Source organism: Lepidochelys kempii, chromosome 6 (assembly GCF_965140265.1).
Source record: "Lepidochelys kempii isolate rLepKem1 chromosome 6, rLepKem1.hap2, whole genome shotgun sequence".
Lineage (NCBI taxonomy): Eukaryota > Metazoa > Chordata > Testudines > Cheloniidae > Lepidochelys > Lepidochelys kempii.
In genome coordinates, this window is record NC_133261.1 from 65,461,451 (window position 1) to 65,598,072 (window position 136,622).

General features: G+C 42.4%; 1 protein-coding gene across 1 annotated transcript; it reads right to left on the reverse strand.

Moving 5' to 3' along the window:
- Positions 1–780: 780 nt before the first annotated feature.
- Positions 781–112,890, reverse strand: DCAF5 (DDB1 and CUL4 associated factor 5). The gene is made up of 9 exons (XM_073348451.1): positions 112,645–112,890; positions 94,979–95,122; positions 91,034–91,070; positions 88,023–88,162; positions 71,535–71,664; positions 43,497–43,710; positions 24,441–24,507; positions 11,833–11,960; positions 781–4,775 (listed from the first exon to the last, which is right to left on the reverse strand). The coding sequence occupies exons 1-9, from the start codon at positions 112,856–112,858 to the stop codon at positions 2,958–2,960; spliced, it is 2,892 nt and encodes a 963-aa protein (XP_073204552.1). The 5' UTR covers positions 112,859–112,890; the 3' UTR covers positions 781–2,957.
- Between the last annotated feature and the right edge of the window lie 23,732 nt (positions 112,891–136,622).

Here is a 136,622-nt window from a genome sequence, read left to right on the forward strand (position 1 = left end):
AGAAAAATATTGATATAGCACCTTTTATTCCCAAGTACAATTAGAGCTGATTAGAAAAGATTTAAAATCCTTAGATGAAAATGTTTTAAGTTACATGTTCATAAAGATTTTCCATTTTACACTAAAAATAGGATAAAATGCTTTTGAACGGGTCTCTCATATACACAGACCAGCACTAAAATTCTGGGGTGCAGGGCAGAAGTCAGGGATGCAGCAAACCAATGTAGGCTCAGAGACTGGCCTCTGATAGAAAGTGTTTTATTTGTTAATGTCCATGCAGAGCACACAGGACCTGGATTTTTTTTAAAAAGGGTCTTGGCAAGGAGATGCAGTGTCCTGGTACTAAAATGTATCCCTCTTGGAAGCATGGAGAGCTGAACTGATCATACTGGATTTGAAGCTGTGGTCCTAATGAACAGCAATGCTATCTAATCTCTGGTGAACAAGTGGTTAAATCTCAGCCCTACTTCCCCCCCTCCCCTAGCACAGGTGCTCAGATAAAGGGCTGAAAGTGTGATGGTTAGGGAATCATTGGAGAGTGTACATCTTGGGGAAGCCATAATGAGTCCCCACGCCTGAGGTTATAAAACAGAGCTGAACTTTGAGCCCTGGGGAGCTTTTCTTCTGTTTATAGTAAGAAAATAAATTTGAATTCTTAGTGTGTTACTTTCTAAGAAAAGACCTTGCTTATTGTAATGCTTTTCAGCGGAGTATTTGGTCAGGAATTCCAAGTATTTCATAGCACATGCACAGGAGGGGGGAAAAAGTGACTGTAAAGGATAAAAAAAAGTTTCCAATTTAATGAACTTTAAAAGATAGATTTTTTTGCTTTTGCAACCTTAAGATTTGGGCTTACAAAACCAGGATTTACAACAGTTTTTTTTTTTTTTCCAAAGTATAAACAAAGACACTCTAAGAAGCCATCTCAATTACAGCAATCTGAGTCCCACTATTACAGAAATGTTTTTCCACTGGTAAGATAGCAAAATATTAACACTTCCTTGATGCTACTTATACTTGTTTTGAAAACATTTCCCCCCTCCAATCTTCTTACATGCTTGTTAAATATTGTATCATTCACCATCAGAGTTTTCCCTTAGAAAAGCTGACCCTGACCGGGAGAGAGGAAATCATCTATGGCACATAATGGCTCTCCCCTCCTCCTAATTCATCAAGGTTTTTCAGTTCCCACAAGAGTAGCACATTCTTCTCCCTTCTCCTTCCCTCTCTCCTTCCATCATCCTTTCAGAAGCTCTCTCTGTCTTTCATTTTCTTTTTTCAGGGCATTTTACCTGTCCTCCAGGCAAGTGTATCTGTGAGGCAGTTACTCTGAAACCAGTGCTGGACCACAAGCTGAACAGAATGGTATTGCAAAAATGGCTTCCCAGACACAGTTCCTTATTCCTGAAAATCAGGCAGCCTTTGCTAGCACTTTCTAGCAACTACTAGATTCAGCAGAAGCATTTTTTTCTTTTATCAATGCTAACAGAACCAAACAAGTAATTTTTACTCCCTGTGTAACAGTTTTCTCTTTCCTCCCTAAATTCCTCTCATCTAATTGTGTGGGCAGTAGTACCATTGCCCCAGTACACCAAGCGTGCCAGGGCTGTTGGACTACTGCACTCTAGTAAAAACAGGGCCCAGCCAACATGACCCATCCTTCCAGGATGATAGACCAGCTTCACAGCGACAAGCTGCAAAGCCACCCCTCTCTGACACAAGACACCTCCTAAGTTTCAGCGTACCCACATTTAGGGGCAACTACTCTGAAAATAGCTCATACATACAAATACTTGTTGAGCTGGAATCCACAGGTCCAGCTGCAATTTCAATATTGCAGCATGGCAGAGGAAAAACCAACCATGTACTCCAATACCAGCCTATTTGCATAAGCTCTCTAGTGTGATGAATAAGACCAATTCTGATACAAATGAACAGCAAAATTGGAAAGGCTTGAAAAGTTGTATCAGATACATTATACATCCTTCCCTCCCTCCAATCTACAATAATCACCCTCTTTCTTTGATGGATTGCCTCTTGTAAGTACGCACACAGAAGGTAATGCTTTTGTTATACATCCCTGCATTCAGGGTCACACTCCAGTGACAATGAACCAAAGTATGCCAGGCATATTCAAGGGTCTTTTTCTGTGCCACATTTTAATGGCCTTTGATTGGAGTTGGGTCTACATCAATTCACACTTCTAACACCAAACATCAATATCTCAGCATAACGATGCAACTGTATTAACTTTTTTTTTTAAAAAAAGTAGAAAGGTATCAGAGGAACAGCCTAAGTTGATTTTGGAAAGAGGCTTGTTTCCTACACTTTTGTATTCATATTAAAATTACTTCACTGAAGTACATCAACGTAAGTGCTTTATGAAGTATCTCCACATACATAAACAAGGAGGATATTTTCAAAACATGTCTGACACTTCTTTACTTTCTGAAGTGGAATACGGGGCCAGAGCGCTTTTTCCCATTTGCTCCCCTTTTCTTTAAAGAACACACTACACACCACTACCAGTGTGGTCTAATTCAACAATCATCCTTCATGAGACCGTAAAGCCTGTAATGTATAACAACTATCAATATGCAAAAACTCCTTTTCAGCAGATTACTTACATTAACACCAGTCATATTAGGTGGCTGGCTGAACAAACAACACACGTTCACACAAGAATAAGTCAACTGTCTTAATAAGGATTTACTTTAACAGAACCTTGAATGGGTACACTATACTCAGTCTCATTATCAGAGAGTTGATTGGATTTTTATACAGCACGAGCCATAGGCAATCTAAAATAGACTCACTGAAGAATGGAATGGAGAGTCAGAAATGCAACATTTTAGACCCCAGCTCTAGGTGCCTTTAATACTTCCTGTTTTTCTTTTTTTAAGGAGAGAGCGAGCACGCACCCAAGAGAGTGTGTGCTAAACAGATGTTTTGATTTATCATGTTTTTAACTTCTTTTCTGATGAAGAATTCTCTGAATCTGTGTCTTCAAACTCTGCTCTGTGCCTTTTCAGTCCTCCAAGAGATTGAGAGCTCTCGCTGTCTATCAGATGCAAGTTGCTGATATCCTCTTTTGTCCCCACACTGTAACTGTTAGAGTCCATTTCAGACAGGCAACAGTCTTTGTGCAAGGTAACACCTGTCTGTACAATGTTGCCATTATCAGCATTTAAGTGTGATTGTAGTCCTTGGGTTACAGTCTCCTGCTCTCCAAATCTCTGTCCATTGTTGAAGTATGAAGGGCAAGGATGTAAGTGGCCATTATTGTGATTTACACAGGATGTCTCAAGGTTTCTGTCCTCACTGTCATCAGTTTGGTTTCTGGAGTAATGACCAGATCCACTACAGATGGCGGCAGCAGAGAGTGAATCCTTGGAAACAGCCAATGAGAGGTGGCTTGATGCTGGTTGACACTTCGGGCTGTTTTTCTGTACTAGAAGTCCTGCAGTTTGAGTGCATGGCTCTTCGGTACGACTACTTAGCCCTTTGCAGATTGCTTTTCCATTGAGCTTTTTAGTCTCAAAAGAATGTTCTGCAGACCCACTGCTGGTGTCTTGGGATGTGCTTTCTTGATCCTCCATCCGTCGCTGATTGTCGCGTTCGTGATCTTGACCATTACTAGAGTTTTCTACCATACCATATTCCTTTAAAGTTTCTTTGCTGTGGCTTTCAGTAGAAATATCTTGGGCACCTTGAGGAACTAATAAACTCAAGTTACCAGCATCTTCCTTATTTAATGAGGGTGCTGTACTGTGTCTTCCACTAGTTCCTGGTCTCCCCTCATCATTCTCCCCCTCTTCATGAGAGGATTCACCATCTTTACCAGTGGAATAGGATATATAAGAATATTGAAGCCATTTGTAAGCTTTGTAAATCTTTCTCTCTACTGATTCACTATCTGAGCAAGGAGAGGCCCTTTCTTTGAGGACCTCCATATTAGTGGAACTTCTTCCAGGTGAAGAAGCTGGAGAAGAAGAAAGGTCATCTACTTTAATCTGTGGGTAATCATAGATATCCTCACCTATGTAGGTGCTCACATTTTCTGGATTTGTACTAGTCCTCTCTTCCCTTTTCATTTTCTGTCGTCGTCTTAATGCATTGCGTTGACGTGTCGATGCACGTCTTTCATTCAATTCCTCTTCATCATCTGTGCTGCTACTACTGCTAGAACTGCTAGATTCATTCTCTTCAGGACTTGGGGACCTTGGCCGTGGGAAAAGGTCTGTGTCCAGTTCTGCCTCACAGGTATTCTCATCAGAATCAGACTCATTGGAAAGAGCCAGGAGACGTTTATCCTGATATCTTTTAAGTGCAGATAGCCTCTGTTGACGAGAAGCCACATCTTCTCTCGCTGGCGGAGATTCTGTTGATCTTAAGGTCCCTAAGTTATAGGCTGTTTCATCTGATTCTTCTGCCATTTGCGGTGGGGAGTGATGCAGAGAGGCAGAGGATTCGGATTCGCTATACCCGGAGCGTTCACTTACTCCAGCATGGAGCTGCAAGATGGTGCTTTCACTAAGGTCACTGTCGGAGTCAGAACTCCAGCCTTCAATCTCCCGACGCACGAGGGAGTCAAAGAATGCCATCATTCGTGGATCCTCCTGGACAGACTGGTTGGCATAATCATGGGACAGACCACTGCCACTGTTCAACACAAGACTAATGTACTCTTCATGAGTATAGAGGCAACGTGAATCATCCTCAATTCTACCATCCAGATCTCCTGTGCAGTCAGGCTGTTTATAAGGACTCCAGATCTGTAAAAGAGTGAAACAGAAGAATACATTGCATATTATATATATATATATATACACACACACACACTCACTCTCTCACTCTATTTTAAAATACATACTATTTAAAAGCATTTCAAATACTACAGCAGTACAAATGCAAAGATTATGATATATAAGATCATGTTTTAGACTTCACTGTCCCCCGCCTCCCAAACAAGAACTTATAGTACTTGGAGAACTGTTCCTTTCACCCAATTCCAGATTTTTTTTAAAAGGAATTTTTCCTCCCTTGGCAGCTCACATCACAAATCTCCAATAGTTTCGGTATTTCAGACTATAATATTTCTTGCAAACATCAGTGTTCTATTTTTGTATAAATAGGTGTTGCTCTCTCACTATGGGTAAGAATACTTTGTTGCCTACAGTACAGTCTAACCAATAACGAAGGCACTTGTTTCCCAGGAAACTAGGATCACTTGTAATGATGTGCGATGACATTTCATCCAGTTGCATATTATATGTATATCTGCTCAGTGATCAGGATGCTCAATGCATGCAGGTAAAAAGCTGGATATTACTAGTACATCTGCTAAACAGTCCTGAATTAAAAGGTTATGTGAGAGATTGACTTCCCCATCCCTCGATGCACCTGATGTCAAGGGACTGCAGCAGATCTAGTCAAAAAGATCCCCCACTCCTGCATTCCCATGAAAGAGAGGGAAGTAAGAATGTTTAGATACTTATTTACGCTAACTTTGAAGGGGAGCTGGGCAGTGATGTTGGGAAATTTAGTCAGTCAGTGTCAACAGTCTTGGCTATGCTACTGGTGCAGAGCCCAGTGCTACTAGAAGTTTTCTTGATGAAAGAACAGAATACCAGTTCTCTGTCGGGATCTAAGGATGCACTAGCTAATGCAATACTTAGATCCTCTCACCTCTTTCTTTTATTTCTAGATGGAGAAGCAACAAGACTAAAGCATTAATCTGGACTCTGACACTAACCACTATCACCTGGCTAATGATTAATATAAGTCCAATATTATAATTATGTATATATGTATTGTAGACAGAGCTGGTAGCAGCCCCTATACTCAGAGTTGCCCAGTGCTGCCATTGCAAAGACCCAATTTTCAGTCCCTTAGAATGCTCCTAAACTAATTGTTTGGGCTGCAAGTTTCCATGCTGGGTGTCTGCCTCAGACTGAAGTTTTTTTGGGAAAAGTTATAGAAAAAGTGGTTGAGCCATTTCCCAGAAAGAACAGGAAAAACTATACTGGTTTTGCCCATGTTAAAAAAAATGTTTACAACAATGATTTCATGGAGAAACTTGAGAACCTACATCCTTAGCAAGAATTTTAAATTTGTCAAAGAGGGAGGCTGTGTTAGGGATGTGCCTTTTGCTGTTCCTGTGAAAAGTGTCCAAATTTGGCCAAGTTATGAGCCTTTGAAATATTTCAGTTTGTAAATGCTTAGTGGAGACTCGTTAGAATTTGGCAGATAAATTCTCTGCCGATTCCATCTGTACTGAGCATGCTCCATCCTGTACCACATGCCTACTGGACTGCCATGGGCGGCGGGTGTCATAGGCTGGGGGAGGCTGTGCCTCCCCAAATGGCATGACCCTGCCCACACTCTGCCACCAGGCCTCCCCCTCCTGCTTTGCATGACTCCAGTCTCCCTATGTGGTAGCCCTGGCTTGGGCCGTGCCACCTGCCCTTCTTCCTGGCGCTCTGGGGCCCAAGGCCATGCCAACAAACCTCCTGGCACTCCTGGGATGGGGCCGCGCCGCCCCTCTCTCCCAGTGCTCTGGGGCTGGAGCTGCACCGCCCTCCCTCCTGGGGCAAGGCCTGTGGCCACAGTGAAAGGGCTCTGGGCTCCAGCGGGGGGCTGGGGGAAACATGGAAGGGGTGGAGCCTCGGGTGCAAGGGAACCCAGCCGGCGGTTCACTTGCCACCCATGCAACAGAGCAATGGAGCATCCCAGAGCTGCTGCTCCTTGCAGCCAAGGGCCATTGGAATTGGGAGCAGGGAGACTGAGGGTATGTCTACACAGCAAAAAAACTCAACAAATCTGCAGTTGGTCCATGCCAGCCAACTCTGGTTCACATGGCTTGGGCTGTGGGACTGTTTCATTGCTGTGTAGAATTCTGGGCTTGGGCTGGATCTGGGGCTCTCTAGGACCTCCCAGAACTTGGGCTCCACCCTGAGCCCAGATGGCTACGCAGTAATGAAACACCCCTACAGTTTTGAATTTTTGAATTACAGGGACTTTTGAATTTCTTCCCCCAAAATATGCCTGCCTGTAAAGAACAGGAACTAGGTCCCAAGCAGTGAAAGAAAACTGATCTGGCCTGCTCTTGTGAAAGTGTCTCTGGAGGAATCTCTCCTGGTTCAGGAGCAATTGGGGCAGAGTTTCCCTTGTGGAACCTGAACTGGGTTTCTTCATAAACAAAATGCCTTGGCCTTTAGCCTGTCCTGTCTGGGTGACTACCACACTGAGGGATGTGGAACAAATGAAGATAATAAGCTTGGCAGGTAACAATCCCTAAAAGAATTCATCTCCCAGTAGAAAGAGGAGAGGAGAGGAGACAAACACTACTCCCAAATTTTGGTTTTAAAACCTGGGAGGGCAACAGATAGCTGAGTGCAGAATTATCTGCTTGATCAGGGACAAGGAAGCTTGGGATGATCATGCAAAGGGCGTAATTGAGCACTGGAGCTCTACTTACAAGTCTGAGCTGCCTTTGTTATTCACAGGAAGAGAAATGCAGCCCCAAGTGTCTCAGACTTGGGGAGAGGTCATAATCCAGGAAAATCCATGAGGTACTGCACATAATTTATATACCATGTCAAAATAACTGAAAAAAAGTTATGTTCTTAATGTAAGTGAAAATAATTAGAGCCACCTGACTACATCAGATTATCCTACCAAGCAGCAGCAGATAGCCATGTAGACATTGGCTTGTCACCACAGAAACAAGGGTGAAAAGATTTTCCTATACTTGACACACTGGTAATTTTCAAACAAGTGGAACATCACCACTCATTCTCAAACACCAAAGCTGCTATTCATTTTAGGATTTAATGCAAAAATGGCATTCATTTTTAAAACTCTCCCTGGACTCGCTTTAGTTTGTGTCCTATGGACAGTCCCTCTGTACACCCAGCATCCCCTGCCCAGCTTGACAGACCTCCTCTCTGGTTTCACAGGTGCTGGTGGGAGTGCCTCATCTGCATCTCTCTGTGTCAGACCATTTTTTCATTCTGTCATTTAATTGTAAAGGATTGCAGTTTGTAGGAAAGATGTTACTCTAAATAAAACTGCAAAGAGCAGCTATGAAACCAGTACCTTAACTCACTTCTACACTCTTCAAAACTATGTCCTCCCTTCAGAAACCTGCACTTGGAAAGAGAGAGCTATACCCAGGGGGTAATGCATCCAGCACTTCCTCTCTGGTAATATGGATTCAAACACACTTTAATCCTGAGCAAAATGAGCATGATGGGGCTCAATCAGGGCTGTCTGAAGTACTCTGGGTTTAACTATACCCTCAAAATAAACATCCAGATTTGAATTTAAAGCTTCTTACGTGCCATGTTTTCAGGTCTGGTGAACATCAAAAGTCCAAGCCAATGAGATACAGTCAAGTGGGTTCATTTTAAAAATCAAAGGCCAAAGCCACCCCTGGAGTAAAACCACTGATTTTATTAGAGTTAAGACAGAGATTAATTTGGCCTTCATTTGGGACCCAGCACTAAAATAGCAAGTGTGTTGGCAGAAGTGCATGGGAATCTCAAATAGCTGGTCTGTATTATACCTAGATGTTGGTATTGAAGTAAGGCACTGCTAACAAGTGCTAAATTTAGTAAAGCTAGTCTAAAAATTAAAACCCAAACAATTACTTGTATCCACATTTTAACTCATCACAGACCTCCTATAGCTGAGGAAATAGAACACTAGTCAATAGCTGAAAGGTTGTCTTTACATCTTCATTTAAAAAAATATAAAACAAGGATTTTTTCGAGTGGTAGTGAAGGGAAGGGAAGAGCTTTTAAGAAAGATTTGAAAACCAGTTTTAGAGGTCAGTTGTACATCTTCCCTCTCACTTGTAATATCATGACATCCCTGGGGCAGCTACAGCAATTACTTAAATGAAAAAGTCACAATAGGAAAAGATATACATTTTTGAGAGGCTTTAACGCAATAAAAAACTCTCATCTTTTCCATCCACCTGTTTGGTCTGCTTCTGCCCTCCACATGCATCTCTGCCACCTGGTCCTTTTCTTCCTCTTCTCCCCGGACAGACTAACTGGCTGCCTTTTTTCCTGGACATCATTCCCTCTGGTAGTTCCTGAAGCTTCTCATCCAAATACATAGCATGGACCCTTAGCAGAAGGAGCTAAATTGACTTTACCTTCTTACAGGCAGCTGCTTTTATTGGCCACCAGGCTTTTCTTTGCAATGAAGAGCCTGGACACTTGTAACAGGAACTGGAAACCAGGAGAAGCAACCAGCACCATGTAACCTACCTACTTTCCATGATGAGCAATTGCTCTGCAGATCAGTTTGATAACTGCTGCATGTAAGATGGTACCTCTACTAGGTTAGCAACCTTCACATGCAGTACTGCACTGCAGACCTCAGCACTGGAAATGAGCTCAAATGCTGGCAACAGACTTGAACTCAAGTCGTGCTGGCCCCTAAATGAGAAGGATAATTAGCTGAGCCAGACCGATGATGTACAACAACCAAAGGGCAAGAAGTTCTGCCTTTTTCATGTGTGGAGTTGCCTGGATTTTACTAAACTTTTCCCCCCCCAACTTGTGATCTTAAAGGCTTCAGTTTTTTCAAAACAGATAAGTAAGTTCCGTCACACATACTGTGACAACAGAAATTGTCTTTTAAAGGAAGCGCTGGAGCAGAGAGGTCTTTGAAAGAGTTACACAACCTAAGAATGAACACTTAACCGAATCAAGCTTTTAATCATTAGACAAAGAGGAAAAAAAAAAGAGTACACAAAAGCAACACAGGGGATGTGTTTATGCCAAAGTTAATCCAACAGACTAAGCACAGTCATGCAGGAAGGATTCACAGGGTAAAGGGTCAATATATCCCAAATCCAAAAGAGGGACTTTAGACTGTATGAATTAAGTTCACAGAGCCAAAAATTCCTCTGGCAGAATTGCGTTTAAATAGAAACAGGCAGTCTGTTAGAAATTGAAAGTCAATACGCTTCTAAAGACTATACAACAGACTTTGTCAAAATCCATATTTAGGATGATGCAATCCAGATATTTTCTTTTGTTTTAAATACACACACAAAAGTCTCTCAGGAGAATATAAATGAAAATGGAAACAAAGAAGAGGAGGAGAGTGGAGGTGCAAAACTAAAAAAAGTGTCACAAAAAGACACGAAGAAGAAAGTGGAACTAGGATAAGATTCTAAAGGCTGTTAATAGTTGGAATGTGAATGAAGCGGATAGGGATGAGACGTGGCCCAAATCCTTGGGAGCATGGCCCAATGCCCAACTTGCAGACTATTAAAACATTTATTGGCAGGGTAAAGGTTAATTTGTAACTGACTAAAAGCATTTAGTTATACTCAAACAACCGCCATTACAGCCACCTGCACTCAAGAATGTTACAAAGCCATTCAGCAAATGGTTTGAAGCAGGATCAGTTTTCATGGTTAGAAATTTGGTCAGTCTAGGTCTGTCAACAGGAATAGTGAAACAGAATTACTTATTTCCATTGCAGTGGCATGCAAAGCATGGGAAGTGCTGTACAAACACCTAGGACAACTCAGGAACAGAAGCCAACTTATCTTATGCCCCCCCCACAAGAGAAGTACTTGATAGCAAAATAGGATATACCTCTGCATTCCATGTAGTTTCTGATAGGCACCGGCCTTCTGAAAATTCTACACATTTTTAAATGCAGACTACAGAGAAGAGACAATTCTAACATCTAGCAATGTCCATCCCCTCTTGAATACATACAAAGATATGGTAACTTATACAGCTCCACTTATTCATGTTGTCATTGTACAAGCACTTAATACGCTTTTGTGAAAAATTCGAAATGGACCCAGGAGGTAGTACCTGGGTGGGATATAGGCTAAGGTTCAGTTGTACTGAACCCTTCCAGGATGTTCTCATGAAATTTCAGCCCAAAATGTCAGAAATCATATGAGATAACTGATCATACGACATTTCTGCCAGTTCGGGCCAAACTCTCTTGAGACTTTAGATATGCTCCAAATAAAACTGGAAAATAGGTTCCTTTTTCTTCAGGTCCAAGCAGGAACCAAACCATGGGGGAAGATTCAAATCCACAAAATTCAGATCTGACCCTATGCCCCCACACCATTTGAAATTCAAAGGGATTTAGACTGAAAATTGGACTTTTGCCAGTCTCTAATAAAACACTATATTTAACTGAAAAAAATCTGCTATTAAAAAAAGTAGAGACAACATCAAACATCAGGAACATGGCACTGGTGTAATATGGATTCAAATATATGGAAAAAAAATGTGGCCCAAATTAAAGAGTTGGGTAAAAGACAAATGATATCTACTTGATAGGCTAGCCAACTTGAGCCATTGCCTTCAGAACACTGCTGCCAAACAGCAGCACTTGCTGATGATCAGCTAAGGGCTGCAGATCACGTGGTGCTAACTGTTGTTCTGTATCCAGATGCTAAATTAAATTATATTAAAAAAAAAAAAGAGCTAAGAAACCCCCACACAGACATTTTCCTAATGTTACTTTTCTATGTATGCAATTGCTGTTGTTGCCACAGGAATATGATTGCAAATGGCAGGGTATTATGAAGGGGAGAGTGTCCATAAGACAGACAAACATTAAAACATAGTCCATACTATGAGAACCCCTGCTGTGAAGTCATGACAACTCATGGGACACACGCCCTGTTTTGGGCCAGACAGATAAAGGGGCTAGCCCTCTTGGCATCAAACCTTGGCGGGGGTGGGTGGGTGAGTCATTAACAAAACTAAGGTGCTGTTTCAATATCAGTTTTTAAAAGGAAAAATGTATTTATGACAATGACTGTTCTCTTACCTTTATAATCTTTTCAACACCAGAGGAGCAAATCATGTAGGTATGGGGATTAAACCGGACCTGGTTTACAATTGACCGATGACCTTTCAACACCATAAAGGCACCATTAACAACCCTGCCGATCCCACCTAGTTAAACAGAAGAAAGAAGAAGGGAAATGAATTGGAGCACACTATATGTAACAATTCATCTTAACTATACTCTGTAACTCTTGGGTTGACAAATAGAATATCAAATCTCCACATAAAAGTTACTACAGAAAGAATGCTGCTTCACTGAGGACTATACCTCCAGCAAATCTGTCCTTGGAGACTACACACTTAACCTCCTAAATAAAAAATATGGGAAGTTTTAGAACTCTGGGATAAGTGTGATAAACGTATTCATCTCATATAAAAGAACAGCAACATATTTAATTGAACTGCAAGTGAAGCTGGCTTGTTTGAAGCAGAAGACCAAGAGTCTAAGTTTGAGGCAGAGATAAATTCACAGATTGGTTCACCAATCATTGTGCCTTCCTTTATCAGTGGTAAAGATTGCAAGATAATTTGCAGGTAATGAAATGGAGCAAAAGAGCATTGTTCCACTGGGTGTGATTCCTTGTCATGAGGCAAAGGAGGTAATCCACACTGGCTACACAAAGGGGAGTGCCAGAAAACAATGGTAGTACCTGTAAGGTCCTACATTAGTGACTCACATTTAAGTGTGAGAAGCTCTCTGTATTTTATTAGGTCTAGTTCCCAATGACAGCTTTTCACAGATTTGATTCTTCAGTGTATTTATATGTAAGTATAATTGTTTTGAGAACACGCACTTGCATGTTTAAATAAGGAAATGTCATAATGAAGAATGTGAGCAAAAACAGCACTGTTCTTTAAAAGTCAAAAATGAAAACAACTACAGAGGAAGGAAAATGATCTATCAAAATATAACTCCTGAGGTCAAAATACATCTTTTAGAAAGCTGAACGTGGTTTACTGAGCTATGCTGCCTGCAGCAATCCTAACTTAAAAAAACAAACAAACCAACCAACCAAAAACCACCCCCCAAAACCCCAAAAAACAAAAAAACCCAAACCCACAACATACACAGCTTGCTTGTTAGGTTTAAACTGAACTGCCTTTTCCCCTAAGTGGCTCTGCTCATCAGGTTTCTTTCCCCCTTTGTCCCCATATTTGAGCTACTTCAGAACAAATATGGTACTGTAGTTCGATTCCTATGTTGTCCTAATTAACTAGCAACATTTTCTCCTGAAATGGAGAGTAGTGAAATTTCCATCAAATGGCCATTTTCTGTAGGAAAAGCTGCACTGACACTAAATGGCAGCCAGGCTGCGGGGGAACCAAAACCAAACAATCTCAAATACAGCTTTTATAGCAGCCTTCCTTTGTAGCTTACGTGAATAGCATGGAACATGTATTCTCCCTTAGTGAAAGCTTTCATCAGCTGATTTCTATTCCTCTACCCCAGAAAGCTCACCTCTCAATCTGGCAATGCATAAATGAGGGACACAATGTGTGACAAGAACAACCCAGAATGAGAAGGACACAAAATTACTTGATTTAAAATGTAGGATTTATTCCATTTATGTAAATAACTCTTTCCATAACTTCAGTTTCATGGTACTTTATTTCTGGCAGAAGGACTTTTCAATGGTAAAAGTGAAGGGATGTTAAATCTGTGAGACACAATTAACTTTGGGACTAGAATGAACATACCACATTTGAGATGTATGCATGAAAGAAAGAGGCCATAAATTATTTTTAAAAAAACAAAACAGCAAGACAGAGACAGCCTTCAAAACTTACAAAATGGTAAGACCTCTAGTAACCTGAGAAATTTGCAAAGTTCTTTCTCCTCACCTACATCTCTTCTTGGGCAGTCACCAAATTGAACAAGGTGACATTTCAACTCATTTCGGCAAGTCTCCACAGAAAATACCAGTTATGACCCTCACCCTTTTCATGGTATTGTCCATGCTAGACATTCATGATCACATTCGTTCATGCAACTTGCCTTATTTCTATGGCATTCTTTCCAACCAAATCACAACTGTCAATCATTAGCATGCATCAGGCCAATTGTGCAAGGTTACACCAAGTGCATTTCTTGAAGTTCTTATCTTAGCTTGGTGGACAAACATTCCAGAAAAAAGCCTTAGGAGTAAAAAGGCAGAAGCTGCTCAGTAAATGTTTCCAGTACAAGTGATGCCTAGAAGGCAAGCTTTAAACCGTTCACTGATTCTACACACTGGCTACTTGAACACACTGTAGTACAAGATTCAGGTCTGATATTGGGAAATGCTTTGCAGAGGATTAGGAATGCTCCTAAGAGTCAGGCACTAGAAGTAAAACGGGAAAAGGAAGGATGGTCTTGCGGTTAAAACACAGGCTTGCAAGTCAGACACCTTGGGCTCTATTCCCAGGCTTGTCACAGGCTTCTTCCATGCCCTTGAGCAAGTCACTTCACTATGAGCCTCAGCTTCCTCATCTGTAATATGGTTATAATAGTTATTTACCTCAGAGTTATTCTGAAGATTAGTATTTGTAAAGTATATTGAGAGCTCTGGATGGAGAACAACATGTAAATGCAAAAGATCTTAAATACATGGGCATCCAGAACTTCACAGCTGTCACTATGCTGCAAAGTGTGGCCACTCAGAAATTCAGTGGCAATGGGAAAGGATCTCCAGTCATTCTGCTCCAAAACTGGAAGTCCTTATCATTTCAGCTAACAGAGACTCCACTTGCTGGATCAGACTCATCTAGCTAATCTAGTCCAGTATCCTGTGGCCAGTATCAAATGCTTCAGAGGAAGATGGAAGAAAGCCTAAAATGGACAATTACAGAAATATTTCCCCGTGAGCAGGTTATTCTAACCCTATCAGTTAACGGTAAGCTTATGCTTCCCAACACAAATGTTTATATCTCTTACAGTAATCTTTTTATACCCTCCAAATGTTACTGATGAGATTGTTACCTCTTGTGACTTATGGGGCTATCCAAAAATTCATGGTCTTGTAGGTTGTTCCAGTTAGGGTGAGAAACTGGAGAGAGTCGGGTATTTCTTTGATGCAATTTTGTTTATTTACAAAAAAAATATACATAAAGTACTATTTCTCTGAATACAAGAGAAATCAAATGGGACAGTTCATTTGCTCGCTGTTCTAAGCCTGCCTTTCCAGCCAGCACTCTGTGCCCAAAAAGCTCTTTTCTAGCTTTCCCTCAGGGCCACATTACCAGCACTTCTGTTACTCTTTGCTTGGATTTCTCTCCGCTTCTGTCACTGTTCTGTTTTTCAATCTCACGTACACACTCTTACTCAAACAATGCCTAGCTGAGCTCCTGCCCATATAATTCAAAATTCCTGAGTGGCCTTCGATGTGCCTTCATTTTGGCAATAGACATGGGCCTGTGTTTGGGGTAGTGGCCACTTAACTGTTTCAGTCACCTGATTCCAATGGCTTCTTTACATTTATCTTGAACGTAAAGTGGCAGTTACACTGGACTCATAGCAAGGTTTAGTTCAACCCATAAGAATAGCTATACTGCATCAGACCAAAGGTCCATCTAGTCCAGTATCCTGTCTTCCGACAGTGGCCAATGCCAGGTGCCCCAGAGGGAATGAACAGAACAGGTAATCAAGTAATCCATTCCCTGTCACCCATTCCAAGCTTCTGGCAAAACCCATAAACACGATTCTCATCCATTTATGTGTCGTATATGTCAGTTTGCTCCAGCACTTTGTTTTCACACAGCTCAGTCTCTGACAGTGGTGAAGGCTAATGCAAACAAGTTATTTAGCTTTACTGTAATGTACTAATGCTCTAATCAGTCCTTTTACTCCATAGTGATCTGGCAGACTCAATTCTAATAGGGTTTCATCTTCTAGTATACTTAGATTTTGGGAGGTTTTGGTGATTAGTGGTTCGAATTCCTAACTCCATCTTTAGTTTTATTTGCCATAGTTTGCTTCTTTCTGTTGGCTTCACTTGGACTGGACTTCTGTTTTATGGAGGACAACCGTTTGGCCAGAATAACCTCTTGTATTATGCCATTTGACTACACAGATTTTTTTTTCCCCCTTGCTGCCCTTATTTCTTTTTTGTTCAAGGGTATGCAGACCTTCTGTGACTGACTCTGCACGGTAATTTCAATATTCTTGTGTAATTATAGTATACATATAAACTGCTTCTATTTTGAGTCTGATGATTTAATTTCCACACTTTTGACTTGAGGGTGTTTTTGATTAGCTTCCTTATTTTTTTTAAATCCTCCTTTCTGAAAGTTTAGAATCAAAAAGTTTAACTTGCTTTTTATAGGATCCTTCCCATGAAGACTGTAAGTTTAGTTGTACTGTTGTCACTGTTACTCAGTGGCTCAACAGGGCTGGTAGCTACTTTTTGATCTACTTCTACCTCCTCCTACATGTTACTCAAAACTAGAGTCCATAATAGGTCTCCTTTTGTATGCTCCAAAACTAGCTGCTCCAAAGGAAGAAATGTTTAATTATGATTAATTATTATTATTTGTATTACCATAGCACCTAGTAGCTATAGTGTCCCAACATATTGGACTCATTTCTGAGAGTGGTGCAAGCACAGGGTTTATGAGACAAAGCTGGGTATTTCGGATTACATTCAGCAGAAGGCAATGGAAAATGGACTAACCAGCTTGGTTTAATTTTACATTATTATAGCAGAGTTTAATTCTTCTAGCACTGAGTTAATTTCTCTATGCTAGAGACCCTGGATTACAAATCTGAACAAAAAAAATTCTACAGGCTAATTATAGTTGTATTTAAATATCTTCAATTTCCTAGATGTTTTTTAAATGGCTAACGCAATAATATTTTATGAAATATGTCTGGACTCTAGTTGTAGACAAAAGGTAATGCTAACCTGCAATGTGAATCTAGTAGGTGTCTAACAACACAACAAAGGAGTTGGAATTAGGCCTGTTTTTATAATCTGTACGAATTATCTGGAAGAAGGGATTTAACAGTAGGGAAATAAAATCCACTGATAATAAATTATGCAGTGCTGCAAATATCAGTTTGGACAGAAACACCACAGTCAGGGCATGAAATACCAAAGTGAGATTACACATAGAAACATGCATGCCAATACATTCAGGAAATGCTGTTAAACATATTGAAGGGAAGAGATATACTTGGAAAGCAGTAATGCCAACCAAGAGCTACAGGTGGTAGTACCCACAAATTAGATAGGAGTTTGAAATGCCACATAGTATTGGGAAGGAATTAAGATTTTTGGACCACACAACCAGAAGTATCACTGAGGAACCTATAACAATCTAGAATGGAGAGGAGTTACTCAGGTGTAATGGGATGAACATAAGTAACAGATTGTCTGATTAGCTGGAAAAATGACCTAGTGTTGGAAGTCTACTAAAATGTGGAATAGTCTGAAAAGTAATGGAAGCCCCATTACTCAAATAGTTTAAAATTGGACAAGGCTCTGGAGAACTTACTGCAGGGAACAATCCTCCACTGGCCTCTTGAGGACAAACTGAGTGACCTAACAAAGTCTTTTCCGTCTAAAACTTAAAAAAAAAAAAAAAAAAAAAAATCCACTCATTCATATAAGGTAGAGTGACATTCCAGAGACAAACATGTAACTTCATACAAGCCTTGTGAATTATTCAAAGTGCTGAAAACTAGCGAGAAGGGCCAGATGTTCACAGCTGCTGCCAGTTTGCCACAGAACACCATTAATCTGTAATACATGGCACTGCAGTAGCAAGCCAATTTAAATTAATTTGTTTTTCCATTAATAATACTCTGGGCCACTTTGTGCCTTTAGGGCACAGCCCTGTATTTGAGTTGTATAATGCTAGGGGGAATCCATGGAGGGACTGTATCTTCAGGAGTCATGTGGTGTGGGGAATGGTGATAGTAAGGAAGGACCATAGCCTTGCCTGAACTCCTCCCCAAGAATAAGTAGGACACAGGTAATGAGATTAGACATATTTCCTGCAAGGGGGGAGAAGAGAAGTCCAGGTAAAACATCCTAAATTCTTCCTTCTCCCCACTCCCTTGTGCACCCATGAAGGGGACAGGCACAGACTGGCTCTTTGTATGTTAGCAAACACCTCTGTTTCTAGTTTTAAAAATACATGGCTTCCCATTTGCAAAGAACAAGCACACACACACACACACAAATAAAAAACAAACCAGATACACACAGCATGGACCAGACCCTTGTGTGTATAACAAACAAAAAAAACCAAAACAACCCCAAACCAAAATACTACGCAAAGGGAAGTTAAGCAAAAAACTGGGGTTTCTATTCTATCTCTTCTAGAGAGTGGGATTTAATAGTCTATAATGCGGACAAAGTGGAGGCCTGGAGAGGTTTTGAAATCCACAGGGAAATCTCAGACTGAAACATCTATAGAGAGTGGAGGCTTCTGCACAGAGGGTCAGTCCCTGTGCAATACTGTGCCCTGCCATGGGAGAAGAGTTTCCTCTGGGATGTTGGCGCTGGAGGCTCCCGATCACTCTTTGAACAACCAACCCACCCCACAACAAACCACATGCTTGACAGTCTGCAGGTGCAGAGGAGGACTTGAAGGAACGAACGCTGACAATCAAGGTTAATTCCTCAGGATATTTCCTAATGGGTTTTCCAGGGGGATTGTCATGTGGAGCAGCCCCTCCACCCTCACTAGAATACCAGACCATCTAAATTGCATTTGCTGTACCTGGGATGGGAAGGGGGAGTATGATGCTATATAAGATCAGCTTCTCCCTCCAACAAATTTTATGGCCAATTATTCAGGATTTCTACACATTTCAGGAAGTTGCAGGGGATAACATGGATCTAGCACGAGTTATAAGTATCTCTTGGGAACAGCTCTTGTGAAACAGGCAAACAACATTAACAGGGTTATTTTTTACTGATTAGTGTGACTGGAATGTAGGTGGGCTGGACAATTTGATGATAAATTTTTTTTTACTTTTCCCCTTGGGATGTTTCAAGTAAGTCCCACCCTAAATGATCCAGCTCAGCATTCTTCACCAATGCAATTAGCAATTTTCATTTTAAGTGGTTAAGTCGCTGAAATCACTTCCTAGCCCCTAGGGGAAGGGCCAGGCCTATAAATGAAGATATGCTAGAAAGTGAACTTTCTATCGCACAATGGAATTTGATTTCAGTACCAAGGAATTGGTGTTTGCTTCTTACTGTCAACTTCATTGGGAAACTCCAGCATCACTTGCCAGCAAGAACATATGATTTAAAAAAGTTACAGTAAAAATCACTGTCTAGATTCAAGGCTGCATCTACCTCAGGATTCTTTGTTGCTAAAAGCTGTCGGCACCTCATCTACACTAGCCTCTTGTTACACTGGTGGAGCAGAACAAGCAGCCAAGGAAAGAGTTATTACTGAAATAAACTGGAAACAATTTGGAAAAGCAACACACACCCTTTACATTCACTCTTCTCTTCTGTCAGGAGAAACACCGTCTGCTGGTGCTTTTAGCTATATAGTTCTCAAAAAAGTTATATATGCTTTTAGCTATACAGTTCTCTTAGCACATTGTTGGCACCATAAAAATTAACAACTTTTCAGAATGCTCTTCCTGAAGTTAAAAGAACAAATCTTGTGAAGTTATAAGGTGGAAAATAAATTATTTTTCTTGGATGTGGAAGTGCCAAAGACCCTAAGCATTAATGCAAATGGACATATTACAGGCATACACAGTGGTTGCCAAAGAATTCAGCACAATGAAGAGAAAAAGACAGGAGACTGAATTCTGGGGCAACCAAAATGGTAATTGTTGGGTATTTATGTTTCTCTTCCCTTTCTGTTCTCAGTGTTATCCTCACTTTTGAAAATATGTATTAAAATTATTTTAATGCTGGTGAAAGGACCTAGAATGACAGTCCTGGATGCTGCAACTTCTATTGGATACAGCAGTACAAGCTGCCCAACAATGCCTCCATTCTGGAGGATGTCCTCTCTGAACAGCATCTGCCTTTGCAGCCCACTCAGGATTTGCCTTCTCTCCCAAGAAAGCCAACAAGGGCTTGTTAATGATAGTTGAGGTGGTAGTTTGTGCAATATGGACAAGTTTTGGTAACCTGAGGTGGATTCAAACCAGGGAAAATGGATTTATATCAATCACCAGTTGTGTGAGACACAACAGACTTTTTAAATTTAAAGTGTTTCAGAGTACATTCCCATGGGATTAGATCACTTCCCGCCCCCCCAAAAAAACCTCCACTAATCATGTTGGGACTTGGAGAGCTTAAAGCACAAACTTGTCTCCAATGCAATAAAATCTTGCCATCTAATACTTCAAGCATGAAGAGCTGTTTGCATTTGCAATGACATTGCAAAAAAGGGAAGAAAAATTGCATAAGTCGTGCTGAAAACTGCCACAATTAGTTTAGTAACTGGACCACAATGACAGGCCTGTTACTGCCAGCAGTTACAGAGTTACAGTCAAAGATGGTATTAAGGGAGATTTGGAAATGCAGTTTGCTGTTCTGATTTATTAAGCAGCTCAAAAGTCTGGTAACAGTCATTTCAATTAAATAACTCAGTGATCATCTGATCACCTTCTCCAACCACAAAATAATAAAATTCCTGTTTTTAAAACAGCTTCTCGGAGTGATATTTAAAACACACACACACACATCCCACCGTGGTTTTGGTAAATTCTGTTGAAAAACCACAAACAGTTAAACAAGGTTCTAACAGTCTTGCTGAGCAGCATGGGTGAGGCCTACATCTCACCTCACTTCAGCCTTCCTCACTGCCAATAGAAACTTGTAGAAATACTGGATTTGGTCACCCAAATAAATGACCAATGTCCCAGCATAGTGCTAGGGTGCCCTGTGCTGCAGGAAATGCTATCCATCAGAAGAAAGATAAAACTGAGGCTCTGCCCACTTGTACCCTTCGATGAGGAATCCATAGCTTTAATGAGGGAATTAGCTAAAAAACTCACCAAGCCACTAATGATTATTTCTGAATAGTAACTGAGAACTGGATAGGAACTGGGGATGTAGGGAAAGCACAGGACCAAATGTTCCACCATCTTCAAGGAGGGAGGGAAAAGGTGAAGGAAGTGTGATTGCTGGCACTTATACATGTATATTACATTATCCCTATTAAAAATGATCAAACATATAGGGAGAAAGTTGGAAAAACGCTTTTAAGCTTCCTAACTATTGTATCGTCACTTAAGTCTCGCAAGGTAAGCAATGAAAGCCCCCGTTGTGTGGGGCATTTAAAACTAGGCTGAACAAATCACTGGAGAGCTTACTGTGGAGCGGGGAATGACCCAGCCTGCCCACTGGGGAAACATCTCTAAACTACAATTATTTGCAAGAGTAGCAGAGTTTGTTCCAGTATCCTGGAAAGGTGCCAACACAAGTAGTTACACTGCACATACAGAAGAACCTCAGAGGTTGTTCATAACTCTGAACTAAACGTTATGGTGGTTCTTTCAAAAGTTTACAACTGAACATTGACTCAATACAGCTTTGAAACTTTACTATGCAGAAGAAAAATACTGCTTTTAAGCATCTTAATTTAAATGAAACAAACATAAAAAGTGTCTTTAGTTTACAAAAATTTGACAAGGTTTCCTTTCCTTTTTTTTTTTTATTATTTTTTTTTTTAAAAAGTCTTTTACGTTTAACTATGTTTAGTAGTTTTACTGTTGTTGGTTTTTCTGGTCTCTGATGCTTCCTGACTGTGTACTTGGGGGGAGGGATAGTTCAGTGGTTTGAGCATTGGCCTGCTAAACCCAGGGTTGTGAGTTCAATCCTTGAGGGGGCCATTTAGGGATCTGGTGCAAAAATTGGGGATTGGTCTTGCTTCAAGCAGGGGGTTGGACTAGATGACCTCCTGAAGTCCCTTCCAACCCTCACCTTCTATGATTCTATACTTCCGGTTCCAAATGAGGTTACTGCCTCCCCTAATCTGCTGTCGAGTAATGCTATGAGCTGTTAAACAGCTATCATCACTTTCCACTCCTGAAGTGGCTACATTTTGGTAATGAGTGAAGTTCTCCGTATTTAGTAATTCTGAAAAGCAATTTTAGGCTTGCAAAAAGGTACCATATCATACACAATTCATCAGTACTGCTCCCTTAAATGTGTGTTAATAGAAATATGTCTCAAATCAATTAAAGAGGGCTCATAACTCAGCTGTAGTCATCTCTTTACTAAAAATACCAATAATTAGAAGAGTACAGTACAGTACATTATTTGTAAAACTTTAATTCATAACATTTGTGTTTGCCATCACTCTATCTTATTGGATCATGGGCATACAGACAGACACTTCTTAAGACTCGTATTGGAGGCCAGAAACTGAGCAGGAGGGAATTTCCTGTATTAGCTTAGGTGGTGTGAGGTGAAAAAGGCCTCAGCACGCCCGTGGAAGGAGATTTTTTAAAATTAAATAAAAGTAAATGTTGGTAATTTTTGTAGTCAAACCCCACTCACTGGGTTGAAAAAACTGCCTTGCCAGTTTAGAAAATGCCTTTTATCACAACAAAGAAGACTACATAAATTCTGGAGAATTCTCCCACTCGCTCTTAGGTTGGAAGAAGGAGTGAGTGAAGAAGACAGATAACTACAGATCAGTTCATCCTAGATGAACTGGATGGCTGGCAAATTAATTACCACAGAAGCCAATATCCATAAGATGTATAATGGCCCCATTATTACTCATGAAAATCTTGAAGAGTCATTCTCAGATCAAATTCTGGAAATGTTCAATGGGTACATTAACATGCATCAGGGTTTAAAAACAGATTAGCAGCACAGGACAGTTAAATTGGGCCTCCTCAAGGGAGTGGCATAATATCAGCAAATAAAGTGATGCCTATATGAGATAGGAATGATTTACCAGCAAGAGTATGAGCTCAGCTAAAGTCTTCCAAAAAGGGAACCACTCAAGTTACAGGAGATCAAGATATACATACTCTATCTCGTGATTTTCTGATTACTGCATTTGACATTAAGCAATTAGTTTTGTAACGGAAGTGTTGAAAGCTTATACTACTCCTACCCTCAAGTTACAGTAAGAACTGTCAGGAAAATGAACAGGAGTACTTATGGCAGCTTAGAGACAAACACATTTATCTGAGCATAAGCTTTCATGGGCTAAAACCCACTTCCTCGGATGCATGCAGTGGAAAATACAGTAGGAAGATATACATATACACGCACCCAAACGCACACACACAGAGACCATGAAACACTGCGTGCATCCAATGAAGTAGGTTTTAGCCCACAAAAGCTTATGCCCAAATAAATTTGTTAGTCTCTAAGCTGCCACAAGTACTCCTGTTCTTTTTGCAGATACAGACTAACACCACTGCTACTCTGAAACCGGTCAGGAAAATGTTGACTAACATGACATGTTAATTTGTGCTAACTCTAGGTATCAGTCCTTGTACACAGGTGCTCATCTGCTCAGCACCAAGTTCAAGATTGTGTGGTTCACAGCCAATAGCTGAAGACAACGAACAGAGGGATGGATCCTCTAGATATTAGGGCCATCAGCATCCATTGCCAGAGAAAAGCAGTATCCTGAATCCAGGAACTGACGGATAAGTAAAGGAAGAGTATATGAACAGGCCTATTTTAGAATATAAAAGTGTAATTTAGAATCTACACATATTTTCTCTTACTAATTTCAAATAGCTGTTTTAAACCAAAAAGTTACACAGGAAAATGAGGAGAGAGATCTCCTAGAGAAAGGATGAGAGAGTCAGAGGAAAAGAGTTAAGTCAAAGGAAAAGGCAGGGCAAATCCATATAATCCTGGTAAAGAGACGTTAATATCTTTGAATTTCTATGGTCTAAACATAGTCATCAGTTTTTTATCCCAATAAAGTAGATTATTATATAGAATCAAGTTTAATAACCAGTCCAAAATTAAGAGGCCTCATTTTCTCCAAAGTTCTCCAGTTTGCTGAGCCTTTTATGATCTACTCTCCCTAGCTCTCATAATTCACTGTACCTGAACAGCTTTTAAGAATAAAATAAAAACTTGGCAATTTACTTTTAAGGCAAGTTATCTGCTGCATTACTATGTAACTGTAGCACAGGAAGGCATCTTCTTATTAGTGTATGTGCAAAGTGCCTCACGTGGCACATGGCCAGGATTCATCACCGAATTTGGTCCGCAGGTTGGATCATTAGCTTCCCCAACTTGAGCCAAGTACTGACAGGGAGTGGGCGTGAATGCTGATCCCTGCCCCCAGCAAAATATGTCATACTTAGTTGTATTCTATATAAATAAGGTACACATTTTCAACAGTGAGGGTTAATAACTGAAGCAGTTCAAAGGAAGTGGTAGATTCTCCAAACACTTGACATCTTTAAATCAAGAGTCAACGTCTTTCTAAAAAGATATGTTCTAGATTAAGCACAACTCAATGCAACGGAGAGACTGGGTGAAGTTCTAGGGCCTACATTATGCAAAAGGTCAGGCTAGAATAGAGTATATGAGGGTCCCTTGTGGCCTCAATCTATAATACAGTAGGATACTGTGTGATATTTTGAGAGGTACCTAATATTTAACACTAGTATTCGTCAGATTCCCCATACAAGCTTACCTGCTTCTGGATCCGGAGGAATTCTCCACATGTATAAGTTGAAGTCATCAGAGCCAGAGAGGATGTACTATTAGAAATAAAAATAAATAAAGCAAATTACAGGTGAGGCATCACTTGAATTAGGTTCTCTTTCTTAAAAGTGAATTGAGAGAATTCCAGCTGTTTGGTCATGACTTTTAGAACTTCAAAAGTTTTACTTCTCTTTGTGTCTGGACAGGCTGCTGCCCCAACTAGGAATCACAGAACTCTGGACACAAAAGGACGAGAGTTCGAAGCAAGCGTCTGCTGTCCATGTTTTATTTTTGGTCTGCTACGGAGTCTAGCCTCCAAAGCAGAGATGGATGTAGACCAAAATCCCAGACCCAACCACCCGAACTTTGAGCTCTCACCTTTTCCTAAACTCAAAATTGTTCATCCTCAGACACCACCAGCATCTAGGATGTGCCATATATTCAACCACCACCACCTGCACCACTGATGCCTTTATGAAGATTATCATGAAAAGTCAAATCACTGTTGCCAAGAATCATCTTGCTATTAGTCACTAGAGGGAAAATGACCAAATCTAGTTCTCTCTTCTTAAATTTCAGGCAACGCTGCAAATATGAGTTTATCACAATACTGTACTTTTTTTTTGGTTTATAGTTTTGCTGGGGAGAAGGTTACAAACAGCACCTCCTTTCAGCAGCCTATAATGGATGAACAAATGCTTTACAGGGGAGTCGCATCTTACGCAGTGGTTAGCTTCTAAAGTCAGTGCATAAGGCGAAAATCATGTATAGTCAAAATTACCCTTGAAAATCCCTTAAATTGCCCATAAAGTACAGTACTGTATACACTCCATCACATTAAGATTAGGATCAGCATCCATAGTGCTACGTATCCGTGAGAACGTAAGCCTCGTGTACGTGGCCCTGAAACAGCGAATCACACCTTGATCGAGAGGTTGGAGGTGGTACTGGGGGGGAAGAAAGACTACTTCAACGTCATTATGCACAAACCAGAGTGCCGCAGGGTGGCCAGGAACATTCTCTATGATCAGCAACACTTTAAAGTCAAGACCTTTCTCTTCGAGGTACCGCTTGAGCTCCGGAATGAAACACTTGTGGAACCAATCCAGAAATAATGCTGCCGTCACCCAGCCTTTTTATTTGATTGCCAGAACACAGGCAGGAGATTTTTGTTCTTGCCTTTTAGGGCCCGGGGATTTGCAGCCCTGTAGAGCAAGCCTGGCTTTATTAAATGCCCAGACACATTGCCACACAACAGTCATAAGGTCTTTAGCTGTTTTGAAGCCAGGGGCCTATCTTTCTGATTTCGAAGTGTAAGTGCAGTTGGGCATTTTTTTCCAGAAGAGCCCAATCTCATCAGCATTAAAAGCTTGTTCCGGAAGCTAGCCCTTTTCTTCTATGATTTTCTTTAATTGTTCGGGGTAGGCTTTTGCTGCCTCTTCATTGGCAGATGCAGCTTCACCAGTAGTCTGCATGTTTTTGAGGTTGAAGCGGTTCCTAAAACTGTTAAGCCAACCTTGGCTGGCTTTGAATTCCTTCTCATCAGAATGCCGTCCCTCTTCAGCTGGAGGTTTGAACAGTGTGTAGAGGCTAAGAGCCTTTTCTCGCAACGTGTTGCCATCGATAAGCACACGTTTACGGTTCATGTCTTCCAGCCATAAGTTTAATGCCTTTTCAGTTTTCACTCAAGTCTTATCATGCACCTGGCTTGTCACCTTAGCAGTTATTGGAGCACTTGATGCCACGGCTTGACGAATTTCTCTCTTGAATCTTGATGGCATGGATGCTAGATTCGTTGTGGCCATATTTACGCGCCGCGTTGGAGACCGACATACCGTCTCTCAATAAGTCCAACACAGCCAGTGTTTTCCTCCAGTGTTGGAACAGATCGCCGTTTCTTCAGTTGAGCACCAGATGAAGTAGTTGGCTTGCATTTAGGGGCCAAGTTGTATGAAAAATGTGTACAGTATCTTTAAACACTAGAATCACACTCAGCAAGGCGAGATGCTCACACTATGAGAGGCACGCAGGAACTGAGACCGACTGAGGGACCAGCAGATTCACGTCTCCCATCTCATGCTCACTCCGGGGCATACGCTCATTGAATGGAATGGTGGGCTGAATCGCCCACACTATCTACACGTATCTTGTTATTTTTCTTTTTTTTTTTGCCGAGCGCGTACAGTTGAATTTGCGTAAGTTAAATGCGTGTATGATGCAACTCACCTGTACACGAAGGCACATTGCACATTACTTTATGTATTCCCTTCTTTGTTGCATACTGCACCTTTGCACTATGACTCTGATGTGTCACTTTATGAAAATATGCTTATGATATGGATGAGACATAACAGATATACATTATGCAAGATAGCTCATATGAGATATCATTGGAAAGGTTATGATTTACTGAATGTGATTATCCAATTTGTATGCATGTATAATTTCTGTATCTGAAGTTAGGAATATTAACTATGAATCTGTATTTCAAATGTGTTACTTTGGGCATCGACCCCAATTAGCCCTTCAGGGGCAACAATGGAAAAGCCAGACACGGCTAATGGGCCATTAGCAGAGACAATGGACTGTGAAAGGACTTAGTCTTCCTGTGGACGCTCCGAACAGCCTACAAGTAATGGTGGCTACAGCCCTGCAGAGAAATGGGTCTGAGTCACCTGGTACTGGACCCACCCCTTGGAATGCCAGTGATCTTCCACTGGGAGACAAAGAGCTATATAAGGCAGGGGAGTGACATCACTGAGGTTCTCCTCTGCCTCCCCACCTTAAGAGACACTGAAAAAGACCTGGAAGCAAGAACTGAACTGAGGGGAGAAGGGTTGAGCCCCAGGTGGAAGGACAACCAGCTTGCGAATAATACTAAATGAGGTTTCAAGCTGGAGACCAGTGTAGCTGTCTTTCAAGACTTTCTGTAATCTGCCTGCAACAATATCTAGGGTGAGAAATTACTATTTGTAACCAATTTCTTTAGTGAAATAAGCTTAGTTTGAGTGTTTGGTTTTATATGCTTAGTAATCTGCTTTGTTCTGTTTGCTACCACTTTAAATCTGCCTTTTATAGTTAATAACATTTGTTTTGTTATTAAATCCTGTTTCTGTAATTTCTAACTGGGGGAGGAGGGCAAGGAGTTGTGCATACCTTCCTCCACATTGAGGAAAGAGGCATATTTCATAATATACCTTTGGATCTGCACTCCAAGGGGAGGTGGACACCTGAGTGCTGGGGCAAGTCCCTTAAGCTGAGCCTTCCCAGAACTGAACTGATCTCAGTGTCTGTTTCATCTTGCAGTTGGGTGTGGCCCTGCCTGTGTGTTGGCTGGAGGAGGCTTAATAGCCTGGTTCAGCAAGACAGGTAAAAAGGGTCCCAGCCTGGCATAACAGGCGGGCTCAGTGGTATCTCAGCACATCAGGTGGCATCCTAAGGGTGACATTGTCACAATGACAAGGGGACATTTGAAAAGGAGAACATTTCACTGCCTTCCAGTTGCCAGGGGACACAAAAACCACCTCTTACCACATCTTCCAACAACCTGCTCGGTGACTCATTTACCTTAATCTCAGATGATGGACAACAGGGTATGCAAACCAAGGACAAAGGGGCATATTCTGATCTCAGTTACCCTGATGTAAACTGAAAGTAACTCTGTTGGGTCTACTGACTTATGAATCATTTAAATTGCTGAAAATCTGATTAATTTAGCCCCCAAAATCAAACTTTTTTTGTGAGTGACAGAGAGAAAGAAAATTTAGCCTTTTCTTGACCCCTGACAGAAGATAAGCTCTGCTTATCCGGCTTGAGTTTAACTGATTTCCATTCTCCAGGGATAAACAAAACTCATCAGGCAGAGTGATAGCAGGCTGTGAAGAGACAGGTCCTGTGATCTTAACACAGGACTAAAACAAAAATAAAGCCAAACTACATGGAGAAACACATAACCTTGTAAAAACTGTAAATAATATGCTAGTTGCTGTACAGGTAAAATGTGTGCTGCCACAACAATGCAACATCAGACCTCTGGAATTGCCCCCACAAACACAATGCAAGCAACTATTCTTTTCTGCTCCCAGCTCCAATTTTAAAACTATATGGGTATGAGTAAGCATCTACAAATGCAAATTGCCTGTTTACTAATGTGAAGGAGCATGGATCAAATACCAGTTGCTTTACAAAACTTGTGTGCACTAGTTCTGTATTGCTTAGAGACTCTTCCTTTCAGTGCCAAGCACTCCAAAGAGTAATTCCTACAAGCCAACATGTTCAGGCACTTAGGCAGCTTACCAGTGCCAAAATGACCTAATGGTGCCAGGAATATAAGCGGTTCTCTTTCATATGATAGCTTGTAAGTGCTAGCCCACAGCAGGCTAGGCGACTGTGCCAGATCTACATAAATTAAGGTTTACGCAGGCAGCCTCCCAAACAAAAACAGTTCAAGAAACAAAGCAGTTCTGCAAAAGGTATTTGTTACACAGGAAAAGGCTACATGGAAAGTTTTGTTGTCGTTTTTGTAGTTGTTTAAATTATATAAAGGGTTGCCATCTTGTCAACATTTGTTACCCCAGAACGTAACCAAAACAGGAACTGTTCAGCACAGGGCAAAGACAGCCCTCGTTTGAAAATAAAACGACAAAAATATCCCTGAAAATGGTTTAAGAGAAAGCTAAATTTAAACACTTCTATCAAAAAAGAGCTGATGCTGAACAATAATGCCTCAAGTTTCCCCCTCTACCAAAATCATTGTCATACCCAGTACCTCATGTCTTGCTTTGGATAATATATGTACTACAAAAGTAGTACATATATTACTTCGGAGGGGAGGAATAGCTCAGTGGTTTGAGCACTGGCCTGCTAAACCCAGGGTTGTGAGCTAAATCCTTGAGGGGGCCATTTGGGATCTGGGGCAAAAATGGGGGATTGGTCCTACTTTGAGCAGGGGGTTGGACTAGATGACCTCCTGAGGTCCCTTTCAACCCTGGTATTCTAGGATACGTCTATGATAATAACCAGAAAATTAGTTTCAGATTTATTTTTTTAAAGGGGAAAGGGAAAGAGAAATCAAAAGAAAAATCATTTGTAAAGAACAGAACAGATGCATACAGCCTGTCTGGAAACTTCAAAATGCATCAGGCTGCAGCCATGCTAAGAGTCTGGTTTGGGAGCAAAAAACTCTTTGGGAACCTAGTAACAAAGGGAAAAACTGAGGCTACGTACGTGGTGGTGTAAGTTGCACTTTAGTGAGTGAGTGTACGTAGGTCTAGTAGTCCAAGTTTTAGGGATTCTAACTTGCCATAACTTGCATGCCAAGGAGCTGGAAGAGGAAGTTAAAAGCTCCTCTCCTACTTTTTAAGTTACTCCTAAACTTTTCTGCTAGTCATTCACTTCATACTACATTCCTCTCTCCTAGCCCATTAATGAAGTTGCACAAGCTTAAACTCACTTTAGAGTCAGTGGGCCAAATTCAGAAGTGAGGCTGCAGAATTTGCCACAGAATTCATTTCTTGCCACAGACAGATGTACCAGAGTCCCAATTTTCATTTTAAATAGTGAGTTGTGCCTAGCGATAGCCATCAAAAGCTATTAATAGCGTAAACTGAAGAAGAGAGTCACCTACACAAGTCTGCAGACAGCTTGAACCAATAGCTCAGAGATGGAAGTTTGGAACTTTGGGTAGGAATAAAAAGCCACTTTTCAGAAGATACCAAGAATTCAGCATTTCTATCACAGAATTTGCCATTTTGCTGCTGTAAAAGCCAGTAGCCAACATTCCTCCCACCCCACATCTCCCTGCCCTTCCAGGATCTCCCTGTAGTTGTCTCTTGTTTTCCAGCTTTCCTCACAATAGCGGTTAACTGGATGACAGAGCATGCTCCCTGCACTGTTGCATGGAGCCACGTAGCAGGGGTCAGGGAACCAGAACAGGAGTCCAGTTTACAGTCCGGCACTGGGAAGCAGCCAGGAGTGTAGGCATGTGAGCTGCACTGGCTGAAGAACAATGCAGCAACTGAAGAGAGGAAGATGAGCTGCTGAAGCCATCTACAACCTCCCCATGTCCCTGGCACATTCAGAGAGGAAAGAAGGTTCTAATCTGTGCTGTCTGTACAAGAGCATTGGATCCAAAGCCTGGGGCATGTAAATGGGCCACCTGTCCAGGATTGCTTCAACATCCATTTTTGAAAATAATTAATTTTATTTCAATTAGTATTTAAGTGAACCATAGTTCCATGTGGTATTGGAGGATAGGAATAGGAATGAAGTGTATTTCATAATAGAATGAATTAATACTGCTGTAGAATTTAAAATGTTGTTGCCATGGAGTACACAGCACCATGGTTATATGTTGGTAAGTGGCAGAAAGCCACTAAGCTGGTTTAAAGAAAGGCATCCATTGAAGGAGCCATATAAGCAATGTTATGTCAGCTTAGACTCCACTTTATATATGGTCCATTGATCTTAGGTTGCAATGGAATGTGCAAGACTAAGAGTATCTTCTAACAGCTGATTTGCAGAGTAACACTGATGAGGCTCATGGAGGTAAGCCAGCAGTGATGGACTCACAAGGGTGTTAGGAAATACTGAAAGGATAAATGGTGGGCCCCCAAATAGAGGATTGGTGAAATAGCGGTGACTTTTGAATCAGGCCAGACACGGAGGGAAGAGCTCACATGCTCAGATCTTTGGAGGAGAAGCCTCCACCAATGTTAAAAACACCTGCTTCATTGTCTGCATTTTTGCTGCAGTAGTTGATCACTACCGTAGATATTAGCATGCAGAAAGTTCACATGTGCCATTAACGGAAAAGCATTTCCTAAGAATCAGCACATAATTATTTCATTCTTTTAAAGGGAATCCTAAGGAAAGGGATAGATAATACAGAAAAAAAATCATATGGTCTCTATATAAATCCATGGTAAGCCCATAACTTGAATACTGTGTGCAGATTTGGTCCCCCACATCTCAAAAAGGATATATTGGAATTGGAAAGTTACAGAAAAGGGCAACAAAAATGATGAGGTGTATGGAATAGCTTCCATATGAGGAAAGATTAATAAGACTGGGACTTTCAGCTTGGAAAAGAGATGACTAAGGGGGAATAGGATAGAGGTATATAAAATAATGACTGGTGTGGAAAAAGTAAGTAAGGAAGTGTATTTACTCCTCACAACACAAGAATGAGAGGTCACCAAATGAAATGAACAGGCAGCAGGTTTAAAACAAGCAAAAGGAAGTATTTCTTCACACAACACACAGTCAACCTGTGGAACTCTTTGCCAGAGGATGTTGTGAAGGCCAAAACCATAACAGGATTCAAAAAAGAACTTGATAAGTTCATGGCGGATAAGGTCCATCAAAGGTTATTAGCCAGAATGGGCAAGGATGTTTGCCAGAAGCTGGAAATGAGCGACAGGGAATGGATCACTTGATGATTACCAATTCTGTTCATTCCCTCTGAAGCACCAGACATCGGCCATTGTCCTGAAAGACAGGATACTAGGCTAGACTGACCATTGGTCTGACCCAGTATAGACGTTCTTATGAAGGATCAACCTCTATCTATGCTGTTCGCAACAACAAGGGGAAAAGACTTCCAGATGACAACAAATTGCCAATTCAGAAGTTGCCTTAGAAGGAAGAAAACTAATATCTGCTGCTGAAGAATGCATAGATTCATTCTCAGAGCTGTAAGTATGTTAATTCCAAGCATTTTGTGCTATGACTACGACTTTGGAAGAGTTACTTCTAGACTTGTGTGTTCCCCTTTTGGTCCACTGCAGCTCCTCCCATTCCCTCCACCCCACTTAAGTCTCCCAAAGGAAATTACCACAGGCGATACACACAAGTTGAGATCTGATCTGTTGCTGCTGCAGTTGCACAACAAATATTAGCACATTCTAGAACCCTACTGCCTTCAAGTTTTTATTTTCCTATTGTTGCCTGTTGGAAAGCTCTCAGCATCTTTCAATCTATATTTCCTATATGAAGAATGAGAGAATTCCACTCTCTCTTACCTCCATGAAACGCTTATTCTGTTATACTGCTATATTGATTAATGCAAAGTATGTGTGTAAGGAAGGGTCACTTAAGTCTGTTCCAATAAGTGGAACTCTATATCCATCTCAACCCCCACTTTGCTCTTAAAAAATAAAATACAAATCTGTAGTTGCCATTAGGCCTTCCATCATATTAAATCAGTCCTAAGATATGAGAACTACAGGGCAAATTCAAATGGATAACAAGGGAGATATTTTTCATATGGAGACTATTAACTGACTGACATCTACTTTACAATTCCACTGGAATTATTGTATTAATTCCGCATTTCTTGGGTATAGAAAATATGCACATGTGCAAGCAACAAGAGAATTTGTTATTTATCAAGGACCTGTTTTCAGTACGGCTAACACAGAATGCCCACTGACACATCTGAGACAAAAATAAGGACACGTCTATGGAAGAAGTTGGGGGAAATGCCTCCAAATTAATAAAAATAAAATAAAATAATAATAATAAAAAAAGTGCAAAACTATTAGCAAAATACCACAGCCTGACAGGAAAAACAGTTCATGTCTAGGCTCCCCTCTTTCCCTGGAAGACAAGACAACACCAGACTAAACAGTTTGCTGACCAAGCCCTTCCTTCCACACACAAGACTGTTGTCTCCATGCCTGGCTGTAGTCCCCAAGCCTGTGAACCCAGCTCCCTTTAAGCCTCTCAGTATGAGTTTTCCTCATCAGGGCAGCCACTTCTGAGGCCTCCCTCCTCCTGACTGATCCCTCCCTATTACTATCTCCAGCCGAAGGACCTGGCTTGTGGAGTAGAGCTGATTTAAGTACCTGTATCGAGGGCAGACTATTAACACCTTCTTACCCTGGCTCAGTGGAGAGTTAGTATACCCAATCAAAAGTATGTAGAGAGGCAGGTGGAAATTATTCCTAGAAGCATGTGTTAGGATTAGAAAAACTTATGAATAGAAATGCTGTACTCAGTGGTGTTGTACCCATGTTGTTCCCAGGATATTTGAAAGACAAGGTGGGTGAAGTAATGTCTTTTGTTGGACCAACTTATGTTGGTGAAAGAGACAAGCTTTCAAGCTTACAGAGAGATCTTCTTCAGGTCTGGGAAATGTATTTAGTGTCATAGCTAAAGGCCAGGTCTACACTACACTACACACTTACTTTGGTATAACTACGTCATTCAGGGGTGTGAAAAATCCACCGCCATGAGCGACATAGTTATACTGACCTTAACCCCCCCACGTAGACAGAGCTATGTTGCCAGGAGAACTACCACCTCTCGTTGCGATGGAGTTATTAATCCTCTCCCATCGGCTTAGCGCTTCTGGTAAAGATGCTCTACAGCAGTGCCAATGCAAGTTTGTAATGTAGACCTGTCCAAATACAAGGTGGAACAGATTGTTTAGCATAAGTAGTTAAACACACATTTCAAGGCCATTAAGACCCCTCCAGTCATGGGGGAAATAAAGGTGGGGGGACGCAACTAGGGAAGGGGTTGTTAGTAGGTTATAAATTGCTATTATAAGCCATACATCCAGTGTCTCTCCGTCCATTATCTTTTTTAATAAAGAGAGTCTAGCAAAGTCATGAATTTAAGCTCCCAGGCTCATCTTTTGAAGGTGTTGAGCAGGTTTCCTTTGAGAATAAGAACTATCAAAGCATGATCACTCTGTGAAAAGCGTTCACCCACAGGGGATATGGTATTTTTGTTTTTTTATCATTTTCCTGTGTGAGTTCATTTGAGAGCACAGTGATTGTCTGGTTTCACTCACATAGTTGTTATTGGGACATTTAGTGCACTGGGTGAGGTACACCACATGTTGTGATAGGCACATGTAGGACCCTTGCATCTTGAAAGGTGTGTTGTGGGGGTTGATCATCGAAGCAGTAAAGATATGTTTATAGGTTTTGCATCCGTTGCTCTGATGAGATCTGGTGCAGCTTTCAGCTGGTGTGTTCTGATTTGGGGAGAGTTTGCTTCTTCTGATGAGCTTGGAGAGGCTGGGGGGTTCTTTGAAGGCCAGAAGTGGGGGTTCAGGAAAGAATTCTTTCCGGATATGGTCCCAATCAAGAATGGGTTGTAATTGTTAAATGACACCTTGTATAGGTTCCAATGTGCGATGACAGAAATATTATTTATCCATTAAACGTCTAAAAACCGCAGCTGTTTACTTAGTACAGTGTTTAGATACTATAACAATAGGTGCATCCAAAACAGAGTAGATAAAATAGGAAACAAATTGAGAGACTACAGAGGAAACTGGTGGATGAGACAGACTAGATAACATCATTGGACTATTACTGTGGCATTGTTAATTGTTAGTTTTTCCATTCCAGGACTGGACATCAACATAGGAACACCATAAGCCGCTTAGTCTTGGCCTCTCTATCAGGCAATTGTTGAAGTGGGGCAAGCTTTCAGTTCAATTCTTCCTGAATGACCTGCCTCTGTTTAATCTATAACAGACAATCATTTCTCCCTATTCACATTATTGCCAATTTTAAGATCTCATCTGATCAACTGAATTTCTTATTTGTTGTCTGCAAAATTTCCAGCCCATCCTTACTACCTGTTGTCCTTTCTATGAAAGGACTCTTGTAACGTCTATTCCTGCCTGGATAATGGTGGCTCATTAGTTTAGCATTTGTAGGTAGTGCTATGGCTTCCTGCTAAATCCTTAACCTTCAGCCGTCACAATTTTTGCTATGTTTTAAAAGCCTTGGTAACTATATGTATCAAAAAAAGTTTTTAATCAGGCAGAAAAGAAGGTTCATATCAATAGTCATACAAGGCATCTTGTTTCTAGAGGCACCATTTAAATGCCAAAGTTGTGACACTGAGAAAGTCTGAAGCTTTCCATTCCATACCTGCTCATTTCTTCAGGGATTTATACAAGTTTCCATCCCCAGGCAAGCAAACATTTGTACATTTGCTACTTAAACTTATTTGCATTCCTGAGGTAACAAGTGCCTTTTTCCCAGCTTCACCATCTCTTTCCCTGAGTACAGATATCAAATCTACCTTTCCCTCTGGAAGATCAAACAAAAGGAAACCAAACCATTCTATGTAAAAAGCATATAACTTAGTCATGAATTTTATTTTGGTTAAGACTAAAAAGAATACAAGTCTGATGACACTTCTGTGGGGAGTTTTGCCTTCCAAGACTCACTTTAGAAAGCAAGACCCTGTCCTTTATGAATAAAATATATAGGATTTATGCAACACAGCTATTCTGCCTTTCCAAATTCACAATCTAAATGCCCCCAATCTACTGTATAAGTTTGCCTAGTGTCCTAAAATTGTTTTTAAGTTTGGTTAATGTTGAAAACCAATTCCCTTAACATGGCTGTGCCACAGGTGTGGACAAGGCACAAGACGTACTGAAAATCATTCAGGCCTATGTAGTGTGACCAAGAGGATTGAGAGAGATTTTCAACACACAAATTTGACTATGATTAGGCTGCTGGTGCACAAGACCCACTACTCATAATGCTGGCCAATATAGTCTTATTGTGTCCTTGTACCCCCTCGATCTGTCTGTATCCATCTGTTGTCTTGTTTCATACTTAGATTGTAAACTTTTAGGACATGAACCACGTTTTTGTTCCGTGTTTGTACAGTGCCCAGAACACTGGGGCTCCTAAGTGTTATGGTAATAACAAAAACAGTGGCTTAAAACAAAAAAGTTATCCTTTTTCACCCTAACCAGCACAATTCTATTAACCTGAAACTGTTTTCCAGGCTGGTTCTTTAAATTACTTAACATGGCTCAAACTGTTGCATAAACAGGACTTAAAACCACCCCTCATCCACAAGAAGCAAATCAAGGGAAGAGAAGAATCTTCTCCATTTATAACATTTACATAAATGTTTACACAGCATACACTGTTTGTCCAATTACAGCTGTTGGAGAAGGAAACAGTCATCAGCTACTGTTAACCATGTACTGATCAACTTACAGAGATCCCCAAAGGCTTTCTCTGCAGTAATTGATTGATTGTTGTCCCGGAAGAGACATGCTGGTCTAATGAACTGTACTGACTGGACAAGAAAAGCCAGATGGCTGTGTAACAGAGACTAAAGAACTGCACTGAAAATTCAAATCAAACCACTACTCCCACCCCCAACACACACCCCAATCTTAAAAGCAACTGAGCGTCCAAGGGGCAATTTTAAAGACCGGTCATACAAAACTGTCATCAAAACCTATCGATCAATATTTTGCAAACTCTACTGCATAGTAAAACTGATTTTTTAAATCACCAGGAGAAGTAACTGAAAGTCTATGATTGCATATTTCTGCAGCAAGGAAAATATTCCCACTACGTCCCAAAGAAAACAAAGAAGAAGTTTCTATGCATGCGGAAAGGAAGAGGGGTAGATGTAGACTATTTCTGAACATTGCTATAGCTGCAGGCATCCTGCATGCTTTTCCAGCTCTTTTGAACGCATTGAATAGAAAGTTCTATTAATTATGAGAATACAAAATTCCTAGCCTTCTTATCACTATCCGCTTAGAAAAGAGCATATTTTAAGCTTGGTTCTGAACACAGTTTGTCCTTGTCTACACTTGCAGTTAAACAGCATTCAGTACCAGTTCAGCTGCACCCATCTGCTGGCCCCTATTTTGTTAGCAACAGGTAATTTTTTTTTTTTTTAAAAAGCATAGACCAGACCATACCCATCATCCTGAAGAGAGAAGTCCTGACACTGTTCCTAAAGTGCACATAAAAGGAGCCCCAATTCTGCAAACCTCTGAAAGTGCATGAAATCAGGGCTCCTTGCCTGCAGAGCCTGAAAGGAGCGAAGGAGTACAGCTCCTTTTGTGCTAACCTCAATGTCCCGAGGACTAAGGCTCTCCTACTAAGGTCTTCAGGAAATGAGGGAGAAGAAATGTACAGGGCAGGAGGGTTGGGGGGAGATGAGGGGGAGTCAGCAGAATCAAAGGGGGGTGTTCTCTATCACTTCTGCTGCAACTCAGATCCCATGAAGTCTCTTTTGGGATGGGATGGGAGGAGGGGAAGGGGAGACAAACACTGAAAGTGATGTTTGGCTATGGAATTGGGTTTCTTCAGCTTCTATATACAAAGCTCAGTTCCAACTGCGTTCTTTAAAAAAAATCAAAGATGACCAGCCATTCAGCAAGCTAACTGACAGACACCAATTTTATCTCTGTAAAATATAGTAAGACGCTAAATTCCTTTTTATGTAAGCTTGTCCAAAACCCCCCAAAAACATATTTGCACATGAGTCCTTTACATTTCAAGACCTGACACTGCAAGAGAAATTAGTTGCCATGAGCTATCATTCATACTCCGGCATCCTTTCGCACAGGAAAAGCATACATGTACTCTTTAGAGAGGAAAAGCTCCCTTTAATTTTTAAAGAATTAGACACTGATAAGTACCACTGCCTCAAAAATGTCCTTTTAACTAGAACGAATGCAGGATAGAACAACAAAAGTTAGATTTCTATACCACGGCAACACCCTCCCCCCCCCCCAATTTATGGGGCTTAGCAACCATATAACTAATCCTGTTTGGGAGAAAGCAGTGCTGATCGTTCGATTAGTTGATGGGCACAAATCATATTATCCATCCCCAGAGTTTAGTGTGCAGAGTTAAACGTAATGAAAGCTGTAATTTTTTATAGGGAGCTTGAACAGTCTGCAGTGCAGCAAGTGGAGCATTCCTGAAACTCCCCTCCAGTGTAATGTCAACAGAAGAGGCTGAGTGGTGATGTAATGTCTGAGGGCATGCCATAGATTCAAGACACTTTTTGTTCTATTCACAGGATACAAATTAACCCTTTTATTGAAGCAGGCAACAACCAGCTGTATTTTACTACCACAGGCCCTGGAGTGGTTCAAAATATATATAGTGTGAAATAAAAGCTGGTTATTGGCATTCTGTTCATTTGCACCACATATTGTAGCTGGGAATCATGAGCAGGAAGTTTATCTATCTTCAGGTTTTATACCACTGCCCAACATGAAGATACAAATGCCTTCCATTAAGTGTATATGTACTTGGACAAATTGTGCTCTTCATTTAAACCCAGGCAGTCCCTCTAAAGTTGATAGGGTGCATTGGTGTAACTAAGGCCAAAGCTGGGCCAATTCAGTCTGCCTTCCCCACACCCCTTATTTTCTTCTATGGGTGTGTGAGCAGCTAGGCTGGGCTGAGTTGAGCTCCTAATTAAGGCAAACAAGACACTATATCGTGTTTATTCACTGATCAAGATCAGAGCTCCTGTAAAAGGAAGAGGCGAGGCTTCTTAGTAAGTGGCACATGAACAGTATATTCATATTTAATAACTAGGACAAGGGCAGAATTTTGTGTGGATCCAAATAATAAAAGTTTTCAGTCAGACTTTAGTCATCATAAGAACCTAGGTATTTGCAGAAGAGTAATATACCACTCAACATGAGTAAGAGTAGCAGAATCTGGCCCTAATATCATCATCAGTTATAATCCAAACAAATAGAAATTCATTATGGATTGATTAAAAAAAAAAAAAAAAAAAACTAAAAAGAATGCAGATATTTGGTGCAAACTGAATTGAGGGTTTGGCATTTCTGGGAAAAATCTTTCATATTCTGTTTATTATTTCAACAGGTTCATAAGGATAACGGTTATGTTAGTGTTCAGACTTGAATGATTCAGATGCTTTCATAGGAACACAAAGGCCTGTTACCAAGGACATAGAAAGAAGCATGGCTAGCTAACCTGTACCCAACAAAAGGGACATGTTCTTGTCACAGCCTATGTGCCCAAAATATCTGTAAGTCCAGTAGGAATGCAAACCTGAAGCACTTTTATAACATTTCTCTCAATTTCATTAATGATTGAGATTCAGTTTATATTTTGTATGATTTTTAGTTCAGCAATTTCATAGTGAGGCTAAAGAATGAACATTTCTACTTTTTACAGCTTCAGAGAACAATGATACTAACTCATCGACATTAGGCTTCTATTTTACTAGCAGCAGGTTTGCTTTAATACCATTTGCCTGCATGCAAATCACTTACAGCAGGTTCCCATTCTCAATGACAAATATTAAAGCATTTTCTATCCCTGTTCCATGGGATGGTTAACAGAGTCTATCAGGGGGGAAAAGGGGGGTGATTCCAGAGCACAAAACCCTATAAAGACATAAAACACAAGAACACCTGTAGAGACTGATGGCCATAAAACTCGCTAACAGTTTCAATCTTCATCACTGTCTGGACAAAGAATCATCTACAAGTTCTGTTAACAAAAACAACATTCTTAGCAATGTTGGTTATTTAGGACTTTTGCTGTACAATGAAAAGTGTATTTTATACTCTCTAGTGGGAATTAACCTTTATATTCAGCTATCAGTCTAATATATCAGTAAAACTAAGCTAACTAGCGAATAATATAAAGGGGGGGACAAAGACATGGAAATCTACCTCTTCCCCCAACTCTAAACATGCAATAAATTTGCTATCCAGGAAATTTAGTTTTCCTCCTCCTCCTGGTTTTGCATGATCACTTGCTAATATATTTATGACTTGTTCTGTACCTCATGCTTCATCTTTGAGACCCCCTTAAGATAGTCTCTTTCCTGTCCCAGCTCCCAAAGACGAAATAAAATTAATCATAGAATATTAGGGTTGGAAGAGACCTCAGGCAGTCATCTAGTCCAACCCCCTGCACAAAGCAGGACCAAACCCCAATTTTTGCCCCACATCTCTAAATGGCTCCCTCAAGGATTGAACTCACAACCCTGGGTTTAGCAGGCCAATGCTCAAACCACTGACCTATCCCTTCCTCCCTCTCCTTTCTTCCTTTTGTCAGGATCCTGAACTCAACCTTCTCATTGTCACTGCTGCCGAGGTTGCCACCCACTTCTTCTTCCCCTACCAATTCTTCCCTGTTTGTAAGCAGCAGGTCAAGAGGAGCACAGCCCCTAGTTGGTTCCTCCAGCACATGTACCAGGAAGTTGTCCTCAACACTCTCCAAAAACATCCTGGATTGTCTGTGCATTGCTGTATTGCACTAGTTTAGTGGATAGCACTCATTTCTCAAGTACAGCCCTTTCAACACAACCCCCATCCAAGGGTGAAAGTAAGTTAAAGGACTTACCAGTACGCCGGAGTCCTGAGCAGGGGGCATGGCCTCAGCTGGAGAGGCGTGGCCTTAAATCCCCAGGCCCTTTAAATGTTGGGCCTGGGGCTCCAGCTGAGGTAGTGGTAGCTGGGAGCCCTGGGCCCTTTAAATCACCCCTGAGCTACCAGCTGCAGAGGCAGCTGAGAGCCCTAGGGTTCGGGGGCGATTTAAAGGGCCCAGGGCTCCAGCTGCCGCTACTGCAGTGGAGCCCGGGGCCCTTTAAATCACTGAGGAGTCCTGGGGACTCCCGGCTGCCACTGCTACCCTGGGGCTCTGGCAGAGCTTTAAAGGGCCTGGGGCTCCGCTGTGGTAGCAGTTGCTGGAGCCCCCAGACCTTTAAATCCCCCTGAGCCCTGCTGCCCGAGCCCTGGGGTAGCGGCGGCCGGGCTCCGTCTGGGATTTAAAGAGCTCCAGCCGCCGCTACTGCCCCGGCCCTTTAAATCCCCTCCGGAGCCTCACCGCCACTACCCTAGGGCTTCGGCAGCAGGGCTCCGGAGGGGATTTAAAAGGCCGGGGCGGTAGCGGTGGCTGGAGCTCCGGGGCCCTTTAAATCCCCACCGGAGCCCCGCTGCTGCTACCCCAGGGCTTTAAATTGCCGTCTGGGAAAGCCAGTGCTGGTATGCTGTACCGGGGCGTACCAGCTTACTTTCACTTCTGCCCCCATCCCACGCCCTACTGTGGTATGCCTTTGGTAACCACATGTTTTCCATTTAGGAGTATAACTTTTAAATCAAATACAACTCTGTCAGGTGGTCTCAACTTTTATATAAAACTCCATATGTTTAATTGAAAATTAGAATAGAATATAAAGTATTATCACTAGATCCAATGTAAAATATTAAATCTTGAGTTACTTCCTTAAGATGTCTTGAACATAAAATTAAAATGAGGACTGAATCATACATAGTCTGCTTAGCACATACCAGGAGACAAGAAATGAGAGCTGCAGCCAGAGAAAGCCTATCTTAAGCGACACTCACAAATTGAGCATCCCTTTTATTTCCAAACCCTTCCTCCCATCTTCCTACTTCCAAAACAACCCTCAGATACTACAGTAATGGGATGCAGCATAACACTCTAAGATAAACAGATGGGAGCAAGTTTCCAAGCTCTTTTTCTGTAAATTCTGTAATTTTTCTGGGTTTCATGAATGGACACATATCACACAAAGAAACAAAAACAAAGAACTCCAACACACCCGCCAAAGTACAGAATTTGCCTTACAAAGAGCTGCAGAAGTCTCTTGTCCTGTATCCCTTGTGGATTTGGATGCAGGTTCCAGCTCTTGTCTTCATGTCTAGATATGCTCCACCAGGATGCAATTCCTGTTGGAAGTGACAGCCCTATCGTTGGAAGTGACAGCCCCTACATGTCCAATTCCTATCACTGGATATTTTAAACCGTATCCAGTTACTTCTAACTATTGCTGTGTAGTTTCTTGAACTTTCATATTCCAATTAATTATTTTTGTAGTCCTCTAAATCAGTGGTGAAAAAAAAGTCATTGCAGTTTTCCTTTAGTTTGGTTGACTGGTGTACTAGGTACAAGCAAACACATGATTAGTACGCCCAGTTATACTTGACATTTCTGCAGTTAACAGACTTCCCCACACCAAAGATTAAGTTACATGTACTTGTTTTGCCACCAGTGAAAGGTTTCCAGTGAACACCCTAAAAAAGTTTGCCATTTTGGAAGACTGCCCCAATGGTCTCTTGATGATGTTCCATATTATGTCTCAGCTTCCCTCTTTCCTTCCCAGCTCTAAGTTTCATCAGGAAGTGCATCCCCCATTGCTCAGAGATTCCATATTGTATGTAACGCTTATACACCAGCTTCCTAACTGAACCAGATAACCTGTCTGTCGGGTTTTTCAAAAGGCAAAAGAACAGGCCCAGTGAAGAATGCCCACACTCTTCCCATAAAGTAATGAAGTTTAAAAAGCTAAAGGTCGATCTGGGTCCTGAGTCAGAGAGAAGGCAAACATCTTCTACAGAGCTCATGTAGTTCTACTCTGACCTCTAGAGGAAAAAGACTACTGTCATGTTTAGGTTTGTTCCATTATGGACCCATAAGTAGTGGCATGCTTCCAAAAAAGGTTAATTTGCTTCTGCAATATATTTCTTTGCCCTTTTTAAGTTTCCTTGCGGAAAACTCCTCTAATTTTTAGATTGCCTTCAGTACTGCTTCTGTGACTCTGATTGGAAATGCACAAACATACCTACTCCCTGTGCTTCTTAGGCACATCCACTTACTTCAGTAACAAAAATATGTTTTCATGCCTGAGCCCTTATAGTTACAAGAGACTCTATTCTATCTCCTGCACAGGAAACATATGTTCTGATTCCAAAATCTTTATTATTGATATCAGGGGAAATCTCACATGCTGGGCAGGTTTTATGGTTCCAGTAGTTGTAAAAATTTGTTTTTACTTGTAAAATAATAAATTTGACATGTAAGTTGAGCAAGAAGAATTTTAAATACCCCACAATGTTTGATTTTACAGGCCTGTTTCTCCTGGCTTTAAATAATAATAATTAAATGAAAGTAAGTTTATTTTTCTGACCTAGACAATGTTGTCTAATACACAGGTCTGAAAACTGATCAAATGGGCCTTTCAGAGAGCTAATTTTCTAATTTTAGATTACTTTATTCAGATGTAGAATTTACCATACACCTTGGTGTGCATTAGTTTTCACTTAATTTCTTCCTGTTGCAATATTACACAATTTTAAGGCCACCTGCCTCCCCGTGTGTTCTGGATTCAGTAATATCCCCCAAATCAGAGAAGGCTCTTAAAGTGGTTTTCAAATGCTCATGAAAGCCTCTACTTTTGCACAGAGTAATTAGCACATGAGCTTGGGAGGGCACCACTTGCCCATTACCTGGTCACGGTCGCCTGCAAAACAGCAGCTCTTCATGGTACAGGAGTTGAAGTAACCTTGGTTGTCAAACTGGAAGACAGGCAGTCGGGAGTGGATATCGTAGAGCACTGGTGGAAGACGCCGACGCAATGCCAGCAGCTGGGTACCATTGCTGTTGAATCGGACACTCATGGCACTTTGAAGGGACAGATTTCCACCATAGCGGAGCAGTGAACTAAGAAAGGGGAGAGAGAACAAGTCAGGCAGGCTGCCTGAGATTTAAAGTTTACATAAGAGCATCAACTGTGTTTCACTTTTTAAAATACATATGTGATCTCCCAGTGTAGGTTATCAGAATTTTAAAGAGAAGAGGAAATTCTGCAGAATGATCTTTGCTCCAGGTGTCGTCATTTTCATTATGCTGCCATATAAACAATTTTATACATCTGAATAAAGTCTCTCTCTGCCCCATTTCTGCAGAAAAACATTCAAAGCACCCATTTCCAAGCAAATTTGACTCAAAACTTGAATGACAAGCTATCAAAAGTGCTCAGTTTAGAAAGGTGTCTGGAGATAGAGGCTAGTGCGGGTTGCTTAATTGACAGAGATTTTATTCTCCTCCCTCCCACCACGTGCAGCAGATAGAATTCCCTGCACGGGGACAAATTCTAAGACACAGGTGATTACAATTGTTAAAAAAACAACCCACTGTTGTTGTAGGGTTGGGCTATTTGCATTTTTGACTAACCCTGCCAGCACTCAGATCTTTTGGTTCATCTGGTGCCCTAACTATTGTGGGCTAATCCCTTTTTGCTATCATGTTGGTGGAGGATGGAGGCTGCAGCTCTTTATCCACAAGTAGATGATCAGACCATTCGCTCATTCCAGCTTCCATTTACAGTTTCCATCTTTACAGCACATCAGGTAATGTTTGTGTTGACTGCTAGTGGGGACAATCAGCTCCAGGCATCTTAAATAAAAGACTACTTTAATATTAAGTTATTATGAAAAAGCATAAGATAAGAGTTAGCCAATCTCAAACATGTCACCTACAAATACTGCTAAGTAGGCAAAGTTTATATTCCATGTGACACGACTGCCTAAAATTCTTACATGGTAGAAGTCCATAGCCTCACCCAGCACGCAGATCACAACCAGTGTACCTATGTCAGCTCTTGGTCACGTGTCCAAGACAAAAGTGAGTGTTGTGTGTCCCCAGACCCTAAAGATTCTTCTTTATAGGAAAACCAAGATCTTTGTCTCCCACAGGTGCCCAGGATAATAGAAACTTGGTTTGAGGCTTGGGTTCCTTTGTGCTTCCAAATGCATATTCACTCTATGGATGGGGAAAATCGTTTTGTTTGCTCTGTGTCTGGTTTAAAGGGATTTAATGACTCCTACCACAACATCTGAGATGGACCTTTTGGTTCATGGGTTTGGGGGAGTCCCCACCAGATGATCTGTCCACCTTCAGTAGCTAACAGGCATGTGCGTACAGATGTAACATTTTCAGAGGAAGTTGACTCATAGGTTTTAATGCATCATATTTTCAGATATAGTTCTCTTCCCAAGGCTTTTATAAAAGTGAGTCACTCCCCATGGAAGGGAATCTGCATTCCACAAAGGTTTAAGCATGTCTTGTTTCATGACATATACTGTAAAACTGAACAGATGCTTGCTCTTTAGTTAGAGTCAAGAAGAACCTAGTAATGTACTTAAAATGGGCCCAGTTTTTTCCTCTCAGTGGTCAGAGTTGGATTTCCTTGAAGAAACTAGAGGCATTTTTCAAAAGTCCTATTACCTGACATTTTGTTTTCTGTAACCAATTACCTGACATTTTGTTTTCTGTCTTCCTGCCAGGACATGCCTGCATCGGACTCCTTGCTCTCCAACTCCCCACTACAAGGGTGATTTAATTAGATTACACTGCACACTCCCTGTACTATTCCACGAAGCCAAGCAGCAGGTGGTTGGGGAGTAAATTGGGGGTGGGGGGAGGGGGAAGAAGAGGTAAAGGTAGAGATGGTAAAAGGGAGTTGGTGCTTTATAGCAGAGAATGGGGACCATGTTTGATAACTGTATATAGAAAGTTCGATGGGGAAAGGACAGGAGTATACATGGTAAGAAGAGAAATTTAATAGAAGACTCACATAGGGAAGGGTGAAGAAGAGAGTCTGATGGTTAAGGAAGCATCAGAGACGTACATCATAGCAGGTGTAGGTAGTGACATCTAAAATCTTGCATACTTTTTGATTCAATTGTCAACTTTCTAAATAGTGCTCAATATGTGGATGATATAAGCTCCTAAAGATTTTGCATAGCCTTGGCCCAAACTTATTGGGCAACTCCTAACCTACTAGAACCTTCCCAAGACAGTAAAAGGCTACATCGGGGGGAGGGGGGAAAGAGGGGAAAGTACAATAAACCAAGTTTGGAATTTCTGGGTCTAAACTATTTTAAAGTTATGATGTGGCAAAAAGGTAAAAATGTTTGGTTTTTCAAAAACTGTCATAATTGTCACTTTCAGGTTTTGGGGCAGGGATAGTGTCTTTCTCCATCAGTTGTGAAGTACATAGCACATCTTTAGTGCTAATAATCTGACTAATCACCCAAAAAACTTTCCCCAGTTAAAAGTTTCTTCTGGTAGAAAAGCGCGTGTGCGCGCACACAGACACACAAACACACGCTTCAGGTGGTCTAGTTTATAGTGCAAAGCTAGTTACAATCTTAACTACCTGGGGACTAACAGGTCTCCCAATAATCTCACTTTTCAGTATTATGGCTGCCCCCTGAAGAAAGCTCATAAATGCATATTGAAAGTTTCTAATTCAAAATAAAAGAGCTCTTGCTTCTCAGACTTAGATTGTTGGGCTGAACAAAATAGGTACAAGTCTTTTTTTAAAACTTTGATATTGGGAGATTAGAATTTTCCCTTGTACCATCTGAACTTGTACCATAAGGTGCCCCCAATGCCCAGTCCCACAAGGATACATTTGCAATACAAAACAAAATAGTAGCCATCACATACACAACACGTTAACATGTTTTACATATGCAAAAGATAATTAATTGGTAAAATGGACTACCAAATACAGCAAGAGAAGCTGCAGCCATGAATGTATTCAAAGGAGTTGGACAAACATTAAACCCTCTGTGCGCTAGGAGATGGAACATTTGTTTTAAAATAGTTTTCAAAACACAGCTCCCTCCCCCACAAACTTTAAACATTTAGCCAGCAGGAGTAGATCTAGCCAAATCGCAATAGCCACCAGATTTAGAAATAGTAATTCAGTCCTGTAGAAGCAGATGCCAAGTAGGCTTTCTGAATCGAATATTGCATACTGTTTGGTCCTCAAACCTGTATTACATTTGGTTTGGGGGCATATGGGAAAGTGAGGAAAATGCATTTGCAGACTTCAGACAGAACCACATTTTTTGCTATACACAGGGGCTTAAGAGGGGGGAAACGAACATAACAGGGTACAAACCATAGCTAGGTAAGTGAATGGATCTAGAGAAGCTGTGCGGCACTCCTTGCAGCCTCAACTATACATTCAAGCCTACTTCTCACAAATTACATCCATTAGACTGGCAATTCTTTTAAGTGAAATTAACAATGCGGTAGGGATTGCCTCCAACTTCACTGTACCAAGTCAAGCTTTACAACCCACCATCAGCGTGAGCCTACCAAATATCTGCTCACCAAGTGATGCTTAACTATTAAGTAGCTCTCAGAATAGATCTCGGTGGGAATTTGGGTAGCTTTTAATGCCCACCTAATTATCTGCTGAGTCTGGACAAAGGAACTGAGAAATCCACCATCTGAAGTTCATTTCAACTTTGAAAAGTGACTAGAAGAATAGCATCTTCTTACTAAATAGATCAGATTCTTAGCTATTTTATTTAGTGACTAAAAATAAAAGTTGTCACTGTTTTTAATCCTGAAAAGCCGACACAATGAAAAGAGTAATGCACAAGTTAGAATACAATCGCATCTCAACTACGTTGTTCACTAAATTCCAAACACTTACACCTGTGTAAATCCACTGAGACAGCGGGGCACCCTAGAACCTTTACTACAGGTGACAGGGATATCAGAAAAAAAAAAAAAAACACAACTTGCCTCACAAACTCTGGAGTGAGTTTGCAGGACTGGCAGTTGGGGGGGGGGGGGGGGAAATCTGTTTTTACTTGTATACTGTTACATTTGCCCTAGAGTTAGTGAGAGATATCAGTGTTTAAGAGTCACATTTCAGAAAGGAAATCTTAAAGAGGATTTTTTGAGGTTATCATTGCTGCTGTCAGGGGTGGGAGGAAAGAGTATGGCCATTCTGAATTTCCCTCACTTGTTTTTTTATCATGTCACCTTCTCTGTAGCTAGAAGAGAAGACAAAAGTCTCTCCCCAATGAAGAGATGACAATATATGCTCATGGAGCTTTTTATTCTTCCCCTGTGTGAGCCACCAAGTAATAGGAACATAAAACTTCAGTCACTTATACTCAGTGAAGAGGTGTCACTTCCCTAATATGAAACTGAGGTATTCAATCAGTACAGGTTTTGGCTCATTTTAAGACTGCTTTCTCCTCCTCCCTTCCCCCCCCCCCCATCACTTATACTCCCTCACAACTTTTCTTCACAGAGTAGTTCTCAGAGGTGGCATCCTCTTGCAGGAAGTGTTATTAGTATAACCAGGTAGAACCAACAAATATCCCTCAGAGATGAAGGCCATCACCAGTAACAAGATACTTAAAGTCAACTCTCAGAGACCATCATCTGTCATGGTAATACCAAGCACAACCAGAGCAACCACTGATGGAGCATGTCTGAGTGAGCAAGGTAACACTCACTTTCTGCCATAAGTATCACCTTCTTCACTCATTCAGAACTATCCTGGCATTTTGTCCGCTTCCACTGCCAGCTGGGTGAGCCAGATTTGGAATGCTGGCATTGCTGCACAGCTCTGGAAACAACAGTCAACGACAAACATACATTTGAGGTTTTTTTGGTGGTGGTTGTGGGTTTTGTAGAATTAAGAGAAAAATGTTCTGTCTATAGACTAAAACTAAGTCCTAACACATATATACTGGCATTGGGGGCAGGGTGAAGGAGAGAATGACAGAGTTATGTACAATATGGTCATTGCCATAACTGGACGCACTGTGTAAGGGCAGCACTCATGTGTTAACCAAACATGGAGTTCAGATGAACAATATTAGGCTGTCAATCCAAGATCAGCATCATTAGTGCAAATAAATAAATTTTTGCTGGAAGCTGGGCGGGGAAGGGGTGGAAAGAGGGGAGAACCACAACAGCCAGTATTTGCATCAGCTCAAGGCTTCCTTTCCAGGGAAAGGGGTGGGGGAGAAAGAGAACCACTTGTGCCTGAAACAAAAAATTTGCCTTTTAAAAGAAGTGCTGTTTAAATAAACATGCCATTTTTTTTTTTTGAAAGATGGACATTTGGTGGGTCAGCATAAGCTTGCATGAGTTCTTCATAAGTTAGCTTTGCCACACTTAGTAGTCACTGATACACAGAGAATAGCATAGGACCTTGGGGGAAGTTTAAAACAAAAAGTGCACCAGGATAGCATTAGTGGAGCCATTCAATACATTCCTTTTGATAAGCAACAAATGTTACACAACAAAATGGATTACAGTCAATGTCTTTAGGAAATGAGAGTCATTTGTGGGGGAGGAAAGGAAGGAAGGAAGGAAGGGAGAGAAAGTGTTGATAATTCCAAGCAGGGTTGTTTACAATATAATGTAATAAAGAAGATTGACCTTAAAAGGAAAAAAAAAACAAATTGAATGCTCGTAACTAATATGAAAACAAAATGTCTAATACACATGATCACATGCCATCAGGTTTATCAGCATCTCTGTAACCACTAAACTGAGGTACTTCTAACAGTGCAAAAAAAGAAAAGGAGTACTTGTGGCACCTTAGAGACTAACCAATTTATAAACCAGTGCAAAAAAAGAATTTGTAATGGGATAAAACCTGGCAAAAAGAATCTAAGCCTGGGAAAACAGAGAAGAAGTTTTTAACAGATCAGCTAAGCTTTGAAAGAAGGTTGTTTTCAATACACAAAACAGGAAGTTCTTATTTATTATGGATCACACCCTACAGGGACTGAAAATATTGATGGTATAGAAGAAAACAAGACAACAGTCTTAGCTTTTGAGACCAGTGGACTTCGCTACTTTATTTACAAAGCCAAAACAAACCTGCTATATATCTAACCTGCTTTGAAAACATAAGCATGGCCATACTGAGTCAGAAGACCAGTGGTTCATCTAGCCCAGTACTCAGTGGCCGGTACCAGATGCTTCAGAGGGCATAACTAAGGGCAATTATCGAGTGATCTATATACTCTGTTGTACAGTCCCAGTTTCTGGCAGCCAAAGGTTTAGGGACACCGAGAGCATGGGGTTGCGTCCCTGACCATCTTGGCTAATAGCCACTGATGGACCTATCTTTAATTAACTTATCTAGTTTTTTTTTTTTTTTTTTTAAAAACAGTTATACTTTTGGCCTTCGCAACATGCCCTTGTAACAAGTGTCACAGGATGACTGAGTAGTGTGAAGAAGTACATCCTTATGTTTGTTTTAAACCTGCTATTAATTTCATTGGGTGACCCCTGGTTCTTGTGTTATATGAAGGCGTAAACACTTTCTTATTTACTTACTCCACATCATTCATGATTTCACAAATCTAGCCTCCCCACCATAGTTATCTCTTTTCTAAAAGTCCCAGTGTTTTAAATCTCTGCTCATATGGAAGCTGATCCTGTCCCCTAATTTTTTTTTTTTGCCTTTCTCTGTAAATGTTTCCTAATTCTAATATATTTTTTTGAGATGGGGCGACCAGACCCGCATGCAATATTCCAGGTGAGGGTGTACAATAGATTTAGATAGTAGCATTATGATATTTTCCCCTCTTATTATCAATCCCTTTTTTTCATGGTGCTAACAGTTTGCTTTTTTGACTGCTGTTGCACATTGAGCAGATGTTTTCAGAGAATTATCCATAATGACGCCAAGATCTCTTTCCTGAGTGGTAACAGCTAATTTAGGCCCCATCATTTTGAATATATAATTGAGATGACTTTTCCCCAATGTGTATTACTTTGCATTTTTCAGCACTGAATTTCATCTGCTATTTGGGTGCCCAGTCACCCAGTTTTGTGAGATCCCTTTGTAACTCTTCACAATCAACTTTGAACTTAACTATCTTGAGTAGTTTTGTTTGCAGCTGCGAACTTTACCACCTCACTCTTTACCCCTTTTTCCAGATCATGTATGAATAGGTGGAACAGCACTGGTCCCAGTACAGAGCTTTGGGGGACCCCGCTATTTACCTCTCTCCATTCTGAGAGCTGACCATTTATTCCTACCTTTTGTTACCTTTGTTACCAGTTATTGATACATGAGAGGACCTTCCCTCTTATCCCATGACTGCTTACTTGACTTAAGAGCCTCTGGTGAGGGACCTTGTCAAATGCTTTCTGAAAGTCCAAGAAAGCTATATCCACTGGATCACATTTGTCCATGTTTGTTGACAGCCTCAAAGAATTCTAGTAGATTGGTGAGGCATAATTTTCCTTTATAAAAGCCATGTTGGCTCTTCTTCAACATATGTTCATCAGTGTCTGATCATTGCAACTATAGTAAAAAATGGAATTAATTTGCCTGATGATCAAGTTAGGCTTAAACAGCCTGTAATTGCCAGGATTGCCCCTGGAGCCTTTTTTTTAAAAATAGGCATTACATTAGCTGTCCTCCAGTTATCTGGTACAGGGACTGATTTAAGCAATAGGTTACAGACTACAATTAGTAGTTCTGCAATTTCATATCAGAGCTCCTTCAGCAGTCTTGGGTGAATACCATCTGGTCCTGGTGAATTATTACTGTTTAGTTTAATCAATTTTTTCCAAATCCTCCTGTACTGACACCTCAATCCGGGATAGTTCCTCAGATTTGCTACCTAAAAAGAACGTCTCAGCTGTGGAAATCTCTCACTCACATCCTCTGCAGTGAACAGCAATGCAAAGAATTCATTTATCTTCTCTGTAAAGGGCCTTATCTTCCTTGAGTGCTCCTTAAGTACTTCAAACCTCCAGGGACCCCACTGATTGGCAGGCTTCCTGCTTATGATGTACTTAGTTTTTGAGTCTTTTGCTAGTTGCTCTTCAAATTCTTTTTTGGCCTGCCTAATTATACCTGTACACTTAACTTGGCAGAGTTTATGCTACTTTCTATTTTCCTCAGTAGGATCTGACTTCCTATTTTTAATGGATGTCTTTGTCTAACTGCCTCTTACTCTGTTTAGCCATGGTAGCATTTTTCGGACTTTTTAAAATTTGGGGTATACATTTAGTTTGAGCCTCTACTACAGTGTTTTTAAGCAATTTCTATGCAGCTTGCAAGTGTTTCACTCGTGACTGTTCCTTTTAAATTTCTGTTTAATGAACTTCCTCATTTTTGTGTAGTTCCCCTTTTTGAAGTTAAGCTACTGAGGTTGGTTACAGAGTAACAGCCATGTTAGTCTGTATTCGCAAAAAGAAAAGGAGTACTTGTGGCACCTTAGAGACTAACACATTTATTTGAGCATGAGCTTTCGTAAGCTACAGCTCACTTCATCGGATGCAATGTAGCTCACGAAAGCTTATGCTCAAATAAATTGGTTAGTCTCTAAGGTGCCACAAGTACTCCTTTTCTTTTTGAGGTTGGTTACTTTGGTATTCCCCCCCCCTACTGAGTTCTGAGGTCTGTTAATGCCCGTGAAACATAAAAAAGGGAGGTGAAAATAGCCCAGCAGCGCATACAGTAAAATTAATCTACACATACAAGATGTTCCTAAGAATTCTAATATAATTTAATAGTATGAGGACAACGTTCGGAAGGCCCTGTTGTATTTCTAATCATAGAAATACTTTGTACGGGTAATTCCTGTAGGATGATACTACCCAGAATCCTTCACAGGAAATTGGGAGTCTTTGTTTGGAGAGTGAAAAAACAAGTTTGGGCAAAATTAAGCTTCCAGGTCTGTCTTCCCGTATAAAAATTAACCCCACATAAGCACAATATACTACATCCTCCCAGACTGGATAAAGCGTGGAGAAATTTAGGAAAAAAAAAAGGAGTACTTGTAGCACCTTAGAGACTAACCAATTTATTTGAGCATGAGCTTTCGTGAGCTACAGCTCACTTCATCGGATGCATACCGTGGAAACTGCAGCAGATATTATATACATACAGAGATCATGAAACAATACCTCCTCCCACCCCACTGTCCTGCTGGTAATAGCTCATCTAAAGTGATCATCAAGTTGGGCCATTTCCAGCACAAATCCAGGTGCTGGAAATGGCCCAACTTGATGATCACTTTAGATAAGCTATTACCAGCAGGACAGTGGGGTGGGAGGAGGTATTGTTTCATGATCTCTGTGTGTGTATATAATGTCTGCTGCAGTTTCCACGGTATGCATCCGATGAAGTGAGCTGTAGCTCACGAAAGCTCATGCTCAAATAAATTGGTTAGTCTCTAAGGTGCTACAAGTACTCCTTTTCTTTTTGCGAATACAGACTAACACGGCTGTTACTCTGAGAAATTTAGGGTAAACAGTACTGCCAATCTCAAACATTTAAAAAAAACAAAAAACAAAACATGTGCCCCCCTCACCCGACCAAAAACAAAATATGTTTAAAAATCATGAGGTTAAATTTTATATTTATAAAATCTGAGGGAGTCGGGGGGGGAGGAGGGTTTGCTTTCTGGTTCTTCTAGTGTTCATTTAAGTCTCATTTTCAAGTTTTTCCTCCCCAACCAGGAAGGCTAAAAAACTTTCATTAAAACAAAACAAAAATAATTGACTTCAGGAGCTGGGACTTTAAAATAAATATCACAAGACTTATGACAAACTTGTAAGAGTTGGTAAAACTGGATAAATATCAGGAAGCATTTCCCTGGGTTAGGGCCAGGGCCGCCCCTAGCCATTTCGATGCCTTACACAGCCCCCTGCCTGTGGGGGTGGGGGGCGAGGCCAGCCTCCATGGGGGGGGGGGGAGCAAGAGCAGGCTTGGGGGGCAGTTTCCTCCCTGTCCCCCCAGCATGAGCTGGCAGAGTGGAGCTGGCTGGGGCTGGGTTGCTCCACTTCCTGCCACCTGGTGAGTGCAGGGCAGGGCCAACCCCTGCTGCAGTCCTCAGGGGAATGGGAGTGGGGGCGGGGGCAGGGCTGGGGCGGAGAAGGGGCGGAGGCCATGGGGAAGAGGTGGATCAGGGGCTGGAGCAGCACACAGTTGCGTGGGGCACCAGGAAATTTGGTGCCCCAAAAATTTCCTGATGCCCTATGCAGCTGCGTATTTTGCATATGGATAGGGATGGCCCTGGTTAGATCTGCCCCATCTAATTTGGCCATTGAACGCTGCCTTTGCCCTGCCAATGAATTCAGCCTTTCTAGACAGTTCACTTCTTTCACATATATCTTTGTGCCTTCTTCCATTTTGTCCTTTATTCATAGACAAAGCTACAGACTTTTGGGCTTGGGGGGAGGAAGGGTGAAAAGGAAAGCATTAAAAAAAAAAAATTATTATTCTTCAAACTCCTCCTTCAGACTCACCTCCACCATTATGCCTACAGAACACAGCCAGATGACAACAACTAGGCAGCTGAGTCAAGACTACTGCTGATTTTGCAAAATCATGCTTATTTTACTGTTAACTAATGCTCCTTCCATCCCCTCTCCATTTGCTTGTTTCATCCACCTGTTGAGTCTTCTCATAAACTTGTCCCAGAGAGCTCAACCTCTGAATCATCTTCATGACATATCTGTATAGCACCTAGCAGAATGGAGCCCTGATCCCTGCTTAGGTCCTCTAAGAGCCGCTGTAAATCTAAATAATAAGCGAGATCTACCAGACTGTAAAATGGTTTTTCAACAGAAACAGAAGACCCTTTGTTTGACTTAAAAAGCCAAGTGGAGAATTTAAAAAACAATCCTGCTATGACCACAGGGAATGGTCTGAATCACCTAATAGACCTCTTCCATCTCTAAATTCTCTGATTTAGGATTTTATTATTTAAATTGGTCAAAAGTAGCAGTTGTATGGTAAGGTGATGGTGTATGAAGGGAATATAAGTAAGTAGGATTCAAAGCAAAAAAACAAACAAACAAACAGCAGATTCCACCAGATAACCAGACTGATGAGAGACCAGATATGCCATAGGAAGGTGACCTTCAGACAAAAACAAAGGCACAAATTATTGTTTCTGAAATGAAGCTGATTTAACATCAGTAAAAATAAAGGTACACAGCTGCCAGGGAAGGCAATATGTTTGTCTGGAAAGGTAATTCATTATGAATTAAAAACTGCTGCACTTGAAGTGAATCTGTTACTCTGAAACCTGCTAAAGTAAAGTAATAGTAACAGCCGTGTTAGTCTGTATTCACAAAAAGAAAAGGAGTACCTGTGGCACCTTAGAGACTAACCAATTTATTTGAGCATAAGCTTTCGTGAGCTACAGCTCACTTCATCGGATGCATACTGTGGAAAGTGTAGAAGATATTTTTATACACACAAAGCATAAAAAATACCTCCCCCCACCCCACTCTCCTGCTGGTAATAGCTTATCTAAAGTGATCACTCTCCTTACAATGTGTATGATAACAAGTTGGGCCATTTCCAGCACAAATCCAGGGTTTAACAAGAACGTCTGGGGTGGGGGGGGGGTAGGAAAAAACAAAGGGAAATAGGTTACCTTGCATAATGACTTAGCCACTCCCAGTCTCTATTCAAGCCTAAATTAATAGTATCCAATTTGCAAATGAATTCCAATTCAACAGTCTCTCCCTGAAGTCTGGATTTGAAGTTTTTTTGTTATAATATCGCAACTTTCATGTCTGTAATCGCGTGACCAGAGAGATTGAAGTGTTCTCCGACTAGTTTACGACTGTTATAATTCTTGACATCTGATTTGTGTCCATTTATTCTTTTACGTAGAGACTGTCCAGTTTGACCAATGTACATGGCAGAGGGGCATTGCTGGCACATGATGGCATATATCACATTGGTGGATGTGCAGGTGAACGAGCCTCTGATAGTGTGGCTGATGTTATTAGGCCCTGTGATGGTGTCCCCTGAATAGATATGTGGGCACAGTTGGCAACGGGCTTTGTCACAAGGATAGGTTCCTGGGTTAGTGGTTCTGTTGTGTGGTATGTGGTTGCTGGTGAGTATTTGCTTCAGGTTGGGGGGGCTGTCTGTAGGCAAGGACTGGCCTGTCTCCCAAGGTTTGTGAGTGTGTTGGGTCATCCTTCAGGATAGGTTGTAGATCCTTAATAAAGCATTGGAGGGGTTTTAGTTGGGGGCTGAAGGTGACTGCTAGTGGCGTTCTGTTATTTTCTTTGTTAGGCCTGTCCTGTAGTAGGTGACTTCTAGGAACTCTTCTGGCTCTGTCAATTGGTTTCTTCACTTCCGCAGGTGTGTATTGTAGTTGTAAGAATGCTTGATAGAGATCTTGTAGGTGTTTGTCTCTGTCTGAGGGGTTGGAGCAAATGCGGTTGTATCGTAGAGCTTGGCTATAGACAATGGAACGTGTGGCGTGGTCAGGGTGAAAGCTGGAGGCATGTAGGTAGGAATAGCGGTTGGTAGGTTTCCAGTATAGGGTGGTGGTTATGTGACCATCGTTTATTAGTACTGTAGTGTCCAGGAAGTGGATCTCTTGTGTGGACTGGATCAGGCTGAGGTTGATGGTGGGATGGAAATTGTTGAAATCATGGTGGAATTCCTCAAGGGCTTCTTTTCCATGGGTCCAGATGATGAAGATGTCATCAATATAGCGCGAGTAGGGGCATTAGGGGACGAGAGCTGAGGAAGCGTTGTTCTAATTCAGCCATAAAAATGTTGGCATACTGTGGGGCCATGCGGGTACCCATAGCAGTGCCGCTGATTTGAAGGTATACATTGTCCCCAATGTAAAATAGTTATGGGTGAGGACAAAGTCACAAAGTTCAGCCACCAGGTTTGCCGTGACATTATCGGGGATAGTGTTCCTGATGGCTTGTAGTCCATCTTTGTGTGGAATGTTGGTGTAGAGGGCTTCTACATCCATAGTGGCCAGGATGGTGTTATCAGGAAGATCACCGATGGATTGTAGTTTCCTCAGGAAGTCAGTGGTGTCTCGAAGGTAGCTGGGAGTGCTGGTAGCGTAGGGCCTGAGGAGGGAGTCTACAAGCAGTTGTGCCAGAGTCAGACTGCAAGACTATCATGATGTTCGACACTAGTACACACACACCAGGACTGACACTGCTAAGTAAATGAAAGAAAGTGCAGCCACACACCTCTTTGGCATCAAAAGTAATCACAACTTTCTTAAGTAACAGGTGATTGATTACGGGGGTTTTGCTGTTATATTAGTCCTTCCATTAGAGAGGATCAAAACAGAGATTTACAACCAGCCAGTTAAGCATCACATGCTTCCCTATAAATGGGTAAACTGAGGTAGAGAGATTTGCCCAGCTGACAACATGACAGAGTTGAAAACAGAAGTCAGGGTTTCTGACTCCCAGTCTGTTATGGGAAGTTACTTTTATTCTCCCGGGGGGGGGGGGGGGGGGAAACAAAAAACAAAAAATCTCTCTAATATCCTTTCATGCTCCCATTTATTGACTGTTCCATAAAGGATTTAGTGATGTAGTTTTCATGAAAGCTGCTATATAAAATGAAACTGAGTAGTACTGAACCAAGGCAGGAAAATATGTATGCTGGAAAGGTCATACCTTTCACAAAGGCCTTGCACCTATTCACTGCCAACGCTATTCTGGAATCAAAGCAGCAGTTAATATATAACTGCTGGAAGTGTTACAGGTACCCTTTCACAAAAGATATTCCTAGCACAGGTCACTACCATTGGTGTGGGACTGATTGGCACTAGTAAGAGAAATAAAAGGAGAAGAGCCAATTACTATGTGGTCACAGAGTGCATCCCTTTTCTTATGAGCATGCGCTTTGCTTCCCTTCCCAAACACACCTTACTCAGGTAATCCTTACTCAGCCCATCCCTCTGCCACTTTCCTCAAGCACATGAGAAATGAATGTACACAAGAGAAACATGTAATCAAAGCAGTAGATCACTCCACTCCTTTTACACCACCGCCTACATGTGACACAGAGGCCCACTGGGTACCAGCTGCAAAGGGTTTACTGTTCTGTAATAGCAGTTCCTAACAGACCTGAAACTCACAACGCACAGCACACCACTTCCAAGGTATTTATCCATAAAGAATATCATGTGAGGTTTACGCTAAAAGCTGGTGTCACGCTGATAATGACTATGATTGTAACATGTATGTATTCCTACTAGATACTGGAAATGTGTTCTTATAGTTTGCATCAAAGTGTTAATTCCAGGCAAAAGTGAAAAACTGGTTTCTTTCCAGACCAGATCCGTTTACCCATCTATCTGTTGAAATGTAAATTGAGTGTTGTCTCATTCACAGTCACCTTCATGCAGATGAAGGATTGGGCAATTTATCAGGAAGAGCTGAACGGCAGGGGGGAAAAAAAAGTCTTATCTGGGGGTGCACTTCAAAAGGTTTACTGGACTAGCTGAGGGACAAGGAAAGCACCCCATTATCTTGCATCTATGAAGTAAACGAACACTGTTTACACTCATGAAAACAGGATCAAAACCAGCCTCAGCTGGAAATGTTGCAAAAAAGCATTGGGGGAGATAAGCCCACTCTAGACAAGAAGTTAGCTTGTTACATTTAGACTAGTCTCTAGCAATTGTGTATTTTGTTTTATATGTAACCCTTCTACTTCCATTATCCTTAACTTACTCTCTCTCGACTCTTGATAAGAAACTTATTCTTGTTTTCACTATAGATATATCTCAGTGCTGTGGTATTGTACAAGGTATTGATCCTGAGTTGAATCATACAAACTGGGGTGTACTGTTCTCTTAGGGACAGCATATCTGGCATTACTAAGAGCATTCGATGGATAAGCAACTGAACACTGCAGGGGAATGCTTCAAAGGGCCTCAGGGACCAGACAGCATCTACTGTTAATCTGCAAGGCAAAGTAATGGCTGGCATAGCCCAGACAAGATTGTTTGGGTGCCTAACAGGCTGGAGGAATCAGGGAGCTGACACAGTTAAGCACACACACAAGTCTCCCTCTCGCTGGGGGCACAGGGGTAACAAGGTGACTCTCAGTCTTGGGCACCTTGAGAACTGTCAAAACACGCAAACTAAAAACAAACAAGTTCATTAACAATTCACCCTGAGTTTCAAAGACAAGACAAAGGAAAATAAACCCCTTATAAATGGACAAGTCATTTGACCTTTGAGACAAGGCTGAGACACAAAGGTGCCATTTCACAGCTATCACAAAGCAATGCCTTGTCTAAGGAAGAAGTATATCTAGAAAGTGCACTACATCCATCTTAGGACACACCCCTATGCCAGTGAATAGCTCTATTGTCCCCCCTTCCCTCTTGCTTGGCTCCTGGCCTGTGTTTTTATGAGTGATTTAGTCTTTGTTCTGCAGGTGTTAAATACTCTAATTACACACAGACATGGAGGTCATACTTTTACCTATAAAAATGTTTTTTTTTTTAAATTGTACCTTGTTTAATTATGCTTCTAATAGCCAGCCAAAAAGAAATTGCCTTCCTAGTTGCAATTGAGAGATCACAGATTGCTTGCTTGCATCAATAACTTTGGTGAACACAATCAGTAACTTCCTTTTAGAGCTCCTTCTCCCTAAAAGGCTAGCAGCTCCCTTGCAAGGGGACCCACAAACAACCCCTTGTGAATAAAGTCCATTTAACATGTGTATAGCTTCTCTTCTCTCAGACAGAAGAGTTTGTTTTTCCAGACTAGTTGGGCATTATGTTCTATATATGTATACCTGGATCCCCTAATTTATCTAAGTATTAGAAATATTCATTTTGATACACTTACCTCTCTCACATGGACACTGAGCAAGTCTTAATATTTGTAAAAAGCTTTGAGATCCTTAGATAATAGTGACAGGTTTTGTTACTAATAAGAAGCCATTCAACTCAAAAAACTGTCAGACTCCTCCAAAGTTTCACTTTGGAGATGGGCCACTACCCCATTCCACTCCCTTGCCACCCTCTCCTCTCTGCAAAAAAGGAAAAACAAAATTAGTGTAGAAGATTCAAATTAAAAAGCAGCCTTGCCTCTTCTCCCTGGCACTCCTACATAGAAGAATATGAAGAACCGGTTCAGAGTAAGGTCCAACCACAATTTCTGAATGTGTGTTGAAAATTGTTTGGTCCTGTCTATATTTTAGATTAGTTTTCAGTACCCCCCTGCAACCATTGATGACACCAGTTATCAGCAACTGGTAAGATTTTTTTTTAAGTGTCCACAAGTGGTCTCCTAGTTCAGAGCCCATATAAATGTGAAGGAATGGAGGTGGGGGAAGTGACAGAACTACAAACATATAGTGCCATTCTCTTTTTGGGCAACTAAAACAGTTTACCACAGTAACACTTCAGCAGTACCAGCCAGTGTCTATTTCTTCTCAGCTCTGGACCCTCTGACCTGCAGCAGAGCTCAAGCGGCTACAAATCTCAGTCTTGGGTTCAAAAGACTATGGTCTGGAGCAAGCCAGACTCTACTGGGAGTTTGAGAACACACACTTCAGTGGGAAAGGGGTGCAGCAGCACAGAGCTCAAACACAGAAGCTTGTTACTAATGGACACAGACTGCATAGTTAACTCAAGTGATCGGTACCCAAGTTAGCCTAGCCCAGGTGTGAGCAGCAACACGGTAAAGCCACACTCAAGTTACTGTGCCCATACGTTGTTGCCATACTCACTCATGTGAGCCATTAGGACTTCTGTGATCAAATCCCATGTTTCTCAGTACTGCAGTAAGCAGAGATTAGCACTTCAGTGGTTTAGCCTGCAGTCAGACTGCAAAGTGGGCCAGTTACCAGCCTGAGCATGAGCAGCACTCCGGCTTTAGCCTATAACCCAGGACAGACCAGCTAGTTCAGGTGTAAAGCACCATCATACTCTGATGAGAGGTTTTTTTGCACATAGACAAAAGCCAGGTCAGAGGCAACATCTGAGTAAGATCCCGAGTCTATTGCAAAGTTAAGACAAGCTCTAAAAAGGCATGGAGGGTGAAGAGAGACGGCAGTACCAACCTCAAAAAGCGTGATGTACCTACCAGGTTGTAGAGTAACAGCCGTGTTAGTCTGTATTCGCAAAAAGAAAAGGAGTACTTGTGGCACCTTAGAGACTAACCAATTTATTTGAGCATGAGCTTTCGTGAGCTACAGCTCACTTCATCGGATGCATGCCGTGGAAACTGCAGCAGACTTTATTTATACACAGAGAATATGAAAGAGTTCCCAGAAGTTACCTACTACAGGACAGGCCTAACAAAGAAAATAACAGAACACCACTAGCCGTCACCTTCAGCCCCCAACTAAAACCCCTCCAACACATTATTAAGGATCTACAACCTATCCTGAAGGATGACCCAACACTCTCACAAATCTTGGGAGACAGGCCAGTCCTTGCCTACAGACAGCCCCGCAACCTGAAGCAAATACTCACCAACAACCACATACCACACAACAGAACCACTAACCCAGGAACTTATCCTTGCAACAAAGCCCGTTGCCAATTGTGCCCACATATCTATTCAGGGGACACCATCACAGGGCCTAATAACATCAGCCACACTATCAGAGGCTCGTATACCTGCACATCCACCAATGTGATATATGCCATCATGTGCCAGCAATGCCCCTCTGCCATGTACATTGGTCAAACTGGACAGTCTCTACGTAAAAGAATAAATGGACACAAATCAGATGTCAAGAATGATAACATTCATAAACCAGTCGGAGAACACTTCAATCTCTCTGGTCACGCAATCACAGACATGAAGGTTGCTATCTTAAAACAAAAAAACTTCAAATCCAGACTCCAGCGAGAAACTGCTGAATTGGAATTCATTTGCAAATTGGATACTATTAATTTAGGCTTAAATAGAGACTGGGAGTGGCTAAGTCATTATGCAAGGTAGCCTATTTCCTCTTGTTTTTTCCTACCCCCCAGATGTTCTGGTTTAACTTGGATTTAAACTTTGAGAGTGGTCAGTTTGGATGAGCTATTACCAGCAGGAGAGTGAGTTTGTGTGTGTATGGGGGTGGGGGGGATGTGAGAAAACCTGGATTTGTGCTGGAAATGGCCCACCTTAATTATGCACATTGTAGGGAGAATGGTCACTTTGGATGAGCTATTACCAGCAGGAGAGTGAGTTTGTGTGTGTGGTTTTTGGGAGGGGGGTGAGGGGGTGAGAGAACCTGGATTTGTGCAGGAAATGGCCCAACTTTATTATCATGCACATTGTGTAAAGAGTTGTCACTTTGGATGGGCTATCACCAGCAGGAGAGTGAATTTGTGTGGGGGGGTGGAGGGTGAGAAAACCTGGATTTGTGCTGGAAATGGCCCACCTGATGATCACTTTAGATAAGCTATTACCAGCAGGACAGTGGGGTGGGAGGAGGTATTTTTTCATATTCTCTGTGTATAAATAAAGTCTGCTGCAGTTTCCACGGCATGCATCCGATGAAGTGAGCTGTAGCTCACGAAAGCTAATGCTCAAATAAATTGGTTAGTCTCTAAGGTGCCACAAGTACTCCTTTTCTTTCTACCAGGTTGTATCCAGCAGAGACTCTTTGGGTATGTTTACACTGCAGTTATAAGGTGCAATTCCCATCGTGGGTAGACAGATTGGCTCTACCTCAGCTTGAGCTAGCACACTAAAAACAGCAACATGGATGTTACAGCACAGGCTAGCCACTCAAGCTCAGACCATGGGTCTGGTGGGCTTGGACTCACTCAAGCAGCTAGCTAACCCAAGTTGTCACCAGTGTTGCAACATCCACACTACTAAGTGAGGGAGACACAGGCTGTCTACCCGGGCTGGGAATCACACTTCCCAGGTGCAGCACACAGACACACCTAGTGATAAGCATCTTTAGAAATATCTTAGGTAAGTGTGTATGGGTATCTACACCAGCAAATTAGAAAAGTGTTCATCTCAGAAGTACAAATATTTGGCAGCAAATACACTAGCAGTTTGCTGTGCAAATTTTACAGATTTAAAGCAGCACCCCTGCTTTTAAACCACTGGAGCAATGCATTTTTCCAAAAGCTACCACCAAAGATTAGATGTGCATGTAAAACTTTAGGAAAGAGAAATGCTCGGCCCTGAAGAAAACAGGACTCACAGGTCAAGTGGTGGATAAAGTCTGAATGAAATCACAATATCTTCAACAACTGATCCATTTCCAAAACAGTAATTATGCTGAAGGCTTTAACACCCTCAAACATAGAACTACCACCATACAAAAATCCTTATCCTACAAAATCTGGCATAGTACCAAAGATCTCCACAAATTCAATAGGGTTGCACTATCAGTTTCAGTGGTTTGCTGCATTACTTTTCACAGTGGTAAAAAGTGGTCTTCAGACACAATTGGAAATAAACGCGCAAACCTCAATTTAGCATCTAGGCATGTAGGACACTTGTACTGAATTATGCATTGCCAGGAGGAGCCCAGGTGTGGAACAATAGCCAGTAGTGCAGGTTAAGCGTGAGGTGTATCAGTTGAGCTGCATGGCAGCACAGAACTAGAGTAAGAGGATGCTATAACTTAGGTCTGAGATGCATTTGTAGAACTGTGGGAGAGGACTGCAAGTCAGATTTGAGGTGCTTTGGTAGAGCTGTGGTGGCGAGAGTTTACACTGCATTTATTTGTCCTGCCTCTACTAGCTAAGACCAGTAATTTCAACAGGTACAAAATTAGTCAAACACACATCAAAAGGCAAAAATGACAGGAAAGAGGAAATGAGTTGACAAAAATGCTGATGACTAATAGTTGACAAAAATGCATTTTTTTTTGCTGCACACAGCAGCACGACTTTCATTTAGAAAAAAGGCTGGCAGATGTCCCAACACAAAATAATATATGTAGAGAGAGAGAGAGAGAGAGCACGAGCATATAATTTTACTGTACTGAACCAATTAAACAGTTAGTGCTTATACAGAGCCAACCAAAGGGATGTGGTTTCTTGGCCATTTGAAGGGACTTCTGCAATTCCAAAGCTTGTGAATTAGCATTTATTTGTTGGTACCATGTTGTCTGCTCTTGCGATTACTAATTTCTTTCTCCCCATTTGAATACCACAGCTCTTATCACTTGACACTATGGAACATGAGACTGGTGCCACAATATGGTCACAAAGAAGCACTAACAAACCCCCACAGTTCCTTTCCTCAAAATAGGTCCTTTTATGAACAGAGCTCTACTTAAAGCACAGTCATAAAATCAGACTACGTACAGATCTTTTACTTCCATAAGGAATGGAGAGCACATTACAGTTGCTGTTTATTTCAGGCTGTCTAGATCCAGTAGCAATGCTTAACTAACATTCAAACTCATAAGTGCCCTTCCATAATGGAGGTTTATGTCATTCACAGCAAGGGGGGGAAAGAGGGCAGAGGGAGTACTGGAGAGAGCCACTGGAAAATATTATATGAATAAATAGCACCCCATTAATTTTAACTAGGAGAAAAGTCAGTACAGCCCAGACTACGTTTTTTCCTTAGGAATCAGAATTATTCTTACATCTCACATAATGGATGGGATTCAAAACAAAGGTTCCATAGTAGACTTATTTGCCAGGTGGGAGGGGGAAAATGTCGCACTGCATAGCAGAGTGTAGAGGCCTTACACTGGACCCAGCATTGTGGAAGTTAACTCTTCAAGTTTCCATTAGCTCACACCCACACAGGTAGACAGGACTGAGGTAATATAAAAAAACCAATAAGGAGTTAAGGGTTGGATTTTCAGTGGTGCAGGCCACCTGAAGTTCCCATCCATTTCACTTGGTGGTGCTGTTGCTCAACACTTGGAGACGGCAGTTACATTATGCATGTACCATTGTGAAAGCTTGCAGAGAACCAACCAAAGCCAGCCTCAGATAGTGCTTTTCTGGCAAGCTTGTTAAAGAACCAACCTGTATTAACCCAATGTATCTCACATGCACAACTTCCAAAGTCTTTCGCTTCATTCACAGCGGGAACACCTTGACATGTTAACATCCTGACTGTTGGTATGACACAGTGAGAGCTCTTCCCAAAACAATCTTAGTAGCTTAACTAAGCTACTGCTAAGAAGAAACAGTCTGACTTATTACTTTAGTGCCTTAGTATGTACAAATGATACCTGCAAAGGTGCATATCTATAGTCTAATGCCATGTGTGCCAGTTCACTGAAATCCAATGGCTTGTAATAGCAAGGGGTTAAGTGGGTCAAGGAGACTATTATATTCTCCTTGCTCCCACTAATACAGTTAGGATGAGTCCATTCTGTGACTGCAGAGGCTTCTTTACAAGCTGTTCTGCTTTGAGCTACAAAGCCACCTTTCAGTACTTTCTTTGGGGAGACAGGGAGAGAAATGCTCTCTTTTTGACTTTACTGGAGTCCCAGAGACGCACTGAATTTTACCCCATTTTACATTTTCCACATGATAGCCCCCACCTTTCCAGTACATTCAGACAGGAAGGAACATCCTTCGAGTCCAAAGGATCTGCTCTTTAATTGATGGGAAGGCAATCCCTACCTACAGGGCTGGAACTTGCTTCCTGGGCTTGGAGTATGAGAGAGGCAGTAAGACCAGGCTCCAAATCAAGATGCAAATGTGGATGAGATTCATTAAGCCAGCCCTCTTAGTTTTAGTAAATTCTGTATGAATAGTAGTGCATCTTAGGCTCAGTTAAATTTTAGACAATTTATGCAGATAGCTTTCTTATCTGAAGGGGCAATATATATTGGAGGACTGTTCTCTTAGCTGAGGAAAGAAGTTCTACAAGGCAACTAAGAGCTGATTTGATTTTAGGAGTTGCTTGTTTTGTTTTTAAAGTGATGGTGAAAGCTACTGTCTTAACCTGGACACCCACCTACTTGAAAGCAGACTGACTTATGTGACAAGAGCTAGAAGTCATAGTACAGCCATCAGATGGTAACTTTTGGTCACTACAAACCTTAGTTGGATTTGAACCAGTCTCTTATAGGTGAGGAGTTCCATATCTCACTACCAATCCCCTAAGGAAACTATTCAGTTTCTCCCCCTTTCACTCAACCAAACAAGACACTTGTTCCTGGGCAGGATTTAACACCTTCACCCTTCAAGAACGAGGCATAGGGGTGCAAACACACCATCCTCATCATGAACAGCAGTCACAAAGCACTATTGGGAGTTCATGGGAATGTTTTGTTTGCTGACCATTTCAAAAGTGGAAGATGGCCAAAAACAAGAGGTGCCTAAATTCATTCTGATCTCAAGTGATTTCCAGATTAGTTGACATAGGTAAGAATAAACCTCATCTGACTTTACTAAAGGGAGAGAACTGAGATGGAGAAAGAGACAGTATATCCTTTAACAGGTTCCAGATTAAGAAAAAAAAAGTGGAAAACTTGAGAACTTAAAAATACTGTGTAATTAGACATGTCAAAAGGAGAAAATATTTAATCTGCCTTATTTACTTACCCCAGGCAGTTCTGTACTATACACTTCATTCTTGTAAGCAAAGACAATTTTTAAGACACACACACAAACATGTTTTTTGGGTACACAATATGGATTCTAGACACCATCTAGTGGCACAAAAGCCTTATGACACCTCAGTCTGAATAGTCATCCTCCTCAAGGATTTGCAAAAGCAGTGTAGCATATTCCCTACAGTGCTCACTAAACATGGTACTAAGGTATTATTAAAGAAAGAAGGAAAATAAGTAAGGCCCATATGATTTTGGAGATCTGTTTCTTTTGACAAAACAACCATATGCCCCAGCTAGGGTTCATAAAACACAAACAGCGCTGTATCAGCACTTCACATGTTGGCACACAGGGGCCAAAGCACTATACTCAAGACTCCCAAAATATCAATGCAACAGAAAAATGCACTTGCTGTGTTGAATCAGTTTGGCAACAGAAAAACAGTTAATTGACTTGGCTTGTATTTACAGATTAGCTCTTTCTATTGGTCAGTCTCTCATACAAGATGTAACCTGGGACTCATTTAGTCAGTACATGATCGAATTTAAGACTTGACCAATGAAACTTTTGAGTCCTATCTCAATCCTGTGTAATTGTCCCTATTTTTCCCCACATATTTAGAGGAAAGTTTGGCTTTTCATTTTATCACTACACTGCAATAGTTAGAAAGCTGCTATTGTCTTCTGCTAATCGGAAGGCTGATCCATTTCAAAGCCCGGGACAAGTTGTACTCATACAGTAGGAACAGAAATTGAAAAATATTTCACAGTTTTTATGGTTAAGTTAGAAGGGGTGAGGAGTGCTGCTTCTTGTAGTGTCATGGTTGCTAATCTCTAGTGGTTGACGAACAGAAGGTATAAAAGCCTCATTACTGATAGAAATTCTCCTTAGCGCAAATGGCAAAGACTTTTGTATTTTGGAACAAAATAACCTGAAATTATAACCCAGCTAATTCATAGGGTATAAGGCTAGAAGGAACCACTGATCATCTAGGCTGACCTCTTGCATAATACAGATCATAGAACTTTCCCAAAATAATTCCTGTTTGAACTTGAGCATATATTTTTAAATCACCAGATACAGGGAAGCCACCACCACAAAGTTGTTCCAATGGTTAGTGGTCCTCACGGTTAAAAAAAATTACGCCTTATTTCCAGTCTGAAATTGTCTAGCTTCAACTTCTAGCCATTGGACCTTGTTATACTTTTGTCTGCTAGACCTTCAAATTTTTGTTCCCCCTGTAAGTACTTATAGACTGTGATCAAGTCATCCCTCAATCTTCTCTGTAAGCTAAACAGATGGAGCTCTTTGAGTATCACTATAAGGCAGGTGTTTCAATCCTTTCAACATTCTCATGGCTCTTCCCTGAACCTTCTCCAATTTATCAACAGCCTTCTTGAATTGTTGACACCAAAACTGGTTGCAGTATTCCAGTAGCAGTGCATTAACGAGACACACAGGAGGTAATGTAACCACCCTATTCCTTCCACTTTTCCCCTGTTTCTACCTCCAAAGATCACATTAGCCCTTTTGGCCACAGCATCACACTGACTTCATGTTCAGTGGATTGAAGAAATCTTCGGGGGGGGGTGTGTGGGGGGGGGGGAGGAGATGGTGGATAGAGTCACTGCTTCCCAGGATAGAGTCCCCCACCCTCTATGGCCTACATTCTTTGTTCCTAGATATATAAGTTCACAGTTTATTTTGACCCCTTCTCACCATCCCAGCCAGCTTGGGGGTGGGAGTTGCTATATCACACAACATCCTCCAGTGTATACAACTACAACAGCTGAGGCATACTTCTGAAACTACACAAAAGCCTTGTCTAGGCTAGAGCTTAAAGAGGTGATGTTAAGGCGGTTAGCAAGTTAGCCAACACAGCTGAAGAGTCTAGTGTAGACAAGGCATCCAGCCTTTAACTCATTGAGTTGCTTTAACTTGACCAGTTTAACACGTTCTAAAGCAGGAGTAGGCAAACTTTTTGGCCTGAGGACCACATTGGGGTTCCAAAACTGTACGGAGGGCTGGGTAGGGAAGGCTGTGCCTCCCCAAACCCTAACCCTATCCGCCCCGTCTCACTTCCCATCCCCAACTGCCCCCTCAGAACTCCCAACCCATCCAACCCTCCCTACTCCTTGTCCCCTGACCACCTCCTCCTGGGACCCCCTGCCCCTAACTGCCCCCCTAGGACTCCACCCCCTATCCAACCCCCTCTGCTCCCTGACTGCCCCGACCCCTATCCACACCCCCGCCCCCTGAGAGGCCCCCCTCTAAAGCCCCTTTCAGAATGCTGCCCTGTGAACATGGGCGGAGGACTCAGGAGGAACAGGGGCAGCTGTGCAGCCAGAGAGAAGCAGCGGTTTCCCCTTCAAAGTGCCGCTTCTCTCCAGACAGCTGCGTGGCCGCCCGGTGTTCCTCCTGAGTCCTCCGCCTGCGTTTGCCACGCTCTGGCCACCTGCACCGCCCGCTCCCTTGTGGCTGCAGGTGAGCCTCCCTTCCTGCTCTCCCCTGCTCCTGCAGTGCAGCCCCCTCCCGCGCTGGCAGCATGGCGAGCTGAGGCTGCGGGAGAGGGGGGGCAGTGGACTAGCCTCCCTGGCCGGAAGCTCAAGGCCCGGGCAGGACTGTCCTGCAGGCCACAGTTTGCCCACCTTTGTTCTAAAGGCAGAGTACCTTGTCTACACACTACTCTTCAAATATGTAAGTCTTTGCCAACATATTCCAGTCCAGTCAAGGCCTCAGCGGCCTAATCCTGCAGCCCTTAGACAGTGAAAAAACTCACTGAAGTCAATTATGGGACTTTTTCTTGAGTAAGAGATGCAGAATCTTGCCCTAAATGAGGATTTCATGTGTCTGAGATTCAACTTCTCCCTGCAAAGTTTATTATTTTGTTCAAAAATAAACCTGTTAAATCCAGAACAATATAAATAGCAGCCAAAAGACAGAACACACTCTGATTGGTAACTCTTTTTAAGGTGACAATTGTAGGTATCAGCAAGAACAAAGCTATACAAGTATGGATTAAATTAGTGTGCTCTGAAATAAAGGCAAAAGTTGGTTATTCCTCCCTTCCCTGCCACCCTCCGCCCCCGAACTCTCCATTCTGCAGTAAGTTACATATTACTAAGGCTAAGCAATGGGGCAGAACAGTGTCTTAAGATTAGGAGTACTTGTGGCACCTTAGAGACTAACCAATTTATTTGAGCATGAGCTTTCGTGAGCTACAGCTCACTTCATCAGATGTTTACCGTGGAAACTGCAGCAGACTTTATATACACACAGAAATCATGAAACAATACCTCCTCCCACCCCACTGTCCTGCTGGTAAGAGCTTATCTAAAGTGATCAACAGGTGGGCCATTTCCTCAAATAAATTGGTTAGTCTCTAAGGTGCCACAAGTACTCCTTTTCTTTTTGCGAATACAGACTAACACGGCTGTTCCTCTGAAACCTGTCTTAAGATTGGAGTTCTTAGTTATTCTGCAAGTCGGTGACAGAAGCAGCAGGCTCTGAGGGGAAAAAAATCACTACTGACTACTTAGAGACCAACACAGAGACCTGTCAGGATGGAAATAAAGGTCTAAATGTGGTAACAGAAAAGTATAAACTGGTCAGCAAGAGAGTGCTGTTATGGCCAGAAAAAAGTTGGTATCATTTTATGCATGTACTATCTTACATATATTTATTCAAGATCATTTCTACTACCTTTAATGACAATAATTTTGGCTACTTTCTAGTCATGCTAGCCCAGCACAGCCCATCCAGCTATTCGGGAGAGCACATTTCACTCTATTCTGGCTCATCTAGGAGTTTGGTAACTAAGGGCTTATTTATATGGGGCAATTTTCTGGCATAACTATACTGCTATAACTCCCCATGTGGACACTTATTCTGGAATAGAGAGCTGTGTCATGACATAAATTAAACTGGAAAAAGGCACTCATTCTACAATAAAACTGTCCATACTGAGAGTTATAGCAGCAGAGTTATGCCAGTAAATTTCCCTAAGTAGACAAGCCCTGAGTTGCAACCATGGAAGCTTTATTACCACAGATAGGGGTGAGCCAGAAACAAAGAGCCCAGATTGTTTATCTTTTTACAAGCAAAAAAAGATATTTTATAGTATTGACAAAGGAAAAAAACTGAGCTGGGAACCTGACTGTATCAGTGAAACCGGGACACAGAATTCTACAATTAAACTGTTAGTAATTATTTAGGGCTTGTCTAAACAAAAATAGTGCACTGCAACCTGGAATGTAAACATAGTACACAGCAGGCCAGTGGGAGCTGCGATCGGCTGAACCTGCGGATGCAGCAGGTAAACAAACCGGTCTGGCCCGCCAGGGGCTTTCCCTGAACAAGCGGCGGAGCGGCTTTGAGAACCACTGTCTTAACATGTTTAAATGAGTTTTCTATAAAAGCCAGTCCTAATCTAACTCCATTAGATGAAGATTGTTACTTATCCACTGGTAGGGCAGACCAAATACAAGTGTGCTGTTGTCAGAATAAAATTGTAAATCTGGGGCTATGGGCAGTGTAAATCACTGTAAATTCATTGTCTTGGAATTCTCTCTTTTCATTTATCTGCACATGCCAATTTTCTTTACTCTCCCTGTAATGACATTTGCGTATTTCCAATTACAAAACAAGAAAAAACAAAAAGGGAAATTTTGTACTTGAACTGCTCAAAAGAATTCTCAGAGTATGATAATTAAGAGAAAATTAAATTTAGTTCTAAAGTTAAATTTGTAAAAGGGGAGAAAAAGCAACTCCACAGAAAAAGCCTAAGTGCACATACCACACTCAGATGTTGCACATTAGGGATGTCCCTCACTTAAAAAGGAAGTATATCTCCCCTCATACTGTAATCTTATGATCTCATTTTTAAATTGTAAATTTTTGCCGGAAATGCAGAATAATGAAGTTGAATGAGACAATGGAAGTCTGGTATCCATAGGACTTTTTGAATATCTAAAACCCTTGGGTAACAGAGTCGCTGCTGGGTCAGTTCACCCAAGGCACAGACTTTGAAGACTGATGGCTTTTTCTCCTGTTACTCAAAAACAGCTAGCTTCCACTAAGGTTGCACACTCTACTAGTATTTCAGTGCATCAGTGCAGGGTGTAAAGTTAAGACGCAGTGATAATAGCCTGGTGAGCCTTGCAGCTTTCCAAAACTCCTGGGGAGATGAAGCTCCATTATGAATAAAAGGAGTTTTCGTATAAAATCAAGGTTCTAATATATACACTGAAAAAATTAACCCTCCATTATTGCAAAACTTCATGCCCCCAATTTTTTTTTTATTGTGCCTCTCATTCAGGTCCTTTTTCACCACCCCACAGTTGGACCACAGCTAGTTGAATGGCATGCCAGCACCTACGAAAAGAAGATTAGACAACATAAAACTCTATGAGAATAAAGATAGCCAGCTCTTACCTCTGTGGTTTGCGAATATCCCAGAGTCCCACACCCTCTTTAGAGTTGGCAGTAGCCAGTAGTCTGGGTTCTACTGGATTAAACATCACACTATGAAAGGCTGATGGGTAGTTTGCCAAGCAGAAGGGCTCTGTTGAAAAAAAAAAAAAAATGAAGATTTCAGACATAAGAACAAACAGTGCATGCAATTGTTCTGATGCAATGATTTTGCAACTCACTATGCCATTTCCATATAGTGATCTGAAAATACAGATTTTCCTGCAGATTCTTAAGTTAAACACATTCCAAATAATGTAACTGATGTTTTGAAATCTACCCACATATATCATCTTTGCCCAGTGTGGAAAAATCCCATATATGGGACTTTAAGAAAATTCTCCACATAGAAGCTTAACAGAAGAGTTTAAGGCCATGACATTATACAGATCCAAAATGTCAATCTCATTAAGAGGGAAGGCAAAAGCTGATCAGAGGAATGAATTCCTTAGTCAGTAGGTTCTTAAATCAGAGGTTCTCAAAGTTTCATAGTGCAAACCACATATTTACTGAAGGAATACATTTAATGGAGCCCTCCCCATTCATACAAGGCAGCAGCAGTACTTGCTTACATGGAAAAGTAACATTACTTAATGAAACTTAGCAGCTAAAAACAAGGGGGAAGAGTCAGAACCATGTGAGAAGCCATCTCTCCACAGATCACTAGCTCGTATTCTGCAGATCACAAATGCTCTAAAGATCAGTGTCAGAGAATCACTGGCTTTGGTCACTTATTTTTAATTCTAAGTATTATTCAATAGTTTTGTGATTCACAGAGATGTGCTGAAGTTCAGAGGAAACATACCTGGTACACATAACATCACATGTAGGTAAATTACTTGGTTAAGTAGGTTTAAGCTTCCAATAGCATAATTTGCATCAGCTTTTTATTCAGTGGACATGAAAAAATTAGTGTTAGTTACACCAATTTTATGTTCTGTGGTGACCGCAATCAGCCCTGGCTGAATATGGGCACAACTCTTGTTAGAAATCAGCACTAAAGAGTCTCAGCAACTCTGGAAGTCAGGTCACTTGTATTGGGTTTTTAACATTAAGCACTCAAGTTTGAAAGTGTTAGCAAAAGTTCGTACTGCCCAGCGGAAGTAGTGTCACTAGGACTCCATGGTAATACAAGAGGACTCTACTTACATTTATTTTTGTAATCACTACCTTCAAGTCTTATATACAGAACAACAAAATAAAACCAAATAAAAATACATAACTTTTTAAAGAGAAAGACATGCAACTAACGAGACATGTGCCAGCCATCATCTCCATTCTTCTACTTCTATATTATATGCTTTTCTGCCACTTTTTTTGACTCAACTCTACAGAGTAAGGACCTTTTCCTTAAGTGTCCGTATAGTGCCTGCTACAAATGTGGCACCTATCCAGTTTGAGACCTCTAAGCAGTGAAGCATTTAAAAGAAACACGAGGATCTGCTAACCAGTTTAAAGAGGAGCTACTCTACCATTAGAAATCACTGGAAATGGAAGTTGTTTTAAACTGACTGACCCACATTTGCAAGCATCCAACATTTTTGAGATCTATAAATATATCAGGGCAATTTTCGAGAGAGAGGGTGTGGTTTTTCTTTTTAAAAAGAAGTTTCAAGATCTATTGATTAGAGAGATCGCCTGGACATCATAACGTCTCAAACCTAGTGATCAGTTTATCCCTGTGATTTCCTCCCAAATGATCCCATTTTTCAGTCTACCCTATAGATACCGAGGACTGGTTTTTGGTGCTCGTGAAATTGACTTCCTTTTTGGGAATACTTTTAACCAATTTGCAGCCTGAGAGGGGTCAAAGGTTGCCATTGATGGCACATGTCAAATGCCTGCAGCTGAGCCAAGTACCTCCATGGAACAGCTAGTGTGACCTCTAGCTATGAAGGAGAAAAGGCGAATAGAAGGAAAATTCACCAAGCACAGGATAGATAAAGGGACCCAGTGTTTTAATAGAGACTGCCTTTGTAGCTTTGGTCAAGTCTCGGCCTCCAGCTGATCTCAATTTTACAGACAGGGAAATGTTTCTATTTTATAGTGCTGTTCTGGTGATTAAAGTTTATGAAAAGCTATTACAAGTGCTTAAAATTTATTGGAAGGCACACACAACCCTCCAGTGACTGCAGGCCTAACAGCTCCTAAAGCGGAGGTCTAGAGAGTTGTCCCTTAAAAATGCACTGACAGGTAGGCATGGGCCCCAACATGAGCAGCAGGTCTGCATTTCTCCCTCCCATTTTTAGTGTTAAAATTTGGAGTGCCCAAGGCTGTCCTATGAGTAGTGGTATGATCAGAATTATGTTGACAGAGAAAAGAGAGGCAAAGAAAAGAGGGGCAAACATTTGTTTGGCAAGCCCACCCAAAAGCACTAAGGCTGGCTGTAGTCAACAGGCAGTTTCAAAAGCAGAGTAATGGTAAAGCTGATCCTTTCAGTTTACATCATCAAATTGGGTTCCTGCTGGGACATAAATGCTATATCATTAAAATGGCAGCCCTCATTGAGAAACAGACCCCATTCAGTGAATGGAGATACTGGAACAGTTACAGATTGCCAAATGAAGGGTTTTTTTATTTAGTAAATATTCACTTGGCTGAGTTACTGTAACTAAATCGCTGGAGTTTCACCTGCATTAAAGACATACTACAGTACTGTACTTCGAAAGGTAACTTTTCTCCTAACTTACAAAAGTCTGACAACTTGTTTAATTAAAAACAGATTTCACATCCAAAATTAGTCAATTTAATGAATAAGGGATTTAATTTGGTTATTGCTTTATTTCACACTTGCAGCTCTCACACATACCAATACAAAAAGGTTTGTTTCTTACAAGACAAGTTCAATACCATCCCTTCCAAAACTTGAGAAAACAAGTTTTTAAAGGGAACGGCTATGCAAGAGATTGAGGGCTTGGGGAAACTGAATTCCACTCTACCACTGTTAGTTAAAATAGAATATTTAATAGCAGCTTCTATATGAGATTTGATATTTTAAAGGAGTTTGCCAGGATTTTGACCCTGAATACATTTACTAGTAGGCATAGTGCTCACTACCACAAATAGTCCCATTGAAGTCCTTGAAGTTATTTATCGTGATGAGCACTACGTCTTGTAGCAAAATGATTGAAGGCTTGGGACTTAAATGCTCAACAGGAGCCTCCATACATGTTTGTTTCTATTTAATCACTAGAAAACATGCAGATTTTATAGTGAAACCCAATAACCCTTGGACAAAAAGCCATCCTTATCAACCAACCTCTTAAGAGGCTGCCCCAGAACAATCTCAAATGTATTGAGTGCAATCCTGCTCCTCGTTGGTTATAAGGCCATTTCTTAAATGAGCCCTGGTCTACACTAGGAGTTTAGGTCGAATTTAGCAGTATTAAATCGATGTAAACCTGCACCCGTCCACACGATGAAGCCCTTTTTTCCCCAACTTAAAGGGCTCTTAAAATCGATTTCCTCAGTCCACCTCTGACAAGTGGATTAGCGCTTAAACCGGCCTTGCCGGGTCGAATTTGGGGTACTGTGGACGCAATTAGACAGTATTGGCCTCCAGGAGCTATCCCAGAGTGCTCTATTGTGACCGCTCTGGACAGCACTCTCAACTCAGATGCACTGGTCAGGTAGACAGGAAAAGGCCCTCAAACTTTTGAATTTGAATTTCCTGTTTGCATGGTCACCTGCAGCTTGCCACGCTGGCCAGAGCTCATTAGCAGAGGTGACCATGATGGAGTCCCAGAATCGCAAAAGAGCTCCAGCATGGACCGAGCGGAGGCAAGCCTACCAGAAAACCAGAGAGGCAAACGGCCGGTCCGGGTCAGAGCCCCAAACATGTCGCTTCTATGATGAGCTGCATGCCTTTTTAGGGGGTTCAGCCACCACTACCCCAGCCGTGTTGTTTGACTCCTTCAATGGAGATGGAGGCAACACAGAAGCAGGTTTTGGGGACGAGGAAGATGATTATGATGAAGCTATAAATAGCTCACAGCAAGCAAGCGAAGAAACCAGTTTTCCCGACAGCCAGGAACTGTTTCTCACCCTGGACCTGGAGGCAGTCCCCCCCGAACCCACCAGGCGGAGAAGGGACCTCTGGTGAGTGTACCTTTTAAAATACTATACATGGTTTAAAAGCAAGCATGTTTAATGATTAATTTGCCCTGGCATTTGTGGCTCTCCTGGATGTACTCCCAAAGCCTTTGCAAAAGGTTTCTGGGGAGGGCAGCCTTATTCCACCCACCATGGTAGGACACTTTACTACTCCAGGCCAGTAGCACGTACTCAGGAATCATTGTAGAACAAAGCATTGCAGTGTATGTTTGCTGGCATTCAAACAACATCCGTTCTTTATCTCTCTGTGTTATCCTCAGGAGAGTGATATCATTCATAGTCAGCTGGTTGAAATAGGGTGCTTTTCTTAAGGGAACATTCAGAGGTGCCAATTTCTGCTGGGTTGTTTGCCTGTGGCTGAACAGAAATGTTCCCCGCTGTTAGCCATGGGGAGGGGTGTGTGTGAGGGGCTAGCCATGTGGTGGGGGGAGGCAAAATGCGACCTTGGAACGAAAGCACATGTACTGTGTATGTTAACGTTAACAGCAAGGTTTACCGTAAAAGAGTGTAGCCATTGTTCTAGAAAATGTGTCTTTTTAAATATCACTGCCTCTTTTTTTCCCTCAACCAGCTGCATGTGTTTCAATGATCACAGGATCTTCTCCTTTCCAGAGGCTAGTGAAGATTAGAAGGCCAAAAAAAAAAAAACAACGCACTTGTGATGAAATGTTCTCTGAGCTCATGCTGTCCTCCCACACTGACATAGCACAGACGAATGCGTAGAGGCAGACAATGTCAGAGAGCAGGAAAGCACAATAAGACCGGGAGGAGAGGTGGCGGGCTGAAGAGAGTAAGTGGCGGGCTTAAGAGAGGGCTGAAGCTGAAAGGTGGCGGCAGTGTGATGAGAGGAGGCAGGATTCAATGCTGAGGCTGCTGGAGGATCAAACCAATATGCTCCAGCATATGGCTGAGCTACAGGAAAGGCAGCAGGAGCACAGACCGCCGCTACAGCCCATGTGTAACCAACCGCCCTCCTCCCCAAGTTCCATAGCCTCCTCACCCAGATGCCCAAGAATGTGGTGGGGGGGGGGCCTCTGGCCACCCGACCCCAGAAGATTGCCCAAGCAAGAGAAGGCTGGCATTCAATAAGTTTTAAAGTGCTGTGTGGCCTTGTCCTTCCCTCCTCCACCACCCCTCCTGGGCTAGCTTGGCAGTTAGCCCCTATTTGTGTGATGAGTAAATAAAGAATGCATGAATGTGAAGCAACAATAACTTTATTGCCTCTGCAAGCAGTGATCGAAGGGGGGAGGGTAGGGGAGGGTGCTTAGCTTACAGGAAAGCAGACTGAACCGGGGGGGTGGGGGTGGGGGGGTGTTCCATCAAGGAGAAACAAACAGAACTGTCACACTGTAGCCTGGCCACTCATGAAACTGGTTTTCAAAGCTTCTCTGATGCGCACCACGCCCTCCTGTGCTCTTCTAACCGCCCTGGTGTCTGGCTGTGCGAAACCAGCAGCCAGGCGATTTGCCTCAACCTCTCACCGCCCCATAAACATCTCCCCCTTACTCTCACAGATATTGTGGAGCACACAGCAAGCAGTAATAACAGTGGGACTATTGGTTTCGCTGAGGTCTAACCGAGTCGGTATAAAAGCCAGCGTGCTTTTAAACGTCCAAATGCACATTCTACCACCATTCTGCACTTGCTCAGCCTATAGTTGAACAGCTCCTGACTACTGTCCAGGCTGCTTGTGTATGGCTTTATGAGCCATGGCATTAAGGGGTAGGCTGGGTCCCCAAGGATACATATAGGCATTTCAACGTCCCCAATGGTTATTTTCTGGTCTGGGAATAAAGTCCCTTCTTGCAGCTTTTGAAACAGACCAGAGTTCCTGAAGATGTGAGTGTCATGTACCTTTCCCGGCCATCCCACGTTGATGTTGGTGAGACGTCCCTTGTGATCCACCAGTGCTTGCAGCACTATTGAAAAGTACCCCTTGCGGTTTATGTACTCGCCGGCTTGGTGCTCCGGTGCCAAGATAGGGATATGGGTTCCGTCTATGCCTCCACCACAGTTAGGGAATCCCATTGCAGCAAAGCCATCCACTATGACAAGCACATTTCCCAGGATCACTACCCTTGATTGCGTTGGCTACTTGCATCACAGTAGCCCCCACAGGTTTGCCCACTCCAAATTGATTCCCGACTGACCGGTAGCTGTCTGGTGTTGCAAGCTTCCACAGGGCTATTGCCACTCGCTTCTCAACTGTGAGGGCTGCTCTCATCTTGGTATTCATGCGCCTCAGGGCAGGGGAAAGCAAGTCACAAAGTTCCCTGAAAGTGCCCTTACGCATGTGAAAGTTTCGCAAGCACTGGGAATCGTCCCAGACCTGCAACACTATGCGGTCCCACCAGTCTGTGCTTGTTTCCCGAGCCCAGAATCGGGGTTCCACTGCATGAACCTGCCCCATTAGCACCATGATGCCCACATTGCCAGGGCCCATGCTTTGAGAGAAGTCTGTGTCCATGTCCTCATCACTCACGTCACCGCGCTGACATCGCCTACTCGCCCGGTATTGCTTTGCCAGGTTCTGGTGCCGCATATACTGCTGGATAATGCACGTGGTGTTTAATGTGCTCCTAACTGCCAAAGTGATCTGAGCGGGCTCCATGGTTGCCGTGGTATGGCGTCTGCACAGAAAAAAGGCACGGAACGACTGTCTGCCATTGCCCTGACGGAGGGAGGGGCAACTGACGACATGGCTTACAGGGTTGGCTTACAGGGAATTAAAATCAACAAAGAGGGTGGCTTTGTGAGAAACTGAATTGCCCCCTCAAGGATAGAACTCAAAACTGGGTTTAGCAGGCCGTTGATTTCACAGAGGAAGGAGGGAGGGAGGAGAAAATGAATACAAAACAAATCTGGTCTATTTCTTGTTTTGAGCAACTTCATCTATCTTTATACATCTTGCTGGCAGCAGACTGTGCAGTATGACGACTAGCCATCATCATCTCCTGGGTGCTTGGCAGAAGACGGTGCAGTATGACGATTAGCCATCATTTTCTGCTGGCTGGAGGTTAAAAGACAGCGCACTGCCAGTAGGACTGAATCGCCACGAGACAAAACAAGTGAAATGACCTGGCTGAGTCACTCCCATGTTTGTCCAGGCGCCCGGTTAAAAGAGCACCCAGGACTACGCCGATGACGGCTACCAGTCGTACTGCACTGTCTGCTGCCAAAAGGCAATTAACTGCTGCTGTGTAGCAATGCAGTACCACATCTGCCAGCACCCAGGAGACATACGGTGACAGTTAGCTGAGCGGGCTCCATGCTTGCTGTGGTATGGCGCCTGCACAGGTAACTCAAGAAAAAAGGTGCAAAACAATTGTCTGCCCTTGCTTTCACGGAGGGAGGGGAGAGAGGGAACGGGGGCCTGACGATATGTACCCAGAACCACCCGCGACAATGTTTTAACCCCATCAGGCACTGGGATTTCTATGCAGAATTCAAATGGGCAGCAGAGACTGCGGGAACTGTGGGATAGCCACCCACAGTGCAACGCTCCGGAAGTCGACGGTTGCCTCGGTACTGTGGACACACTCCGCCGACTACATGCACTTAGAGCACTTGTGTGGGGACACACGCAACTGACTGTATAAAACCGCTTTCTACAAAACCGACTTCTAGAAATTTGACCTAATTTCGTAGTGTAGACATACCCTGAGTGTCAGTAACAGGTACAGCTGAAGCAGTGACAAATCTGGAATTGCAAGTACAAATGATTTCAGAAGCCTTAGTTAAACCTGAGATTAGCCACATGATGCTAAATACAGTTTCGTCCTTTGCACACTTGCACTTAAACTGTGCTCAGCTCTACCTGTTGCTAACACCCGTTGTCAGCAACAGGTAGTTTTCCCAAGGCTTTACAATCTAACTGCTCAGAAAGAGACATTAAAGGAGGGTGGGTTTTGTTGTTGCTTTTTGTTTGGTTGGTTTAAGGAAAAAAAACCTATTCAGAGACCTACCTGTTTAGTTAGGTGTTCACTCAATATGGTGTATTTTAATAAACCTAAATTGTGTACTTACACTATCAAGTAGTTTAGGTCAAAAACTGAGGATTTAAAAAAAAATTAAAAAAAAGTTTTGCATAGGGCTGTCAATTAATCGCAGTTACCTCATGCGATTAACTAAAAAAAATTAAATCGGGATTAAAAATATTAATCACAGTTTTAATCACATTGTTAAATAATACAATACCAATTGAAATTTATTAAATATTTTTGGATGTTTTTCTACATTTTCAAATATATTGATTTCTATTACAACACAATACAAAGTAGAAAAGTGGTCACTTTATATTATTTTTTATTACAAATATTTTCATTGTAAAAACAAAATAGTATTTTTCAATTCACCTCATACAAATACTGTAGTGCAATCTCTTTATTGTGAAAGTGTAACTTACAAATGTAGATTTTTTTTTTGTTACATAACTGCACTCAAAAACAACAAAGTCCACTCAGTCCTACTTCTTGTTCAGCCAATCGCTGAGACAAAAAAGTTTGTTTACATTTACGGAAGATATTGTTGGCTGCTTCCTTTGTATTTATGTTCCAGATATGCTAAACATTCGTATGCCCCTTTATTCTTCGGACACCATTCCAGAGGACATACTTCCATGCTGATAATGCTCATTAAAAAAAAATAATGTGCTAATTAAATTTGTGACTGAGGGGAGAATTCTATGTCTCCTGTTCGGTTTTACCCACATTCTGCCATATATTTTGTGTTATAGCAGTCTCGGATGATGACCCAGCACATGTTCGTTTTAAGAAAACTTTTACTGCAGATTTGACAAAAACGCAAAGAAGGTAGCAATGTGAGATTTTTAAAAACAGCTACAGCACTCAACCCGGGGTTTAAGAATCTGAAGTGCTGTCCAAAATCTGAGAGGGACAAGGTGTGGAGCATGCTTTCAGAAGTCTTAAAAGAGCAACACTTAAATGTGGAAACTACAGAACCCAAAAACACCAAAAACGGAAAAGAAAGGAAAAAAACAAAAAACTAAAACCTCATTTACTTTCTGTTGGTGGCATCTGACTCAGATGATGAAAATGAACATGTGTCAGTCCACTTTTCTTTGGATAGTTATCAAGCAAACCCATTAACAGCATGGAGGCATGAAGGGACATGTGAATCTTTAGAGCCTCTGGCACGTAAATATCTTGCGATGCTGGCTTCAACAGTGTCATACGAACCTGTTCTCACTTTCAGGTGACCTTGTAAACAAGAAGCAGGCAGCATTATCTCCTGCAAATTGTACCCAAACTTGTTTGTCTGAGCGATTGGCTGAAGTAGGACTGTGTGGGCTTGTAGGCTCTAAAGCACTGTTTTATGTTTCCAAAAAGAAAAGGAGTACTTGTGGCACCTTAGAGACTAACCAATTTATTTGAGCATGAGCTCACGAAAGCTCATGCTCAAATAAATTGGTTAGTCTCTAAGGTGCCACAAGTACTCCTTTTCTTTTTGCGAATACAGACTAACACGGCTGTTACTCTGAAACCTGTTTTATGTTGAATGCAGTTATATTTTTGTACATAATTCTACATTTGTAAATTCAACTTCCATGATAAAGAGACTCTACTACAGTACTTGTATTAGGTGAATTGGAAAAAATACTATTTCTTTTGTTTTTTACAATGCAAATATTTGTAATAAAAATATAAAGTGAGCACTGTATATTTTGTATTCCGTGTTGTAATTGAAAACATCCAAAAAAAATGGTATTCTGTTACTATTTAACAGCATGATTAATCGAGATTAAATTTTTTTAATTGCTTGACAACCCTCGTTTTGCAAAACCCAAAATGCAGTAGAAATATTTTAATCAAACTTCACTTTTTCCCTTCCCTTGGACAACATACAAAGGCAGCTTGAAAACTGAACCAAGCCTGGAACGAAATGTTAGATTTCACCACTAACCAAGCTGTATAGATAGAGCACTCAGCATACACGTCACAGACTATTTTATATTTGTGTTTGAATAGAGACTGACAAGTTTCCAAGAAGGATGCTGGCCAGTTCCAGGTTCTCTTTCTGTACTACAGAATGTACCACCACTGGACATCATAGCTACCTGAGAATTTTTGTTGTAACACACAAACAGTGGGGTTCAGAAAAGTTGTGGGTTTATTTTAATTAGAGCATGGTTTATTTTTATTGTAAAGAAAGAAAGAAGAAGGAAGAAGAAAGAAAGAAACCCTGTTAAAAAAACTACTACATTAAGGCACTTCGTTTCCATATACCGAAAAGAACAAATTTCTCCAGTCAATTAAAAAATGTCTTTGCCTTCTGTCACATTAATTTCATAGATCACGAAAAAACCTGAACACAAAGTAAACTCTCGTCCTCATCACACTGAATAAAGTGTAAATACAGAAGCTGTAAATACAGAAGCAGAGAATTTTACATGAGCCAAATTAATGATTCAGTAACCTCAAAGGTAAACTTTTAGTTCACGTTGCATACAGAAACTGGACTTATTATAAGTACTTCTAATGGGCTTTCATGTCTAGTTCAAGGACTCAGTTCATTCTAGGGCCTGAAAATGCAGGCCAGAGGGGTAGTGCCTGCAACCCTGCTAGTCACAGACAGCTGCACTAACCCCAGAAGTGGGCGGCACTGACATGTTAATGGGCAGGGTCAGGACTCCTAGCAGATGAGCTAATTCAGTGAGGAACCAAACTACGGTAGTTCCAAACAGCAGCTTTATGTCAAATAAAATGTTATATTAGAGGGCAATAAGATGAAACTGATGTAAAGTCAAGGAGGAGAGAGAAAGGAAATAATTACTGCAGTGACATGCACAATGTTCTGAATGAAATTTCCAGACAGAAACTATTTTAAAATGGAGTTAAGGGGGAGAATACATACCAGTCATTTACAGTGATATACTACAGGATATTGTAATTATCTCCAAAATGATCTTTATAATCCCAGGAAATTCAGATTTAAGATGAAATTAAAAAAAATATGGAAATGCACAGTTAGGGCACCTAAATAACCTTAACTCTGCTCTAGAATGACACCATACAATAACCATATGATTACGGCATTTTAATTTCAGACTAGAGCAAATTGATTTTTAGAAGACACTTCTTTTTCTCAAAAAGAAAAGGAGTACTTGTGGCACCTTAGAGACTAACCAATTTATTTCAGCATAAGCTTTCGTGAGCTATAGCTCACTTCATCGGATGCATACTGTGGAAACTGCAGAAGACATTATATACACAGAGACCATGAAACAATACCTCCTCCCACCCCACTCTCCTGCTGGTAATAGCCCATCCAAAGTGACCACTCTCTTTACAATGTGTATGATAATCAAGGTGGGCCATTTCCAGCATAAATCCAAGTTTAACCAGAACATCCGGGGGAGGGGTAGGAAAAAACAAGGGGAAATAGGCTACCTTGCATAATGACTTGGCCACTCCCAGTCTCTATTTAAGCCTAAATTAATAGTATCCAATTTGCAAATGAATTCCAATTCAGCAGTTTCTCGCTGGAGTCTGATCGCACTTCATCCGATGAAGTGAGCTGTAGCTCACGAAAGCTTATGCTCAAATAAATTGGTTAGTCTCTAAGGTGCCACAAGTACTCCTTTTCTTTCTGTGAATACAGACTAACACGGCTGTTACTCTGAAACCTGTCATTATGCAAGGCACTGCATTTAGCCGTATGGAGTGGAAATCTATCAACTGCATGAAAAAAACTTGTACAGATACAGACAGACATCATCTTCCTTTCCAAATGCAAACAGATAGACATCGTACCAAAAGGACTGAAGGTAAAAAATCCATTACAACCTATATACCACACAGACTATGCTGACAGCTTGTGCCACATGCTCTCAAAGAAACTGCGGAATCACCTGATCAACATCCTCTACAGCGAACAGGGAAAGATTAAGAATGAGCTCTCAGAACTAGATACTCTCATAAAAAAACAACCTTCCACACAAACTTCCTTGTGGCTGGAATTTACTAAAACTAGACAAGCCATTTACAATGCACACTTTGCTTCTCTACAAAAGAAAAAGGACACTAAACTTTCTAAACTACTACATGCCACAAGGGGCCACAGCAATGGTTCCCTCAACCCACGCAGCAATATTGTTAACCTATCCAACTATACTCTCAGCCCAGCAGAAGAAGCTGTCCTATCTCGGGGCCTCTACTTCTGCCCCTCCACCCCCACGAACATGATACAGTTCTGTGGTGACCTAGAATCCTATTTTCGACGTCTCCAACTCAAGGAATATTTCCAAAATACCTCTGAACAACATACTAATCCACAGAGGCCTCCCTACCAACATTACAAAAAGAAGGATTCTAGGTGGACTCCTCCTGAAGGTCGAAACAGCAGACTGGACTTCTACATAGAGTGCTTCCGCCGACGTGCACGGGCTGAAATTGTGGAAAAGCAGCATCACTTGCCCCATAACCTCAGCTGTGCAGAACACAATGCCATCCACAGCCTCAGAAACAACTCTGACATCAGAATCAAAAAGGCTGACAAAGGAGGTGCTGTTGTCATCATGAATAGGTCGGAATATGAACAAGAGGCTGCTAGGCAGCTCTCCAACAACACTTTCTACAAGCCATTACCCTACGATCCCACTGAGAGTCACCAAAAGCAACTACAGCATTTGCTCAAGAAACTTCCTGAAAAAGCACAAGATCAAATCCGCACAGACACACCCCTGGAACCCTGACCTGGGATATTCTATCTACTACCCAAGATCCATAAACCTGGAAATCCTGGGCGCCCCATCATCTCAGGCATTGGCACCCTGACAGCAGGATTGTCTGGCTATGTAGACTCCCTCCTCAGGCCCTACGCTACCAGCACTCCCAGCTACCTTCGAGACACCACTGACTTCCTGAGGAAACTACAATCCATCGGTGATCTTCCTGATAACACCATCCTGGCCACTATGGACGTAGAAGCCCTCTACACCAACATTCCACACAAAGATGGACTACAAGCCGTCAAGAACACTATCCCCGATAATGTCACGGCTAACCTGGTGGCTGAACTTTGTGACTTTGTCCTTACCCATAACTATTTTACATTGGGGACAATACCTTCAGATCAGCGGCACTGCTATGGGTACCCGCATGGCCCCACAGTATGCCAACATTTTTATGGCTGAATTAGAACAACGCTTCCTCAGCTCTCGTCCCCTAACGCCACTACTCTACTTGCGCTATGTTGATGACATCATCATCTGGACCCATGGAAAAGATGGGGCTCAACGGGTAGTGATCAATGGCTCCATGTCTAGTTGGCAGCCGGTATCAAGTGGAGTGCCCCAAGGGTCGGTCCTGGGGCCGGTTTTATTCAATATCTTCATAAATGATCTGGAGGATGGTGTGGATTGCACTCTCAGCAAATTTGCGGATGATACTAAACTGGGAGGAGTGGTAGATATGCTGGAGGGGAGGGATAGGATACAGAAGGACCTAGACCAATTAGAAGATTGGGCCAAAAGGAATCTGATGAGGTTCAATAAGGATAAGTGCAGGGTCCTGCACTTAGGACGGAAGAACCCAATGCACAGCTACAGACTAGGGACCGAATGGCTAGGCAGCAGTTCTGCAGAAAAGGACCTAGGGGTGACAGTGGACGAGAAGCTGGATATGAGTCAGCAGTGTGCCCTTGTTGCCAAGAAGGCCAATGGCATTTTGGGATGTATAAGTAGGGGCATAGCGAGCAGATCGAGGGACGTGATCGTTCCCCTCTATTCGACATTGGTGAGGCCTCATCTGGAGTACTGTGTCCAGTTTTGGGCCCCACACTTCAAGAAGGATGTGGATAAATTGGAGAGAGTCCAGCGAAGGGCAACAAAAATGATTAGGGGACTGGAACACATGAGTTATGAGGAGAGGCTGAGGGAGCTGGGATTGTTTAGCCTGCAGAAGAGAAGAATGAGGGGGGATTTGATAGCTGCTTTCAACTACCTGAAAGGGGGTTCCAAAGAGGATGGCTCTAGACTGTTCTCAATGGTAGCAGATGACAGAACGAGGAGTAATGGTCTCAAGTTGCAGTGGGGGAGGTTTAGATTGGATATTAGGAAAAACTTTTTCACTAAGAGGGTGGTGAAACACTGGAATGCGTTACCTAGGGAGGTGGTAGAATCTCCTTCCTTAGAGGTTTTTAAGGTCAGGCTTGACAAAGCCCTGGCTGGGATGATTTAACTGGGAATTGGTCCTGCTTTGAGCAGGGGGTTGGACTAGATGACCTTCTGGGGTCCCTTCCAACCCTGATATTCTATGATTCTATGAAAAGAAGCCTTTGAGGAATTCCACCATGATTTCAACAATTTCCATCCCACCATCAACCTCAGCCTGGTCCAGTCCACACAAGAGATCCACTTCCTGGACACTACAGTTCTAATAAACAATGGTCACATAAACACCACCCTATACCGGAAACCTACTGACCGCTATTCCTACCTACATGCCTCCAGCTTTCACCCTGACCACACCACACAATCCATTGTCTACAGCCAAGCTCTGCGATACAAACACATTTGCTCCAACCCCTCAGACAGAGACAAACACCTACAAGATCTCTATCAAGCATTCTTACAACTACAATACCCACCTGCGGAAGTGAAGAAACAGATTGATAGAGCCAGAAGAGTTCCCAGAAGTCACCTACTACAGGACAGGCCTAACAAAGAAAATAACAGAACGCCACTAACAGTCACCTTCAGCCCCCAACTAAAACCCCTCCAACGCATTATTAAGGATCTACAACCTATCCTGAAGGATGACCCAACACTCTCACAAATCTTGGGAGACAGGACAGTCCTTGCCTACAGACAGCCCCCCAACCTGAAGCAAATACTCACCAGCAACCACATACCACACAACAGAACCACTAACCCAGGAACTTATCCTTGCAACAAAGCCCGTTGCCAACTGTGCCCACATATCTATTCAGGGGACACCATCACAGGGCCTAATAACATCAGCCACACTATCAGAGGCTCGTTCACCTGCACATCCACCAATGTGATATATGCCATCATGTGCCAGCAATGCCCCTCTGCCATGTACATTGGTCAAACTGGACAGTCTCTACGTAAAAGAATAAATGGACACAAATCAGATGTCAAGAATTAGAACATTCATAAACCAGTTGGAGAACACTTCAATCTCTCTGGTCATGCAATTACAGACATGAAGGTCGCTATCTTAAAAACAAAAAAACTTCAAATCCAGACTCCAGCGAGAAACTGCTGAATTGGAATTCATTTGCAAATTGGATACTATTAATTTAAGCTTAAATAGAGACTGGGAGTGGCCAAGTCATTATGCAAGGTAGCCTATTTCCCCTTGTTTTTTTCCTACCCCCCCACCCCCCCGGATGTTCTGGTTAAACTTGGATTTATGCTGGAAATGGCCCACCTTGATTATCATACACATTGTAAGGAGAGTGATCACTTTAGATAAGCTATTACCAGCAGGAGAGTGGGGTGGGAGGAGGTATTGTTTCATGGTCTCTGTGTATATAATGTCTTCTGCAGTTTCCACAGTATGCATCCGATGAAGCGAGCTGTAGCTCACGAAAGCTCATGCTCAAATAAATTGGTTAGTCTCTAAGGTGCCACAAGTACTCCTTTTCTTTTTGTGAATACAGACTAACACAGCTGTTACTCTGAAACTTCTTTTTCTATGTGTGTCTTCAAAAAGGGACAAACGGAGAGGGGAAAGAAAAAGGAGAGCTCACATGCACCAGCTGTTAGGAGATGGGACAGTCTCCCTGAATGCAGTAAAACTAAATATGATCTTTGGAGTCTCATATTTGAAGCCGTGTAGGCTGGCAATCCTGTGCTCTTACTAGGGTTACCACCTTTCTAATGGCTAGAAACCAGACCCTGAGACCCTGCCCCTTCTCCACCTCTTCCCCCAAGGCCCTGCCCCTGTCGCAGTCAGGGTCTTCACCAGCACAGCTAAGGTCGCCTTACCCAGCACCTGTGGGCTGCACAGGGCCACGCACGCCACACAAGCAGCCAGGCCCCTGAGGCATCTGCAGCTGCTGCACTGCCCCTTCTCTCTGCTTAGGATTGCAACATTTTCCACAGATTTAAAAACAGCACCCATACAGACACACAGGCTAAAACCTGGACTGTCCAGCTGAAAACCAAACAGGTGGCAACCCTAGCTATTACCACAATCCAACATTAGCACAAGATAGCAAATCACCACCCACATAAATCATGCACCATACTCCTTCCCCATCCCCAAAAATCTATCCCAATAAAGGCAGCTTGTCCGCATTCAAGAGCTCTCTCTACATTAAATACTCTTTTCTGCCTACAGCGCTCACCTCCATGGGGAGACTCTCGGATATCCCAAATGAGAACCCGGCCATCGTCGGATGAACTGGCAAAGACGTTATCATTCACTGGGCTCACTGAAAGGCCATACACTGCATCTTCATGTGCAAACACATCCAAGGTCTCACTGCTGCAAGACAAACATGTGTTATTTCCCCTCCTTTTGGTGTACATTGTTTCAGGAGGCAATTGAGAGCCATCGTTTTGTCACCTGACGGTACTGAATGACAAGATCAACACTGCTCAGACTAGATATGAAGTTCTTGTTATGGAATTAAAACAATATTTGCTAACTAGACATCTATCACAAAAAGCCTCCAAAGTGCGGTTGCATTAGATAAGTTTTGCAATAAGTGAGCTAAGTCAGTTCCTCTTTCTTTTCAGCTTGTAACCTTTAAAAGACTCCTAATATACTAGTAATTGTAAACAGAATTAATATAAAATAAACAGTTACTCAGCTGTGACTTTTTAAGGAAGGGAACATGAGAAGTAATATTTTAAAGTAACAGGGTAAATTCATATATATATTTAACACCAGGAATGAGTTTGGCCCAACACATTCTGGGCTACTAATAGCACTGAAGCTTATAAAATTGCAAGAACTTCATGCCAGGGTGGAGCCAGCAACTTTGACAATAATATTAAGGGAAAATACATTTGTCTGATATTAGTCAATATACTTTTTGGAATTTTGGGGGTCATACCTGTTTTAAAGAAGTAAACTTGCTGAAATTGTGCTTTTTATTTTATTTGCATTTCTTTAGGGAGTAAAAAAGGTGGTCTCAAAAGGTTCTGGTTTTAGTTAAAGTTTTTGTTTGCTTGCTTGTTTTTTTACCCTGGAAATATGATGAATGTCAGCTCTGGTTTCCTGTGTTTGAGAGGGGACTTCCTGGGGCCCGAAAGATAGCTAGCTTTCATTTCTTAATTAAAAAGGGACAAGGAGGTGGGGAGTGTTGATTCTTTAATACAAGCTTTCTTTCACCTAGAGGTTTGTCAGTCATTGGAGTTAACTGTTAAAAGACAACAGTTTTAAGAAGTCTCAGCTACTTAGGTTTCCTCTTTGGATGTCATTTCACTAGTTCTCTAGTCAGTGTCTTCCAGGATAGACCACACCTGAATTTCTAATGTGGAAAACAAGCTAAGACCACCCCCCAAAACCCCCAATCCCTTTTCCTCACATGTACTCTTTATCCAACATACAGCAGCAAAACAAGGGTTCAAGCCCAATTTCCACTCTCCTCCCATCTTTGTAGGTCACTTTGAAAAGGAGCAAGAAAGGAAGAATGCCAAGAAAAGATAGGCCAACATGACTACTTAAAGGCTAGAACAGCCAGTGTGAGGCTCCTGGATTTGTATTTCTTGGGGAACAACCTAGATGCATAGTATGACTAGCAAAAACTCCAGTGTACAGAAAGCATTCAAGGAAATCCTGTCTGAAATTAATGCAAGTTTTAGCAGTGCCCATGCTAAAACTGCTGATCTAGGAGAGAGATCAAGTAACTATCTCGGAGGTGACTAACTTGGAAAGCAGTTCTGATAAAGTAAAGGCCAGAAAAGCAGTAGCAGAAAGTCCCACTTGAGCATATGAAAAAAAGAATTTGATGGAGCTAGTTTACATAGAGCCATCATTAAAACATAAAATGTTAAAACAGAATGAAATTTTAGAAAATTAAAAATCAGAATTCAAAATATCACACTGACTGGGTTCCCCACAGAAGATGGTGCAAACAAATATTGCAGTATTAGAGGAATGGGAGAAATGTGCTGCAATTGGACATAATATATCTGAAAATCCAGTATGTAACAAAAGCACATGCCAAAACAAAATCAAAGGAAGGACTGTACTTAAAACACTCAAGCAAGATATATGGTGAACAATCATTTTCTGTAAAAGATGCCAGTGACAAAAACTGCTGGTCAAAACTAGGGATGGGGAGGGATATAAAACAAAACTGTATAAGGTTTTTGTTTTGTTTTACATTCCCAGGTGTAAGCCAGAGAACACAAGCAAAATGGAGAGGATTTGTTCTTACTAAGAACAAGTGTGAAGAGCAAGACATACAGATGTTATATTTTCTCTTCAGTCAAATGTCAGGTCAGACACTCAGGTGAAACATATATTATGCTGAATAAAAGTCCCCAAAAGACTTCTTAACAAGCTTAGCAACAGAGATCCTTCCAAATTATGCTAACCAGGACTCGGGCAATGCAGAGATTTAAGGTTTTATATTTCTCACTATTCTTACATCCGTTCCTGCCTTTTCTGACTTCGTATTCATTTTTCATCAGTGCACATTACATTACTTAACAGTTTGTGGAAGTTAAACAACACGTACAGACCAAAACATTACCCTACAAAGGTTGTATCCCAGAAATCAAATCCAGCTCAGAAGAAACATACACTATCCTGATTGTTCAACTCTGATATTTAGACAGGGTAACAGTATGATGTTAAATATATTTGGGATAACCTTTCTACCCATGTTATCTCACTATGACTTCTAGGACACAATTCCCCACAGCCTTCTACTTCTGGTATCAAGTGGGTATAAAATCCCACAAATGCGAATGACCACTGCCTTGCACCTTGTGTAGTTATTTACACCTGTAGGAGTTCACACTTGCTTTGTACCAAAACTGCAAGGCTTTGGGGAAATGGGCCCTTGGAGCCAGATTTTTAAAAGGTATTTAGGCACTTAATTCCCCTGGACTTCAGTGGGAATTAGGTGCGTAGGTGCTTTTGAAAATCCCACCACAGCCTCGATACCTTTAAAAATGTGGCCCTTCTACTCTGTAATTCCCCATTTGCACATACTACTGTCTTCATGAGAGTACCTATCCCACCCCCCAAATAACATGAAACCAAAAGGTCACCCGATTTTAAGACCATACATTTTGGGCTAAAATGGTCTTTACTTTTCTTCTAGAACATCAGTTTGGATGCCTCCAATGACTAAGGTAATGAAGCTGAAACAGCAGTGGAAACAAACTATGCATTTACCTTTCAACATCATGGAGTATAACTTGCTCATCATTGCCTATAAAGAGAAATATAAACACTTAAAATCATGTACTGGTCATTAAAACTTTATAGTAAAAAAAAAAAAAAAAGTTTTTGCAATTTCCATTTTGAAAACGAAAGCATTCTGGAGCAATGACCAGCCTGGTTGCCCAATGGTCAGCACTCTGCTCATCTACACAGAAGCTCTGGGTCAATTTCTGGTTGTTGTCTAAAGCACCAAGGCCTTACAGGAGCGAAGAGTGCTGTAGAAGACTTAAATAAGTCTTATTTAAGGCTTATTTAAGACTTAGGCATGCCTCACATTGCTCAGACACTTCAGTTAATTAAGGAGTGTTGCTGATAATACTCGGACCAGTCTCGGCCAAAATTTTAGTGTGTGCATGGGTGGAGAAGGTGACAAGAAGTTTCAGGTCTCGTACAGAGACACCTACACCCACTGCAATTAACAAGGGAAGATGTAACTGCTTAAACAGTTACAATAGAGGAAGGGCAAACTAGATGCTATCACAGTTTTAGCATTTGAGTTGTGAGCCCAGTGCACTCTGCATGTTAGTACAACAGTGCTCAGTGCTGCTCCAGTGACCACTTATTGGGCTACAATCACTGTTACACAGGTGTGCACACATTACTGTGACCACAATTATTTTCATATTAAAAATCAGATAACCTCCCTTGATCATGTTCCTCAAATGCAAGTCAAACCGTCCATATGAATGCAGGCTAAAGGAACTGCATCCATAAAAAATATCCTGGACCCTCCATGCACCTCCAATCTCTAGTATTGAAGGTTGTTCCCCCTCCTGCATTCTCTGTACTAAACACTAGCAAATACAGGTTTAGCATCTTCTGTTTACAAAAGATTCAACACAGCATTATGCATGCAGTTACCATTCATTTGCAGTAGAATGAAGAAAGGATAAAATAAAAACCAAAGGACCTCATCCTTAGCCTAAGTGCATCTATCCATCCCGTAAATATGATGCCAGCTGTCAAGCAGTGAAGCTCATGTGATGTTCAGGAGAATGAACATGGGTTCAGAAGGAACAAGAATCCATTTATTGATATGCATTTTAAATGTAAAGAGAACTCCAAATTTTCGTTTATCTTGCACATGTTTAAATCTGTTTGCTCCATGGTATAAACATGAGAAATAAGTTTACATTTAGTTAAGTAGAAGCAAGAAGTGTTTTCATATGTCCATAAACTCTCTTTAAAGGCTCCTGGCAAATGAGGACACAGAGCAACCATTACTGTGCCAGCATTAGGCTATGTCTACACTTCAGCTTATGCCGGCATAATGTGTGTTGCTCGGGAGTGCCAATAAAGCACCCGTCTGAGCATCATAAGTTACACCAACATAAGCGTTTGTGTGCACAGCGCTATGTCAGCAGGAGAGCGTCTCCTACCGACACAGCTTCTGCCATTTGCAGAGGTGGTGCAGCACTGTACGTGTAGACATGCCCTTAGATTACTGTGTAGTGGCTCTTTTCCATGGTCCCTTAATCAAGCCATTTACACAAAGTGCCTAGTTTAGATCCAATAAAGCCACATTGATTTATATGAAATTACACCAATGAAGAATCTGGCCTAGTTTTTCCAAGGACTTCGAATGCCACCCAATATACTCAGATGAACTGGGGAGGAAGCCATTACATGATGCTGACTTCAATCTCCTATCTATTAAGGAACCTGCTTTCCCCTCCCACCATAAGCTGCAGGAGCAGAGTGGGGAAGCAGAGAAAAGTGTGGGGGTAGGGGGGCAGGGGAGAATACGAAGTGGCCATGACTTGTCTATCTCTGGTTCTGTCTCTATGGTGGGAGGAAAAGATGGGGATGTGGCCAGGACCACAAGTTGACTGGGTTACATGTGGCACCCTAGTAGTTGCTTGCTGTTAAAAGTGTCACCACCATTCAGTAGGGTGTAAGTAGGGTTCACAATAACTTGGTTCTACTGTGATATTTAAAGAAAATGCAGACAATTTGTGGAGAATAATTTGGTAACAATTGTGTGTGTGTGTGTGTGTGTGTGTGTGTGTGTGTGTGTGTGTGTGTGTAAGTAAAACTCTTCCACTTCATTTAGAAAATCTCCCCTTTTGAGAATACTGGTTAGGACAATGAAAGACCAGAAAATGCCCACTATTCTTTTCAATTATACTTATGGGGATGGAATAAAGCATATACAGAACGTGGTTTGGTAGTCTAAGCCCCAGATTTGTATTAGTGGGACTCCATGGAATCACAAGTTCAGTTCAGCTTTTCATCCACCCAAAGTATGAAGTTGAGTTCAATGCAGTTTACTACGAGTATTTTAAAACCATTCATGTTCTTTGTGTTCATTGGACATTAAAGGCTCCAGAGCATTCTTCATAGGAGCAGGGTTTGCCTGGTGTCTTTGGCCAAAGTTTCCTTTCCAAAGTTTGTTGTGCAGAGCACTGCTCACCCAGCTGCTGCCCTCCGCTCTAGAAGTAGCTTGATATAATAAACTCTACCTGTATACATACACACAAAATGCTTTGAGATCTTTTGGACAGAAGTTAAAAATATATACTTGTTTTGGGCAACCTGCCTCAATCCATAAACACACTGTCAAACATTTTCATGATAAGAAGGAGCTCTTCTTTCATTGTGAGTATGTTCCACTCAGCTTAATCAAGTTTCCATATTTTAGTTTTTCCAATTTGCAAAAATAAATAATCTGATTTTCTGTGGTTGAACTTCAACTCACTTCAAATTGTAATATTATACTGCACAGGGAAAAACCTTTACACTTGCACTTCTATCATACCTTTCAAGGATGTCAGACCACTTTATAAAGTATATTTAGCCCCCTTTTATAAAGGGAAATAAAATAGAGAAGGTAAGAGACTTAGTTTACAGCGCTGACTATAAAGTTCACAAAATCTCAGTGGGAGAAGGAAATCAAGAGCTTCAAAAATGTGCTAAAAAAGAAACAAACTTAACTACATCATAGGGTGGGCAGATAAAGGATACACATTTCTTTCCCTTCTTCACTGGTCTCATTAGACTGTAGAAGGTATGCTCGGCATGGATTGATACATATGCAAATATCCATTCAATAAAACATGTTTATTCTCCTCCCCTTCTCTGAAAAAAGTTTCAATATTTAAAAACAAGGGGTGGGGGGGAGAGAATCTAGTACTGATGAAAGGTGTCAGACCAAAAATTTTAGAGACTGCAGTCCTCTATACATTTCTCCAGAGCAAGTACATATTTCTGCCACACAGCTTCTGTCCCAATACCTCAATGCTGAATTTTAAGAATGAAAGTTGCTCAGTTTTAACAGCCAGTTTACTACCAAAGTGAAGTAAGACTATCAGCAAGTGAGCCAATCAGTGCCAAGTGTGCTGGTGGTTTTTCAATGTAGACATCTGCCCACTGGAAGAAGGAATGAGATCCCAAGCTCATTTCAGAGACCACTTAACAGCCATCAGATGGTAACAGCATTTGATCACTACCAACCTGTTCTAAATTTGAACTGGCAACCTATAGTCAAAGCTCTGTATTCCATGCTTACTTGTGGAACTGTCAGACTATTCTGTTGGATGGCCTGCTCCTTAGCTGAGCCAGAGCTCAAGGAAGGGCAAAGGTGGCTTTTAGCCACCTATCCACTTCTTCAATCTCCAAAGGCTGATCTGGATCCAGTGATATCTTCCAGAAGCCTCAGAGTGCTAGGCTTCCTTTGCCAGGTTGGGGGAGGGTCAGGAGCAATGGCACAGAGCAGACTATGCCACCTCAGCAACATCCAGAAATTTTTCCCATTTTAGGGGGCTCCTCGGGGGCCAATTTAGAGCAGTTCTGTGGAGGCCAATGAGTCTTTGTGTGGGATAGGACCTGGCTTATTGTTTTTATTCTAAAGAGTTTATAATCCAGTCTCCTTAAATCAGGTTTGTTTTCCTTCCTTACCTCCAGAGAACACTTTTGTGTTACCACTGTTGAAAGCTAGGCAGAAGATGTTAGAATGATGCTCCCCTTTCAGCTGCACTGGTTTGACTCTGGAGTGGATGGCTTGTTCCATATGCCAAAGCAGGACCCGGCGGTCATCCCCTCCTACAAAATAAGGAAAGGAAGCCTGTGTGACAGACTGAACTAAATGTAAGCCAATGGAAGAGAGAAGGAAGATATTTAATACTGTCAACATTCACACAGGCTTTGTTGGGATGCAGATTGGTTTACCACACACCCCAATCCACCCTTCCACCCCCATTGGTTTGGATATGTTAATAGTTACCAAGAAAATTATTCACATCAAGAGATAACACCTGGACATTTGGTTATCGTTTATGAAAAGCAGAAAAGACAGTAGGTTAAATGTAAAAGATTAAATACTTTCTTTTTGAAAACAACAAAAACAAACAAACATTCTTTCAGCATATACAGACACCATCAACCTGCAGGGACCAAAAGAACCTCCCATAAATTGGGCTGGCTACAGGACAGGGTGCTAAGTATCAAGATTTTAATACAGATGCAACAGAATGCCCTCTCAACCTACTCTTAAATTAAAGATTTGTAAAGGGTTTAGAAAAAAAAAATGTATTTCTGTGGTGAATACCTGTCACAGGCTGGTTGATAGTGGCAATCAACAGAGCAATATGGGCTTAAATCCTTTTTTTTTTTTTTTTTTTTTTAAATTTGCAGCTCTTTGTACTTTTCACCATTTACCTGGTCCCCATTTTGAAAGGCAGTAAGCCATCCATAAAATATACTCAAATATTTGCTAGACAGATAAGGCAAGAGTTGGAAAGGAAATATTAGCTGATTTTCAAGCTTCTAAAAACAGTATTAAAACAACAGTGATTAGACTTAGGCAGAATAACATTTGACAATGCCCTTTGAATGTGGAGTGCTTATGAAAAAGCACATGTTTGAATATTTGGATAAGAAAGTGTTTTTTAAAGGAACAGCCAAACAAGTTAGGCTCAAATAAATTTAGTTGGTGATTTTTATATGTGAACAACAAGTTATATTGGAGATTAGAAGAGTCATTACATAGAGAAAAGTTTCAGTTAAAACATTTTAACATTTCGTTGCACAACTGGAAGCCCAAAACACAGCAAGCTTGGGCCACTGTATGGGCCAAAAGTGAAACTGACTACAACCAAAGTGAAGCTGATTATTTGGATAATAAAATCAAACGAAAGTCAAATGCATAGAGTTTAAAAAAAAAAAAAAACACAACACACACACACAAAACAACCACCCCCCCACAATAAAAAAGGTTAAGTCAGATTTGTCAAAACTTTTTTAGTAACAGAAGGAAATTGTTTCATGGAATTGAGTTATACTGAATGTGCTTTTAGTTACCAGTTTCTTAGCTAAGTGAAGTGTCTTAAGGCAATCCTTCTAAAATCTGTTAACACACAGCACAGCAGTATTCAAACACTTCTTATACAATAAATTCCTTGGGACAGGGACCATCCCTTTGTGATGGGTTGGATCACAGAAACCCCCTTGGGGCTGCCAACTGATGTGCCAAGACTACTACTGCCCCGACTTTCCCTGCCAGCTTGGGACTCCAGCACCCCGTCTTGTGGAGCCAGACACGCCATTCTGCTCCAACACAGACCCAGGGTCTGAACCATGTGCCCCAAAGCTGAAGACTTAACTGAAAGCAACTTAAGAAGTGTTCCTGTCTTTAACATGCAGATGCCCAACTTCCCATGGGGTCCAAACCCCAAATAAATCCGTTTTACCCTGTATAAAGCTTACACAGGGTAAACTCATAAATTGTCTGCCCTCTGTAACACTGATAGAGAGATATGCACAGCTGTTTGCCCCCCCCAGCTATTAATACATACTCTGGGTTAATTAATAAGTAAAAAAAGTGATTTTATTAAATACAGAAAGTAGGATTTAAGTGGTTCCAGGAAGTAACAGACAGAACAGAGTGACTTACCAAGCAAAATAAAATAAAAACACGCAAGTCTAAGTCTAGTACAGTAATAAAACTGAATACAGATAAAATCTCACCCTCAGAGATGTTTCAATAAGTTTCTTCCACAGACTGGGCACCTTCCTAGTCTGGGCACAATCCTTTCCCCTGGTACAGCCCCTTGTTCTAGCTCAGGTGGTAGCTAAGGGATTTCTCATGATGGCTGCCCCCTTTGTTCTGTTCTACCCACTTATATATCTTTTGCATAAGGCGGGAACCTTTATCCCTCCGGGTTCCCACCCTGCCTTCTCAATGGAACAGCACCAGGTTAAAGATGGATTCCAGTTCAGGTGACATGATCACATGTCACTGTAAGACTTCATTACCCAGCCCACAGGTACACAGGAAGACTTACAAGTAAAACAGAGCCATCTACAGGTAATTGTCCTGGTTAATGGGAGCCATTAGGATTCCAAACCACCATTAATGGCCCACACTTTGCATAACTACAATAGGACCTCAGAGTTATATTTCATATTTCTAGTTTCAGATACAAGAGTGATACATTTATACAAATAGGATGACCACACTCAGTAGATTATAAGCTTTGTAATGATACCTTACAAGAGACCTTTTGCATGAAGCATATTCCAGTTACACTATATTCACACTCATTAGCATATTTTTTATAAAATCATATAGAGTGCAACATCACACCCTTCCCCTATTTTTGTACTGTACAGTGCAAGCTGATGATATATGATACACTTGTAATGTGTTCAATGATCACTAGGAATAGAGATGCCAAATAAGTGACATGTCCAGATTAATTATAAATGAACTTCAGTTTATTGGAAACCGATGTGTGCTTGGCTTTCTTGCTGGCTGGAAATGTGGCACAGGAAGTTCACATGTACACTCCAGCTGTTTTAGATGAGTGAGTAATTAATAAAAGTGAAGGTTTTAGAGAAATGCAAGAGGCGGCCATTGAAATACATTAAATGAAGTCTTTAAGATGAAGAAACCTGGCAGACACTGACACTTTTAACTGGTTACTTTTCAGAGATCAGAGTTATTGTCAAATTATCAACCCGTTTATGACAATCATGTCTTTTAGTTGTCACCACCCAGCAACACCAACAGTTTAGGCTCAAGCCTTCAATATGTAGGGGAGGTGATCAGCAACATTACCGTATTTCTATCAGATATTTCTTGAGATGCACATTGTAAGAGGGCTTTTTGTAGAGTCAAAATATAATTTAATATTCTATTATGGGAACAACATAAGACTGTAAAACCACCAGCCACAGGTCTACATTACCCAAATGCTCCTAGTTCTCAAATGTGACTACAATCAACTATGACTCACACAAACTCTGTTAATGCTGTAAAAGTGCATTTCCTGTCAATGAAATCTTTAAGAGTTAAGGAAATCACCAGGTAAGGCAACATTTGCATTCCCACCCCCCTCCCCCCATCCACCTCAGTTCACATTTTACTGTCTGAACGACAATATCCAGGGACACTCAGGAAGCTCATCTGTAAAATAAATTCCCTTTGACTTCCAACAGACATTCAGTCTGGCTCTGACAGAAGTTATGAAGGTTACTCAAGCAAGCATAAGCATTGCACAGCAGGGCTTCCCTGCTGCAGAACTTTGTACATTTAGTGCACGCGTTCGGAAGAGGAGGAATTACAATTTGGATGGGAAAGAGTCTTATCCATGCTACAATTTAACACTTTCAAGTACTGAGAGTTCAACATGAATTCCCTCTCCCTGTCGCCTCTATACATCCCCTTCTCTTTAATAGGTTCCTGTCCCCAGCAGCTCCCTTTTATGCCTCCTAGACATATGTAACACTCCTCTGCAAACCTCATCCACAGCCACTTGCAGACCAGCTAAAGTTTGGTACAGAGAGTATGGATTACCTCCTATGGCAGTGGTTCTCCAAGCCAGTCCACTGCTTGTTCAGGGAAAGCCCCTGGTGGGTCGGATTGGTTTGTTTACCTGCTGTGTCCGCAGGTTCGGCAGATCGCAGCTCCCACTGGCTGCGGTTTGCTGCTCCACGCCAATGCGAGCTGCGTGAAGGGCAGCCAGCATGTCCCTTGGAGACCATACCTCCATTGTACAACTACAACTCCTCCGTATTGCCAATATCTTAGGTATTTATATGGCTACTCCATTATGACACCATCTGAGCATCTCATTATCTTTAATAAATACTTATCCTCATACCAAACCTGTAAGATGGAGATAATAGCAATTCCCTATTTTACAGATGGGGACTGAAGCAATGAAAGACTAAGGCCTAGTCTACAATGAAAAATTTTGCTGGCATATAGTTATGCCAACTGGCAGAGAAGAGGGGAAGGGTAGAAACAATAACAGTGCACCTAACCAGCATCTCTACACCTGCAAATGCCCTAGTGTAGATGCAGCTATACTGCCAAAAGAGTCATTTTGCTGTAGAGCTTATTTCATTCGGGAAGCTGTTACAAGCTATACCAGCAAGAGAACTCTTTTGGCAGTATAAGTTGTATCTCCACTAGGAACATTTATTAGCAAAGCTATACCCACAAACCCTTTCTAGTGTAGACAAGGCCTAAGAAATTTGCCCACAATCACACAAAGTCTTTGGCAGAACCAGGCACTGAGTCCAGGTCTCTGAATCATAGGCTAGCACCCTACCCACTGGACCATCCTTTCTCTAGGACATGGTGGAAGAAGGCAAAGGGATTTTAGATTCACAGGTAAAGTTGCCTGAGAAGTACAGCTTGTAGCTCCTCTCTGAAGGCAAATCTCTCATGGCTCACTACAAGAAAGTCCAAGAGTCCCACTCCCGCTGGACTGGGACTCCCACTACCAAAGTTTAAGTCCAGAAGAACCTATGGTGGCACAGCTGGATGGATGGAGGGGCAGCACAGAGGAAGCTAAAATGTGGAGTTTATGTGTTACTGACCCCATCCCATCTAAAATGGTGGTTAGAATAACTAGTAGGTGTACGAATGGCAGTGCTTTACAGCATCATGGTAGCATTAGAGATAAGATTTGAATGACCCATGTAAATTGTTTTTAATTAAATTCCTTCTGAGTTGATATTTGCTATGCCGTTTCTCAGACAGAAAAGGAATGGTTCTGAAGTTTTATTTAATAAAAAAAAAATCCATTGAGTCATAATCTGTTGACAATTACTTGTATCATGATTTTTCCTGGTACTGATAATAAACTTAGACCTCTATATTATTTGCATTAGCAGGATATCCTTTCTTCAGGATTGGTACAACTATTGCCTTTAATCAGGGAAAAATAATAATGAAAGTAATTTTCAACAGAACAAGTCCAGTTTTAGAGAAACTAGTAGGCACACAACAATGAGATTTCAAACCAGGCCAAAGTTACACTGATCAAGACATTCACACTCGGAGTTCACAGGAAAAAAAGAAGTGAGAATGGGGATTAGAGATGTTTGCTTTTTTTCCAATCAACTTGAAGAAGGCATTTGATTTGATTTGGACGAAAGCATTAAGAAAAGTAGTAAAATCAAATGGAGTTCCAGATAGGGTAACTGCAATTGTAAAAGAAAATTATGTACTGAGACTCCTGCTGTGCCATAAGATTTGGTGGAAAATTAAGCAACTGGTTCAAGTCAAAGTTTAGGGTAAGACAAGGTGGCATGGAATCCCCATCGCTTTTCATCATAGTTCCTATTTTTAAGAAAGGAAAAAACATGATCCAGGTAACTACAGGCCTGTTAGTTTGACATCTATAGTATGCAAGGTCTTGGAAAAAATTTTGAAGGAGAAAGTAGTTAAGGACATTGAGGTCAATGGTAAATGGGACAAAATACAACATGGTTTTACAGAAGGTAGATCGTGCCAAACCAACCTGGTCTCCTTCTTTGAGAAAGTAACAGATATTTTAGACAAAGGAAATGCAGTGGATCTAATTTACCTAGATTTCAGTAAGGCATTTGATACGGTGCCACATGGGGAATTATTAGTTTAATTGGAAAAGATGGGGTTCAATATGAAAATTGAAAGGTGGATAAGGAATTGGTTAAAAGGAAGACTACAGCGGGTCAGACTGGAGGGAGGTTACCAGTGGAGTTCCTCAGGGATCGATTTGGGGACCAATCTTTTTATTACTGACTTCAGCACAAAAAGTAGGAGTGGGCTAATAAAGTTTGCGGATGATACAAAGCTGGGAGGTACTGCCAATTTAGAGACGGACTGGGATATCATACAGGAGCATCTGGATGACTTTGTAAACTGGAGTAATAGTAATAGGATGAAATTTAATAGTGAGAAGTGTAAGGTCATGCATTTAGGGATTAACAACAAGAATTTTAGTTATAAGCTGGGGATGCATCAATTAGAGGTAACGGAAGAGAAGGACCTTGGAGTATTGGTTGACCACAGGATGACTATGAGCCGCCAATGTGACATGGCCATGAAAAAAGCTAATGCAGATTTGGGATGCATCAGGCGAGGTATTTCCAGTAGAGATAAGGAGGTGTTAGTACTGTTATACAAGGCACTGGTGAGACCTCATCTGGAGTACTGTGTGCAGTTCTGGTCTCCCATGTTTAAGAAGGATGAATTCAAACTGGAACAGGTATAGAAAAGGGCAACTAGGATGATCCAAGGAATGGAAAACCTGTCTTACGAAAGGAGACTCAAAGAGCTTGACTTGCTTAGCTTAACCAAAAGAAGGTTGAGGGGAGATATGATTGCTATTTATCCCTCTGATATATTTATAGAGAGCAGAGAGGGAGAGGAATTATTTAAGCTCAGTACTAATGTGGACACAAGAACAAATGGATATAAACTGGCCATCGGGAAGTTTAGACTTGAAATTAGATGAAGGTTTCTAACCATCAGAGGAGTGAAGTTCTGGAATAGCCTTCCAAGAGAAGCAGTGGGGGCAAAAGACCTATCTGGCTTCAAGATTAAACTCGATAAGTTTATGGAGGAGATGGTATGATGGGATAACATGATTTTGGCAATTAATTGATCTTTAACTATTCATGGTAAATAGGCCCAATAGCCTGTGATGGGATGTTAGATGGGGTGGGATCTGAGTTACTATGGAGAATTCTTTCCTGGATATCTGGCTGGTGAATCTTGCCCACATGCTCAGGGTTCAGCTGATCGCCATATTTGGGGTTGGGAAGGAATTTTCCTCCAGGGCAGATTGGAAGAGACCCTGGGGTTTTTTTCGCCTTCCTCTGTAGCATGGAGATTGCTGGAGGATTCTCTGCTGGAGGATTTGCTGCACCTTGAAGTCTTTAAACCATGATTTAAGGACTTCAATAGCTCAGACATAGGTGAGAGGTTTATTGCAGGAGTGGGTGGGTAAGATTCTGTGGCCTGCATTGTGCAGGAGGTCAGACTAGATGATCATAATGGTCCCTTCTGACCTTAATATCTAGGAGTCTATGTTCTTAAATTGGATGTCAAGAATGGTAAACAAGTTGGAGGGTATGGTACTCTAATCTAGAGTTAAGCGCTTTACTTATTCAGATGACATCATACAACTGGCAAAGATGTTTGAATTAGTGAGTATACTCTTTGCTACTTTGGAAAATTGGTGTAGTCAATTTAGAGTTACAATAAATGCTAAGATGAAAGGGTTTTAATTTTGGAAAAGGGACAATACATAAAGCATTGAAATGCAGCTGTGGTGAAGTTGCAGAACAAGTAAAAATCACACATGTACCTAGGAAGCTTGATGAGTGCTGATGGTTCCATTAAGGAAGAGGTTAAACAGAGTTATACTTTAGCTACAAGTGCTGCACAGAAATTGTTGAAATCATGAACTGATAACAGTATATTTGGTATCAAAGTGATAATTCATCAAACCAGAGTATTACCAGTATTACTCTATGGTCCAGAAGCAGCTGCATTAAATGAAACTATTATCAGAAGGCTGGAGAGAGGTGAGATGAAAATTCTTCAGAAGATGGCAGGTGTAAAGTGGAATGATTTTAAGAAAATAAAGTTAGGAGGAGAGCAGATGAGAAATCATGGTACTGGATTGACTGCAATAGAAAATATTACAATGGTGGGGAAGAGTGTAGAAGACAAACAGATGACAGGATGCCAAAGAAAATAATGCAAACACAACAGAGGTCAGTCTGACCTAGAGGCTAACTACCACCTAGATGGTGGGACACCGCATGCAGGGACATGATCAGGCTGGACTTAATGGGCGAATGAGCCATGGACAGGAACGAATGGTGACACTTGTACTGCACCTGTAAAGCTGCTTTGGAATGAGAAGAGGAGTCATAGAACGGTACATAATGACTCCTCCTCTTAAAACGTTGCATCTACTTTCCTTACTCCGACAAATCAGAGGTCTCTTGGCCTGAAGTGTAGTTTTACTCATAGAAGTAACTATATCAAGATAGCATATTCATTCTCAACAGAACTTCTCTCCTTGAGGGTATTCAGATACCCCATCTATTTAGTTTAAATTAGTACCCAAGTGTTTACAGCATTTTGGTCATATCAGCACTTGCTGAACCAGTACAGCTAAGATCCACAAGGAGTAAGGGAAATCCAATGTAACAAAACTAAAATCCCAATCAGTTATACCTGTGCCACTGTAGACAGAGACATTGAACAGGTGCCAGAGGCCTAATTTGGACTGCCAAACCTTTATTAATAGTAATGATGTGCAAAATGGGAAGAACTCAGTTAAACTCACAGATCCTGGGTTATGTTTGCAAGATTGGCGGTTTGAAAATTGAGCATGAAACTCCACAATCCCATTTTTAGTCACTTTTCAGATGGAATCACATTTTAAAGGCTTTAAACTTGCCAAGTAATTTAGTCGTCAATGAGGACAAGGGCCTTTAATCATTAGGGGTCAAACTCTGGCTTCTTGCCTCAGCCTCCCATATGAAGCTGTCAGCCACGTAGAGAAATATGCTAAAGAAAAATCTACCTCCAGGACAACCTGGGAAGTGATCACCCTTCCCTACAATCCCAATTCCTCTATACAGTATAAAACAAAACCCCCACATCAGTCAGTATGTTCTCCTTACTCTAAGGCTGCAGTGACTCTAGCACTTGGGAGAGGGGTAGGTAGCATTCCTGTACCCTACTCAAAGGTGTTATACTAAGGTAGCAGCTACACTAGTAATTTAACCCTTTCCTAGCAGAATTGCAGGGCCATAAGTTTAACCAGAAACCATTCACTGCCTTCACATTAGCCATACTGAACCACTGCAGTTTTGCCCCACATACACATTCGTGCTTCCCTGAACTGCTTCAGCTGATGCCTTCTGAGTGGGTAGCTATCCAACAGGTCTCAACACTATGGATTCTGGGAGATGAGAATCCACCTTGGGACAGTAGCAGAAACTTAAAATGTTTCAGTACTGTTCACACTAGCCCTAAAATGATACAGACTGACCCAGTATTTAGCCTTGCTGAAAGCAAATCTACTCTCAACAATATTTGTTAGGCATTGTAAACCATCTGGATCACTTATGTATGGACACACAAATATTATACAAGTATGCTAGGAAGGACTAAGCAGCTCTTCACAGAGTTCCTCTAATGTATACAAAGCCTAAGTGAGCTCCCTGAGCCTCTCTACTTCTGGTATACACCAGGACCAAACATTGAGGAACCAGTGCCCCAGAGAGGTGACACCCCCAATCCCAATTGCCAAAAACCTATTGACCAACCATCTAGAGCGGAGTGTCCCCACATTTGCAAGGGAATTGCATGCACTTTTATGCCAGGACTGCATGTGGCCCTTTTTAAATGTACTTAGTAACACGATTCCCCTAACAGAAAGAGGTAAAACTTCTCTAGTGTTGTTGCTAAGGTCATCTCATTACCCTGCTTCTGATCCACACTCCTTCGGACTTGCCTGGCAACAGAATGAGAGGTGCATTACCAAACTCTCTCTCTCTCTCTCATCCCTACAAGCTTCTAATTAAAACTTACAATCATAGGCAGGTCACTTAAATATTATTTTGTGTGGGGAAGAGCAGCAGAGTGGGAAAAAAGAGCAGAAAAATGTATACAAAGATTAAGGAAACCTAGGACCATAATACCCTCCAGAAATTCTCTTGGTGATGCAGTTTAAACCAGAAGAAACTAGGAGGCATTGATAAACACATACTTGTGTTTATCAAAGATAACAGGGATGCATAGGGGGAGATGGGCAAATGCACGAACAAGAAAACATACCAAAAAGCAAGGCTTGAAAACACATTATGTAACACCTACTAGCCCAAGAATAAAAGTTCATTAGTTAGGATTCCTCTACCACATCACCTCTTTAAAGCCACACCCTCCAGAAACCTCACCCCTGTAATTTAAAGGAATCAAATAGTTGAGTATAAATTTACTGTGTGCTATACTTAACTCTTACACATAGTCAATCAACCTCAATTTTTTTTGTAATGTAACTTGCTCTCAAGGCTGTGGAAAAGCAGGAAAAAAAAAACCAAACTGTTGAATAAGCTTGAAAACTTTCACATTTATTGGTCCAATAATATATCTACCAAATAATATCTGATGAGCTACAGAGGAAAGTGTTTTTTTTTTTCCCCAAATCCTTCAACTAATTTCACTGAATAGTATTCAGCCACCCTTACTTACCTCTCTTCCTTATTTGTGAGGCCTTTCCCTTCCTAGTGTCATTCTATTTTTCATCGTCTTTCCTACTGTAAATCACGATGCATCTTGTTGCAAGGGCTTGCCTATATGGCCTCACAGTTCGAGCTACAGTATGCTTGCATGCTGTGCTGTAACTCCCCTATGTGTTACGCTGCAGGCACAAATTAAAAGGTACTTAGTTAGCATTAATTTAATCCATATGCGCTGCAATTCATTCCCTCCAAACTGCAGGGCCACATGGACATAGACTAAGGGGTGGTCTTCAGGGTTTGTCTCCTCCTTTCCTTTCCTCTATCCCCCACTTACATCTCTCGCTCTCTCCTTATACATTGTATTTTCTACTTCCTCCCTTCCAGTCTCCTTTCTTCTCCTACTTCTGCCCCCTAAACGTCAGTGTCTCTCTCTGAAGTGCCAGTATCAATTTTACAATTAAGGAATCCACAACAGAAAGAGTAAGACCCTCAAGACTGATGGGTTAGGCTTAGAGCCTCGCTAGAAATTTTCTATCACATTTGAAGTGAATTAGACAAGGAGCTCCCAAATGTAGACACCCTAAAAAAAAGCGGGGGGGGGGGGGGATTCCTCACCAAGGTTCAAGAAACTCAATTTCTTTTGACACTTTGTAGCACCAATAAAAATATTAAAATGAGAGAACTTACTTTACTGGATTTATCCACGCGAGATCTGATACACAGGACCAACGTTGATCAAATTTTTAATTAAGATGTAAAATATCAACATTAGGATGGTACACTGAAATCCTATTTTAAAATTTATTGGTGACAAAGGCCTGTCCACACTGGGGAAATTCTTCCCAAAAATTTTAACTGGAAAACCAGTTGGAGCTATAATGTAAACCAGATTTAGGCAATCAGAAATGCATTTACTGAACCAGTAAGTAGCCTTGCAAATTCCCTTAGGACCCACTGCTTCTGACAACAGTGTCAGGAAGAGTTGGATATGTACCCAGAGGACATTCCAAATAATACAGTGAAGAACTGTGCTAACTGAATCAGTATGTCTAGAGTGAATGCACTATTCCACTTGTGCTTAAATTGGCACCATTGAAGGCTAAGTTACAAACAATTTAATTGTCTAATCGAGACACAGACTATAATGACCGGAGCACTAGAATAATTATATCAAGACAGTTAAATTGTGCAACTGGGAAACTGTTTGTATTCCTCTGCTCACATTCCCAGGCTACTATGGGCTTAGTAAGCATCTCCCCTACTTCATCCCTGCCTCAGCATCCCGACTGTTTTGACAGAGCAGTGTCCCAGCTAGCCTAACCTTCCCTTAGCTTTCCTACAAGATCTCTGTCAAGCTTTCTTAGAACTACAATACCCACCTGCAGAAGTAAAGAAACAGATTGATAGAGCCAGAAGAGTTCCCAGAAGTTACCTACTACAGGACAGGCCTAACAAAGAAAATAACAGAACGCCACTAGCCGTCACCTTCAGCCCCCAACTAAAACCCCTCCAACGCATTATTAAGGATCTACAACCTATCCTAAAGGATGACCCAACACTCTCACAAATCTTGGGAGACAGGCCAGTCCTTGCCTACAGACAGCCCCGCAACCTGAAGCAAATACTCACCAACAACCACATACCACACAACAGAACCACTAACCCAGGAACTTATCCTTGCAACAAAGCCCGTTGCCAACTGTGCCCACATATCTATTCAGGGGACACCATCACAGGGCCTAATAACATCAGCCACACTATCAGAGGCTCGTTCACCTGCACATCCACCAATGTGATATATGCCATCATGTGCCAGCAATGCCCCTCTGCCATGTACATTGGTCAAACTGGACAGTCTCTACGTAAAAGAATAAATGGACACAAATCAGATGTCAAGAATTATAACATTCATAAACCAGTCGGAGAACACTTCAATCTCTCTGGTCACGCGATCACAGACATGAAGGTCGCTATCTTAAAACAAAAAAACTTCAAATCCAGACTCCAGCGAGAAACTGCTGAATTGGAATTCATTTGCAAATTGGATACTATTAATTTAGGCTTAAATAGAGACTTGGAGTGGCTAAGTCATTATGCAAGGTAGCCTGTTTCCTCTTGTTTTTTCCTACCCCCCCCCCCCCCCCCCAGATGTTCTGGTTTAACTTGGATTTTAACTTGAAGAGTGGTCAGTTTGGATGAGCTATTACCAGCAGGAGAGTGAGTTTGTGTGTGTATGGGGGTGGGGGGGATGTGAGAACCTGGATTTATGCAGGAAATAGCCCAGCTTAATTGTCATGCACATTGTGTAAAGAGTTATCACTTTGGATGGGCTATCACCAGCAGGAGAGTGAATTTGTGTGGGGGGGTGGAGGGTGAGAAAACCTGGATTTGTGCTGGAAATCACTTTAGATAAGCTATTACCAGCAGGACAGTGGGGTGGGAATAGGTATTGTTTCATATTCTCTGTGTATATATAAAGCCTGCTGCAGTTTCCACGATATGCATCTGAAGAAGTGAGCTGTAGCTCACGAAAGCTTATGCTCTAATAAATTGGTTAGTCTCTAAGGTGCCACAAGTCCTCCTTTTCTTCTCCCCAATGAATGTCATTGCCTGCCTCTTCTGCTGTTCATAGTTTAAACATTAAAAATGCCTTTAAAAATGATCAGGCTCTTTTTGGTTTAGCTTTAATAAAGTCTGTACTTTTTAAGGGTATTGAATTTAATGGGGAATCCATAATGCTTCTGCCTTTTAAACACCTAATTCTTAAATGAGCAACTAAGCACCTGTCTGCCATTACCCTATAATGCAAAACACTCTCGATTTTCAGATTTCAGTGATAGCCGTGTTAGTCTGTATCAGCAAAAAAAAAAAAAAAAACCCACGAGGAGTCCTTGTGGCACCTTACAGACTAACAAATTGATTTGGGCAGAAGCTTTCATGGGCTAGAACCCACTTCATCAGATGTATGAAGTAAAAGATACAGGAGCAGACCTGCACATCTACCAATGTGATATATGCCAGCAATGCCCCTCTGCCATGTACATTGGCCAAACCAGACAGTCTCTACACAAAAGAATAAATGGACACAAATCTGGCATAAAAAATCATAACATTCAAAAATAAGTAGAACACTTCAATCTCTCTGGTCACTCAATAACAGACCTCGAAGTGGCAATTCTTCAACACAAAAACTTCAAAAACAGACTCCAACGTGAAGCTGCAGAACTGGAATTAATTTGCAAACTAGATACCATCAGTTTAGGACTGAATAAAGACTGGGAGTGGTTGGGTCATTACAAAACCTAAACTTAATTTCCCCAATACTAATTTCGCCCTACTGTTACTTACACCTTCTTGTCAACGGTCTGTAATGGGCACTCTCTTACCACTTCAAAAGTTATTTCTCCTCCCTTGGTATCCTGCTGTTAATTGATTTATCTCATTAGACTGACCTAACACTTGGTAAAGCAACCCACATCCTTTCATGTATTTATACCTGCTCCTATATCTTTTACTTCATACATCTGATGAAGTGGGTTCTAGCCCATGAAAGCTTATGCCCAAATAAATTAATTAGTCTCTAAGGTGCCACAAGGACTCCTCGTTTTTGTTTTTTTTACTCTCGATTTTGTGGTCACTTATAAGGGGAAACAGTTTGCAACAAATGGCTATGATACCCAGAGAAAATGAGAAATTCAGACTATCGATACAAAGCCAAAGTTAAGGTAGTTAAGTACACAGTGTAAATTCTCTTAATTCCTAATATCTGAGTTTCTAGTAAGAAACCTCAACCATTAGAGTCACAAAATTCAGTTATGATTTTGTTTTTTTAAATGTATTACAATGTTAGTATTTTTTTCCTCGTGATTTCCTGAGATCTGAAAGAATACAGCTCCATTGATATATACCTCCTAAACTCTATAGAAGGGAAGTGCATCTCCTGTAGACCACAGATGTGCAAGAGAGGATATTCCTTCCTGTGAATTTTATTAACACTGTAGATGGGGAATTCCTCTCCTTTCCTATGAATCTGCAGATATTCATTAGAGAGAAGCCCTATCTAGGAAGTGGATACACACTGAGGTAACTGCATCAATTCCATCACAAGACTGAAGGGGCTCCTAAGGCAATGTTTCCCAAACGGTGGGTCCCGACAGACCACTGGGTCACAGAGAGGTTCCAGAAGGGTTGTCACATCCAGGGATGGCTTAACCATTCACTAGGCCCTGCCTGAGGCAAACATACACTTTCCCTGGCCCAGTGTGGAAGGGAGGTGCGTTGGAGAGTTAGCCTGCCTTGCATTCACCCCACAGCAGTGGTTCCTGTCCCGCAGTGCTGGGTCCAGCTCCCGGCATTGCAACACCACTCACTCAAATTTGGCCCAGGTACCCCATGGCAGAGGGGCAGATGGCCAAATCTAAGGCTATGTCTACACTATGGACCTTACAGCTGCACCTCTGCAAGGTCTCTTGTGTAGCCGCTCTATGCCAGTTGGAGAGAGCTCTCCCCCTGGCATAATTAAACCAATGAGTGGCAGTAGCTATGGCAGCAGGAAACACTCTCCTGCCAACGTAGCGGCAGCACTTTTGTCAATGAAACTTATGTCGGTCAAGGGGGGTGTTTTCTTCATACCCCTGACCAACAAAAGTGCTAGTGTAGACAAAGCCTGGATTAGTGTTGAAAGTCCATGCGCCAGATCACAATAACTACAGTGGGGAGCCAGGCCCAGCCCCGCAGGGCAGGAGCCACTGCTTTGGCGTGAATGCGGTGTGGGCTCACCCTCCAATGCACCCCATCCCTTTGGGTTCCTCCTCACCAGGCCATGATTAGGATTATGATGCCAGGGTGAAGGGTGCATATATGTAATGGTGAGTAGTAAAAAAAAAAAAAAAAAAAAAAAGACAAAATGCAGTTAGTGGGTCACCTTAGTAAAAAGTGTGGGAATCAATGTCCAAAGGCTTTTCCAAGCAGCAGCAGCAATGTGAAACTAACACGATTCATGCCAGTTTCTCTTGCTGTCTACATGCTTCTTAATAGCAGCAAAACACACTGGTCATTTGTGTGTCTGTCACAGATTAGGAAAGCTAAGAGCAGCAGCAAAGGCACTTGAGCTGTCCGTGGATTTAGGGCTTGTCTACACAGAGACATTTACAAGCATAACTATATTGCTATAACTGGCCACATGGACACTCTTACTCCAGGATAAATGTCCACATGGGGTGTTACCATGGTATTATAGCGGTATAATTATGCTCCTAAATTTCCTTGTGTAGACAAGCTCTAGGGAAATGTAGGTTTTCTTTTCTAACCATTATGACTAGAATTTTTCTTTAATTAGTTTCTGCAGCAGTTGTTGGCATTTGCCTGGAAAAGATTCTTACTCAGCCCTGTCAAATTGGGTTTTGCAAGCACAAGTGTTGCTACAATACACTATGGTGAGGCAAAAAGCACCCATTATGCCCCCTTTCCCCCCCCCCCCCCAGTGTCTCCAATTACTGTTCACAGCATATCAGATAGCCCCCAGGCAAAATCCTGAACATTTCTCCTGTTTGGTTTGCATCAAGTATGTTAGGACTCTTACAAATGAGAATCCATTTTTAAAGCTAAGGCGGCAAGAGACATAAATCCCCATGATGTGCCATTAGTACATGTGATTATTGCTAGCAGAAGGCCAGAGAAGCAGGAAAAGTCAATTTCTCTCTTTACCCCATTTTGGAGGAGGGCAGACCTTTATTTTGGAGGAAAGGTATAATCCCCTTTTCCAACCCTATGGGGTGGAGGACCTTTTGCAATACACACACGCACAGTTTGGAAGACCATGACTGTCAGTAAGGGGAAGTGACACTCCTCTCCTGTCTCTCATGTCCCCATTTTGGGAAGCTTGGCTGTCTGGAGTGGGAGGGAAGCTGGTATCCCCCTCCCACACACAGGGAGAAAGGCCTTGGTGGGGGGCTGTGATACACTCCAGTCTGGAGGGTCTTGATCCCTTCCCATCCACCCCGCAGTCGGGGGCCCCTGGCTCGGGGAGGGGAGCTGCAGGCAGCCCTTTCCTTACATCGGACGGGCGCTGGATCCCCTCCCCAGGCGGTGCTGTGACCCTCCCCCGGGTTGGGAGTCTCGGGCTAGGTACGGAGAACTGCAACCTCGAGCCCCAGCAGAGACAATCTGGACGCTGGGCGAGCCTGGTCCGGCCTCCCCTCCCCTGGGCGGAATAGGCCATCGATTCCCCGGCCTGTCGCTAAGAGGAGCCCAGGAGAGCGAGGCCTGCAGCTCCCAGCAAAGCCCCGGCCTGGAGTTTGCTCCCTGCCCCTCCGCGCGGAAGGGGAGCGAGGCGTGAAGCACCGCAGGGGAGAAGGCACCTGCGGCAGCCCCGGGGGGACCCGGGCACGGCGCCCCGAGGCCGCTCTCCCTCCCGCCCCCAGGTAGCGGTTGACCTCAAGCCGGGCCCCCCTGCTACCTGACAGCGCCCGCACCCCAGCCCCGTGAGCCGGCCACCCCGCAGCCAGGAACGGGCACCGCCACCCGCCGGCGGGGAGATCCACCCCGCGGCCCCATCCCCCTCAACGGCGGCCCAGGAGCGACCCGAGCCTCCCAAATCCACCCAGGGTAGGGCAGGGCTGCCCCCCGGAACCCCCCCCCCAGCGCGTACATGCCCCCCAGCAGCCCCCCGCCCTCCCCAGTCAGTGACCCGCCCCACTGCACCTCCCGACTCGCCCCAGCCCCGGCTGGTCGCTGGGACATGTCACCGGGCTCTGACAATTTCAGCCCAGCTGGCGCCGCGCAGTAAAGCGCATGAAACCCCCTGTACCGCCCCCCCGGTGCCAAACACTTTCCTGCAAACTTTGTTGGGGATTCACGCTCCACCCCCCAATAAAATAATACAAAAATGGGATGCGAACCTGTCAACCATTTTAGATCCCTCCTTGGGGAACACTCGCCCCTTGCGGGGGTGGGGGGGGGCTGGAAACGCCACCACAATCCCCCCCTTTCCTCGGGTGAGCTGGGGTGGGGAGGGAGGCGAGATAGCCGCGGGGGGGCTGGCAAGGACTGGGGCGGGGGGGGGGGGAGGATGTTTGCTTTACCTGAGACTAGCCACTGGCCTCCATTGTTGGAGAATTCAATGGCATTGACACAGCCGAAGTGGCCCAGTAGGTCCTTCTTGTAGAGGTTTCTGCAGCCCCGCAGGCGTCTCCTCTGAAAGTCCTGGGTGAGCAGCGGGTCTCCCTGCAAGCCCCGCTGGGACAAGAAGCCCACCACCGACCTCATGCTGCCCCCCGGCCCAGATCTCCTCTTCATGCTGCTGCCTCTGCTGCTGCTCCCCACCGCCCCCCCCCACCTTTTCCCCTCCCCCCCTTGTTATGGTTATGATGATTTTTCTTTAGCCAGCCATAGCAGAGAGAGGTGTTAGACACTCCGTTGCTTCCTGATCCCCCTTAAACTCCTCCCCCGCCTCCCCCCAGCAGCTGATCCACAGCTGCAGCCTTTTCCTTAATGCAATTCTTCTGCTGCCTGGGTTTGTTTGAATGTTGCTGGTGGTGGCAACGCATTTGGGTGTTCAATGGCTAACGCTGGCGTATAATAACTCGCAGACTTGCTTATGAGGGCATCCTGTTTTTGCTCTTCAACTTATTTCAAACACCCCTTCCCCCCGCCCTCCAGAAAATCGCTGCGGAAGTACTTTCTTTCTGCCCCTACGGTCGGATCAAGGTGTCGTATCGTTTCCCATTTGGAGGGTTACCGTCTGAAGGCACTACTCTTTTGGATGGGGGCAGGAGTTCGTGCGAAGGGTGTAAAAGGGGGCAGCAGCAGCACTATGCCTGACGTTAGTATCTGTTGCCTCTCAAATGCAGCGTGGCCGCTGATCCTCAGAAAACTCTACATTTCCTGGAGTTCAGCGTATGTAATAAAACCAGTAGGTTTCAGGGTCCCTGGAATTCGTTCCCCTTTGCACTGACTAGTAGGGGCTTTCTTCTCCATGCAGTTCCTAGTAGTGGGAAATTGCTGAAATGCAGCTAATTTTTGGGATGGTGAAGGATAAATCTATATTAACACCATGTCAATTTCCTGGGTGTCAGCTTCTTCAGGGCAAGGATAGCCCTAAAAAAACCCAGTTGGGGTTACCCCAAAATGAGCCTGGAGGGAAAAGACTGTTTCTCCAGCAAAGCTGCAAAATAACGCCTTGAGACAGACATTACCATTAATGGGGATGCTTTCATAGAAGTTCACCTTGAAGAAAAGGGGGGGGAAAAGTGACCTTTCTTTTAAATCTCAAAAAATCTTGAAACTGTGGGAGTTGAGTATAAGGAATAAGGACTAAGGAAGGCTTTTCTAAAGTGGGTTCCAGCCTATTCTGATACTTGCTAAGAGCTCTTTGAGACACAAATGCTGGGACATGTAACCCAGTAACTGGGAAGAAAAAGAGTTTGGGGGGGGGGTGGAATTGGCAGAACCTGTGAAATTTGTACTGGAAAATGTTGGTGAATTCTTCCTTCACCCCCAAAATGGTAAATTTCTACAGGATTTCCTTTTATCAACCAATGGTGATTTTTTGGAAAAAAAATTGCTCTTTTCCCTCCCCTTGTCTGCCCTGAAAACTTATGAATTTCAGCAAGGTTTCCCACTTCCAATCTACTGGATTGCTGCGGATCTATCCTCATGAGATGCAGTGAAATTCGGCAGGATTTCTTTCCCAAATCTGGTGTATCACCTTGCTATGCTGCAGTACCTGTGTGCGTGGAAGGGGGAGAAAACTATTTTTATTTTTATATTTATATTTATTTTATTTATTATTTTATTTTATTTTCTGTTCTACAGAGCCATATTTTTAAATTTTAACACCAGATACCATTGTAAGACAAAAGGAAAATAATTTTAAAAGCAATGGAAATACAATATAGACATTCTCTATGGCCCCCATCTTGCAAAGACACACACGCTCAATTTTATACACTGTAAGTAGCCTTAGGATTTTTAGATGCACAATTCCTAATGGGTGCAGGTTAGTACCTGTGGAAGTTGTAGTTTAGGCAAGGCTCAGAGGGTGGGAAACATCTCTGAGCCTTATCTATGTAAAGATGCCCATGTTGGGAATTATGAGCCCCCAAAATCCTAGTGTAGACAAGATAGAAAAAAAATGTCTTTACTTCGTGACCAAAACTGTTGTGTAGCATTATTGTGCACTCTTAAATAGCTGCCATGTTCAATCTCAGCGGTGACTGCTTTGCAATAGAAGATGAAATGATTTTGTTCTAAAAGGCAGTAAAAAAAAGGTTTATAGAAAGACCATATAATCCAATAAATCACACTTTTTAGCCAACAACACTCTAAGCACTATTTTTAGTAGCAAACCTTTCAATTATATTAAAAATAGGAGATTTGACCATTTAAAGTGTGCAGCTTTTGTTTTAGACAGCATTCTTTCAAATGAATGAAATGTTAGTATGTGAAAATGTCTCCAAATACACTGTTTGAACCCAAAAGATAATACATGCATAATAGTAATTTGACAAGAACATCCAACCATGGTGTGTTAGCTGAATGTTTCTGATACTATGATCACCTTAACTATATTAATACTGAGACATTATATAAGGTTTCATATTTAACACCTGACATTTTTTAGGCCTTGTCTATGCCAAGGATTTGCCCTATTTGCAGCCATAAGTGGCCAGCCATTAGTGCACTGTACTCATGCAAATTCCTAGTGTAGACAGGTAAAGCTGCTAAAAGTCATGATTTGCATGAGTGAAAATTACCCTAGTTTCACACACACGGGTAAACTGCACTGGTGCAAATGATAGTTTATTGTAGTTTGCCAGTGTACACTAGAGGCACCTTTTACAGTTGAACTAGTGACTGGTCACTGATGGCCAAAATTCCCTGAGTAGGCAAGACCTTAGTGACATTATTTCAGGCTGTAGATTCAAAACTGTCCCCATCAGTTTACATTCTATTTTATTGTATTCCACTTCATTTTTTATACTGCCATCATCATTGTAGCATCTGATATTAAACAACATGATTAACTTCTGCATGTATGGTTCATTTTCTCTCTCATCTTCTTCCCAAAGGGGAAATTGTGTGATCAGAGTAAAGTATTGGTAGCGTTTTAGTTTTTTAAAATAAATATGTATATGTACCTTGCATTTGGAGAGGAAGGTGGTAAGGTTTATGGTAGTTCTTAGTTTGTTCCACAGTCTGGGACCAGTCCTGAGAAAAAGCTTTGTCCTCTGCACAGATAACGGGTATAAAGGCTATCTTCAAAACCAAAAGTACCAGAACTTTTTCGTACTACTTAATGGAAGTTTTGATTTGGAGAAAACAATCAAATCTGTGAGTGAAGAGAGGGGAAACATTACATCGTAAGAATGTGTGGGTTTCTGTTGTCTTTGAAAGAAAAATGATGGGCGATGCACACCAGTGCCACCAAAGGTCATTTTTCTCACAAAGTCTAAACGCATTATCTATTTGATAAAAATGCTGGTAAAAGTATTTTTTCACCCTGTTTCCTCTTTCTGATTTATCTTAAAATAGAATTATTATTCCTAAAGAAATGATCATTTCGTATGCTGCTGAGTAGGATCTGAGCACATTTTGTTTTTTTAAGGAGACTTCTGCTGTATTTACTCATGAGAACATCAGTCTGATCAATACAAATATATTACAGGGCTTAATTGTGCAAGCCCCCTGAGAATGGAGCATCTGTTGGCTTTAATGGGAGTTCTGTAACATGGATTTAGGGAGGAGGGGAAACTTCCTGAATCACGCCCACTGAATTTTATTAGGTTAACATTTTAAGCATTTGGGAAGACTGTTTTGGTTGATTGGTCTGGGGCTTTTGCTTTCTATTCTGTCTCACCATAACAGACAAACCAATCTTTTTGAAAATCAAAGACTTGAAATATTATGTAAGTTCATCAGATCCCTACACTAGGGAATTAGTGACTGCTAACATAATGAAGAGAGAATGTAATGTTTTCTGTGGGGAAGATTCTTTTTGTGTATTTTGGGCGTGCTCCAGCAGCCACTGTGGTCAATGGCACAACTCTCAGTGGCTTAAATAGGTTCAAGTTTTCAGAGATGCCAAGGGTTGACTGTCCTTAAGAGTGAGATTTACAGCCTCAAAGAGTGAGAGTTTCCAGGTGGTGTGTTAGGTCATTGCTTAAGACAGGGACTCTTAGCTTTGGTCCTTGGCGAAATCCAATAGTCCAGGTTTTAATCCAATCAGCACTTATTAGTTTGTTTTAAAATGTACACTGCTTAATATTGCATATGAAATGCTTAAATGTCCTAATTCATACTAAAGTCTAGGGCAAGTGAAAATTCTATATGCAATGCAAACCAGTGGATTTTAATAAAAACAATTATTTGCTAGTTGGAACAAAAACCCGGATGGTTGGAGATCCCTGAGGACCAGAGTTAATAATCCCTGGTTTAGGCACACTGTCAGTGGACAGAATAAGAGAAATATTTGATAATAAACTGTTTTTATATAAACCTAACAAAAAAGAAAATTGTTTTATCAATACAACAATGTTTATTTTGCATATCACCTTGTCATAGTGATCATCCATTTGAAAAACACTTTACAGTACAAATATTATTTGGTTTGTATATTATTACTCATATTACATTTACAGCAAACTAAAATAATCAGATTCCAAAATAAATAAATGCAAAATAAATTAAAATGAAATTATTAAAATGAAACACAAACAATACATTAAATGTACTGTATGTAAAAATAAAGTAATTAAATAGAATTTTATTAATTTGAAGCTAACAAACCATAGATAAAGGATTCAGATTCCACATTTCTTTTAGTATCTAATTTGGTTTCACATTTTATTAATGTGCTTTGTTATATTGTCATGTGGCTCCCTTTGCTGTTTTTATAACTTCTTTTGGTGGCTCAAACTTGAATCATAGCTCAGGATTTGCCAACTTCATTTGGATAATAGAGGACAGTGTCCCGTATTGCTCAAGGTTAGGTCTGAATGGTCTTTTGTTCAAGACTGAACACTCTCTCTTCTCCTGCATTTGAGTGGGGTAAAACTTAAGACAAGCCTGGCAACCCTGGACAGTAATGGGAACTTGAGAAGACCACATTTTAAAAAAAGAACTCTTGCTAGCTACTGGGACAATGAAGGGCCATGTATTTGTCCAGTGTGGTTTAATTTTTGAACTATATTTTGCAGTACCTGCAAACTTTCAATCAACTCCTGCTCGGTTTTTGGGCAAACTATATTTTTTTGACAATCAAGTATCCACACACACACACACAAAAACCTGCATAGCCTCCTCTCTTCTTCCCCGTGTGTACAGAACCTGGGTCTGAAGTCTCCATGGTTACTACAGTACACAAGCTTGGAAAGCAGCTTTCCAAGCTCTAAGCCAGTGGTCCCTCAACTTTTCAGGGTCATGCCCTCCTTACCTGCCCTCCTTGCCCTTGTCTGTGCCCCTCCCCCTGGAGCTTGGGCCATGGCTCCTGGGGAGGGGGACGGACAGGGGCAAGGGGGCTGAGGCTGGGATCATGGCTGGGTGCACAGTTGGGACCAGGGAGAGCCGTAGCTGGGCTGCAGTTGAGGGCCGAGGCTGGAGGCAGGACCGGGAGCCAGAGCTGCAGCTGTGGGTGGGGTCAGAGCAGAGCTGGGAGTGGAGCAGGGCTGGGTGGCGCTCCCTTCCCACTTCCTGTAGAGGCTGGCCTGGGTCCCGCCGTGCCCCCGCTGAACATTCCTCTGTGCCCCTCTAGGGGGCGAGCCCCACAGTTTGGGAACCTCTGTTCTAAGCCCTGTGCCTGAATCCCTGGATGTTTGTGGTCTCTTTTAAATCTTTATATATTTACTCAAAATTAGTGAGAGATGCATATGAATGTGTGTGAGAGTGAGATAGCATGCTAATGAGAAGGGCCGGATTAAGGCAGGGACTTTAAGAGTTGCCTCCCAGGGCCCTGGCTAAAGGGGGGTCCTGCAAAAATAAATCACAGGCAGTGATCTCCAACTCCGGGCCACTAAAAGTCCTGCAGTGCAGCAGGGTGCTCAGGCAGGCTGTCTACATGCTGTGACCCCATGCTGCTCCCGGAAGTGGCTGGCTGCTAGCATGTCTCTGTGGCCCCTGGAGGGGGGAGAGGCAGCTCCGCATGCTGCCCCCCGCCCCCAGCACCGTCCCATAGCTCTCATTGGCCAGTTGCCGGCCAATGGGAGCTATGGGAGCGTTGCTTGCTGGCGCGGGCAGTGCACAGAGACACGGTGTCCCCCTCTCCCCAGGGGCCACAGACGTGCTAGCAGAAGGCAGTTTTCAGGAGGCTTGCAGGCAGACTGCCTGAGCCCTGCTGGACTGCTGGCTGGGAGCTGCCTGTGGCAAGCACCTCCTGGCTGAAGCCTGCACCTCGCACCCCCTCCTCCACCCCAACCCCCTGCTCCAGATCAGAATCCCCTTCCTCCACCCAAACTCCCTCCCAGACCCCTCACCCCCTCCTGCACTCCAATCCCTTGCCCCAGCCCCCTCCTGCACCAAACTCCCTCCCAGGAAAAAGACATGTATACAGGGGCCCCACAAAATCTAATAGCTCCAGGCCCACAGGAGAGTTAATCCGGCCCTGCTAATGAGTGAGTCTCGCACCCAGTGAGTGACACTTGACATGTCTGAGTTTGGGGGCCTTAATGCCTAGAGAATTATAGTTCAAGTGGGGAAGGGTGGATAAGAGATTCAGTTGGTTAGAAAAGGAGTACTAGTGGCACCTTAGAGACTAACCAATTTATTTGAGCATAAGCTTTCGTGAGCTACACGAAAGCTTATGCTCAAATAAATTGGTTAGTCTCTAAGGTGCCACTAGTACTCCTTTTCTTTTTGCGAATACAGACTAACACGGCTGTTACTCTGAAACCTGTCAGTTGGTTAGCTTACTACTAGCCTTTTACTTTTGGAGACCTGGATTTAGATTCATTGTGTGATCCTGGCACCACTGAAATCACAGGCATAGCTCCTATTGATTTCAGTGGGGGCAGGATTTCACCAGTTACACCTATGTCCACTGCCTAGCACAATGGGAAGCAAATCCCTGATTTACTCTTCAGACCACTGTGATTGAATTGCTTACTCTTCTCTTTCTTATAATGAATGTCTTACTGACAGAATCTATTATTATACTGTATTATAAATTCTGTAGTATTATAAATTCTGTAATATTTGAATGAACATATATCATTTCTATACCTTGTATGTAACTAAGCAAAACAATACAAATAACTCAGAACAACTTTTTAAATAAAAAGCTTTCTTTTAAACATAGCTCCATTCAGAAAAGTGACTGCAAAAATGGCATAGTGAGGTTTTATTCCAATCTAGTTTATTCAGGTTTTTCTACTGTCCTCATTACCGCAGTATCTGAACACTTTCTAGAAATGCATTAAGCAATGTGACTAACATTGGCCATGTTTATTATTTCTCTGTCATGGCATATCAAATTTGCTCAGTTTAGCAGCTGAAGGATTTTTTTCCGAATGGTTCATGAACAGGAAAAAAACACAGTTTAACTTTTAGATCCCTAGATCACACTTGGACATTTTAAAGTAGGAGATTATTCTAATAACTGCAGTTGCACCTATTTGAATGTCAAGAGCATTCTGAGGCCCTGTCTACACTACAGGGGAAATTCCATCTAAACTACGCAATTTGAGTTATGTGAATAGCATAACTCAAATCGATGTAGCTTAGATCTACTTACTACAGGGTCCACACTTCGTGATGTCGACAGGAGACGCTCTCCTGTCGACTCCCCCTACCCTTCTTGATCCGGTGGAATATAGGAATCGACAGGAGAGCGATCTGCGGTTGATTTAGCGGGTCTTTACTAGACCCACTCAACTGACATGAACAGGCTCTCATCAATCCCCTGGTAAGTGTAGACAAGCCCTGAGTATCACACAGCACATTTATAGACTCCTAAGTAATTTTGAATTTATTCTGATCCAGAACCTCTTTTTCCCCACCTATCTGGACAATGACAAAATCCTTTTACTTCTTCCTCCTCCACATCATACAAAAAATCCACCACTTCCTTTCCATCCTGACAGCTGTACAGCTAGGGTTGCCAATCCTCCAAGATTGGCCTGGAGTCTCCAGGAATTAAAGATTAATCTTGAATTAAAGATTAGGTCATGTGATGAAATCTCCAAGAATACAGCCAACCAAAATTGGCAACCCTATGAACAGCTTGTCCATTATTCCATACTCTGCCCACAATGCAAGTTGTCTGCAAATGAAGCTCCACCCACTTGAAATGACAGAACGAGATGTCACTCACAGTAGATTGTGCAGATGTTGAAAATATAACAACACATTCTGTGCTAGGTTCTTCCAGTTTAGCTTCCTTGTGGTATGGTTCAGATACCCTACCAGGCTTTGCTGGGTTCACCTCCCCTTTGTGGGGCCTGGATGCCCCCTTGAGCTGTATGGGACTGACTCTTCTTCAAAGGGGCTTGACTATCCTTCTGGGTTTTCTGGGACAGATTTCCCCCTCACTAGGGTTCAGATGTCACATGTGCTCCATTCTTCCTGTTTGGCTTCTTTGTTTCACAGGTCAAATGGGGAGGGTTGAAAAGGTGGTCCTCTCCCAGGCACCTCCTATTGGTGACTCTCAGATCCAATGTCACTCATAAAACATTTGCAGATCTTCATACAATGACCAACCCTCTCATTTCTTACATGTGCAATGAAATAGTTAACAATGCTTACATTTCAATAATCCTCAGTGAGGGCATTTTTTAGAGCTATTACATTTTCTCTTTAAACCCCTGGTAGACATCACTGCATTAATCACACTTGGTTCACATTTTGACTTAAAAAGCAAGTTACAATTACTTAAAATGAGATTTTGGCTTGCATATGGAGTGCAGGATTGAGCCCCAAGCAATATGGATTTTAATTATTAGTGGGCCAGTGGGGCCCACAGGTAGCTTTTTGTTCGTTGTCTTCTAACAGCACTTTATAACTCTGAACTTGAGTCTCTTCTTTTTGATTATTGGTTACCATTGATTTCCCTTTGAATATTGAGTCATACTCTAGTCTTCTCCCTGTTACGAAATGAGCTAATACTATTATTAAAAAAATTGGGACTTTTGGCTGAAACCTTTGCACAGAGATCTCAAATCAGACTATTGAGAGATAGAGTCTCCTTTAGCTAACTAGGCAGCCCTACTGCTTCCAGATGCAAAGGTTCCCAGTTAACTGCTGAAACACGTTTCTCGTAAATAAGAATAAGTGTGCATTTAATGTTTACTGATTTGGTTACCTTCTTATCTTTGATAGCGTCCCTGACAGGCTTTTGTAATCTCTATTTTTGCCAAAATGTACTCATGCATCAGTTGCTTTCATTTATTTTTAATTTGCCTCTTTTATGTGAATAAACTGCTCTGTAGATGGTGTGACAAAGCTCTGTCCTTGCCTCTGTGGCTCCCGTGTTTCCTGGCGGATTTCGCTAGCCTCAGAGGCTCAGTGTGACCCTCCATGTAACCCTTCTTTCTCTAGAGACAAGGGTCACAGTCTACTGAGTCATTTTCATCATAAGCCAGTGAGGGAGGTGAGGAGAAGTTATCCTTCCTTGCACAGTCTCTGTTGTATCCCAGTTTCAGTGATTAATCAGGGGGCAAAGGTGGCGGGGGCAGCCCAAACCCACCCTCTACTCTGGGCTCCAGCCCAGGGACCCTAATAATATCAGCTATGGTAGCTCACCTTTTAGAAACATGACATGTACAATTCCCTGGGCTACTTCCCCCACAGCAGCCCTCACTTCCTCAAGCTCCACTTCACCCTTACCTCAGGGCCACCTTCCTTCTGCCTGATATGGTGTGTACTACTCAGACTCTCCAACAGCACAACTTCCTCCCACAGCTCCTGACATGCACACCCACCTGACTGACTGGGAGGCTTTTAACACATTCAGCCAGCCCCTGAATGGCTTCAGGTGTCCCAATCAACCTAGCATTCTCCCTGCCTTCTGGAAAGTTCTTAATTGGCCCCAGGTGTCTTAATTGACCTGGAGCAGCTTCCATTTCACTTAACCTGGTACTAGGGATTTGTTTAGCCTGTAGCTAATATATCTATCTCCCACTACTTTTCTATAGCCATCTGGCCTTGCCCCATCACAATGGTTAGATGAGCCATCAAAGAAAGTTGCTGTTTACTGGACAATGCTTGTGCCCGTGACAAAAGGAAAAATAAATACTTTAAATTCACTAGATGATATGATTCTGTTTTGGTAGTGAAACCACATTCAGAGCAGACATGGGGTTTCCATTTATCTTTACCTCTCTCTACAAATTATTCTCTTTGAAAATATATATATATATATTTTTAACTTTTCATTTTTTTGAACAAAACTCCGATTGCCTTAGAGAGCCAAATAAACACTTTAAAGGAGAAACTGTCTGTTCCGACCTAGCCCAGTCCCTGTCTCTGAACAGACACCAGTCTGTAGTGATTTGATCCAGCCATTGAATCCCATGTGTTTCTAAGCCCCCTGAGCAGAGTGACTGGTTTTTAGCTCTGGGTCTCCCATTCCCAGGGACCGCCCCTGTCTCTGACACCCTTCTTGGGCAGTGGCACCCCACAGCCTGGCTGCCTTGGACCCCAAAACCAGTTTCACAACCCTCCTGAGCTCCCAGCTGCTTAGGCACATTCCCCCAAAGTCCACCTCACTGTGGAAGCTCAGATTTCGCAATTAATCTCTTGAGGGACTATATGGCGGTAGTGCAAGGAACACAGGTTTTGCAAAGGAATGTCTTAATCCCAAACATGTTACTCTTAAAAAAACACAAGAAAGTTACAGATCTATGGAAAATGACAAACTCCCAATGCAATTCCCCTTAGTCTGACCTCAACATCTCTGTGATCACTGGGATTGGTCCAAGTCCTTGGTCCAGGCAGCTCTTCCAGCCCTCTTGGCCTGGCCGTCTTGTTTCTACTGGTGGAATGGCCTCCCTTGCTTAGAGAAGCACCTCTTTTAAAACCGACTCTGTCCCCCATTTTCTCATGTGCTGCCTGCAAGATGTGGGGGGTAAGGACTATGTTCCAGGCCTGCCCCCCTTTAGCTTCTGTGTAGAGAGACATTCAAAGTCAATGGCCCTTTGGTTATAGAAAAAAACATTATTCTAGTAACAAAGCGTAGTTCCATGTTGATGGCTCTGTCAGAGCTTCTCAAGGACAATCTATCCCAGGGGTGGCCAACCTGTGGCTCCTCAGCCACAGCAGCTCCTCAGAAGTTAATATGTGGTTCCTTGTATAGGCACCGACTCCGGGGCTGGAGCTACAGGCACCAACTTTCCAATGTGCTGGTGGGTGCTCAGTGCTCAACCCAGGGCTCTGCCACAGGCCCTGCTTCCACTCAATTCCTTCCCACCCCCTCCACTGAGCCTGCAGTGCCCTCGCTCCTCCCTGCTCCCCGCAGAGCCTCCTGCACATCACGAAACAGCTGATTGGGAGGTGCGGAGAGGGAGGGGGATGTGCTGATTGGCAGGGCTGCCGGTGGGCGGGAGGCGCTGGGAGCGGGGTGGAGGGGAACTGATGGGGGTCTGCTGACGTATTACTGTGGCTCTTTGGCAATGTATATTGGTAAATTCTGTCTCCTTCTCAGGCTCAGGTTGGCCACCCGTGATCACACCTCTGCCACAGAATGCATGCTCTAATCTACAATGAAAGTTACAATCACAAGTGGTAAAAACAAAATGAAATTCACAATGTGACAACACATCCCCAAACTATCACAATGTCAAAGCAATTTTAAGCAACAATTGTCATTGTTTCAGTGTCTCCATACACACTGAATGCAGATAGTTGAGATTTTAATCGTTTAAAAGCTTGGAAATATAAACCTGAGATTTTCAAAGAAGTTTAAAGAAGTTACGTGCCCAAATCCTACTGAATTCCAGTAGATTTCGGTCACCTACCTTGTTTATGCCTCTTTGCAAAATCCAATGCAAAACTTAAGGTTCTCATGAAATAACCAGAACTCTGTCCCCTGGCACATACATATATATAGCAGTATTGTCTAATGGTCCCAACCTCTTTGTGCTGGAGTCTCATGTTGATTATATATCAGGACTTGTTCCCAACATGTACCCTCTTGCCATGCCTGGTTGCTGCTTCTCAGTTGGTCTTTGTCCTTTTCTCTTTCCTGATTTTGTCTGTCTCTATCTTTTTTTCAGTTTGTCTCTTAATTTTATATTTATTTTGGGAAGGGTGGAGGTTATTTGCCATTTTACACTCTTCTTGTTGTTCTTTATTTTGTGTTTTTCCCACTGCCTTTTTTTTCTTTCTCATAGTTCCTTCTTTGACTTCCCAATTTTCATCCTATGTTTGCTACGTTTATGTTCCTTTCTACTGGCTTCAGTGGGGATGGATTTCCATTTAATGAAGGATGCCTGTTTGGCTCAGATAAACTTTTGCAGGCTCCATTAAACAGACTGTATTTTGTCTTGCCTTCCTGCTTTCATTTTATACATGGGTGGGTGCACCCACAAGGGTATACATGACTTCTGTTAGCCCTGTTGTGGTTTCCTCAAGTAGACTCCAGGCTGAACATAAATATTTTAATTTCCTCACTTTAAACTTTAGGATCTTTTAAAATAACTTCATTTATTTTTAAAAATCCCCCTTTCTAAAGTGTAATGTCATTAATTTTTGGTACAATCCCTGTCCCGAGGATGTTGAATTTAATTATGCTGTGATGACTATTGCTTAATGACTCAACTATAGTTCCAACTTTTTTTTAAAGAAAGAAACTCCTCTTTGTTACGTAGTAGAAGGTTGAGAGTATCCTTTCCTCTTCTGTGCTGCAGAACTAACTTTTCCAAGAAACAATAATTTTAAGTGTCAAGAAACTGCTTCTTTTAACCTTGTGACATATGACTACTTTATATGCAGGCAGCTGACGTCATCCATTTATAGTGCTTTATTAGATTTATTTACCTCTTTGATCTCCCTCAAGATTTAACACTTGTTATATTTTTCTTGACCTGGAGGCAGGTAATGCAACCATATTGGTATATTTGCATTTGTATGACTTCGGATTTGTATCCATACAGATTCTAGTGTATGGTCTGCTCTACACAGCAATGTTTTTCATAGGTTTCCATGAAATCTTTCAAGTATAGTGTGATTTTCCAATTTCTACTACTTAATCTATTTTTCTCTGTATAGTTTCTACCCAACTAAAACAGAATATAGTTTATTTTCCATCATTGCACGATATTTCAAAAATGTCTGTTATGTCAAGGTCCTCTCCAATTGCCAGGTTTTGTAATTCACCAATTTTTGCTCCTAGTTTCTCACACTGGTGTACAAACATTTGTAATGTTTAGTTTTGACGGAGTGCCTATTTTTTAAACAATTTTTTATGCCTTCCTGTTCTTCCTCTAATTTTTGTGCTATCTTTTATTATTTGATAGATAATTACATTTGTATTATGGACATCTCAAGCTGATGTCTCAGTCTTAGGGTTTCCCTGCACACAATAGTATTGTTTTAATACATATATTTAAAGCAGCAACCCCTGCAATGTGGATGCAGTTGTATCAATATAAAAGTCCTTTATACTTGTATATTTATTCTCTTACAAGAAGGGGGATAAATTATAGTGGTCTAAAGCCTGGTTTTCTACACTACATAGTTAGGTCAATGCAAGGCTGCTTATGTCATGGGCAGCATGTATAAGAGGCTTGGGGAGGCTAAGCCTCCCCAGAAAAGGCTGGCCATGCAGGAGGGTAACTGCCAGGGATGCAGTGCAGGTCACCTCCCTTTGGAGGCCCACCAGCCCGTTGCTTTTGGAGCGTCGGAAGTTCCCTACAAGTGGGGTGGGGGGGCTCACCGGCGCCGGGACCATGGCCCAGCCTGCGCTCTGCCCCAAGGCCCCACCCCCACGCAGCCTCTTTCCCCTAGGCACCGGCTGCTCACTCCTCTCTGATGCAGAGATGAGCGAGCAGTGGGTGGGTGGGAGGGCCTCAGTGGAAGAGGCAGAAAGGAGTAGCTAGTGGGTGGGGGGTTTGGGGGAAGAAGAAGAGAGGAGCGGGCAGGAGGTTTGGGGGAAGAGGAAGAGAGGAGCAGGAGGTGGATGGGTGGGCTTTGGAGGATGAGGCAGATAGGAGCAGGCAGGGTGGGCTCAGGGGAGGGGTTGGAGAGGGCCTCAGGGGAAGAGGTAGAGAGGAGCAGATGAGGTAGCTCAGGAGAGGGGGTGGAGTGGGGACGGGGCCTTGGGAAAAGAGCCAGAGTGGGGCAGGACCTTTCGGGGTGGGGCCTTGGTCTGAGCACTGGTGGCCCATCAACTTCTAGGGAGCTTTCAGCACTCACGTGTAAGCCTCCCCAAATGAAAGACTCACGCACCGCTGTGGCTTACATCGACCTAGCAGTCACACGTCTACACTCAAATTGGTCGCCCACCACTATAAGCACCCTGTTATGCCAATATACTAACACTACCTCCCGGAGTGGCATAGAACCACAGTGGATGTACTTAGGTCAATGAGTGTAGAGACCATAACTGTCCTCCAGCAGCAGTCCCAGTCCCCACAATGCCCCAAACTGACCACTCTGGTCACCGTTTTGAATTCTGCTGCCCCAGTGTCATGGAGACTGGAAGCCCCCCATCATAAAAATAAAGGGAAGGGTAACCACCTTTCTGTATACAGTGCTATAAAATCCCTCCTGGCCAGAGGCAAAACCCTTTCACCTGTAAAGGGTTAAGAAGCTAAGATAACCTCGCTGGCCCTTGACCAAAATGACCAATGAGGAGACAAGATACTTTCAAAGCTGTGGGGTGGTGGTGGGGGAACAAAGGGTCTGTCTGTCTGTGTGATGCTTTTGCCGGGAACAGATCAGGAATGCAGTCTCAGAAACTCTGTTAAGTTAGTAAGTAATCTAGCTAGAAATGCGTTAGATTTCCTTTTGTTTAATGGCTGGTAAAATACGCTGTGCTGAATGGAATGTATATTCCTATTTTTGTGTCCTTTTGTAACTGAAGGTTTTGCCTAGAGGGATTCTCTATGTTTTGAATCTGATTACCCTGTAAGGTATTTACCATCCTGATTTTACAGAGGTGATTCTTTTATCTTTTCTTCAATTAAAATTCTTCTTTTAAGAACCTGATTGATTTTTCATTATTCTTAAGATCCAAGGGTTTGGGTCTGTGTTCACCTGTACAAATTGGTGAGGATTTTTATCAAGTCTTCCCCAGGAAAGGGGGTGCAGGGCTTGGGGGGATATTTTGGGGGAAGACATCTCCAAGTGGGCTCTTTCCCTGTTCTTTGTTTAATACGCTTGGTGGTGGCAGTATAGGGTTCAAGGACAAGGCAAAGTTTGTACCTTGGGGAAGTTTTTAACCTAAGCTGGTAAGAATAAGCTTAGGGGGTCTTTCATGCAGGTCCCCACATCTGTACCCTAGAGTTCAGAGTGGAGAAGGAACCTTCACACCCCCCACTTCCCTTTAAAGCCCTTCACCCATGCAGCACCATGTATACCTCCACAGAGCCCAAGTCACAAGCCCCTGCCGTGAACAGCAAGGGGGAGAAGGTGGTGGACAAGGAAGAGGAGGACTATGGGGGACAGGTGACCGGGGGATCCAGCTGCGCAGTGAGCCAGGACCTATTTTTGACTCCACTGCAGTCCAGCCAGTCAAGCACGGGTGAGCCTGATGCAGGGGAAAGAAAGCTCAGGTACGTGTGCAGGTGAATTTTTAGTTACATGGATGGTGTCCCCAAAGTAGCAGGACACATCTTTTGACTTTTCATTAATGTACTTGTGCTAGAAGACGTAGTTGTAAAACCAAGAGAGGTAGAGTTGCTATCTACTTTTCATTCCCCTTTAGAGTTAGGCAGGGGGACCACGTGGAGCAGTTTGGTTATGTACGTAGGGATGTCCTTTGAATCCTGAGAGATCTCAGTGAAACTTTCATGGAGGTATTCTGCAATTCTCTGCCAAAGGTTTCCCAGAAGGGCTGCCTTCCACTCAGCAGGTACTATTGCCGTACACAGGCTAGCAGCACGTGGGCCCAGGGGCCTTCAGAATGCCAGTCTAAAATTCAGGAATGAGAAATCAGCTAAAATTACCACTGCCTGCGGAAAATGGTGCCAGTAATCAGTGCCATTGCCCTATACTAATAGATTCATGCACCCGAGCAATTTCCTCCTCACTTCTCCAACCGCTGGTGGGCCATACTCACCATGGCTACTGCAGTGACTGGTGCCACACACAAGCAATCCCAAATAGAAGTGAGAACGTAGTGCTTACAACTTTAGGGGAACAAAGGGAGTGAGTTCAGCATCTTAAGGAATACACTGACAATGGTACCTCTGCGTGGTTTATCTTCTGCTGTGCTGCCATTGCGGCCTTCAGGGTCTCCCACTTCACACCCATGGAAGGCCTGAGCCAGATAAGGAGGAGGAAGAAGTGGACTCAGGATGACATGTTCAATGAGATCCTGCAAGTCAGAGCTGCTTCGGACTGTGAGCACAGGGCTTGGAAGAGGAACATTGCAGATACCCTGGAGAAGGAATGAGTGGAGAGGAGAAAGGCCGAGGAGTCCTGGCAGGAAAAGGAAAGGGAGATGCACCAGGACATAATGGGGCTTATCAGGCAGCAAATACATATGTTGCAGACTCTGATGGACCTGTAAGTTCAAAACTCCCAGGCCTGCCTTCCTCTGCAGCCCATAGAGAGCTTCGTATACCCCTGTCAAGCTACTGGGAGTAGCTCACGCACATGATTACCAACCTCAGGGCAGACTGTCAAGAAACAAGGCACAAATCCCAAACTGTTTGTGTGTTCTATAATTATATTTCACCAACCAAGTAACAAGTGTGAACTCCCAAAGCACTATAACAGCTTTAACATGGAGCCACAGACAGTCCCCTTGGGCTTTCCAGTCTATCTTGTCAACCAGGCAAGCCTCCCTTAGTGATAGATCCTCCCTTACCCCAAAAATTACAACAATTTTCAGTCCCAAAGGACCAGTCACTTACCCCTGGTTAATTGTACCTTAGAGTTCTTGCCAAAGACAACACTTGTAGCCAATCTGTAATAAACTAACTAAAGATTTATTAACTAGGAAAAAGAAATGAGAGTTATTTACAAGGTTAAAGGATGTAAACATACACACACACGTGTTAGAGTCATAGGTTCCAAAAGGAAACAGTGGCAGCTATATGCAAGCTCTATATGTCTATAGGGCTAACTCAAACTAAGCAGTTTGGGGATCCCTTGCTTATGCTTCGAAATATTGCCATCTCCAAATTCCATGCAGAACAGTGGTAACAATTTTCCTTGACAGAGATTTTTATCCCTTCCCCCAGAGCTCAGCCTAATGGGAGGAGGGTTTATGTGTGTCTCCATTTCATGGGTGTGGGGTGGAGCAATCAGCAAAGTCTTTTGTCCACTCATACTCCACAATGGTTTGTCTGACATCTATGTGTCTTCTTTTGTTGGCCAGGAGATGATACCTCTTATGATAAACTAGTATTTCACTCTTGGCCCTGGTCTACACTACGAGTTAGGTTGAATTTAGCCACATTAGGTCGATTTTAAAATGAATGCTTCTACACAACCAACCCCGTTCTGTCGACCTAAAGGGCTCTTAAAATATATTTCTGTACTCCTCCCCGGCAAGGGGAGTAGTGCTAAAACCGACCTTGCTGAGTCGAATTTGGGGTAGTGCAGATGCAATTTGACGGTATTGGCCTCCGGGAGCTATCCCAGAGTGCTCCAATGTGACCGCTCTGGAAAGCACTTTCAGTTCCAATGCACTAGCCAGGTACACAGGAAAAGCCCTGGGAAATTTTGAATTTCGTTTCCTGTTTGGTCAGCATGGCGAGCTCAGCAGCACAGGTGACCATGCAGTCCCCCCAGAATCGCAAATGAGCTCCACCATGGACCGAAAGGGAGACACTGGATCTGATTGCTGTATGGGGAGAAGAATCTGTGCAAGCCGAACTCTGATCAAAAAGAAGTAATGCTAATATATCCGCCAAAATCGCACAGGGCATGGTGGAGAGAGGCTACACCAGGGATGCACGGCAGTGCCGTGTGAAAGTTAAGGAGCTCAGGCAAGCCTACCAAAAGACAAAGGAGGCAAACGGTTGCTCCGGATCAGAGCTCCATACATGCTGCTTCTATGATCAACTGCATGGCATTCTGGGGGGGACCCTACCACTACCCCACCACTGTCCATGGACAGCTGCAAGGGAGGGAGTCTCACGCAACAGGGAGGAGGATTTTGTGGCTGAGGAACAGGAGGAGGAGGAGAATGCGCAGCAGGCAAGCGGTGAATCCATTCTCCCCGGCAGCCAGGACTTTTAAATTACCCTGGAGCCAATACCCTCCGAAGGCGGGATCCCCAACCCTGAAGCCGGAGAAGGCAGCTTTGGTGAGTGCACATTTGTAACTACAGTACAGGGTTTAAAAGCAATTGTGTTTAATGTTTGATTTGCCCTGAAGAATTGGGATGCATTCGCAGCCAGTACAGCTACTGGAAAAGTCTGTTAATGTGTCCAGGGATGGAGCGGGAATCCTCCAAGGACATCTCCATGAAGCTCTCCTGGAGGTACTCTGAAAGCCTTTGCAGAAGGTTTCTGGGGAGGGCTGCCTTATTTCGTCCTCCAAGGTAGGACACTTTACCATGCCAAGCCAGTAGCAAGTAGTCTGGAATCATTGCAGCACAAAGCATGGCAGGGAATGGTCCTGGGTTTTGGTCGCGTTCAAGCAACATTTGATCTATATCTTTCTGTGTTAGCCTCAGGAGAGTGGTATCATTCATGGTCACCTGGTTGAAATAGGGGAATTTTTGTAAAGGAACAGTAAAAGGACCCCGTTCATGCTGGGTTGTTTGTGCTTGGCTAAAAGGGATCATCCCAGAGAATAGCCATGTGGTGGAGGGAGGGGTGAAGGGATCATCCCAGAGAATAGCCACGTGGTAGGGTGGGGGGAGGTGTGTGCTGCACATCTACCCGAAAACTGCAGCCCCTCCTTCTAAATGTGAAACCCAACTGGCATTGCTTGCTATGGGAGAGGATGGCCCTGCAGTTTGAAACCATTCCCACAGGTTATGAAGGCGTAAGAAGCCAACTCCATGTACCAAAAGGCTTACCATGGCTGCCTGGAAACCGAATTCTGTTGCCCAGCCATTTGTGATGTGTCACCATACTGGCAGGCGCTCAATATAAAAGGCAAAATGCGACCTTGTACCTAAAGCACGTGTGCTGTCTGCTGTGAATTGCTTGATTCACTGTGAAAGAGTCTCCCTTTGTTCTCAGAAATGTATCATCTTAAATTTTACTCTCCCTTTTAATCTCCCCCCAGGTGCAAATGTTTCTATGCCCCCCCATCATCTCCATCCCTGAGGTTATTGCAGATTAGAAGGTGAAACAAATGCACTCACGATGACTTGTTTTCCAAGATCATGCAGTCCTCCCGCACTGATAGGGCACAGCTGAATGCATGGAGGCATTCACTGGCAGAGGCCAGGAAACCATTAAGTAAGCACGAAGAGCAGAGGCAGGAGGCAATGCTGAGGCTAATGGGGAGCAAACGGACATGCTCAGGTGTCTGGTGGAGCTGCAGGAAAGGCAACAAGAGCACAGACCGCCGCTGCATCCACTGTATAACCCCCTGCCCTCCTCCCCAAGTTCCATATCCCCCTCACCCAGATGCCCAAGAACGTGGGGGGAAGCTCCGGGCACCCAGCTACTCCACTCCAGAGGATGGCCCAAGCAACAGAAGGCTGTCATTCAAACAGCTTTGATTTGTAGTGTGGCTACAATAAGCAATGAGGCCTCGTCCTTCCCTCCTCCCCCACCCCACCCAGGGTACCTTGTCAGTTAACTCACTTTTTTTTTTAATTAATAAAGAAAGAATGTATGGTTTCAAAACAATAGTGACTTTATTTCTTTTGCCAGCTGTGATCGAAGCGGGTAGGGTGGTTGGCTTACAGGGAATTAAAATTAACAAAGGGGGTGGGTTTGCATGAAGGAGAAACACACAACTGTCACACCGTAGCCTGGCCAGTCCTAAAACTAGTTTTCAAAGCTTCTCTGATGCGCAGGGTGCCTGGCTGTGCTCTTCTAATTGCCCTGGTGTCTAGCTGCTCAAAATCGGCTGCCAGGTGATTTGCCTCAACCTCCCACCCCACCATAAACGGCTCCTCCTTACTCGCACAGATATTATGGAGCACACAGCAAGCAGAATAACAATGGGAATATTGGTTGTGCTGAGGTCTAACCTAGTCAGCAAACAGCGCCAGTGAGCTTTTAAATGTCCAAAGGCACATTCTACCACCATTCTGCACTTGCTTAGCCTATAGTTGAACTGCTCCTTACTATTGTCCAGGCTGCCTGTGTATGGCTTCCTGAGCCATTGGAGCAAGGGGAAGGTTGGGTCCCCAAGGATATCTATTGGCATTTCAGCATCCCCAATGGTAATTTTCTGGTCTGGGAAGTACGTCCCTTCTTGCAACTGCTCGAACAGCCCGGAGTTCCTAAAGATGCGAGCATCATGTACCTTGCCCGGCCATCCCACATTGATGTCAATGAAATATCCCTTGTGATCCACCAGTGCTTGCAGCACCATTGAGAAGTACCCCTTGCAGTTTACGTACTGGTTGGCAAGGTGGTCCGCTGGCAAGATGGGGATATACATTCCGTCTATCGCCCCACCACAGTTAGGGAACCCCATTGCAGCAAAGCCATCCAGTATGACCTGCACATTTCCCAGAGTCACTACCCTTGATAACAGAACATCAGTGATTGCTTTGGCTACTTGGATCACAGCAGTTCCCACAGTAGACTTGCCCACTCCAAATTGATTCCCGACTGACCAGTAGCAGTCAGGCGTTGCAAGCTTCCACTCACTTCTCAACTGTCAGGGCAGCTCTCATCTTGGTATTCCTGTGCTTCGGGCTGGGGAAAGCAAGTCACAAAGTTCCATGAAAGTGGTCCCACCAGTCTGTGCTTGTTTTCCGGACCCAGAAACGGCGTTCCACTTTATCAACTAGCCCCACTGCCGCCATGATGTCCCAATTGCCACATCCTGTGCTTTCAGGATCGTCTGTGTCCATGTCCTCAAAACAATTGTCCTCGTGCTGGCATCTCTTAACCCTGGCATCTCTTAGTTCTGCACATACTTCAGGATAATGCACGAGGTGTTTACAATCCTCACAACAGCAGCGGTGAGCTGAGCGGGCTCCATGCTTGCCGTGGTATGGCATCTGCACAGGTAACCCAGGAAAAAAGGCGCAAAATGATTGTCTGCTATTGCTTTCACGGAGGGAGGGAGGACCACTGACGACATGTACCCAAAATCACCCTCAACAATGTTTTTGCCCCAACAGGCATTGGGAGCTTAACCCAGAATTCCAATGGGCAGCAGAGACTGCGGGAACTGTGGGATAGCTACCCACAGTGCACCGCTCCGTAAGTCGATGCTAGCCACGGTATTGAGGAGGCACTCTGTCGACTTAATGCACTTAGTGGGGACATACACAATCGAGTGTATAAAATCGATTTCTACAAATCAACTTCTACAAAATCGACCTAATTTCATAGTGTAGACATACCCTTGGTAATGCTTCTCTCCTGACTGAGTGGTTTCCAGTTTCATAGCAAACACTTTTATAGTCACAAAGTAAACAAATATTACCTTTTACCGTGGGATATTATAAGTGAGATTAATGCATGCGGCAACTCACAAGCATTTCATAAAGTCCACACACTAAACATATCTCTATAAATCTAATACCTATTTTAACAATATTAACACATAGGTGAGCCAGACTGGTTTCTAGATATTGTTGTACCAATAAAATAAAAACCAGCAGGATCTTATTAAAGGGAAAAAAGGCAAAATACCACATTTATTGTGAATACAGAAAGAATCATAGTAAGCAGTTAGTTATAGCTATAACATTCCATTCAACCTCATATTTATTCACACATTCATTCATACAAACACACACACACACCCACACACACAGGTTCTGCAAGGTTGTTATCATAGTTACCAGCCTTAGAGTTGCTCATGCCAAGCCACTGGCCAGGTGGCCTGGACATGAGGAGGGAGCAGGGCCTTGTCAGATGCTCATCTGATGCTCCTGGAAGTTGGTTTGCAGAATCAGACCCCAAAGTTCTCACTTTTTAGAGTCTATTTTTATAGGAATTTCTTCCTATGCCAGTCTATGGGAATTGCTTCATCATGCTGTTGCTGAATCAATCAGCAGATAGCACATTCCTGACGGCTCCAAGATGTTATCTTGTTCTTTGGTTCTCCCATTCTTGAGGCTGTTGGGTGGATTCCAGTCTGCCCTCCGGGGGTCCTCTGGTTATTTCCACTTGACGCCTTCTTCAGCCGATGGACACTGGATTCTTAGGCTGGCACCTCCCTGATCATTCAGTTATTATCCACACCAAGCATCCATCCACATACATCCTCTATCTCTATTTTAATCACAATTGTTAATACAACAAAAGGGCGGGGAGTCTCTGGGTGCTGTTTCTGTTGTTAGAGTATTGCTTTGAGTCTCTCTCTGTGTGAATTGCTTTGAGAACAGACTCTGTCTTCGAATGTACTAACACAATTAGCAGCTTGCAAGTTTCACACATAGAGGGAGAGAAACAGTACCAAAAACCAAGAGACCTCTTAATTAGTAATACCCTGGAATTTAAACTCTGGGGAATCAAACTCATTTGTGATTTTAATACAGAACTTCTTTAATATGATCCAACAATATGCATCTGTTAGTTTTCAGTGGGGCCTAGGTGCCTTGGCACGAGCTGAAACCTGGTCTGCCAGCGTCACAATCCCCCCTCAACATTCCAGGTGGCATCATGAGTCACAGCACTATCCTATCACTCCACCCCGGGGGATATTAAAGACAATCGCAGCTTCACATACACAGACCTGTGAAATCCATGGTTGGTATATGAGTAGCTAAAATGGACATGAATGTTCTTTCCCCTTCATAAGTCCTGCTCTCTTTATTTATTAAGTTTTATTATGTTTTTAATGTATTTGGTATAAAATTGCATGGTTTTTTGCACTGATTTTCTTAGAGAATAAAATTCTATTACATAATTCATCTTTATTAATTCGCAACCTATGCTGCCGAGTGCTCAGCAGTTCTGACATCAACAAATTACCTCTTACTGCACAGTGTCACACAATTCATAGACTCATTCAGAAACAAAATTAATAGGTGCACTGACAATATTATATTCCAACAGCAGTCACCACACAAGTCCTTCCAGATCACAAAAGAGCAGGGCCAGGTAGAGCACACTTTAACAACACATATTACTCTGGTCTGTATTAAAATGGTCTTTCAAAGCCATTCCGTGCTGCATTGAGCTCTTCTAATAGCCCTTGTATCTGGCATTTCAAATTCAGCACACAGTTGATGCACCTCTGCTGTAGCAACATTTCCCACTTTGTTTCACAGATGTTGTAAAGGACAGAGCAGGCAGCTATAACCACTGGGATTCCCACCTGACCAGTATCAATCTGGCATTGCAAGTTTCCACAGTGCAATCGCCATTCGCTTCTCCACTGTCAGTGCAGCTCTGATTTTGGTGTCCCTAAGTTGGAGGGCTGGGGCAAGCTTAGTGCACAGATCCAAGAATCTGGCCTTGCATATCCGAAAGTTCTGCAGCCACTGCTTGTCATTCAAAACCTGCATTACAATGCGATCCAACCAGTCAATGCTTATTTCTTGGGTCCAGAAGCAGCGCTGCACCATCTGCAGCTGCTCCGTGAATGGCACCAACAACCTTGAACTGGTTCTCACTATGTCCCACAGCAATCTGTCCTCCAAGGAATCATTATGTTTCCCACCCATTCAGTTCTTCTTGTGGTTCTGCAAATACTTCAGGATTGTTAGATACCTTTTTACTGATATAACTGAATCTACACTAGTGCCGATATAGCTACCGCTGCTCATTGGAGGTGGTTTAATTATGCTTTAATAATTATGTCGATGGCATAGAGCGGCTCCTGGAGTGATCTTACAGCGGTACAGCTGTGTGGCTCTAAG

What these genes read in the sequence shown, in the direction of transcription:
- DCAF5 (XM_073348451.1), bottom strand. Translation starts at nt 112,858, where the DNA reads ATGAAGAGGAGATCTGGGCCGGGGGGCAGCATGAGGTCGGTGGTGGGC. An exon ending in AGGCCAGTGGCTAGTCTCAG is followed by an intron (nt 95,123 to 112,644) that starts GTAAAGCAAACA and finishes CTTATTTTGTAG; the next exon opens with GAGGGGATGACCGCCGGGTC. An exon ending in TTGCAGGCGACCGTGACCAG is followed by an intron (nt 24,508 to 43,496) that starts GTAATGGGCAAG and finishes TATTTCTAATAG; the next exon opens with TACATCCTCTCTGGCTCTGA.